The sequence below is a fragment of the Corvus moneduloides genome, chromosome 3, assembly GCF_009650955.1.
Source record: "Corvus moneduloides isolate bCorMon1 chromosome 3, bCorMon1.pri, whole genome shotgun sequence".
Classification (NCBI taxonomy): domain Eukaryota; kingdom Metazoa; phylum Chordata; class Aves; order Passeriformes; family Corvidae; genus Corvus; species Corvus moneduloides.
This window is the reverse complement of record NC_045478.1, coordinates 47646848-47780372: the sequence shown is the minus strand read 5'-3', so window position 1 is coordinate 47780372 and position 133525 is coordinate 47646848. Positions and strand designations below refer to the sequence as shown.

The 133525-nt window shown below is 41.8% G+C and overlaps 2 protein-coding genes across 2 annotated transcripts; both read left to right on the top strand.

Annotated features, from left to right (window-relative positions):
- The first annotated feature begins 34897 nt into the window (after positions 1-34897).
- Positions 34898-44323, top strand: OSTM1 (osteoclastogenesis associated transmembrane protein 1). The gene is made up of 6 exons (XM_032101401.1): positions 34898-35257; positions 38099-38213; positions 39096-39193; positions 40197-40361; positions 41158-41323; positions 41630-44323. Exons 1-6 carry the CDS (start codon positions 34928-34930, stop codon positions 41683-41685), a joined length of 930 nt encoding a protein of 309 aa, XP_031957292.1. The 5' UTR covers positions 34898-34927; the 3' UTR covers positions 41686-44323.
- Positions 44324-70721: 26398 nt separating this feature from the next.
- On the top strand, positions 70722-130246 carry SEC63 (SEC63 homolog, protein translocation regulator). Its single transcript, XM_032101400.1, is given in 22 exon segments — positions 70722-70904; positions 88381-88480; positions 89315-89403; positions 89406-89428; positions 93113-93225; positions 95533-95594; positions 98965-99023; positions 99762-99812; positions 102341-102449; positions 104908-105002; positions 107600-107732; positions 108884-108976; positions 114950-115104; positions 116898-117045; positions 118845-118927; positions 120572-120631; positions 120856-121014; positions 121890-122048; positions 122868-122969; positions 126945-127043; positions 127922-128026; positions 128593-130246. Coding segments are annotated over 22 exon segments (2265 nt in total). The 5' UTR covers positions 70722-70780; the 3' UTR covers positions 128737-130246.
- Positions 130247-133525: the final 3279 nt, after the last annotated feature.

Below are 133525 nucleotides of genomic sequence, written 5' to 3'. Positions count from 1 at the left end.
TTGGAATATAGTGATCCCACATAAAAGCGAGAGGCTATTATCAGATGTAACTGCTGACCCTCTCCTCCTGGAGGTGGTATAGTATCAGATCTCCAGGTTACCTGCAATTTATTTGCATATATTCTGTCTTTGCTGGGAGATAGTCCACACTGGATTCTATTTCTCCCTTTTCTGTAGAGTGGATCCTTTGATCTAACTCTCACTAATTGTTTTGACACATGGAGGGTGCTAGGGCATCCAACAGTTTAAAGTTAATTCCCTTGATTTTTTAAACCACTCTTTTCTGCAACTTATTCTTACTTCAGTGGAAAACACAGTGTGATTTATCATCCACGGCTTGCTGCCGACTATAAGGAAGGCAAACAGAAACTTGGAGTAGAGTACAGAGTGCAGCACTTTTATCTGAAGTCAATGATAATTCTTGTGTGTTATATCTCTGTACACTTTGCTCATGAACTTCTGATATTTTAAGGGTCCACGTAAAGTGATCACAGGTTATATTCAGTCTATGTTTTAAGTAGAACTATCTTTGCAAAAATGGGTACAAACAAGAGCCAATACAGGTAGGAACATCTGCTCGTGTTATCCGTGTAGCTCTGCAAGTATAGGCTTAACTTGAAAGGAGACTCTGGCTTCACTACTGAGCTGAAGGATTTAACACCACACCACACATCCCCTCCCCCAAACCTTTGACTGTGACCTTCGCTACGCCACTGCATTTGCTTTTACCCTCTAGACGTTCTTTGATTTTTGGCTAACCTGACACTGGAAAGACTCCACTATCTTCCCAGAGCTGATCCTCTTTTGGTCTGTTTTATATATCTGTATATAACTCTGAATTAATCCATCTCTCATTTTATCACTGAATAGAGAGAGACACGAATCAACAAATCTGTAGAAAGGTGAAATGATTAGTTGCATTATTCTCCTTTTTCTTCCTCCTTACAAAAATCCATCGAGGAAACTCCAAAGATATGAAAGTGAAATTTCTTGTATTATATTAAATCTGGCTTGGAGGTCTATAGGAAGCAAAGGCATCCTGTGCTGGAGTTTTCCCTACTGTTGGGTGTGCCCTTAAAATTTTCATGGTTTCCTAAGAGGAGCTTCATTAGTGTGCAGAAGAAAACACAAAGAATTATCCTTTTCATTGTGCTCCTATTCTGGCTGTCAACTACCAAGCTCTGAAACTAAAGGCAACAATTTTCAGCACAGCAGCTGAGTTGTGGGGAGCTTCCAAGGGAAGGAATGGTCTGGTATGTCAAAGGTGTTGGAAAAATCAAAGGGAAAGGGGCTGGAGAAGAGGTGGTTAGAATTGACTAGAAGGACATCATTAGTGATTTTAGAGAGCGCAATTCCTGCAGAGTGAAGTGGCTGGAAACCAGACTGCTGAGTGTCAGAGAGGTGAGTTCAAGAGAATGGGAGTAAACTGGTCATTTGAAAGGATAAGAGGTAAGGAGATGAGAAAGGCATAATGGTATGTGGAGGAGGGTTGTTTTTGCAGAGACTTCAGAGGCTTATTTGAAAACAGACGAAGAGGGTGATCCATAGAAAGAGTCTGCTGGTGAGTCTGGGGAAAGAAAGTGCTAATCAAAGCATGAGTAGCAATGGGGGAGGCTGAAGGGACCCCAGCAAGGAGTGGCTGAAGAAAGGATTTTTTTCCAAGGATAAATGCAAAGATGCAAAGGATGAACACAAGGGTCTAGAGACATTCACCAGACCACGTGCCTGGATGAAATAAGGCAGGGTAGAGGCTAGAAGAGTTAGCAGTTAGTGCATGGGGAAGGGCAACAATGGAAGCTGAGAGAAGAGTTGGGGATAACTAGCACCAGGAGTGACAAAAAGGAGGGGAAAAAATGACAATCAGAGTAGCCAAAAGGTAACTGGAGAATGCACAAGGTGTAAAAATTAAAAACAGCTATGCAGTGACGTCAGCGACTCTCTGTTGAGCTGGCAGCTGAAACCTGGAGTTCTTAATGTAGAAGTTGAGCTGCAAAAATCAGTAGGAGAAACCAAATCAGCAACAGTGAGGAGGAAAAGGAATGGTTACGAGGAACACACTGTAAGGCAGCAGATAAGAGAACAGGAGAAAGAGACTGGTACCACAGCTGGCAGACATGATGGAGTTCACAGTGAGGCAAAGAGAGCTGGGGCCACAGTAGTGCCATATGTACAAGGGATTTTGGCATATTAATCTAGTCTGAGGTATGGCCATAAAGGTTTCCAAAGCCCATGGTCCTGATTCAGTTGGTGTAGTTGGGAAGTAAAAAGGTCACTCTTAAAATGAAACAACAGCAGATAGGGAAGAATCTATGGATTCTCTTTTTTACTTTTCATCCATATAAAACCATTGGAATCCTTGGAACTTGTCAGGTATTTGGATTTGCATCTTGGACAGGGGGACCTGTCTTCTGAGCCAGTCATTTTTGCTTCCTACTTAGAGAGTCTAGTGTTCAGCAATGGGCTCTTGCACTAGGACTGAGCAAAGTGTTTTCCTTTCACTCCACATTTTCTCGTCAGTGCTCAAGATCAATGTACATGTGCCTATATCAATCAGGAGGCACTTAAGAAACCTTATTTTGGGGATGTAGTCTTTACTTTTTCTACATATCTACTATTGGACAATGCTGAGCAGATCAGTCACCCTTTCTGTGTCTCAGATTTAAGTCTAGTGCAGCTCATGCACAAAGTTCTGTCACCGTACAGGGGCCTGTGGAGAAATAAAAATGAGAGTTGTGCTTTCTTCTGTCTTAAGAGCTTTACAGATGGGCATTGGCTCCTAAGAGAAGCAGACTTACTGTATTGAAACTTTACTAAGGTGATCTCTGCATGGGCACTGTGTTTGCTGGCATAAGTTATGCAACAAGGTAGAGTTGAGTTTTTATACATTTTTCGAGCCTTCTGGCTCTCAGAGCCCAGGCTGCTTCTGCCAGAGCACCAAGCAGGGAAAGAAACACTGGTTTTTTCCTGTAGATGAAACATATTTGTTATGAAAACTGTCAAGAAACAGCAAATGCGCATCCTTGCTGTGCTTTCCATAAGGTCACTTTTGAGAGTTGAGCTCACTCTTAAGTTGCAAAGGACAAGGACTGACATCTCTGTTTCTGTTGAGTCCATGGGCTTCTCACCCACAGAAAAATTCAGAGGATGGAGAAAGCCCATACAGGCCTCCTGGTCTGGGAAGCCAGCTCATCACACTCCTCAGGGCTGAGAAGGTGGCAAGATGGAATTTCTAGTCCAGGCAACAGTACTGGAGTTTGAACATTTCCAGTAACTCAGGTTCAACTCAGGTCCACTCTTGCCAAGGCAGTGGATTCAATGAGCTATGTTGGACTTCACTAGCAGTTTGACCTAAAAAGGATCATGTTTCTGTTGTGACAAGACAAATTAAATGCATTTCAGATGCCCTGGTTTACACTCTCTGTCTGTAAATCCTTTTTATGGTTGTTTGTATGACATTGTTATTTCTAGATGACATCTGAGCATAACTTAATTTAACTGCGCGCTACCAGGATCTACACTATCTGATAAAAATAATTGATTTCCTCTGGAAAATGATAGGCTGAACTGCAGGGAGGCATCTTTCACAGACTGTGAAAAATGACTTTAATGTCAGAGTCAGATAGTTAATTCCGGTTCTAGGTACACATAATCCAGTGTATTGTGTCAAGAAGGTAAATAATAAGTGTCCCAGTTGCAGTGAAATATTTCCACAGATCATTCATTTAGTTTGAAAAAAGTCTTAAATTGTTATGTTCATTACTGAGTGTCCTGGTTTTGGCTGTTATAGAGTTAATTTTCTTCCTAGCAGCTGCTATAGTGCTGTGGTTTAGATTCAGTTTGAGAATAATGTTGATAACACACTGATGTTTTAGTTGTTCCTAAGTAGTGCTTACCCAAAGTCAAGGACTTTTCACTTTCTCATGCTCTGCCAAGAGGAGGTGCACAAGAAGCTGGGAGGGAGTGTAGCCAGGACAGGGGACTTGAACCAGCCAAAGGGATATTGCAGGCCATAGAACGTCATGCTCAGTATACAAATGGGGAGAAATTGTCTGGGAGGGGCTGGTAATAGCTCCAGAATGGGTTGGGATTTGGTCAGCAGGAGTAAACAATTGTGTTGTGCATCACTTGTCTTTCTTGGGTTTTATTTTTCTTTCTCTTTTTGTTGTCTCCCTTTTCTTCACAGTTGTTATCCTAGTGTTATTATTATATTTTGTTTCAATCATTAAACTGCTCTTATCTCAATCCATGGGCTTTAACTTCTTTCTGATTCTGCTTCCCAATCCCACTCATGGGAGGGGGGTATGTGTGTGTCTGTGTGAAAGCAGCTGTGTGGTTGCCAGCTGGGGTTAAACTATGACACTGAGAAAAACATCTTACATTTTATGCTACTGAGTGTTAACTAGGTTTTCACAATTAATGAGTCATTGGATTACTTAAGATGCAAGGGCAGTTAAAACAGTGTTACGAGAAATTGAAACTATTTTTATCAGAGTCCTCTGTTGTGATTGGTATTGTATAAACAAACAGAAGAGATTAATTTTACTTGACTTTAAAAATCCAAATTGCAGACTTGGTTATGTTCATCTCCCTTTGCGCTGAGAAAAAAAAATTGTGATGCACTTCTCAGATCTATTTTAGATTTTGAATTTGGATGAAACTTAATTTAACTGCACGCTACCAGGATCTACACTATCTGATAAAAATAATTGATTTCCTAAATAAAAACACCAGTTTAGTAGATGCCCTAAAAGTAGCTGTACACTTCCTGCCAGGTGAATCCTAGACAGGTCTTTAAGGGGCCTTACTGTTTAAGAGGGAAAAAAGGGCAGAAAATGAAAGAATGGAAATATCATTATCTCCTTCTCATAAATGGGGAACCGAAGTGTAGAGAGACTGAAGGTGGGATTCTTCTGCCCACACACAGACATTTGCATTACTAGCTGCAAATGTTCAATTTTTGTATGTGGACTTTTCATAGTAAATTATGAGAAAACTCTCCTGGAGCACAGTTCATCCTTGCTGTACCAGACGTCCAAAATAAGCATTTCTTGGTTAGTAGTTGTATGATGTCTTTCCTTCCATTGACTCTCAAGTCTCACAAGGCTCAGGTGCAGATAACTCCACATGTATATTAAAAGTCAGGTGAGATAAATTTCCCCAGCTCCCTGTCACATGGGAGGTTTGTGTTGGTGTCTAAGAATGAACCCAGTTTTCCTGAGCACCTTAACAACCATCCCCTTCTCTGAAGACCTCTGCTTTAGTACCAGCACTCCTTCTGATGGAGAGCCTGATGCTGGGGACCCTGAAAGTGTTTATTAGCTATAAAGGGCAATACATAACCATTGATGTGGAATCACTTGTCTCTCCTCTGAATGGTCAGGTAAAACGCTGCCCGGTTGTGGTGTTCAGTGGGAGCAGGGAAGAGCCCTGGGCCTCCATTAGTCCTCCAGCTGTCCAGAGATGAGATTTCCAGAGGGAGGGAAGGTGAACTGCTTCTTTTCTGTATCTTGATCCCATACATGTAATTTGATTGTCTTTCCTCATCAAGCAGTCCCACATGATGCCTAACCTCCTTCAGGTCATTGCAGGCAGAAACATACAAGGTGTGTCCAACTGAGGATATTTTTGAAAGGTGACATGATTCAAATCTCCTCAGAGATTTGGCTCTTACTTATCCACTGCCAAGATGTTTCTAGGGCAATCAAGGGATCCTTGGGAGGATGATTAATATACTTTGTGCCGCTTGTTTGTAGAGTAAAGAGCAGTAGATGTCAATGTACATGCCAATTATTCTGCTAGAAAATATGTACGTGGTGGCAGAATCAAACCATCAAAATAAGAATTTCAAGAACTCAGACTCTTGGTCAGGCATGTTGCATTTTGCATGACTGCAGCTTTCACACCTGATTAGTTCAAGGCCTTTTGGTTTTTTTTTTTAATGCTGCTTCACTGACATAACTTCTCTAAAGAGGGAGAAATTGCATCATGGTCAAAGCTGACATTTTCCACTGTGAACCAATGGCAGCAAAAGATAAGTCTGAAGATAGCCTGATTTTCAGGCCTGTTTTAATCACTATACCAGGCTTCTCCCTCAGTTAATCCAAAAATTTCTCCAAACCATGCTGCTTCAGATTTTTCTTTTCAATGTAAATTTTAAGCTCAGTTCATTCTGTTCAAGAATATGGGTTGCATAGTCAGATATTTGTGCAGGAATGTACATCTGTATGTTTATATCGGGGAACAATTATTACTCTCTTCTACCCTGCTCTGTTGTCCTCTGCTGAGTAGAGAAAACTAGGAACAATTAATTTCATGTCTCTTCTGTAAGCCAAAGAAGCACTCTAAATCTTTACTTTCAAGAAGCAATTAACTTCAGGTTTATTAGTCAAGTTGTGCTATGAAGTTTCAAACTTTCATTGTACACTGTGAATTTTAATTACAATTTATTAAAATAATTTAATTGACTTCAGTCAATGGGCGTGAATGAGGGCAGAATTTCCCTGAGAAAGCTATAGACAGAAGAAAAGGCCACCCATCCTAAATACCTTCTGCCTGCCCTTTTTTGGGTTGCATCAGACTGTTTGAAAGAGGGCTGCATTTATCATCTTTGATGCCTCCAGCTCAATGGTCAATTCATATTAGATTCCACAAAAGGCAGTGAACCAAATTCATCTCTGATACAATTCCATTGACTTCAATGGTCTTACCACAGGCATTAATCTGGCCTAATATTATAGTGTTAGAATGCGTGTGTGTACTATTAGCCCAGGCTCTTTGCTGGAGATCATGCCGTGTAAAAGCTGGTGGCTGTTGCAGTTGCAATTTGCTCAAGAGATCCAATTCCTTTTGTTGACCCACTGAAGTTCACATTCCAAAAAAAAAAAAAAAAAAAAAAAAAAAAAAAAAGGGGGGGGGGAAAGGGAGAGACCAAACAACCCCTCCAAATCCCTAATCAATTTGGAACTGCAGCTGAATTTAGATGTATATATTTGCTAATTTGGTGTAATATGCATGTAAATATTGGTATAAAAGGTGTTTCAATTATTTTCTAAGGCAGGGACCTATGCATTCTCTGCAGTCACAAAGAGTTTAAATGGAGTTATTTTTCCCTGCCTATAATCGTTCTCCCTTTTAAGTACCCAGGCAGAAAAAGTAAGTTTACTGCTTCTAGCACAATGGCTCTCTTCACTTTTAGGTTTGGGAGACCTGGGTGACCTACGAAAGTTAATTAGAAGGTTAACAAAGACTAAGGCAGAGTAGAATACAGCGCCTCTCCTCCAGCCAAAGATGTCATCCATTAATTAGGGAAATCGTTAAGGTGGCCTTTATTGAATCCATAGAAAATTGTCAGTTTGCGGTCGACAGTTTTGATCAGATTTTCCTCTCCCCAATAACACTACCCTTAATCGTAGGAGCCGCGGAGGGCTCGGGATGGGCTGGGAGGGGTGCGGGGAAAGTGTGTGTGCACATAGGGGGAGTGTGTGTTTCAGCGACATTACAGTTAAACAGCCGCCAATTGTGACGGCTTTGATTCTCAGGCTTACATGGCATACTTATTCCATGATGTAATCTTTATTGAACTGGAAGCTTGGGGGTGGGGGGCAGGGGGCAAGTGAAACTCGCTGCTGCCGCCGCTGCCTCTCAGCCGCAGGAAGCCCTGGGAGTTAATATTGCAGTCATCATAGGCAGAGCTCGCTGCTTTTGCACGGTAATACGCTATCTGACTCCCCTTTCCTCCTCACTGAAGAGTGTCTGCTTCCAGCAATGAGAGCAAACAGCCATCTGCACAATAGACCCTTCACTTCTCCAAGAATACGTTCGCTTTAAAGTTGAAGGGCCTTTTTTGTAGATCTTAGATTTTTTATACTCTCTTTTCCCACTACAGTACCAAAGTGGTGTTGCTATGGAGAATTTCAAATGAAATGTTAGACAGTCCTGGCATTTTAACATGTATATTTTTTAACCTACTGGGAAAACTGGCTGACTGGAGTTTTTTACTGGTTTAGTTTTGACAACTTTCCCTACCCATTGAAACAAGCTGTGTCAAGGACAGTGGCTACAGCGAGTCCAGCCTGTTCACTGTTGAGACCCAAGAAAGTGACCTAGCATTGAAGAAGTGTTTTGTTTGAACATGGGAAGCCATCACCTTCCAGGGGAGGAAGGCAAAGACAAGGGCTACTGCAGTCTAGGATGTTTACATTTAAACAGTGCTGTTCCAGCTCTAATGTGCTGGAAACTATTGCCTGGAGCCATTGGTTTGAGGGTTTTAAACATGAGGAATCAAGAACTGTTGGGATATCTAGAGGACTATATCCTATGCAGCATGCGGCACAAAATGTCTTAGGAAGATTTTAAAAATAAAACAATTGGATGAGCAATACTCTTAAATGACTGGTGTTCAGGATAAATTATGAACAATTCAGGCTGTGTTAAAGACCAACAAGCCATTAAAAAATATCTGGCACTTACTCCTGCACCTCAAATTCTGGTAAAAATCTTCTTCATGTTAGCATGAATTTCTCTACCAAAAAGAATTTGCATGTGAAATGCCAAGAAAAAAGCAAATTTTTATATTTACAGGGCAGACATCCGCCTTAATTTCTGTACAATGTATTATTTATATGTCTATATAATAAATGTATTATTTGTATGCATATGTTATATATATAGATCTATTAAATCAAGCTCTCTTATAAAATAATTCAAGTTTACTTTGTATTTTGAGTATGCAGAAGATGTCATAAGTATCAGCACAGAAATAGTAGCAAAGAAATGCCGAGCTGCTTCTGGTATGCTCCGTGCGACCCTCAGCTTTTCTGCATCCTTCCTGGGCCTGAAGAGACTGTCCTGGTTTGAGCTGAGACAGAGTTAGTTTCCTTCCTGGTATCTTGTACAGTGCTGTGGTTTGGATTCAGCATGAGAGCAATGTTGGTACCACACTGATGTTTTAGTTGTTGCTAAGTAGTGATTACCCAAAGTCAAGGACTTTCCAGTTTCTCATGCTCTGCCAACAAGGAGGCACAGAAGAAGCCAGGAGGGAGTGTAGCCAGGACAGCTGACCCAAACTAGCCAAAGGGATATCCCATGCCACAGAATATCATGCTCAGTATATAAGCTGGGGGAGTTGTCTGGGAGGGACCGATTGTGCTTCAGGGACAGGCTGGGCATTGGTCAGTGCATGGTGAGCAACTGTGTTGGGTATAATGTGCCTCTCTTGGGCTTTATCTCTCTCTTTTTGTTGTCCTCCTTTTCATTATCACTATTGTTTTAATTATTACTATTATTATTATTATTATCATTATTATTTTATTTCCAATATTAAGCTGTTCTTATCTCACTTCATAGGTTTCACCTTTTTTTCCTATTCTCCTCCCCACCCCGCTGGGGGATGCGTGTGTGTGAGCAAGTGGCTGCATGGTACTAGTTGCCAGCTGGAGTTAAACCATGTAATGGAGATGGAACAAGGTATATTCCACGAGCAAGGCTTTCTCCACGTGTTAAAGAGCTCCCAGAGACTTGTGATTTGAACTGGAGAAGCACTGTGTTCCCACAGCTCTGTTTTGGACATTTTTCTGGTTTAGACTAAGAGACAAACTAACTCACCCATTGTGTAACCACTGAGATCCCCAGATAAAGTGCTATAAGAGGACCACACACTATTATTCTTTTATTAGGGAGCAGCAGAGGCTGTTCAAGAGTTACACTGGATTTTTATATGTTTTCCTACTTCCTTTTGTCTTCTAGTAGCAGTCCTGTGGCTTTGAGTGCTTTGGACTCCGACTAGAGGCGGGTTCCTAAATTTAAGGTGGCATCCCTGGGAGGCTTTGGAAATCATTCTGGGTAGGGCAACACAGGGTTGGTTAGACATATTTTTGTACCACTACATCTTCCATATGGAGAGCTGGTGTCAGTGTTAACTTCAGCACTCCTGCAATGAATTTTCTGGCACTACTGAACAGCATTTGTACAAAACCCCTGGTAATCAGTGCATTACTAATGAAGGTGTATGGGCAGGATCAAATCTCAAGAGTGGGAGAAGCTTCTTGTAGCTATAGCTATAAGAAACATACCAAACAAGAGAAAATGATGACTTACAGGTGTTTTTTCTCAGCTGATGCTCCTGGAGTTGCAGACCAAATTTGTATCCTTGGTATGGAATTTTACCACATTTTTCATGTGATTTTTCTTCCCCTTGGCATCTGTGACTGGGAGCAAAGCAAACAAAAGTCAATGAAAACACAGTTTTACAGTGATTTCACAGTTAGTACAGCTTTGAGAAGGCTAGTAAAAGGTGTACACTAATATTACTTTTTAACTATATGCAGCAACACTTATAAGTGACTGAGAAGGGTAAAAGTGGCTTTGAGTTTTTTAACTCAAATTTCTTAAAATGGCACTGGAAGGAATTAGTTACAGGAGACAAGTCAACAGAAGGCAGCCAAAACTGGGGGAAGTTCTCTGGATGTCCAGGAGGCTGGTTTTGGCTGCCTGTGTGGTTTCTCCCCCTGCCATCTTTAAAAGCATCATGGAGAGTATTTCAGGGGAAGTCTGAGTATCTAGAAAGTAGATAATTCCACTTAACTTTAGTCATCTGCTCCTATTTTCATGTCCCGAGTGTCTTTTTCTATTCACAGTGGGCAGGGGACCACTTGTAAATCGCACTATTTTGACCTGTTTCAGATTCCCATGTCAAGATAAGGTGAACTGTGCCCTGAACATGCCTACTCCCCTCCTTGGAGTATAAAAAGGATCTGGAGAACAGCTTCATTTGAGTTAGGCTCACTTGAAATGGAGAGCTTCATCTAAAGCAGAAGCATTTTCTTGTGAAGGGACTCCAGCATAAAACACCTTGCGGGAGGAATGAAGGACCACTGCAGAGCTACGAGGTGGAAAAGGATTTGGCTAGAGAAGACAATTGGCTATACTGGGGATATGCTGGAAGGGAATTTCACCCCTGGAATACCTCAAGAACATTTCTATTTTTAATAAATAGCTGGATGCAAAATATAGCAGCATCAGCAAAAAAGAGAAGGACTGGACTATTCAGGAAGATACGATGGCATTTATAAACATGATGGAAATGGTTTGTAATTGTGCAAAATGTTCTTAAAAGTGAATCGGAAGCATGTCTGCTTGAAGCCAGAAATTCATTACATAGAAATGCAAAAGGGGGGAAAAAAGTACCTCCTTCCCTTACTCACCACACTCTGACCATGAGACTCCAAAGTTATAGGGTTGCCAAGTAGGCAAATGCAATTCCAGTTTATATCAAATGAGCTGTTTCCAGTAGAGAAAGGAAAACAGGAATGCTGTGCTCTGCCATGCACTGGGACTTCCTGTGGAATTCTATGAACAAAACCTGCAGAAATGGAGGCTATCACAAGTGACTAAAATAAGGTCTAAAGACCCAAGAAAAGAGCATGAGACCTTGCAGAAGGGATTAAAGCAACATCTGAAGGCTTTGCTGAAAGGCTTAGGAGATGGCCTGAGACTGGAGGTAAAATTTTTTAGGGGCAGCAGAAGCTGGAACAAGTTCAAATTAAATGAATAAGGAACCAGTAACCAGATGGCTGAGGACCAGCAGCTTTTCCGGGGACAGGGGAGGCCAAGGAATCTTTGGCAAGCTTGGAGGTTACTAACTGAGCAGGACAGCAGTGAGGATTAAAAAAGCTAAAAATACCAACAGCACAAGGAAATCAGAAAGTTGCAAAAGTCAGAAACCTGATGTAGAATTAAGGCTGTCAGAGGATTCTACTGCCTAGCTTTATAACACTGTCACAACTGCAGAAACAGGAAAGAAAGAAGTCAAACAAACTGTACCAATATGTAAGAAACCGGGTCAGTGAATGATCTGAGAAGGCATGCCCAGAACCCTTGTGTCAGAGAAGATGGACAGCAACAGCATTTCCCAGGAACCAAATAGGTCTGAAACATTACCTGCAGCAAAAAAAAAAATCTTAGTTTCCAAACTGGGGCACACGTTCCAAAGCCAGAAACCATCCCAGTAGACTGGGGCTCACTGGGATCTCAGGGGAAAGGAGGGGAGAATCTACCCAAGCTAAGAAGAACCTGAGGAACCTTCCCTCCTGGCACACCTCCAGCAAAGGCTGCCAAGATGCTTTGGCAATGGACCAGTTTAGAGGGACTCAGCTGGACTTGGCCTGGCCTGCAAAGACCAGAGAAAGGAGGCCAGAGCCGTTCTGAGAGGTGCTGGAATTTGTCACGGGGCTCAGCTGCAGCTGTGTGCTGAAAGGGAACATTGCTGCAGGGCAGAGAGAGAGGAGCTCAGTGCTGCAGACACAGTGAGTATGGGCAAGAGTCTGCACACGGGATGGGAATCCTCCTGATAGCACTTCTGAGTGATTAGAAGGAAGGATAAAGTTGGTTTGTGTGAAGGGGAACATATTTGCTAAACCCTCTTAACTGTTCATTTAAGGGGAGCAGGTAGAGAAATGCCACAATAACTATAGCCTGGAGTGTGGCCAAAATGTAGTAAGTGGTGGTACCCAGTGAAAGCCCTTGCCCAGCTTTGAAGAGGAAAAGGTGCAGCTTATTGACCTGAAAGTAGGAGGAAGTAGAAGGAGAGCTAGTAGAAGAAAGGTGAGGAGGATCCAAGATGCACCTTGAGATATGGGATATCTTGGCAGTGAATGCTGCTGTGCATCACGGGTGGTGCCTGCATAAGCAGGTTGCTTTGGAGCAGAAGTGCAGGTTTGAAGCTAATGCTGCGATGACCCCCACTTGCTGTGGGCTGGCTCCGTGACAGAGCTCCTGAAGCACACACGAGCTCATCTCCTGTGAGAGAACACCGCTCAGGCAGCACCACTTGTGTGGGGGGCTCTTTGGGCCAGAGAGAAGCTGACTAAATGTTATGTGAAGGAAACTCCCCCAGGCTGCAGGCAGTGTAGATTTGGAGGCCAGTAATTGTTGCAGTCCTCTTTGAGCCAAAATTCTCGCTAACACCAACAGAGCCAGAACATATGGTGATTGTGCAGTTGTGAGTTATGGGCAGCAAACAGAGAGAGTGTGAGTGCTGGGTCAGACGTCTTTTTAGTGGCTCTAGTTAATGAAAAAAACTGTGAAGCTCTGCCTCTGGTAAGGGATCAAGGATAGTTCCTCTGAGTCCTGAAGTCACTTGTTCTACTTCATAATGAAGACTCAAGGCTCATCTTTAGAGGCAATGACCCATTAAACTGCCCCACACTGTCTAGGGAGAAGGCATTGTACAGACCACTGAAGACCTAAAGGTGCCTTCAGCAGTAACTTGGATGTCATCCACAGGTCTGGTGAAGGGCGGCAGCACTGCCTGCCTCAGGACAAAGTAGAACATGCTGAAAGAAATAACATCATTGTAGGTGCAGCCACTGTCGTGAGACAGTAACACCTTGGGTATTGCAGTCTGCTTTCCATACTTAGTTTTAAGAAGAGTTGGCAAGTGGCAGTGGAAGCAAAGAGCAGGGGTGAAGGGCAGGAGACAGCATTTCTACTGCGTCAGTAAGCAGCACTTGAAAGTGCCGGCTTCTGGCTGACACTGAGTGATCTTGGAAGCAGTCACTGCAAAATAGGTCCCTCTCAGCCTGTCTGCTCTGCTGAGATGGCTCAGGGCACACTCAGAGACTGCTGGTAAGAAAGGCTGCATTTACAACTAGCCTGGGATCAGATCAAGGCTACCACTGAACTTGAGCTTCCTGAAATGAGAGTTGCTCTGAAAAGGGGCTCCTTCTCATGGACACACAACCTGGCAAGAGAGAGTTTTCTCTAGCAAAAAGAAAAATATGGTTGTGCACAGGACTGGGCAATTTCCCAGGCAGTCACAGATGTGCAGAGTTTTGTGGGGCTCTGAATTTACTACGAAGACCTTATTTGTGGGTTTGCCAATATTGCAGACTCACTATATAAACTGGGTAAGAAAGCACCAACTGTAGTGGCATGAGAGATTTAACCACGTCAGAATTAGGGTTTCCTTTTTCTTGGCAGATCCAATTTTAAAACCCCATAGGGGATTTGTAGCCCCTCTGGGCCCAGATGAAGGGCCCTGCAGATGGCAGGCTGCTCTGAAACAAAAATATACAGGTTATGTCAATGTGAAGATTCATTATTTAATTTATAAAGATCTAATATCAACAATGGTCTAAGTAATCCAGAGCCTTAATAAAGAGGAGTTCAGAGGGGCAGGTTGCCTACAAGTGGGAGAAGTAGTGGAATATATAGTTGCACCCACTCCCTGGAATAAGGAAGTTGCTACATACAACTTGCCCCAGCTGCCTGCTGGAAGTCAGTTTCAAATGTTTCCTTGAGTCAGATTGCTCAAGAGAGGCACACTAGAACTTCCTCTGCTTCCATAACATGGTTCAAAGTTTTCCAGTGTGTGTCCTGAAAACTACTTCAGGATCAGATATGCTGGAGAAATGTAGATACTTCCCAAAGGCTCTGCTTTGGATGTAACATGTTGAGGAACTAGAATATCTATTGGCAAATGCTGTCATCCCTGAGTACAGGAGAACTGTCATTGTCTCATTAAAGAGAAAAGTATGTCAAAGGTGGGAAAACTTATCCAGAAATGGTTCTGGTACAAGCTGATGATCCTAAATACCTCACAGCTCAGTCCTGGGTTTTACATGAATTTTGAAACTGCCAGATATTTGGAGAATGCAAAAAATCTCAGACAACCTATTAGAGGATTTGTGATCAGTAAAACACCAGTAAAAGGCATAAGAAATTGGGCAAGAAATTAACTCTTTGCAGTAATTAGGCTGTTGGGATGGAACAGATATACAGAGTAAGGAAGAAGCTGGGTAACAATTTATTAGAGAAGGGATGCAGAAAGGGAACCCAAGACTTTCTTTCAGTCTCCTGAACTTCTCCTGCAAACAGGAACATCCCCAATGAGGAAGACAGTCTGTTACATGTTGTACATGGCATGTATTATACAGCTGGGGACTGTAGGTCATATCATCAGCTGGAAGAGAGCAGCACAGCTTCATTTACTTTCATGGAACAGCACCCACTCCCCACAGCTGCAGATTCAACTCCTCTGTTCTTCTGCTCCACTAAAGGAGTAGTTTTTCTGAGCAACTTGGTTTTCTGGGTGTTGCTTTTTGCTGTGGGCATTGGGAGAAGAGGGTGTCCTTCAAGAGTGGACCTTGGAAATAGTAGGAAAGATAACTCCTTACACAGCCACCCTTTGCCAACTTCTCCTGCACCTGCGGTCAACCCAGCATGTTTGGTTGGGGTAGTTCTCTTACACTCTGCTGCAGAAAGGAATCTGCCTTCCTGACTCCTGCCAGCTGTGCAGTGTGTGTAAGACCTTAATATCAATCTTGGGAAGAAGAAAATTTTGTTTGCTTTTCCAAAGAGTGAAAAAAAAAAAGCTGAGATGGATCCTCAAAAGTTACCTTGTTCTAATCAAAGTCCCTGTCTAAACCTGCAGACCCATAGCCAAAACACACTTAGGAGTAGAGTGAACAAAATGTAATCCCCCCTGCTGCAGTGGAATGGGTGAGAGGGAAGACTGGGAGTGGACAGGATAAACTGAGGACATGACTTAGCAGACAACGAAAGGCAGAGAGCAGTTTGTCCCCTGCATCCTGTACAGCACCTCGCCCAATAACTCTGACTGCTGAGACTGTGGGGCTTTTCTATGGCATCCAAAACTGTGGAGGGGGTTTTGATAGGCCCAAAGATATGGAACTGTGTCCCTTGAGCTGGGGGAATTTGGGAGGGGCAGAGGCACCCACAGGGGAGGGAACAGATTGAGGCAGGGTAGGAGGTAGGAAGGCAGTGAGGTTTGTCAGGAGTAAGACGCAGTTTTGGGAATGGCAGGGGCCCAGCAGGTGTGGAAAGGAGAAATCTTTGCTTGGAAGGAACATCTGCAGGTCAATGTCTCACCACTCTGAGTCTGTTCAGCAATGTCTTCTGATACATCAGGATGAGTGACGTAGTGCCATTGGGAAACCTTCTCCATACCTAGCCCTGCAGGAGTTACTGCCTCAGCTCTTAGTCCTTGATCTGGAGTTCCTGGACGTCCTAGGAGAGTTGGGATCTCTCTGTGCTTAGCACACTCAAATGTATTGGGGAGAGGGGAGAGTGTTGCATACCTGGGAGGGCTGTCCTGCTCCATGGAGGCTCAAAAGAGATAGAAGCTTGCACTGAGAACATGTTGCTTCTTAACAGAACTTGCTTTAATAGCCCATGGAAAAAATACCACTTCCTACCATGCCATATTGCTTATAATATTGCCACACAGGAGATAAACTGAAATTCTAAACTTCCCAGGTCATGAACTCCGGGCTGTCTCAGGCTGTGCCAGGGCACGCCAGAGCTCAAGGCACAGCAAACCTCCCAGAAGCAGCGATTACACCCACAGCCCATGAAGGTGGCTCACTGCTCCCTGTGCCGGGGCTATTATCCAGGGAAGCTGAGGAGGATGTGTTCTTTAACTCCGGTGAGCTTGAGATCAGGTTTATATTCCTTTTGAAATCCTTGCCACATGTGCAAACAAGTTGCACTGGGTGGTGTAATTTGAGAACGAAATTAAATGAAGAGGTGACGCGCCAACAGCATGCACAAAACAAGGGAAGCGTTTCCAAATCACAAGCTGCCACGGAGCAACGAGTTTTTACATAATAGCAAAATTAGGGTTTGGATGACTGGTATTCTTCAACAAACTTTTCAGAAATATTTCCTGGAGCAAACCCAAAGAGAGAATCCTCATTTACCCTATTCCTTTCGTAAGTAATTGAATTCGCTTGTTTAGGGTTTCTGCCTCCTCCACCTTTCATTCAGTGGCAATGTGAATTCTGCTAATCTCTCTACAAAACAGTCAATCTCCTCTAGTCTCACGAACCATCATTCAGCCACCCAGTAATGAAAAATTGCTTTGATCCTCTCCATTTGCTTCATCTCCAAAAAATATCTCCATTAAAAAAAAAAATCTTTAATAAACTATTCCACCCAAAGAATATGTATGATTAGTTCAGTAGATTTTTTTTTTTACCCTTCAGTGAGTTGTTTGAGAAACCCTGAGAGCTAAGAAGATTGCAAAAGTGGCTCATAGCTTCCGGAATGGGTATACAGCATTAACATGAGTGTCCAAATGGTTATGGAAGCCATGGAAAATTGCATGGAGGAGAAGAGGGAAAATGCAGGGAGCAGATTAGTAGGCACTCTTCCTGGATACCACATTTAAACATGGGTTACAGATTTTTCAGACTGCTGCCATCCTGCTACATGCAGCTATCCAGTGCTGTACTCACACCGTATTAACTTGGATAAGCAGGACGATGCTTTCGACATCTATTCGGGGAGGAGATCTGAAAACCATCTCTCCAGGAGATTACATTACTTGTCAATCATCTCTCTTCAAGACAGAAAACTTTCCCCCTATATTGAGGGTGGGGGGGCAGCTTACTGCAGCCTGTCCACCTTCATTGAATGTATACTTTTCTACTGATTCATTTTCAAACATGAATTTTCACAGCAATCAGAAAAAATTAAAACCTGTTTGGAAAAAACACACCCACACTCCTTCTTCTTTGTTCTCCTTGAGAAAAGTACAGAACTGCAGAAAGAGTGAAAAATATTGTACTTCTGTCTGGGAGGAGATAAATAGAAATTAATCCCTCCCAGTCCTCATTTTCTCTGATTCTGTGGAAGCCACAAACACAGTCATATCTTCACTGGTGAAAGTAGGTGCTTTTTCTCATTCATCTTCATCCCTTGGAAGAGAGTATAGCCAGCCTCATACAGCGCAAATCGCCGCTAATTTCTGTGATGAATTTACAGGCTGTTTTCCTCCTGCCTACTATTCTGAGCCACCAGGTCACGAGATCTGCTGCTGTAAAGTACTCTGTAACACCTGGAAAAAAGTTACCATGCTTTGAAGTCGTGCAGCACTCTTCAGGAGAGAATCAGAGGCACACTGCAAACACTTGGAGCCGGATCAAGGGAACGCTGCTAGTGAGTCATTTTACTTGAATGAAACACGCTTCCATTCCCCACACAAATATGTGTCTATATGTGTGCTTTTATTTTCCTAGACACATTAGTTTTAGTTATTTACCCATTTGTGCTCCAGATAATTACATGCTGCAGATTCAATTGGATGCAGATTTATTCTTCACTTCCTGTCCTAAATTCTCTGCAATTAAACAGCTGCTGTGTGCTTGGTGTAATAAATTTACACAAAATCTGGGATGGTTTGGCATAGCAGAAAGGTTGTTTGGCACGGGCTTAGGATGGCTACATTACGTACAACTGGCAAGCCCTGTGCAGGTTATGCTTTCTCTCCCAAATTGGAGTTGCCCTACTGCAACCAGAACGGGCCATTTGCATGACAGAAATGTTTACAGATTTATAACTTGTTTTGCTTGGCTACACAGAATATTCTCTCCCAACCTGAAAAAGAAAATTTCCTTAGCTTTCCTGAGCTAAGTCTTTCGAAAGACCTGGTTAGAAAGAAACAAGAAGAATAAATTCTCCAGGAAGCCTCTGTCTGCAGAAATACCTCCACTTAATTTTATCAGGTGGAGCTTTCTCCTGCCACTGCTGAGAAGGGTGGAAATAGAGGAGGGGCTTTTTTTACATACTTCTGCATATGCCATAGTATTTTGCAGCACTTTGCACTGTCATTAATCAAACACACAGATCAGATGGTGATCTCATCCTTTGCCAAGGCACTTGCTGACCTCCATCCTGTTCTGATTCACCTCCCTCAGGAACAGGTCTCACACCACCAAGTCAGACATCTCCCCTTTGATATGTGCCCATCGTCCACACAGCATTGCCATCTCCTATGGCATTTGCGGCCTCAGATGACTGTGGTCTGTGTACCAGTGTGAGCAGCACACTGCTCTTTTGGGGGAGCAGATGTAAAGTCTGCTCTAGTGGGGCCTGCAGACTGGAATTAGAGATGTACTTCTGTTTATGAGTTAGCACACGTGTCTTTTTGTTTCCTGGTACCTTCTGCATAATGAAGTCAATGAGAGTTAAACCCCTCAGCTGTGATTCACATATTCATTAATCTCCTGCAGTAACAAGTACAAATTTTACAGCGCATACAGTGAGCTTATTACGAGTGTAAACAACTTGCTGCATCCAAAAAAAGTGTTGCAGGAATTAGGTCCCATTGTATTGAGCTGAAGGAAGGAAGGGTTAGAAAAAAATGCTATGCACTGCTACCTAGGCTCAGATGGCTCCGATCTGGTTACTGCATGGCAATAATTCTGGATCTCAGAGTGAGAGCTGCCCACATCATTTCCACAAGTGTCATGGGGCTTTGCTGGGGCCCCACAGGAATTAACAGGAATTTAGCAAAACATTGGAGTCACAAAAAAATGCTTAGAGAAACAACAAGATGGATTATTTATTAAATTTATCAGTTCAGGGGTGAAATGATGCTCAGGCATAAGTGGAGAGCAGATCATGCTGTGTTTCTTCATCAGGAATTCCCAAGTTAGACTACTTTTCAGGGATGGCCCCACAGGCTGACTTTTGGAGTCACATGCAGAGGTATATCCCTCTCTCCAAGGGCTCTGAAGGCATTTCTGTGCTGTATTTTCTCCCAACCCATCTCCACAGAGTTGAACTATTGTGGTTCCCTTCACAAACCCGCATGTGGTACCTGTGCAGCATCAAGACTGCAGATGCCTCCGGAATTAAAGGGAATGTGACATGGCCAGGATAATCTTTCATAGGAAAGGCTGAAGAAATTAATTTACTTTCAAGAAGAAGCATCCACCTCTTTATTCTCACTCTTTCCACAGCCTATGGCTGTGTCTACCCCTTCCCTGAGAATTTCCAAGTTGCTTTGATTTAAATAAACAAGTCAAGCATCCCCTTGGCCCTTGGCCATTTGAGAAAGGATAATTTTCCATTTTCCAAACCACGTTGACTCAGGTCCTGTTCAGGTTATGGAGGATTTTCTCTTTTCTCCCACCCTTCCATCCACTGAGTTGAAGAGGAACAGGATCAGGCCCATGATACAATTTTTCTTGCGTTTTATACTTCTCAAAGGTTCAACTCTAATCCACATTTTCTTCCTCCTGTGAAATGAAGTTGGAATTACCCAGGCTTCTGATTCAGCTGTGAGGGAGCTCTGAACCAGATAAAAATACTGAGTGGATGGGAGCAGGTAGCAGGTTGTTAGCTCGAGGCTGCCTATAAAGATGTATGGAGAGGTGCATCTCTGCAAAGGAGGCTGACATGTTTAGTGACATAAAGTGGCTTGACTGTTAGCTTCTTTTTTTTTTCTTGCTAAATGACAAGACAAAGCCACCTCTGCTCTCCTCCAACTCCCCTCACCCTCCCAAGCCATCCCCTTCCCCCTAGATGCTTGGTGTTTCTTCTTTTAGAGGGGAAAAGAAAAAAAAAAAAAAAGAAAAGAAAGGGGAGAAGAGACATTTTCTTTCACACAAGCCCTCAGAATTACAGTTCATGAACTATTCAGTAAACTGACCGGCATGAACCTCCCTTCAACGGCCTAATCTAAGGGGTGGATCTATGTGTTTTGTTGCTTGTCAAAAACAATCACTGCTCGGCCCATTACATTTACAGCACGTCGTCCTTTAATTGGTGTAACACACTGAGGGCTGAAAGGAAGAAAGTCCTACAAAAGCCCCCGAGTGAATGAACCCTGACTCACACAAAAATACTCTTCAGAAGTTCAGAGCTGGGCACTAACAAGGGAGGTAGAGAGTTAGTTTGAAAAGGGGTTAAGTTCAGAAATGTGCCACCTTGAAGACCCTCCCATCAAAGCCATGATAGCATTGACAAGATGTAAGGGGAAAAAAGTTAATATTCCGGCCTTTCGGGTTTGAAGGGAATGCGGGAAAGGACTGGAGATTCCTCCCCGCTCCCCTTCCCGGCCTTACCCTTTTCACTTCGGGGCCGTTCTCATTGTGTCCTTCGACTGCTTAAGAAAAACACGACAGGAAAAAAGCAAAAAGCCCCACGAAAAGCGAAGTGCAGCCCGGGCCGGGCCGGGCCGGGCTGGGCGAGCGCTGATCCGGTCCGGGACAAAGTCCGCACCCAGCGCAGAAGCCGCCTCCCTCCCGCTCCCCTCGCCGGGCGCTGTCCCCGGCCCCTAATGATTAGACTAATTAACAAAATCGATGTTTAAACGCCCGAAGCCACATTTCAGGGGGAGGAGCACCGAGGGTGCCGGACCCCGGGGCCCCTCCGCTGCTGCCCGAAGCCCCGCGGCGGGACCGGCCCCGCCCGCCCCGCGGCCACCGTCCCGGGGAGACCGGCGGCAGCGGGGGCGAAGGGGCTCGGCGGGGCCGCGACGGGGCAGGGGCCGGGCTGTCGCACCCTTGCACCTTCTCGCCGGATCTGTATCTCCGCTGATACCGCCTCCTTCTCCTCCTTCTTCTTCTTCTCCACCTTCTCTCAATTTCCTTTCCTTTCCTTTTTCCTTTTGTCCTGTCCTCCACCTTTTACACGGACTGTTGCTGCTGAGGGATTTTTTTTATCTCTCTAAAGATACAATAACTATTTTGATGTAAATGGAGAGGCTTGGGTGGGTCCCTGGGGTAGAGAGTTAATGATTCTTCTTACACCGGGCTGTTCTTTCACTTTTCCTGTGCGTACCATGTTAATAAATTAATGCACCTTTCATTACTCCTACACGCATCAAACCTCAGCTTTGTATTTCGCGGCCTGACCCTCGTTCCTACACTTTTGTGAGCAAGTTGCCCTCATGCTAAGGCTAGGGCACTTTTAAATGCAGCCCCATAGTCCTACCCAGGTTTGTAATCCGTCAAAAAGCCGTTGATTGCTGCAAGCGTTACTTTTCATTAAGAAAACTTAGAAGCAATTTGGAAGAACCCTTCTCAATGAATACATTTACCCCCAAATGCTTTTTATTCTTCGCCTATACTTGATGAGTTTCTCTGGCACAAATCAGTTCTTACAGGCACAGAATGGGCAATCCCCTGATCCCCATCAATTGTCATCCAGAGTTTGGGCCACTTTGACCGCCAATAGTGGGGAAGTCAGAGCTAATCCTCAGAAGGAATCACGGGAAAAGAAAAGCAACAATAACCAAGTCAAGCGTAAAAAATGAAAGAGAAATCTCTATTATCACTCACTACATTTCCCAGCGATGTACTGAAAAAATCAGCTCGTTTGTCATTCGAGTCAGACACCCAGAGAAGAATATGGGGTCGTGGTGGGTTGGTAGACTCACACGACGTAAGGAACAATATTTTAGAGCAAAAGGCCTCTTCATTTGCCAAATCCTCCTCACATCCGCCATAACCATTAAATACAGACTGACTTTATTCTCTATGGGAAGAACAAGGGGGAAGGAGCTTTCAACCACATAGCCAGACAAAAGTCCAAAGAGCCGGGGACCGGGGAGGCGAGGCGGGAGGAGGGTGGCCGCCCTCCTCTGCACCGGCCGCGGGCCCCGGCTCAGAGGGTGTGCGAGAGGACTGGGGGTGTCGGGGGCGGGGGGAGGTTTGTGAAGCGGGGTGTCTGTCTATCTGTCTGTCTGTCTGAGGGCGTGTGAGCAGGTGAGCTTGCAGGGAAGGTGGGGGGTATGTGCCTATGAGTGTGCTAGGGTGCCGAGAGGTGCACGTGTGCGAGAAGGGATTTTGGGAACGCGAGGAATCCGTGCACTCGAGATGGCGACGCGCGGGTGCGAGCGCTGGCTCTCAAATGTGCACGGGACGGAGCGGGAGAGGGATGTCCGCCCATGGATGCGAGGTCACGGATCGCGGGCGTGCGCGGGAGGTGTGCGCGCCTGAGGACGGACACGTGTGGAGACAGAAAGGTGTGAACACGGGAGGGAGCGGGATCTGGCTGTGAAGGGTGCGTGTAGCCGGGACACCTGGTCCTGCGTGCAGGGCGGTGAGCGGCGGGGCCGGCCGGGAGCTGCTGGGGGGCGAGAGACACAGTGAGACTTTTGAGAGGCGGCAAACATTGCCGCTTTCCACGCTGACACCTACAATTAGCCCAAAGAAGGCCGTGAATCCTTTACTCCCCGGCCAAGCGAGGGGCAAAGTTAGCGCTGACAGCCAGCTGCCAAGCCTCCCGCGGCTGATACCTTTCGGGCAAGTAAACAACTCGATAGTTACCAGCCTGCTGCTGCCCCCCCCGGCTTTTGGGGGGAGCTTCCCCAAAGCCCCACGGCTGTGGTGTCCTTCCTCTCCGGAGGGCTGCCCGAAGCTGAGGGGCTTTGCTCGGGTTTGGGTCTGTCTGTGAGATCAGAGAGGGGGAGAGACAAGAGGGGGGACACGGAGGAAGAGAGTAGCTCTGGTGAAAGGAGGGGGCGATGGTCCCACCCGTGCTCCGTGGGGAAGGAGGTGTCCGGGAGCCCGCGGGCCGCGGGAGGGAGTGGCTGATCCCAAGCTTGTCTCTTGGAAGGTGGGGGGCGACGGGCGCTCCCCATTCCCCGCAGAGATGTGGACTCTGCTCGCAGGTTGCCGCGAAGCTCTCCTACTTTTCAGCAACCCGCAGGCTCACGGGTACCTTAGCGTAGACTTTTCATTTTTCATTGGTGTGAGGCTGATTTTTTTTTCACTCAATTTTTTTTTTCACTCGACGAATAAACCTTTCAGCAAAGGGTTTGTTTTTGTTTTAATTTTTTTTCTCTTTTTTCTCCTTCTTGTCCTGTTCCCCCACCCTGCAGATTTCAGTGCAAACTCGCCGCTCGCTGCGGCCGTATTTTCTGCGAGTTGCCCGGGCTGCTCGGGGCTGCCGGCGTCCCGTAGGCTCGGTGCCGCGGCGGCCGCGCGCACCGGAGCCCGGAGAGGCCCCGGGGACCCGACCCATCCCCGCTCGGCAATCCCTGCCGGGGAGCAGCACCCCGGTCGCGGTGTCCTAGCCCGAATTTACATAAAAGCGCGGTCGCTTTGCATCATCCCTCATCTCGAAAGGGTGCTTGAAGAACTCGAGACACTCTGCAGTCCTAATTAGTGATTTTTGTCCTCTTGTTACGGGGCTCAGCATCTCATGCAAATGAACTCTTCATCGCCGGCACCATTACCCCTGCGCCAGAATTAACTGACTCTTATCTTTAATGATATGCCGCTGAACTTCTCGGAGCCCGGCTAGCTTTTTATCTTGATTACTCTAATCAATAAGAAATGATAGAGTAAAATTATAAACTCTATTGGCTTTTGAATGTTGCCGACAAGCCCTCTAGATGCGCTTCTCTTTCATTGTTATTTATTAAAATGATCTTCAGCTAACTGCGGATGCAAATAGGGAAATGAACCGGCGAGGGGGCCCTGTACGGAGGGATTCCCCCCCCCCGCTCCTTGATGGAGCCCCGCCGGGTGGGCTCAGATGGGGGCAGTGGGGCTTTGTAAACAAATGGCTCTTTTTTTTTACCAGAAGCGCGAGTAAAAAAAAAATAAAAAATAAACCCAAACCAAAACAACAACAAACCAAACCGCAACCCCCCAAGCGCTCCCCTTCACAACAAACTAGGACATAAACTTCCCCCTCCTCCCCGAGGCCCGACGCCTTCGGGAGCTGCCTCGGGGCGGGGGCGGGGAGAGGGCAGGCACGGGTGGGAAACGGGAAGGTGGCCCTGACCCGCGGCTTCCCGTGGAGGGAGCACACGAAGGGCCCGCTCCTGGCCTGCCTCTCCCAACGCCAAAGGAGCCAGAAACAGAGTGCAGGACGCGGCCCTAACCCCCTCCTCCCCGCAAGGTCAGCAAACACCCGCTCCTCGCCCGCGGTGATAGAGGATCAATATTAAACCAGCCGTGGCGGAGACTTTTCCACAGCCTGATCGGTGCAGGGCCGGCGGGGAATGCGCCCCGCACTCCGCCGCCCCCCTCGCCAGCCCCCTTGGTCCGCCCGAAAACGTCTTTTCTTATCTGTCAGCAATAATTAGATATCCTTGCAGTGACAGAGGGATGCACGGCACCAGCACTTTGTCTCAGGGGGAAGGAATACGTGGGTCTGCGCGCACACACGCACAGGCACAAACAGAGAGCGCCAATTTTGCTGCCGCCTTTTCCTCCCCCTCTTTTCTTTCCCCCCTGTTTCTTCCCCCTCCCCTTTTTGAACCTCAAGGAGTGGCACTGAACGGGCCCGGCGGCTGCCCGTGGGTCCCCAGGGCTCCCAGAGCCCGCTCCCCGGCGGCCCGGGCGGCTCCTCGCCCGCGGCGGGTACAGCCCCTGCGAAGGAATTCGGGCACATCCCGGGCTGGCAGCACGGATCGCTGCTCCGCAGCCGCTCCTCTGTTCCGCCCCGCTCCTTTCCTTCCTTCCTTCTTTCCTTCCAGCGAGGAGTCAGTTTGCTGCCAGTGCTCGAAATTTTAGCTAAATTGTTAGGTGGGTGCGAGGAGAGGTTTTTAGGTGAAAATTTTCAGGGCTGTCGAACAGAAAAGGATACATTTAGTTTTCTGCATGAAAATGAAACCTTTCTTAAACCAATTTCTAGGGCAGAAACACGTTGGCTCTAATGAGTGGTCTGGGGGCCGTCATTTCGTCCCTCTCTGAGAGGCGGATTTCACGGCATTTCCCAACCCCGGGGCTGAAGTTTACAAATGCCCGGCTCTTTGCCATCACCCATGGGAGAATCTCCATATTTATTTTCCCCCGTAGTCTTTAAGCCTGTAGAATAGCAACGCCTGCAGAAAACACTTTTCCCCCTGAAGAGTTTAATTACTTTTAATATTTTCAGTATAAACCTGTTGTTATCTCTTAGGGAGATAATTAATTAGAGCAAAGGAAGAGTCACAATATCCAAGATGGGTTGGACGGATAAAAAAAAATTAGAAATCCATGAGGGACAAAATTGTTTTTCGTTTCTTATATCGGACACATGGTGTTTTTTCTAAATATTCAGACGACACACAGACATATAAAATATGTAATTGGCGTATAATGGAGCAGTACACAGGGGAAGACTAACAAAGTAGTCGTAGGCATGAAAATTGAAGTTGTGTGCCACAAAGGCAGACCCTTCCATGGGGGAAGGGCTGAATGTGGCAAAATCATGTAAAATCTCCGTTCTCAGTAACATCTCGTTATTAGGAATGATGACTAAACCTCCAGGATTATTCTGGACTGTAAGTTATCAAGAGCCCACTAATTTCACATTAAAACCCATTGACTGCAACAGCGTGATTGAAGGGTTTTTAACAATTAACATAATCAGAAAATGAGCGGAGATAATTTTTATTCAACTCATTACTTTTTAATCATGTATTTCTTTTAATTAATATCTTCTCCGTGAAAATAACAAAAAGCCGAGTCCCAGAGCGGCCCCGGGCAGGGGAGGCGACCCCGGCGGCGGCGGTGGGGCGGGCCGGGGGGCTGGGGGCGGCAGGGCCGGGGGGCCCGGGGGAGCGGGGCGGGAGGGTGGCATCGCTCCCAACGCCACCGCCGGGGCTGCAGCCACGGCCCCTCCCCAAAACAACCCCTTCCCCATGCCAAAAAACCCTAGCTTGTATCCGGCTCTCGGACCCCCACCCCCCCCCAAGCCCCCTACCCAAGGGGCGCAGGACAGCTTGGGCATATCCCGGATCCCCAACGCAGCACCGAGCGGGCTTTCCCCAACCACCGCCTGCAGCCCTACTCTGCCCAGGAGAAAAGGGTGGGAGGTTTTAGGGGGAGTGGGAAGCCGCCCCCGGCCCCGGGAAGGTTGCCTGTCCGGTCGCTGGTGTCAACAGGTTGCTGCAGCCGCTCAGCCCCACGCCCCTCGGTGCCCACCTCACCTGTGACAGGGACAGTGTGCCCGGCTCCCGTGTGCGTGAGGCTGCGGGGGGGTCCCGTGTGCCCCTGGGTAGGTGCTGGGTTTCACCGGCTCTTGTCCTTTCCTCTGCGGAGTCGTGTAAGCCTCCCCTAAGGCAAGTTCAGGAGTTGTGAGTAAGGGAACACCTGGCTTGGAAAAAAAGCCCCAAATTTGGTCTCCGTATTTCTGCGCCCCGAAGGAAAAAAAATCACAGCTGCTCCCCAGAGGTCTGCGTGGGAGTGAGCGCCGGGGGCTGCCCCAGCACTGTCCTCGCCGAGACAGAGGCGTGAGCAAGTGGAAGGGCGCACCTGGAGTCTGTCCATCCATCTGTCCATTCGTCTGGACACTCATCTATCCTCACCCCCCCCGCCTGCCCCACGGTGCCCCGAAGTGCGCGGGAGGGCTGCGGGCGGGGTGTGTGGGGGAGCGCCTGCGCTCCCACGGGCGGGGGCTCCACGCGCGACGCGGGGCCCAGCCCCGCGCACAAGGAACCGGGCAGGGAGAGTTCCTACAGCGGGTGCCCGGCTGCTGGACGGAGCTCTCACAGAGCGGGGGCCGGCCCCAGCCGGTGCTGGGGACTCTTCGGTCTGTGTGTCCCCCCGCTTTCACTGCGAGGGAACATGTTGAAAATCCCGTGGGAAATTCCCGGGATAACCCGTTTCTTATTTTTTTTTTTAAATCATTTGTGGACAAAGGTACACAGGCTCTGAATAGCTGGAAGACGGTGAGACATCAATTCATGTAAGACAGTCCCAGACATTCACAAACCCGTGCTGCTCGGAAAGGCTTGGCCAAGCTGCTGAAAAATTGACAGGTTCCTGTTGAATAATTAAGTCCTCTCTTTCAAACACTTCAATTAATACAGTGCAGAAAGGTAAGAAAGTCAAATTCTATTATTTTGTAGATCCTCACAGCCTGACCTCTCCTCTGTCACTGAAACTTCCGTTCTTGAAAATTTGCTTGGGGTCCTTTGCCCCTGGAAGAACCCAGTGTAAATGTCCCCTTGAATACAGACTAGAGCTAAATTCTGCCAGCCAGGGATTTCAGGGGCATGGTGTGGCCAGAATGGCCAGGTTGCCTGCACTGTCCCTGAAGCTAGGTTTGTACAGTTCCTCCTTACAGAGAAAGATTGAGTACACAGTATTAGATCAGTTTTAAGACTGGAAGTGGGTTGTGGGTTTTTTATCTGTTGTGGTTGGTTAGTTGTTTAGGGGTTTTTTTTGGGGGGGGGGGGGAGAAGGGGGGCAAAACGACCATTTTTTAAAATAAAAACACTCTAAATGGAAAAAAATAATTTTGAAAAGAAGCTATTACAAATAAAGCATTCATAAATATAATCTCAGCACTCGAAGCTGCATTCACTACATGTGATATTTACAACTGAAACAGTATTTGTTGTTTGTTTTTTTAATATAAATTCTGTGTGAATCCTTGGAAGAGGGGAAGTGACTTTCAGGTCACAGCAGCAAACTGGAACCGAAACATAGTGATGAATACTGCAAGGTGTGAAGGCAACTGTTTACAAAATTTCATCAAGTCTTCAGCTGCCTGCAGCCTTTTCAAAGTGCCTGTTGGTGCCTGCTATCCACCTGGTACTCAATCTTATGTTTACAGCCTCCCGACCAAAGCATGCTCCCTTTCTCACAGGCACACAGCCTCAGTGAACTCTGTTGAACAAACTTGAAAATTCACAAATGAGAAAATTTGGCCCTTTGTGGAAACCACAATGGACCAATGCTGGTGACATTGGGAGCAATGCCTGGCTCTTCCTAAGTTCCTCACATCTCACAACAGTGTGGCTGTAGCTGGCTGAGGCCCGGTGGGATGCAGCCATGGTGGACTTCCCCTTCACAGATGTCTCTACCAACTCTCTGCCAGCAGGCACCTTGTTGTTACAATAACCTAAAACTGTGCTGAATACTCTTTTATTTGTTTTCCCCTTTTCTCAGAATTAACATACATGGGGAGTACTTCAGGTAAGATTGCAACTCTGTAGGATAATCTATGCTTACATTCGATACATTCACTGAAATAACCGGCCATGTTTATGCTATCTTCTGTTAGCACTCATCTTGCTGTGATCCTTTACTCAGAGAAGAAAAGAAAAACTTTTTCTGGAAAATTATATTAGTCAATAGATAACTTTCTACTACCACGTGTAAGAGGAGGTACTTAGGTACAATTCAAAGAAGAGACGTAAAGCAAAGAATTCACCAGGACAAATATATTTGGAGACACTTGTCAAAATACTCTTTCTCCCTTAGCTGATTCGTTCAGATGTTCATGTCAGCTCCTGCATCACTGCTTCAATCCTGGTCACATGTGTATGGAGGGAAGAGCTCCTGCTTCTGGAGGGTGTCCTCCGCTGGCCTATCCCAGAGGGGCTGCAACACAAGGAGTGAAACTTGACAGGTGTACAAGCGGATCCAATGTCTGTCAAAGCCCAGCCATTTTCCCTTATGCCATGTTTTAGGCTTGTGCTTTGGGAACTTGATAAAATTCAATGGAGATATACGAGTAGCAGGAAACAATCTGTGCAAAAATGAAGAACAGTTTTGGATTGCTTCCTGCTGGAGAAGAGACTGGGATGATACCACACCGACCCCAGGGTAACTAAGAGCAAAACTTGGCTCTCTGGGTATCTCTGAGCATGGACAGTCATCCACACTGCAGTGAGCTATAAAAAGAATATAGCTTTCATATTATTTGTGTTGATCAAGAAGTTACTTGTGGTAATTTTGCTGTTATGCTGCTTCTAATCTTTCTGCTGGGTTTTGAATATTATCTTCAGATTTTTTTTTCATACTTTATTTTTCTATACATTAGCTATTTCTTTGGTGTCATCCTGTTTTACTGACATGAAAAATGAAAGCTCTTCTTTCACTTCATAACGAACAGCACAATTAAGACTTAATTAGATGCGTATGAGTAAGGAAATGGCAATGCCACACAGGACCTTAAACGTGGTATCGTTCAGTTGCTCAAGTGCAGAATCCTGGGAAAAAAAATCCAGACAAAAATATTCCCATCAACTTACTTCTAGCTGTACCTTTACAGGCTGGCATGATTGCCACTGGCAATTATTGTTTTTCTAGTCATTATTCTAAAAATACAATGTACCTATTTTTTTTCCCTTTCCACAATAAAAACTCTGACAGGTGCATGGAAATGAAATTTCTCCATGCATTGGATTCATAGAGAGGATTATGTGAAAACGTTTAAGGTCTAAGCAAAGATCATATGGCACTACATAGGATTTCTGAAGTTATTATGCTGTTATATGCCTACAGAAAAAAAGCCTTCATACAAAGATGTGAGGTAGTTTTCTCTCTTCAGAATTGTGCTGGTGCTAAATAGGGAAGAGGGTTAGTTGACGGATGGCCTGTCTCGGTGTCCTCTCTGTACCTGTTTGGAAATGGAAAAATTACTGCTGGTTTTCTGGCTTACCACCACAGGTCACCTCTGTGCCTTCCGATACCCCAACCCCAGGGACAGGACAGTGTCCAGGGCTCCTCCATCCAGCTTGTTCCAGCTGAAGGTGGCTTGAGTATCCACCAGAGGCTACAACAATAGACTTCAGGAGCAGGTGGATATGGAAAAAGGGTCCTGGGCAGGTCTCTGTGGACAGTAATAATCAGAAAAATAACCACTGATCCTTTGAAGATGTTAAGTGCAGGTCCAGCCTCTCTCCAAGTGAATAGCTAGCAAAAAGGAGGAGTTCTGTGTACTCGATGTCATCTAACCCTAAACCTTAGGTGAGGAGGTTCGTGATTCTCCAAAATGAGAATGAGGTGATTTGGCTTAGGTGAGCTAAGAGTCTGTTTCACAATTTGCCATACAATTGCCCAAGACAAACACATTGCAGTTGAGTTGGACAGCCTGGCACAATAGACCTAGTCACAGCTCTTTGGAAAACTGTGATGCTATTAGTGTTTCCTTGTTTCTTTTGGCAATTCAGGGAACAAACCAACTTGCAGATCATTCCTAAAAAAGGCATTCTGTAAGAGGCACTGATACACATTTTCTCTAAGTCTAACATTGATGAAGTTATAGTTGGCGATAGCAGTTTCTTGTACTTACCCGGAGAATGATGCTCCTGAGTGTATCTTCACTTTTCAAGCATCTGATCTCCCCTGACTTCCAAGTAGCTGATGCAACATTATTGCTCCTGAAAGCTCCAGGCAGGATTTGGCATCTGATTTGCAAAGACACTGATAAATTTTGCGAGTTTCTGAATTAAGGGCCGAAATGATTGTGAATCAGTTTGCTTTTTGTTTTCCTGACTTTTGAGTCCTTTTGCTCATTCTTCATGGTTTAGTGCAGATGTGACTCTATCTTCTTGCCCTAAGTGAGAAGGTTTTCATATTCTTTGCTACCCACATAGAAAAATAATGCTCCAAATGGACAGTGCTAGCAGGCACAGTGGCTCAGGCTGGCCAGAAAAAGTGCAGCTAGACAAGTGTTTGCCAATCGCTTTTAAACGAAGCTCACATAATCTTTTGAAAATAAGTATTGGCTCAGACCAATTCTATGGTATTGCCAGGGCAGTTCTGACTTGCAACTAACCAAAAATGCCTCAACATTGCAGAAATAAACTGACAGTTTATTTAACATATTTATTTCCTCATAAGTTCATTGTCAAGGGTATGACGAAGATGTGTGTGTGCTCTTTATAAATTACATATGTGCTACTGTTTCCTGGACCACGTTCTGATGCTCTGTGGAATCTGGAAAACAGTCATTTAATTGGGTGACCCACAGTTAGGCTTTGACATCCGCCACAACCAGCACATGAAGGAGCCAACAATGGCCCCATGAATTAAAAGGAACATGCAGGACTGTGATGGAGACGGGGAAGAAAGCTTTCTGTGAGCGGGGAATAAATATAATACACTGATCTTGTGTTCATGTTGAGCTTTGTCACTTTTGCAATGAAATTAGTCAAGATTAAAAAAGCTTTCCATTTCCACAATGCCAGAAACACCTCTCTGTGGACAACCCTCACACCTCCCTGTTCTTGCCAGCCCCTATTTCAGATGATGGGTAGTCTGCCTTCTGTGCAGCAGTTTTGGCTTAGCAGGCAGAGACCTTTTTTCCATTTCTTCCTGCCCTCTGAGCTGCTGCCTGCCCCAGTCTCCCTTATGGAGGCCCTTGCACTCCCCAAGCACCCAGCCTTCCAGTCACCCCTGTCTCCTTTCACTCTTAGTCATCGCTTAATTTTCTGGCACTGCCTTGACATGGGTCTGTTCCTCTTTTTTCAGGCCTCTGGTGTAAAGGTTTTATCCAAGCCATCCTTCAAAGATAACAAGAAAACTTGAAAAAAGAGTTTGTTTTTCAGCTCACAGTGGCATAACTCAGGGGAAAGACCACTGAAGGAAACAGAGAGACAGACAATCAGAGGGGAAAACCAGGCTCACAGCTTCAAACTGTTCATTTTTTCTGGCTCACACTGCCATTTCCTCAGATCCAGCACGATGGCATAGGAAATCAATACTCATTTGCTGTGTTGTGTTTCTGCACTTTAAAGGTAAGATTTTTTCCTTCTGTGAAATAATGGACTTGCCTGTAGTCAGGGCAGGTACTGAAACACTGGGATGTGTTTTCAAGAATAGTTGGGTATACCCACACAAGATTTCTGACATTCTTGAGTATTTCTGAGATTTGCTGGCCAAGGCCAAATCCTGCCTGTGAGTACAAGCCCTTTGATGGGGTTTAGCAGGAAGGTAATGGCACTATGTCTATAACAAAACTAATGGAATGAGCTTGGCAGCTGAGTTCTCAGTGTAAATGCCTGTTTCTGCTCAGTAACCAAATTTATCTATTATCAGAGAAGGGGACCACGCCTTCTTCAAGCCTTGGTTCTGAACCACCGCTGAAAAAGTTAGTGACTTTCTATTATTTGCTTTGTAGTGTCATGTTTATTACTGATAAAAAGGAGAAGCACTTAGTGACCAGACATCTTCTTTATAGGTCTGCAGCAACTGGTTCCACCTCAGAGATCTCACCTGAAACTCCTGAGCTTTTTTTTTCTTTATTCTCCCCCCTCCCCTTTTTATTTAAAAAAAATTTTCTTTCTCCCTTTTCCCTTTATTTTTTTCCCTCTCCACACCCCCCGAGACCAGTTTCCATACGTAGGAAGAACACATTCTCTCGTAGGAGAATATTAGAGCCTCTCAGGACGTGGGAAAGCGCATCCCCCTTGACCCGCGAGATGAAGGGGCAGCTCTGCCCCCCCAGCCGGTCCCTCCCGGGGCCCGCAGACCCACGGGAGGGACAACCCCGGTGAGGATGCCGAGCGCTTGGCCTGGGGCGTGTTTCCACCGCTCCCCCGGGGTGCAGCTGCTGTCGGGGCGGTGTGGGACAGCCCGAGGCCCCTTTGCAGCCCCCGCGGCCCCTCGGTGGGGCGATGCGCGGGAGTGCTGCTGCCCTCTCCCGGGGGGATGCGGGCAGCCCGGCCGTGCCGCCCCGTCCAGCCCCGGGCCGCCCCGCACGGCAGGGACACCCCGCACGGCAGGGACACCCCGCACTGCAGGGACACCCCGCACTGCAGGGACACCCCGCTCCCGGCTCGGGCAAACGGGGCTCTGTGGATGCCGGCTGGCCCGAGGGTGGCTTAGGAGCGGCAAGCGGTCCCGGTCCCCGTCGTAGGGCTGCGGGTGCTGGCTTGGTGCCGGCAGCGCCGCCGCCCCAGGGTTTCTCGGTGTTTTGGCGGCACCCTTGCTAGGGAGCCACGGAAGGGTGACAATCTTCTGGTGCCAGGGCCACCTGGGCACACGCATCCTGCTAACCAGCCTCAGGCTTCCACGTAGTAGCCTTGCTAGACGCGATCTCCAAACCAACAGGCGCTGTGCGAGAAGGTATTGCCTGGCCTTGGACAAAACCTCGGTGGGACCTGCCTGGAGACTGACTGGGCAGCAGGGCTCAGGGAAGGTCCAGCACCCAAACCAGGGCCCTCGCTCTGGTCATTTGCAAGTACAGGCAACGTGGTACATTTTTGACCACACTCCCGCATTTGTCTGTGTCATACTCATGATGTGGTTTTCATTTGTTTCATTCTTTGCTTTGAAAGCCAGTTCTTCAGAGCTGAGGCATTCAGGACACTCAGAGAAGTCAGATCCTCTGCGTTGGGTGCTCCTTGCCTGTTGATGGCATCTTTATCACCACATTTACTTCTGTGTTTTCATAAATCTGTCTCGGATAGTTCCATGCCGTGACGTTTACTGCATGACTGGCACAAGCCAGCACCAGGTGGGCCAGGTGACACGGTGCTGGTGGGTACAACCAGTTGCTCTGGGAGCCACTTCAAACAGTCCTGAATTCCCAGCAGCTGGCATGACTGTCACGGCACTGTTGGCCAGCACTGTGTCCCATCACCGCTGCCATGTGTGCAGCATTGAATCGGCTGCAAAAAACGGATGGGGCCATTCCTGCTTGGCTCTGCTATTCCTGAAGGCACCACGCTATGGAATTGCAGGGCTCCGCTTTGTTTTTCTCATGTGTGTCATACCAGAGCGCTACAAACCCCAGACTTGGTGAGAAGTCCATGGGAATGGCTAAAAAGAGCTTGAGTCAGAAGGAACGGGCACGGGATCAAGGTCCTGCCAGACAGAGTTATCAGATATCCTGGCACTTCAACCCCCGGTGAGGGGCTACCCACTGCTGTACTCACTCCTCCTGCTCTGAGAAGAGTTTGCCTTTGGTGGCTGTGGTTTTGTTCAGAGTTGGCCACGGGGAAGTTTGGAGCCAGGTACCAACAAAGGTGTCCAGCTTCAGATAAAACGTGAGAAATACTTTGTTTGCAGAAGCTGCAGTTTATTTCTCCATCACAATTTTTTTCTCTGTTTGGGGGATTTTTGTCCTTAAATTGTTGCTGTATTTCAGCATGTTTTAAAGTCACTTCCACAAGACAGATACTATTAAAACCCTTTCTCGGATGAAGAGAGTATTACCTGGATGAAACGCACGGCACAGAAACCGCGCTCCCCGCGGAGCAGGATGCGTCCGAGGCAGGTACAGCCCACGGGCACAGGCACAGCCCGTGTCCCGGGACGAGCCGCGGCCACCCTCGCCCTGCCCCGGGAGGAGCCCCCGGAGGAGGCCCCGGGATGAGTCCCCGCCCCGGCCCCGCCCCTCGCCCCGCCCCCGCCCCACCTCGGCCAATGAGCGGCGGCGCCCCGCGGCGGGGGCCGGCTCTTTCCCGGCACGGCGCTTCCGGTTTCTCGGCGCGGCCGCCATGGCGCCGCCGCGGTGCCTCCGCCGGGCGCTGCTGCCGGCGCTGGCGCTCACCCTCCTCGGCCTCGCCGCCGCCGTGGGGCCGCGCCGGACCCCGGCGCTGGAGCTGGCGGAAGAGCTGTGGGAGGAGCTGTGGGACGCGGGGCTGCCCGGCGACCTGCCCGAGCTGGAGCCCGAGTGCCGCAGCCTCCTGGCCGCCTTCGCGGAGGGCAGCGCGGCGCTGACGGGCTGCCTGGGCCGGCGCGCCCGCCCGGTGCGGCTGTGCCAGGGCTGCCACGGCCACTACCGCCGCCTGCTCGCACAGTACGGCAGCATCGCCCGCGCCGTCGGGGTGCGTCCGTGGGGGCGGGGGGGGTGCGCGGCTGCCGGGGCGGGCTGGGGGCCTGGCCCCTTTCCTTTAGGCTTCCAGGCCTGTGAGTTCGGTGCCGGAGCACGTCAGGTGGCGGCGGCATCCTCGGGAAGGCAGGCTGAAAGCCTCGCCGGGGTGCGGAGGGCAGTTTGGCAGAGGCGGGGAGTGTTTGGGAAGCGCTGCTGCCGGAGACGGCCGCCTCCTTCTGCTCTGCTGTAGCACGGTCCGTGCAGCCAGCTCCTGGCATGGCTGGGGGCAAGGAGCTCCACCTGCAGAGAAAGCTATGCGAGTGGAAAAACTTGAGTTGTTCTTGCTGATGTAGCAATGGCTCTCAGGTTGTCTAGCACTAATGGGGGACGCTGCTAGAGCTTAGCTGCCTGGCACTTCCCGGAAAACTGATGCTCTGTGAAGCTGTGGCGAGTGATGCACATCATCTTGTGAGGAGCCGTGTCACAGTGTTCTTGGCTCCAAAGCTGACGGGAGTGTGCGTAGAAAGCCTGAGCACTGGCTGGAGTCAGTGCACCCTACTGCTGGGAGAACTTTGACTGAAGCTGGGTCTTCTGTTTACATCCTCCAGACTTTGATCGTGCCTTGTTTTGTTTTTTTTTCCCCCTCCTTTCCTTAGTGTTGCACAGGGTTCATGGCTTGTTCTGTGTGTTCTCATGGAGTTGATCCATTTGTAAAAGTTAGTTCCTGGGATGATGTGAGGATGACATTAGTGAATCAGACCAAAGTGCCTTTGTTCTGTGATGATGGTAAGAGAACAGGCAGAGAGCAAGTTTATGGCAGTGTCTACCCTGGATTGTGCTTTCAGTCCTGGGATTTCTGAATTCCAGGATTTAGAATTGCCATTGACAAGAATAAATCTGCTACTCTTCAAGCCCAGGCAATAAACAGAGGCCACAGTGGCCTGCAGACCATTTCACTGCACAGTCTCCTGTCATTAGAGAAGTATCAGTATTGCTTTTGGGTAGTGTTTTGGGTTGTTTTCCTACTTCCCCTCACCGTGCTTGTATTGGAAGAGTGCATGCATGTTCCCTTGGTAATTGTCCTCTCCAGGGCAAATATGTAGCCAGTGGTCTCATGTTTTAGCTGGCAAACTTGTAGTCTGTTCTATTTGTTTCTGTTACGGAAGCTGTTTCATGCCAGTGACTAGGTAGGAAAGTGAAAAACTGAGTGTGTAATTCTCTTGGGTACTTTTGCCATGATATTTTGGCTAGGATTAGGTTGCCAAACATATTCCAGTACTTAGAATATTTATGAACTCATTGCAGCTGCGGTGCTTGAGTACTAGCAGCCTGGGAGGACTTGTCCACTATATGGTCTGGAAGACACATCTGTTGGCTTTACTTCTGTATGTGGATTAACTAACTAGGTAAATAAAGAGGTGGCCTCTTGCAACCTCAGTCCATGATTACAATTAATCGGGTATCTGATGTTTCTGTCTTAACAGTAGTTAGAGTGCAATGTTACGGGAGCAGCCAGTTTAAGTTTTGGACATCTCTGAAATACAAAATCCTCCTCACCAGGCTAATTAAAGAATCAATTAGGCAAACTTTATTTAAGGACTGATTTAGGTCTATGTGATTCAGTTTTGGTAAAGTGCTTTTTCCTACTCATGAGCCCAGGTGGTGGGGAAGCGTCACAGCCTTTGTGAAGCAGCCAGAGTTTCCTGCATAAACAATATTCTTGCATATCTGTAATTTAGTAGAAATGAAAGTGGGTGAACGTGGGAGGTACCAGATGTGGCAATATTTGACTTCTGCAGTTGAGCCTCCAAGGGAAAGTTCTTATTTAATCCCCCCCTCCCCATTTTAACAAAGAGAGGCAGAAACTGAATCTCTTGTAAAGCACTGTAAGGAACAAGTTTCTCATTAAAGAGATTATTTTTTTTTTTCTATGTCCCACGTCACTTATCAAAGAGGCTTTTGGCAGCTTTGGCAATTTTGAGAAGTGCTTAAGTCAATTTGGCAGCCAGACACCAGGAGCTAGAGCACAGGAGTCAGCTGACTGGAGGTCATGGTTCTGTATCTGAATTCTGATCAGACTACTTCCTGTTTATTCTGCAACTGCTTTTACAGTCACTGTGCATTTTTTATGAGCTTGGTCCAGAGAAAAAAATTGCTCTAAGAGTTGTGGCAGAGCCTGCTTTGAGGATGGGGTGCACTGAATGGCTCACTAAGACAGATGAGCTTGGTACCTGTGTCTGGGGAGGGTGAGAGCCTGGCCTGGTCAAATGCTTGGGAGAGTGAGCATGGGCACTGCTCCACAGAGCACTCTGTTCCTGGTGTTGCTGCACTGGGGGGGAGTTTGCTGCTGATAGGCTATGTTGGTGCAGCGGTTTTGGAGGCTGTTTCTGCTTGGGTTTGGTTTGTTTGAGGCCAGTCTGCTGGTTCAGTTCCTTCAACTATCCCTTCTGTCTAATGAGAACAACCCTGTCCTCTCCTCTGACTGCACATGCCTTGAGCTGGCTCCCAGGCCCATGGCCCAGGAATGGATGAATGTAAGCCACCTGGCAGAGAAAGTCCTGTCTGTATGCTTGGTGGTTTTTTGGTTATTTTTATTTGCCATGTATTTTTTGACTGACTTGCATGCAGCCCTAGTAGATCTGCAGAGATTATGTACAGTAAGCTGTGTTGCTCACAGTATGAATTGGAGGATCAAAAGATTTTTGTTCCATCACTTCTGTTCTGCCTTTTCTAGAAATATCCATGTGATGTGTTGTGATTGTTTTAGATGCGCTTGTGTAAAATACATTTCAGAAATTTCCGTTTGTATTTTTAACACTTGTTTGCTTCCTTTCTGGTTTCCTTTTATTTCTAGAATTCCTCTGAGAGCCACAATTGTGCCAAAAGCATCTTGACCTCAGACAGGCTGCAGATAGTTGTGACCCTTTCGGAGTTCTTCAATGAAACCTGGGAGGCAGCCAACTGCGCAAGTACGTGACTTGTTCTGTAGCTCTCGTGCTACTGTGATGACGTAGCCCCTAAAATGTGCACAGATCAGAATTGTATGTGTTTATTTGAATGCAGCCGGTAGATGACACACAAATCCCGAACTATAGCCACCCCGAGAGTGTTTTCTTTTGTAAGGGCCCAAATCTGAGGGCAGTAGTCTGTTGGAAAACTACTGATGGTGCTTACTACTTTCAGGAGAATTTTATAGGATGTTGGCTTGCTCTCACAGTGCTGTTGCTGAACTCCTAAATTCCCCAAATACTGTTGTTTTTAAAGGTCTGTCTGATTAGAGCACCTGAAGTAGGGTAGGACGGATGGAAGCAGTAACATGGGGTTGAGCCCATGACTGGGAGAAAAGCCCCAGAGTTCCCTCAAGGCTGGTAAAAAGCTCAGCTCTTGTCTTAAAGAATAATAATTACGCTGTGATTTCTACTGGTGTGTTCATGGTCTAACTGTTTCCTGGGTGCTCTCCATTTCATCTCCTCTGCTGGTGCTTCTGCTTCTGCAAAATGGCTGTTACTGTTGCTGGGCAAAGCCAGATTTGTGGGCTAGGAAATAAAAGTAATGTCTTGTTTTATCTCGAAGTCCAAAGATAATTCAGTCTCCCTCTTCAGAAAGCACTTGATGATAGTCTTCATCTTTCACTTAATCAAGGCCAATTAATTCTGAAATGTGTTCTCGATGAAGCATTAGGTCAGCAGGTCTGAGATATCAATGGCAGGCAGATACGGAAACTGCAGTGTTGACTAGACCTGTCCTTTATAGTTGAGAGCTCTTTTAGCAGGAGTGGAGTGTCTGAGGCTTGCTGGCTGTGGAAATGTTAGAAATTAAAATATTCTGATGTATTTCTTTCTTTTCAACAGATTGTTTAAAGAATAACAGTGAGGGATTATCAAATTCTACTGAAGAATTCCTGGATTTATTCAATAAATCTTTGACATGTTTTGAACATAACCTCCAGGTATTTGTGCTGTGTACTTAAGAGAAGCACCAAATCCTCTAACTGCTACAAAAATTTTATTTATGTTGAATAAACTGCAGATGCAGACCAGGCAAATAAACTGCTGCTGAGTTTGTGAATTGTAGGCAGATAAATCCATGATCAGTAAAATGCAGTTGTTTACAGACTGAGTGCCTAAAATTAATTCTAATTGATACTCACCTTGACTTCATTTTGTATGTAATTGCAATGCTACTTCACATCAAAATTTCTGAATTCACAATAGTTGATAATTACGTAGTAAAAACCAGCATGTCTGCATGCTGTCGGTCTCTCTTGCTTCGTAGAATTGTTGTCTTTTTTACATAGAAATTCAATCTTTAAATATCCTTTTGATAATATGGACTAGCTCAGAAGGACCAGCTGCCTTAAATTCTTGTAACATTTCTTTTGACTGTTAAAATTACTTGTAGTTAAAGGTTGGCCATATTGCAAAGACAATATAACTTCCTTAGTGAAATAAATGTAGTAATGTCCTCAGAGAAAATGCCCTATATAGCCTAAGAAATGGCATATTCCATTTCAGTCAGAAACTGGCCAGATTTCAGGATCATTCAGTAGTAAATTGGGTTTGCTTCAATGGGCATGGGACAATCTCTGAGGAAACTGTCTGCTTCTTTCTTAATGCTTTCTAGGAAATGTGTCTTTATAGGCCTTGGTCAGGAGCAGTGTGGACTGACCTATTGAAAACTTAGAGGGATTAAACTAGAACTTAACCCAGTGGTCAGTGGGTAGCTGGTACAGCCATTACTGGGCTGAAATATCTTCAGAGATTGTAGTTTCGTTTTCAAAGGTCCTGTATTGCGTTCGTGGAGTGCTGAAGGCCACAAATGGAAAGGATTGCTTAGCATGGCACAGCCTGTCCCTGTCAATGTAGCTCAGCAGTAGCAGCCTAACAAATCAAACCAATTTTTTTTTTTTTGTAATGCCTTAAACTGTCATTCATTCAGTTTTATAACCCTAGGGGCAAGCCATTGATCTGTCACCAAATAACTACACGGAAGTGTGTAAAAACTGCAACGAAACCTACACAAAATTGAATGATCTGTATAACCACCTGCAGAGGATGAACAGGCAAGGTGGTGAATCTGCACACTCCGCACATTTGTGTATCGACGTGGAAGATGCAGTAAGTGTTTGTTAATACACTTTATTAATCTGAGCCATTTGTGCTTGTCTTACTAGGGATTGCCTTTTCCTTTGGGCAGGGGGCAGTAGGGGCAGCCGTGCCTTTGGCAGGCTGGTGTCCCGTGGTGGGAGGTGCTTGGTGGGGCTGTCTTGCTGGGCCCTGTCCTCAGACAGTGCCGCAGGAGCGTGACTGAAGCTCCTGATCTCCCGAGCGCATTCCAGTTTGGGTAGCTGCACTTTCATTTCTTGTTACTGTGAAGGAGATGGATTTAAAAAAAATAAATCTCTTAATCTTCTGGCTTTTAATGTGAGGATTTACTGCTATTGTTCTAGCTGGTGTATTAATTGATTCCTTATTACAGCAGGAATAAGGGATCCTGCTTGTAGGGATCCTCAGCATTGACAACATATGTTTGGGAAAAGCTTTGTTATATTGTGGGGTTTAAGTGGCCGGGCTGAAGGAGTGCTCGTCAAAAGCATGGGATTAGCCCTGTCTCCACAGACTGTCAGTGAGCTCTCTGGGAAACAGGCATATGGCCATGTCTACGTGTATCTGAGTATGGTTATGTTCTTGAAGCTTGTAAAAGTTTTGATGTGAAATCTTGGCTCCATCTAAATGGTCTGTTTCAACATTTCTAGGGATTTGCTTGCTTTTGGGGGGAGATCTGTTCAAGTGCAATTTCCTGAGGTGATATTTGAACGCTTGCATGTCTTGAGGCCTGAGTGTTTGCCATGCCATGCTGCACAGAAAAAATGCACGTGCTTGCTTTCATGGGTTGCTTATGTTTTCCTTTTAGATGAACATCACTCGGAAGCTTTGGAGCAGGACTTTCAACTGTTCTCTTCCCTGCAGTGATACAGTCCCAGTGATTGCAGTTTCATCCTTTATTCTCTTCCTACCTATTGTTTTTTATCTTAGTAGCTTCCTTCACTCAAAGCAGAAGAAACGGATACTCATTTTGCGTAAGTGGTGGTGTTGGCATTTCACTGTTGGAGTTGGGAGGTGCCAGGGATTTGCTTGGCTCTTGTGGGAGAGGGGCCCAGCCAGATCCGCCTGCAGCTGTGCTGACGGCGCTAATAGCAACTATTAGTCTGCTGCTGTCCCCTGAAGAAGGGTAGTAAAGAGCTTCAGCCATATCTTTTCATTAAAGTTTCTGGATGTGAACAGAAAGCTGTTTGCAAGTCTGTGTCGGATAAAGAGAGGGAGTGGAGAGACTAGTTTTGTGGAATTCTTTGTGTTTAATTTTCATATAATTTTTCCCTTTCTAGCCAAGCGCATCCAGTCAAATGCCAGTCTTGTGAACATCCAAGAAAAATACAGCTGAGCTGCAAAACAAAACCTGAGAACTGCTGCTGGTATACAGTGGGTACAATTGTGTTGGAATGAGGCCGGCACAAAAGAGGAGTTAATTATGGTTTAGTGTAATGATACAGAGCAACACAAGTTAAACAAAATGCTGTCTGACTTCTAAGCGAGGATATTAACAAACATGACAAGGCAGGGCTGTGTGACACTGTATGGACTCTGGTTTTGAAAAATCTGTGGTGTTTTTTTTCCAGTCTCAGGCTGAGGCTGGTGTTTTTCTGTTTCTAAGCTTTTGTACTTCACATCAGTAGAATAGCTACACTTTTCTTGCATGGTATTTTCCTATAGTTGTTCCACAAAAACCTGAGATTTTGAATATTTTTGAGGTGATTTTGATAGACAAGATTTGAAATAATGTTTGATGTTTCTGCTTAAAACATTATTTTTAATTCCACATAATATTAAGACTTGAGATGGAAGGAACCCTTTTAAAAAGTTCCCATCTTTCCTATAGCACTGAAAAGTCATGCTGCTGGCATCTGTTAAAAAAGAGGCATGAAATATGCAGAGAAAGTGGTAATATATAGTGTTTAAAATGGCAACAAAAGCAGCACAACTGCCAGTGCTGGACTTGAATAGTAATCATTGATGGCTACAGTATTCTGTTCTCTCTGAAACTGGTATTATTATTATTATTATTTAGTCTTATCCACACTTTAACCACTAAAATAATTGCTTTTCAAATCTTACATTTTCAGAGGCTAATTTTACATGTCTGCTTGGGTAACAAGGTTTCACTCCCTGTTTATTTATGCGATTTCCTGTCCTTTTTAATTCTAATGTTTTGGGGGGTTTTATGTTTTTGTAGAGGAGAAGTGAGGTAAAGTCAAGTCACTGGAGATGCTGAATTTCCTGGTCTGGAGCTTGCTGTGGCTTAATGCAGAGGTGTTTACAGGAACTTTGTAGGGTAAAAGTTGTGTTTTCTAGGCAATGTGTTTTAGCAGTAAGAGAACCTGCTGGTTCACTAACTTAAAAACTGTTCTGAAGAACATGAATATACTGTGTTGGGAATTGATGACTTTCAAGAAATAGTTTAAAAATATTATTCCTGTGAAATAGATGGATGTAAACAAATTCAAACTTGCAGAACTCCAAAGCTGATGGAGAAATTCGTGCAATAACTGTGGGGATGGGTGGTGCTGCTGTCAGGCTGTGGGCACAATTTAATGGCTGTAGCAATAGTGGCAGTCCAGTTTGTTTCTTGTATTTCTGATTTGGGAGAGGTGGGGTTGAAATTATTTGTAGCTGTACCTGAGGTTAATGAATGCCAGAGTCTTTGCTCCAATTTTTAAATGTATTTTCTAACCTTGAGATATAAAAAAATGGTCATTACAGCTAAAAAAAATTAAATTTCTCTTGGAATCTGTGTCCGATGTCCATCAAATGTCCCATGAAATAGTTGTATTTATTTGATTTGCTTTGGAGCCTATAATGTTGAATTTTTCCTTTGCACTAAGGCTCAAATAAATATATAACAGTGTAACAAAACAATCCTAAAGCTCTTCAAATCATTGGGTTTTTTTTTTCTGTTAGGACATACTGTTGGTTTTGAAGTCAAGTTTAACAAGTTTATTACACAGTATGTTTAATAATAAGTAAAATACGGTGTTAGCAATTGGTCCCACCCACATGATTGCCTTTTTGTGTTTTATCAGAAAGAAGTATCTATGTCCCTGTGTTTAACATGTGAATTACTAGATCAGCAGTCACTTTGTGTTAGGTAGTTTACAACAATGGTATAAAACTCTGTTTCTCTCGCTTATTGCATAACAGTGCTTTCGTTCGGCTGGGAGACGCATGCTGCCTTTTAAGAAAAAAATATTATTTTTTACTTCTATTATTCTTTAACTTCAACTTTCTGGTACTTATTCAGCTGCCTGCTCTAATAGCATTACATTGATTTGGGACATCATATGATTGAGAGCTGTTCAAAGGAATCTTTCATTCGTGCAGATAAAGCCAGTTTGTATGTGCAGCATTTCAGAATGACAGCTTTTATACTGTAAGCGGTGGCTTTTTGAGCACATTCATGTTAAGTAGGTCTGAAGTCATTACTTTTGGATATGGTGGTTAAGCACTTTAAAAAAAAAAAAATCAGCTTTTCTTATTTTCCTGGCTCCTAAGCCAAACGGAAATACTCATGTGACTTTTGTTGTTTTTGATTTTAAAGTAGCAGCAAAGTTTACACTTGAGATTTTTAATGTTACAGCTACTATTTTTTCCTTTTTTATTTTTCTCCTTCCTCCCCCAACTTTCTACTGTTAACTTTCTTTACACAGTGTTATATTTTTGGCAGGGTATTTCATATATAAATTGATTGAATTCTCTTTATACTCTATTTGCTAGAGAAATGTGGAAGCACACAGACTGTTGAAAGAGAAATAGAATTCTTTTTTGCTGCTAGTCTTCCATCTTTATTTTTTGCCTTTTTGGTATTATGTGTATTAAATAGCATAAAATTTGAAATACTGGTTGTTTGTATCTTTTTTGTGGAAATAAAGACTTCTTACTGTGGGGGGTAGCACTTTGATTCATATTTATACTTACTAGGAAACGTGCAAAGTCAGCTCTAATAAAGATTGTCAATAAACAGTGAACAGTGTGGTTACTTAATTGCTTCATCTGTAGTAGTTTTATACTCCTGGTGTTCTGGGTTTGTGTTCAGAAGCACCTGCTTATTATTCTTCATTATGCTGTTTGCAGGAAAACAGCACCAGAAAGATGTTTTCAAAGCAGTGCTGTGCTGAGTTACGGAATGGCAACTGCTGAGAGGGTGGAGTTTCAGCTTTGTCGAAGCTTCCTGAACTCTATGGAAAGGCTCGTGTTAGTGGCAACTGAGTCTCATGGGTGAGCGTGCAGAAGTAAGGCTGGTGGGGTTAACTTGCTGACTTTGTGGGGAGGCTTTTGGTTGCCGGCACTGACACTTACAGCTTCAGCAGGCACCCTGTTGGATCGCTGCTGGGCTGCAGGGTTTAAAAAGCAGCAGTGCAGTGCCTCACTATGGAGAGTCGGATGTCTCGCCTGATGGCAGAGGCCTTGTGCTCTGCTGGTGGGATGTGTGTAGCGCAAAGGCAAATTAAAATCTCGGCGTGTCTCTTGCAAGGCACTTCCAGGAAGGCGGGAGGAATCGCGATCCGGCGTGGTTCTGGCTGCCTGTATGCTTGGGAGAGAAACTTGAAAGGGAATCGGCACAGGAAAAGGGCAAGTGGGAAGAGCAGAGGGTTCAACTGATGAGTGCAGCAGAGGTTCAGAGAGTATGTGAGTGTGGAAATGGGGGTCTGTAAGCACACGCAGGGAGAGGCTGCTGAAGTGCTCAGGTGGTTGAAAGATCCTGAGAAAAGAGGATATGAATGGGACCTTGATGGCAACTGAGCTGGAAGGGGGATGCTCTGGCTTCTCAGTGGAAGTGAGGCTGGGGACTGTAAGGTATGGATGCAGTGCGGCTGAGCTTGAGTCCCCCACTGGTCTGTGGCGGGATGCCTGCACAGGATGACAACAGGGACATGCTTCTGAGTTAAAAGCAGCTGCTTTCTTCTGGGAGGGGACCCGGATTGTGTGATGGTGTTGAAATAATCCTGGTTCAAAGGTTCTTTACAAAGCTCCTGTTCTATTTTGAGCTGAGTGAGGACTCCTGTTTAGCACTAAACAAGGGACTTCTTTAAAAGAAACCAAAAATAGATTTTTTTTTTTTTTTTTGTGTAATGGCTGCTTTTTGCATCTTCATTAAATAACTGCTATAATCACAAAATGGCTTCAGTTTCCTAATGTTTTGTTTCTGGTGCTTCCTGTCCAGATAATCAAGTACCGTCAAATCTTGTGTTTCTGCTAATTTCTACCTTAGTTTTCGTGCCCTGAATATAGAGTTCCTCTGGAATGATAAGCTGTGTGATTAGAAAAATCACTGCACTCCTAATCAGAATGGATGGGTAACTTACCAATTTTTGTTCATATTTCATTGTGAATTTTCCCTCTGGGACTGATGTAAGCTTTTTTAGCCTGACCTTCATTAAGTTTGTGCAGGATGCGCATTCTGTGTCTTTGCCAGAGTGAAAAGTTACATACTGGAAGAGCATAGCCAGTAAATTCTGCAGCTTCTCTGGAGTGTTGCTTCTCCCAGCATTGTGATGAGTGTCTGTTGCTACTTGCTGGAGGCAGCCAGGCTGATTTATGTGCAACAATAACCTTGTGTTGTGCTGAAAGTTGAAGTGCAGTTGCTATCCTGGAGATCCTAACCTAATCTAAGGCAAAAATAACATGGAAAGGAAGAAAACAGGAGGTGATGTGATCAGTGACCGCAATCGGTTGTGTGATATCTGTATCAAACACCTGCACTCAGAAAAGGTTACCAGCATCTCTGCTGGCCTTTCAGAGTGTTCCTGGCATGGTCCGTACCCAGGACTGGGTGTGGGCTTAGGGAGCTGTCAGACCAGCATCTTCTTCTGCTATGGCAGCAGCTTCAATGCTTTGCTCTGCTGGGAAGTTGGTGCTGCTCCAAACTGGTTTCCTCCAGCATCTGCTCTGAACTGTGGCAAGGATAGTGCTAGGGAGCTGGCACTGTGGGGAAGGAATATGGGGATACTCTAGAGTATAGCTTTGAGGGGAGCCTGTTGCTGGAAGTATGAGCTAGGTTTGGGCTTTTTCACTTCTGTGCATCATGGTTGCCAAGGGGACTAAGCAGAATAGGGCTGACTGAGCACAAGGACAGCAGGGACACTGCTGCAATGTTTTGCTGTGTCAGAGAGACAAAGTTGTGTCAAGTAAATGCTAATTATTTTTTAACAATAACTTAATTAGTTGTGGTAGAAATAAGTTAAATAATTACATAAGCTCTAATCTTCCTCTGCTCCTGTCTGAGGTGAAAATAATGGAATTTTTTTCCAAATAATTATTAAAAGAAAGATACTTGCTAGTAGCTCAGTTGAATTTTTAACTTTTAATACTGAAAATTCTCCTCTGGTGCCAGCACAGTAAGTATCATGGATTGCTGCAATTAAACCAGTGCATTAAGTTATTCATAATACTCTTTCTGGGCAGTGTTCCCACCTGCTTAATCTGTGCTATACAAGCATTTATTAGAACTGACTGTTGAAAAACGCCAAGCTAAATCAGACACTAAAAAAAAAAAATTAAAAAATCAATATGATGCCCTAAACTGGTTTAATATGTCTTTCCTCTTCAATAATCCTACACATTACTGATTTATTTGCTGTAATGAACATGCCATTCAACCGAAACAAGATTAGCTGCTTAAACCGCTGCATTAAGCACGGAGCAACTTTAATGCTGCTTTATATTTCGTTGTAATGCTCAGCACTTACAGTGGTGTGACTTTCTCTGCTCTGCAATAACGAGTTTGTGTTGGCTTCCCAGAAGGCTTCCCGAATGGTGTTTGGTTAAAGTATTTGGAATGGTAAATATGGGTTGGAGAGTTGCAACGTGGCACCTCCTTCATCCAAACCTAAGTGGAACCAAACCAGTGGCAGGATTAATGCACAAATTTATACTCCCTTCAGGATTTTTCTGGGGTTAACTGTGAAATAAATGGCTTATGTCAAACTGATCTAGGTTAAGACAGAGAGAACAGCCACTGGCAATCAGAATATTTCTTTGGACTTCATTCAAAAAACTTTTTTCAAGCATTTCAAAGAATAGCAAATTACTGTGCTGCATCGAAAAACAGCAGGCATCTTGGCTTTGCAAGGAAGAGTCCCAAGATAGATGTGGTACAGACAGAAGGCTTTCAAAGGAGTTTGTAGAAGGAGACAGGGAAGTGAGAGTACAGGCATTATACACCTGTCCGGTATTGTGTAATGTATAATAGAAAGTCTGTTCTTTTGCATAATACTGGGCGGGTCTGAAAAGTTTAAGCTCTTCAGTTTCCAGGTAAAACTGTGTGTTCTTCTCTTCCTGCTACAGTGGCAAACTTCCACTGGGTTTTCAGTGGGCTAAGATTACTGTTTTGTTCTTTCCCTCTGTCATGAAAACTCTGGTTTTGATGATTACCTTCCCTTCTTGTTGATTAAGAAGGAAGTTGTATTTGCTGGGGTATCTGTGTATTCTCCATAGTTCTCAAAATTGCAATGAATTTTCTGTTTGCAGTACTACATTATGTTTCTTTTGCTTTGGAAGAATATGATGAGTTGCCAGCACATTTCAGCAGCTTTTTGGGGTCTTGGAGTCAAACTTAGAATATCAAACCCAGAGAGATGGGTTTCAAAGTATTGCAGATGTGTGCTGAGTTGAGAGCAATTACTTAAACATGTAGAAATTATAAAAGAATATAGTGCATTTGCACTGTGCTGGAGCAGGTTTTCAAATGCAGGTGGTGGTTCTCACTCTGGAAGGTGCATGTTATTTCTGGTGAATGCTGCTTTTGTCCAGGTGATCAGAAAACAGAATCAAAAGTGATCTGGTAATGAGAGAGTTGAGGGACTGAAGGAAGCTGTTACTGTAGGAGAAAATGCACTCTGGAAGTCTGTTAGGGGAAGCAGCCCTACTTTGCATTGCTCCATTAAAAAAAAAACTAGCCCCAAATCTGAAGATGCTTTCAGAACATCTATCTGCCTGAAGGGTGAGTGCTGGCATGCAAAAAAAGGGCATGTGAGTGTTGGCAAAGATATTAATTTGTCACTGATATGACACTTTCTATTGGAAAAACAGAACCTGAAGTTGAATATGATGAGTGCCCCAAAAGGAGCATGCATGCTTCAAGGGGAACACACTGGCCTCAGCAGCTGGTTTAAACTGGAGGAATAGTAAGAGTCATGTTTCTGTGGAATACTTGTGTGTTTTTTCTTAGTTATCTGGAGCCCCTTCAGCACTGTTCGCTGTTGTTGTGCAAACTGCACAGATCTAAATGATGCTTGCATTTAGCCCCTGGGCTCTGGTCACTCTGTGTTACAGCAGGCTGAGTTCCTACTGCATAATACGCTTATTTTTTCTGCTACACAGAGAAGCAGCTGCCTTTATTGCTGCCACTCACATGAGCAACTTTAGGCCCCCTCATAGGCTCCCACAGTCATATTTTATTCAAAGAGGAAGTGATTTGTGTGATCTTCTAACTCACAGCGATGGAAGCACTTGGACTGACCTGTTCGATGTCCAAGCAAGCACCAGAAGAAGGGATAGTGAGAAGGAAGGAATGAGGGAGAAACAGTGAAACTGAGCAGGAGAAAGGAGGATTGAATAGTCCTGGGAAAGCCTCTGCCCTGCCTTGGCTTGTATAACGGGGACTTATACAACGTGTAACCCAACCTGACCCTGACCCTGCCAGTGCTCAAGGACTATATTTTTACTAAGATTAAGCTTTTCTTTTCTTTCTTTTTCCTGGAACAATTTCATTGGCTTTTAGCTTGCCTCTTGGCTAGCATGGTCAAAGCAAGCTTGCCTGTTTTTATCTGCGATATTTACCTGCATCCTCTACGAGTCATGTAGCAAAGGCTGCTTTGAGCCAGCAGCTGTGTGTGTGCCAGCCTTGTTGGGGAGCATGTGGCTGTCTCACAAAATGGCTGGGTAGTGAGGAACCACTCCAAAAATGGAGCAGGTGAAGGGGCCCACCATGCCTAGTTTCTTTACAGGGCTTCTCTCTCACTTTCCTTAGGAGACTGTGTGCACAAGCTGATCCCCAGTGACTGGGAACAGGAGCAGATTTCTGCCTCTCACACATACAGATGCCCACTGACTTCTGTTCAAGTGAAAGCAACCCTCTGTAATAAGAGGTCAGAAGTAAAACCTCATGTCCTGTGCTTTCTGACAAGAATGCAGAGGGACTACAGCTCTGGGACAGGGACCAGGCTTCCCCCTCGGGCTTGGGGGTTTATCCCCAGATGGGATGACTGCCCTGCAGCGCACACCTCGCTGTACAGCAGTCAGCAGTCTTATGTATAGGTAGGCAACCTCAAGGAAAAAGCAAAGCATACACAGATGTGCTCTGCCTGATTTCTCTCTTTCTCAATGTTTTTGCTGCTGCTGTGCCTAGAAGTCTGTAAGCAAAAAGGACACATCACAGGGATTTGGATACATGGCCTCTCAGCACAAGGATGCCAGATGTGACCTGTGTGCTCTGCGCTTGAACTAACTCTTCTGAATCAACCATAAGATCTTGAAGGCACTTAAACTGGGCAAACCTATGTTTTCTTCCCTGTTCTGGTTTCTATTTCTGATCATTTTGATTGAAGATCTGCATTATTTTCCCCTGAAAATTTATGCTCACACAGCTGTGACAGCTCAGTAAAGGAATAGCACTATCCTTTATGTGATTGGGGCAGAAATCAAGCTGTGAGTTACCTTCATGGTCTGACATTATGAAACTCATATTTTTACACTGGAAACTCATTCTGAGAGGACAATAAGCATAAGACAACATAGACAGAAATAGAAGTAACAGATGAAAGTGTCTAAAATAGATTTGAAATATTTATATATTTTTTTCTTTTTCCTTTAAGTGTACCTTCTTGATTTCAGAGTGCATTACTTCTTAGCTCCTGTGCCATGAGTCAGACAATCTGTGAAATGGGGCTGCACAGACTCTACTGTTCTCGCTTCCAGCATCTGAGAGGGGAGATGAGGTAAAAGAGAAAAAAAAAGAAAGTAGAGATTGAGAGACTAAGAGACCCCATCTTACTCACTGGTAGGAAAAATTGTGTATCTGCTAAAAGGGGATAAAAAGAGCATAAATTCCAGTCAGATGTGCCTCTTGTGCAAAATGACTAATTAGATGACATTGGTATCTTAAAAATAGACCTTGCTTTAATGGGAAAATACTTTAGAGGTCATTTAAAAAGAAATCAAAACCCCAGAAATGATGAAGAAGGTATGAGTGCCTGCCTGGGCTTTGTTATTTCTTAGAAGTAAATCTCATTTTGGGGACAGCTTTTAAGAAGAACAGCTAAGCCTGGCTCACGTACAATAGCCAAGGCTCATATAAACAAGTATGGGCCAGGGCTCACAAAGGGGCTGCAGAGGTCAGAAAACAAGTGGTGAGTGGTGTGTAAATGAATTCAACCTCTCCTGACCCTTGGGCAAACCCTCCTGCCCAGGTGGAAGCAGGAGCCTTTCTGTCCCTGCTCCACCCCGGAGGAGGAAAGCTGCCGGCTCCCTGCACACAGTGGCAAAACCCACCCCTGCCTGAGCCTGGCAGGAGCCCGGGAGTGGCCAGGCAGGTCCTGGCTGGGGGAGCAGCCTGGTACAATGCAGGAGCACAGTGGGACTTCTTCCATGCTTTTCTTGTGTTGCTAAAACACAGGCCCCAGGCATCTGTAGCTTCCATGCACAGGCTTTGGGGTGAGCAGTGCCCATAGAAGAACATAAGAGCTGCTGTAGTGGGTCATCTCTAGTCCAGGAGCCTGTCCCCACTATGCCTGCCAACTCTGGCACTGTGGGTAGGACTCGTCATTTTTGTTCACACTTTCTATGCCAGCTGGGTTTTCCTCAACCTTTGCTGTTTCTCTTCTGCAGTTTCCCCAGTAGTACGTATACCCCAAATAACTGTTTGTCAAACCACGTGCTCGAACACCTGCAAGATGAGATTTTTAAAAATTAGTTTATATACTGAAAACATGAAACGGATTAATGCAAAGGGGAAACGTTTGATCTCTTTCACCAAATAACCATATCAAAAGCTCTTTTCAATGCCTTTTGTTGAAACATATAAAAGTCATGAACTCCTTGGCTGCTAGCCAGTACATCAGAGCGTTGCCTGGTGTAAACTAATGTCACTCTGTCTGTCTCCAAGGACATGAACTGACTCCTGCCATGCCTGGATGCAGCCTCCAGGGATTAACAAGGTGTTTGTATGACTGGTAACACTGTATGTTCTGTACTGAAACGGGCTGAACGTGTCTGAAAACCTGTGAATGTATTTGAGAAGCTAGCTCCTGAAATACAACAGACATGACCTCCAAGAGAAAGAGACTGACAGACTGTCTATCTCTGAGGTGATGAATAAGAAAAGAAACCACATATTTTTTTATAAAAACTTGGGAGTTTTTATTGAAAACCACATGTTGTTCCAAATACATCGTTTTTGGTTTCCTGGTGTTTGCCAGGAAAGGCTACTCCCCAGTAAAGGAGAAGTTCCCTTCTGGTTTTGTAATAATAACAGCAAAACTCAATCATGGGAAATTTTCTATCTCTTTAACTGAGCTGATGGTTCAAGGAGAAAGGAACAGGTTTCCTACTTTAATATTTCAGAGCTTTTCCTGCTCATTTGGAGGGGTACTGAAAATGAAAAAATTAAAATTATGAGGGTGCTTTGCAACTGCAGTAAAGTTTATTACCGCAAACAGATAATGGCCTGATCACTTGGCAAACACCAAGCAACCCAAGGAAGGGTGCAGCAAGAAGAAGCTGATGGGAGAGGTTAACACTGATGCTTTTACAGGTCCCAGAACAACCAGAGTCACTTTCTGTGGTCATGTGCTGCCAGGTCAGGGGCTCACTGGTCAGGAACCACTGGGGAGCCCAGGGAGCTGCAATGCCAAGGAAATCACTGCTGAAATGGGCAGTCATGTGGAGGGGAAGCAGGAGTTCTGAGAGGTGTGTGGTTCACTCAGGGTTTGGTGTCTCAGCAGTGTTCCACTCAGGACAGGACAGCCAGCACAGCTCCTGGAGTCTGTGGAATGGGAAAAACTCCTCACTGGCTCCTGTAAGCATCTTCCTCTGCTTGCTTTTCACATAAATCCTCAGTTCTTCCCTCTTGTGCCTCCTTCAGCATTTCAGCCATGTCCATGAGCAGCCCTTCACTTGTGAACAACCAGGGTGGCTTTGAAGATTCATCTGTCATCACTCCAGTGGTGGTTTGATTCCAGAACCACGGCCCTTACTTCATGCAGGCTATGAAATGAATGCACATCTCAGTAGTGTTATATATGTCAAATACACACTGGTCCTCCTCAAAATATCACAGAATACTAGAGGGTGGAAGGGACCTCTGGTCTTATCCCCCTGCTCAAGCAGGACCACCCAGACACAGTTGCCCCAAGGTGAGTCTATGCTGAGCTTCTCAGTTACCTATTTTTGCAGGGGCACTTCTGAACCCAGCAGGTCTAGGAAGGTACTGAGAAAGGACTGCTGGGTGTCAGATCCCATGCCCAGCTCCTTGCTGAGGCAGGCTGGTGTCCAACATAATCCTACAAAAACCTCTTCTTGGCCACTCTTTGTCCTCCAGGGGCTGTGGCTCCTCCTGATGCTGAGGCTCTCTGCACTGTATTTCTTGTGGCACCTAGCTCCAAGCACAGGTGTCTCCAGGAAGAACACTTAATGGGTTTGGTATTGAAGCTCCTGCTGTGATCCCTGGAGGTCGGGACAATCCACGGAGCAGGAGAGGGGAGCCCTGTGCCTGCTTGAAGAAGAGAAAAACACCTCCTTAAATGCTTGTTAACCCCAATCCAGGGCAAGCGCTGGATATTTCTTCATTTTGGGACCAGCCCTGTGGTGGCCAGTGAGGCTATATAGCAAGGAACAAAGAGAGTCTGCTGGCGAGATAGTCCCTAGTATCACAAATTCCTCCCCAGATTAGGGTGATCAGAAAGTCTTCTCTCAGCATGCTCTGTTCTGTTATGGTAATATACTGCAGTTCTGCTTCCCTGGTTGGCCCGTGGCCCCTCTGACCCCTTGTTACCTTGTATGTCCCATGCCCTAGAAAGTTCTCCACTCCAGATTCCCGCCATTGGCTCACCACTCCCCCAGAGCTTCCCCATTGGCTTCCATTCCCCAGTCCCGCCTTTGTACCGCCCTCATGCCCTCAGATCATTGGTCTCTGATGCTCGCCCTGCTCCCATATAAAATGCTGGACCCTGCTTTGTCCTTGGTCTTTGTCCCTGGACTTCTTTGTGGTGTGGCTGCAATAAGCCTCCATCTGTGGAACCCCATATGAGGACCCTTCCTCCCTCTTTGCCATCGACTCATGTTACTGGAGCTATCCATGCGTGTGTGTGTGTGTGAGTGTGTGCTGGTCCTGCCGAGCGGCTGCGCTTAGGAGATGCTTTTGGAAGGTCTCAGGACCTCGCGCTGTGGCACAGCAGCCACAATGCCCGGCCAGCGACACAGCCGTAAGCTCGACCCCTTATTAACCATGCAAGAAGCTGTTGCTGTTGCTGCTGAGTGACACTCAAGTGGCCACTGTAAACAAGGGACAGTTAAAATTGTGTTTTCTACATGATATTTCAAGAACAAAAGCCCTCAATGGCAAGCACATTCTGAGCTTGGCTTCCTGGGGAAAGCAAGCTTGTGTCTTACGGGGTTCAAATGCAGATTATGACCTCCTATATTTGTAATCTCTGGGCAAATCTTAATCAAACTGGACTTGAGGGAGAACATACAAAGAGACAGGAGTTTCTACAAGTTTCATGATAAGGGCTGTGGAGGAGAGGAAAGAAATCACCTAGAAATTATCCCTCAAAGATGGTTAGCCATGGCAAAATCCCACAGGATGGAGCCTGTACAAGCCCCAGCTGCAGGGAAAGCTACAGCCAGACTTTACATCTTCCTGGGCACCACAATCAATTGATCATGGGGTACAAATGTGGCTTTTTTAGTTCCAGTCCTTGAGGACTACCTAAGCCAGCCTGCTGGTTCTGCTTTACTCCCCAGTCTTTCTGTGCCACACTGGCAGCCCTGGGGCCCTCCTGGCCTTGGCACAGCTGCCAGACTAGTGAGAGGGCAAAATAACCAGCCCAAGACAGTGGTGGAACCACCTCTCCTCAGTAGAATCTCAGAAAGTTGTGGTCTGTCAGTAATGTATGCGCCCACAGTGCTGACTACTGCTGCATTTCTCAAATACAAGAGGATTTTCTTTCCCTGTGGTACCAAGGAGTTTTATGCTGAGTTGACTGAATAAGACTTTCCAGCAGAATAATTTTCCTGAAAGATTAGGAAAGTCAAATATTTCTTAGGATCTCTATCATGTCTGAAATCTCTTTATCCTACATATGAATTACTTTTTTCTTTTAAAATTATGCACACACCAAAACTGAACCAAATGCTTTCACTCCCAGCTGTTGCTGTTTAGCTGCTCCCCTCTCTACTTTAAAACTTTTTATTTACTTTTTTTTAAGGTGAGAGCCTGAGAGAGGTCAGCTGGAGCATAAGTGCTCTGCTTTTCCCTTTCATTAGCACAAGTGATGGCTACACATGGATTTCAATTTTGTTTCAGCTCTTACTGGGAGCTCTTTGCAACCTGAAGCATGGATTGGTTGTCTGTGAAGAGGCTCTGAGGTAACAAAGGCAGAAGTCAGGCAGGGAAGGTCTGACATGTGAGCTGTCAGAGGTGGTGTCACTGCCAGCTGACCCATCATAAGACTGCCGGGAACAGCCAAAGGGTGCCCTGCTCGGGAGGTTCTAGTGCCCTGCTCCCTGCTAGTTTGTGCTTGGAAACAGATTGACTAACATAATAGAGTGATTTTGTAATCTGTCATAATACCATAAGCTACAGATCCACAGACTTTGACCCCTCGCAGGTATAATGAGCTCCTTTATTCAGCTGCACATGCTCTCTCGATGGGGGAGAGAGAGGGGGGCTTTTTTCTAATTATATATCCAAAGCATATGTTTTGCCCAGAAACAAAGCATTATATTCATTAGTGAAATCCTATAAGCTAGGCTCTTTTTATTAGCCAGTTAACTAATTGACAGTTAAGAACATGTATTAATATCATGGTGTAACCATGCAGTCACTTAATCTGACAGCTTTATTAAAATCATGGCATTGCTCCTCTAAGTTGCTACAGTGAAGGGCTATAGCATTTGCATTAGAAACATTGGTGTTTCGAGATATAAAGCTCAGCTGTGAAAAAAAAAAAAATCAACATAACAACACACAAAGTCTCAGCCTAGTCTTGGTCTCTGTTAATCCTTTGTCAGAATTGGAGAAGAGCACTAACAGTCCTTCTATCCTTCTACTGATCTTTAAAAATCTGCTCAATCAATTTAAAGTGGGTCTTAGGAGCCCACAAAAACATTTGTTAGTACATTATCCCTTTTCCTTACTGCATCAGAAAATTGTAGCAAAATGCAGAGCATTTCACATCTGAAAGAATAATGCAAAACTCTGGGTGCAGTTTGGGCAAGGGGTGTGTGTCACACCGGAGGCAGGGGGAACCCAAGTACAACTGTGGATGTGGCACTGAACACAGCCCTTCCATTTGCTATGGTAGTTTAAAAAGGTAAATGACCTGTAAATGGAAAAGCTTAGAAAATAAATACTGGTAATGGAATCAATGTCATCATGGTATGATGAGATTGTACAAATCAATCTTACATTCTCACCTCACCAAAGTAATAACTCCCTATAGAAGCCCATGTTTGAAAAGGTTGAGGTGGCAGATTTTTGCCACGAAGTGCAGTGCTTTCATGAGGAACGAGAATAAAAGCTCTACAGAATCACATTATGCCTTTCATTATGATTACACAGCCTCTGCATTTGGTTTACAGATCTTTATTACCTGATGCCTGACATATAAGATGGAGAATACAAAGCAACTCTGGGTCTGTCAGACTGGTAGCTACAGAGGAAAAAAAAAAGGAAAAAAAAAGGAAATCAGTGAAGGAAAAATAAATACGAAAACACGTAATGGTATTTTTACAGATCTTTACTTCATACAGATTGACAGACGCCATGGTGGAAAACCCAAAAAGTTTTAAAATGCCCCCCCCACTGAGCAGCAAGGCTGCCCACTGTGGGCATGCCTTCCCTGTTGCAGCTGTGAGAGTTGTGTTTGGCTGGGCTGGAGCTACTGTGTACTTACTGGCCTGCCGTGAATCATTCTGTGGTCAGGACCACCTGGAGTGGTGGCCTGGCTATATTCATAGCAAAGATGTGCATGTCCCCATCACTGCCAGGATGGACTAAATCCCTCTGATTCAAACATCTCCCTGCACTCCCTGCCCTCTGTGCCTGAAACGCCCATGATCATTATTTCAGCTCAGCAAGCAGAGGACCAGAGCCCAGCACCAAAGGCCACCCTTCTCCTCAAGCCCTGGGTATCCCGTTCAGGCAGGCACTCAGCATGCCCAGAGCAGCTGCAGGCTGCTGATGGTCTGTTCTGTCCTGAGCTGTCCCAGCTCCTCACCAGGAAATCTCACTGCTGTAGCTGCCCCATACTGGAACAGCCACAGGCTGGGCTGCTGTGATGCACCAGGACAATTTCAGAGCACTCCCTGGCTCCACAGTTACAAAAGAGGCTTCACCTCCTTCTTCATTTATGGCAGACTTCCCATCTTTTGCCATGGGCATCATTGAAATGAGTGTCACAGAACTGTGTAGCCAGACTGATCCCACAGCCAATTCCTGTGAAAGATGTCATCTAGAGTGCTTGGGACCAAGTGGAAATTGCCTTGGCTGAGGAAGATGGATTTGGGCTGGTCATTTCTGATACAGAAGCAGAAAAGCCAAAGTGTCTTCAGGCAGCTGTTGATTACAATGCAGCCAAGAAGCCTGCTCATAGAAAAAAAAGTGGTTTTCTGAAGCAAAGAAACCTCTCAACAAGAAGTGGGCTGAAGTCAGTGTGTACATACAAATACGAGCACATGTTGGTGCTTTCACTGGGGAGAGGCTAATAGGAGAGAGCACACGAGCCTTGCCACCTGTCTCAGTCCATTGCCCCCTTTCTCTGCTGCATCTATCTAGTGCTGCTGTGCTAGGGATGTTCAGGGGTATGTCCTAGCCTAGCCCTTTTAGAATCCACCCATAGATCTATTGTCCATCTAATTCCTTAATCAACTTGCTGATGCCATTTGACTCCTCCAGCCTTAGGTAGCTGCCAGCAACAGAAGTTCACTGCCAGCGGCCTAAAGAATGTCTGTTTTAAACCAATCTCCTACTAGTTTCCTCCAGTTTCCCCCATGTTGATGTTTGCTGATGCAGTATTTGTGAGTTGCTCTTCCACTTGGCTGTTGCTGCCGAAGCTTTGTAAACCTCCAACATATCCTTTGTCAGCCACCTCCTCTGCAGAATCCCAACCTGCCTCCTTGCTCCACGTAAGATGGTCTTCAGATGATCTCCTTGATCATTTCAGTTGCCCTTTTCCATCACTCCTCTAGTTCTATACCAAGGGTATGGGTCAACAGGTGTCTGCTCCAGCCACCAATGGTTAAGTGTAGATAAGTTCAGCCAGTAGGTACAATTTTCAAAGTCCCTTTTATTTTTGCCATGATGTCTGTTAGGTATTAAGTGCTTTTTAATCTTAATGAAAAACAATTTTTGTCCTTTACCTTCTGGCATGTTCACCTAAACCCAGACACTGTTGCCCCTTAAAAATAAGCAATGAACAAAGTAAGTCAGAGAATTGTAATTAATTATAAATCATTAATGAAAACTGATAAAAACTCTCTGGAAGTCAGCACAAGCCTTTGTGCATAATATTGGTGAGCGGTGACAGGACCTGAGGCAATGGCCTGAAGTTGTGCCAGGGGAGGTTTAGGTTGGGTATTAGAAAAATGTTCTTCACCCACAGGATGGTTTGGCAGTGGAACAGGCTTCCCAGGGGAGTGGTCATAGCATCAAACTTGGCAGAGTTCAAAAAGCGTTTGGCCAATGCTCTCAGGCACATAGTGGGATTCTTGGGGCTGTCCTGTGCAGGGCCACAAGCTGGAGTCTATGATCCATGTGGGTCCCCTCCAGCTCACGATATTCTATGGTTCTAATTTATGATTCATTGCATTCATGATTTTATAACTATTTCTTGGACAAATCTTGCATAGGTAGCAGCCAGGCAATGGTGTCAATGTGAATTTTGCCTGATCACTGGCAGCATGATTGAGATCATAACAAATAAAATGTCAAGGAGAGCCTCTCTTACACATTCAAACAACATCAGTTAAAAAAGTCCAGCCATGGTGAACAGACAGCTGCTGTATATTGGAGCAGACTTGTGGAGAGGACCATAATATCACACTTCCTGAGCAATTTCTGAGCAACAGAGGGGTAAGCAATACGTCTAATGCGAAATCAGAGGTAAAATGAATTAGGTGGTGATAACCCTTGAAAAAGAAAAGGTATTTTGTGAGTTTCTGTGCAAAGACCATTTGAGCTCTAAGCTTCATAATCAGCTTGGAAAATAGTTTAACCCACAGGAATCTTTGTGACTTACTTCTGTCTTCCCCAGTTTGCGAGGCCAACTATCAAAACAGATACAGTTTGGAGACCTTTGAGTGATAAGCAGTGAGAATAATTTACAAATTATTTTATGTTTCTAAAGGCAGTGCTATTGCATTATTTTTAGGTCATGTTTAACAATATGGCATAAATTAGTTAATTTAAACAAAAACGGGAAACTCAGAGAGGAAAAAGGGGGGTGCGGACTTTTCAGATAATCCACTTACTGCATCTTTGTTGTGCCTATCCTCATAATACCCCTGAGTCCCAGTTGCTGGATTTAGCCGTAACACTTACCAACTTCCAGAGAAGCAGCAGCCACACTCCAGCTTTCATTGCTAATATTCCTGGCATTAGTGCCCTGTGAAACCCTGGGGCAAAGCCTGCACCTCCTCAAGGCTGCTCGTGGCTGCTCCCTGTGTGCAGCTGGGTGAAGGGCAGAGAAAAGGGGAACAGAGAGAGAGAGAGAGGAAGGAAGGAAGGAAGGAAGGAAGGAAGGAAGGCAGGCAAAGAAAGAAAAAGAAACAGAAAGAGAAAGAAAGAGAAAGAAAGAAAGAGAAAGAAAGAGAAAGAAAGAGAAAGAAAGAAAGAAAAGAAAGGACATTGGCCCTAGGTCAGTGGAAACCCTCAGCTTCTAAAGCACTGCTTAGCTTCAGTATTGCATCCTCCCAGTTATTCCCTAGCACGCAGCAGGAAAGAACAAAGTAGGCCAAAATGCCAACCAAATTGATTCCTGATGTTACTCAACCACTGGATTTCTGCTAAGAGTAAAACTGCAGGAAATCACAGCCCAAACATTACAGATGAACGTATAAGGTGCTTAAGCTCTTATCTTCCCACTTTTCTGGCTCTTCTGGCGCTGCACTTTCTTTATTCAGGAGCACTGTGGGGTTTTGAGTTGCCACTAACCTCTACACTACTGAGATACAAGCTGCTAGCAATCTGCTCTAGGACCTTTTTCCTGAATTTGTCACCTCTCAGCAGGAATACCCCACAATTTACTGTCATCTGAAATGACCCACTGCATGAAGTTCTGCAGTATTCAGCACACTGCCCAGGAAAGCTCCATTTTCCCATTGTCATGGTTTTGCCTGGAATACAGGTAATTTTCTTCACAGTAGCTGGTATGAGGAGGCTATGATTCAGATTTGTGCTGTAAACAGAGTTGATAATTCAGGGATGTTGTAGCTTCTGCTGGGCAGCGCTTGCACAGAGTCAAGGCCTTTTCTGCCTCTCACCCCACCCCGCCAGAGAGGGGCCTGCAAAAGGAGTTGGGAGAGGACACAGCCCAGACAATTGACCTCAGCTGACCAAAGGGATCTCCCATGCCCTATGGCGTCATGCTCAGCATATAAAGCTGGGGAAGAAGGAGAAAGGAGCGGATATTTGGAGTGATGTTGCTTGTCTTCCCAAGTCACTGTTAAGTGTGATGGAACCCTGCTCTCCTGGGGATAGCTGAACACCTGCCTGCCCATGGGAAACTGTGAGTGAATTCCTTGATTGTTTTGTTTTGCTTGCATGTGTGGCTTTTGCTTTAGCTGTTAAACTGTCTTTATCATGTGGGTTTTCTCCCTTCTACTCTCTTGATTCTCCTCCCCATCCCACCAGGGGAGAGTGAGTGAGCAGCTGCATGAGACAGAGTTGCCAGCTGAAACCAGCCCTTGTTCCGTCACTGATGAGCTTGTCCTGGGTAATTTTTACTGTAATGGGGTTAATATGCACAGAGCAACCATAGTAGTGATGACACGCAGTATTATATAGCAATTGCTCACCACCTTCTGACCAATGCTCAGCCAGACCATGGGCAGTGCCCCCCTGCCAGCTTTCCCCCAGTTTGTATATGGAACCTCACTGAGTGATACATAAAGCCAGCTGCGTATCTTTCCCTTCTGCAAACCAACCTTGTCCTTCAGCAGCCAGCTGGGGTTAAACCATGGCACCCATCCTACAGAATTCCATGCCACTGCCCTTCAGTTCTTCTCCTTCACTTCCCCCATCCCATTCCTATTGGTCTGGCACAATCCTTGTGCCTAGCCAGGAGTGGATCTATGGGGGCATTTGTGGAAATTGCATGAAAATGTTAGGAAGCCTGCCAAGGAACATATGATACAAATATTTCCTCACCCCTGTTGGGAAGCAAGTTGGACACTGGGGTATGCAAGAATGGGGCAATACCAAGAGGGAGCTACACTCCTGTAGGCAGTCCAAGTAGAGGTTGAAACATTTTGGGATCTTTCTTCCTTGTATGGTTATGTTAAAACTCATCTCTGACTCTGGACAACACTAGTTTTATTCTCATCAAAAAGAACAAGTAAATCTAAAGAAGGCAGGTCCATTGGTGTCCCAGGGTGTGTCACTGGGCCATCAATTTTAATCTGGCTCCTCTGTCAGAAATAAATACAATAGCAGCAATAAAAAGTGCCAGTGAGAAGAGCAGTGGTGTTTGCAAGGAAGTGGGTGCAGGCAGTCACTTGCCTTCATGGAACTAGCTGTGGGCAGCTTCCCTCCCATAGTGTGTCCCTTCATGAAAGTCTATTTTTGGTTCATGGCTCTTTAGGTTGGTCACGCTAAACTTTTGACTGGAAGTAATTGGAAGAATGGACCATCTTGTGTCACAGGACAGACACAGAGAAAGAACATTTCTAAAATAGCTGGGCCAAACACAAAGACTCCTGTGGGACACTGCTTGCAGGGTAGACCAGGAGCAGAACCAAAGCAGGGATCTGAGAGACCACCCAACGCAGCTGGGAAGCCTGAGGTGTATCCCAGTTGCACACAGTGCAGATCCTGCTGCCCTTCTGGTGTCTGTAGCTTTTCCATGGTGACAAGTTCTTCTGAAGCCCTCACAAAGAGCTGTTCTATTAGCAGTGCCCATTTCAATGAAAAATGCCATGTAAACCTGTTATCTTTAGTCTTTCTCACCTAAACACACTAAGAGCCGCCTTCTTTTGTTGCTTTGATGGCCCAGATATGCTAGACTTATGTAATGCCACACTGCATTTTATTGGGAGCTAGTATACCTACAAAACTAGCAAATCATTGGAAATTCATCACCTTCTTATCAGACTTGTTTGGCAGCAGCATGAGCTGGAGACTGTCCCAGCATTGTGTTGGATTGCCATGACTGTAGAAGTTACTAGAAATTTAGCACTAGCAGCTTAAACATTAATAGTTAGAGTGCACAAAGCCTATAGACTGTGGCACATGAATTATAACAACCATATTACAACATGCCAAATATCTAACTACAGAATTGGCCAAAACATCCATAAGAGGATGTGAAATAGGATATAGAAGCACTGTTTACTGGGTAAGATGACCACTTAGTACTGAAACAGCAAGAAAATCCAAAACCAGCAGATCCCAGACCCCAAAATCTGATGCAAAACCAGCAGATCCCAGACCCCAAAATTATGGAACTGTTGCATGAGGGGTGGGGAGTTTAGATTGTAAGGAAATAATTGCCCAGGGATCTCTCTGTTTGGGGTCCCTCTTTGGAGGCACCCAGTTCAAGCTGTAGTGCTATTAATAAAAAGGACTATGTAGAAGAATCTCTTTTCAGTTCATTGATTCAGTGAAAGTCTAGAGTTGAACCCGGCTATGGTGGCTGCTGTGTGTAATTTCCACAGCAGTTTGGAGACCCAGATGGGACTCTAGGCATCCACCACTAGATGTTGGATGCTCTAGTCTCCAAATGTCCAGCTGCTGGCATCAGCTGAGAACTTTGGGGACAGAAGGCACTGACTGATGAATGCTAAAATTCCACTACTAAATTCTGGATATTCTGGCTTCAAGTGGGTTCAAATGCCAGCTCAGAAGCATGGTAGGAGTGGTGTGCATGGCTTGATCAGAGCAAGGCACTCAGATTTGGCATACGGTATGGCGGATATACCCAGCACAGAGAAGGGGATGCCCTGAACTGAGGTGTAATTTAGTGGAAGCTGTTAAAGCTTGTGGAGAATCTGGAGTGAACTGGACCAAAGTACAGGAATGTAGGCAGTGGCTAGAGGAACACCTTAGTGATATTGGGGATGACCATGGTGGGATTTATCAAAACACAGAGGAATGACCACACAGAACTTTAACAATGAGCTAGTGGCAAGAGTATTTGTTGATCAAGTCACCTCAGATATACAGAAATATTTTAAAGAACATGTGGCTGGGTGGCAAGGGGGGACATTACAAAGACCCTAAATTTTCTGGATGATGTTTATGTGTTATGTGTTTATGTTTGATGGATGGGGAGGAATACATAGACCTGAGCTTGCAAAGGAAAATAAACAGGAAAAGCAACAAGAGGCTAGTGTTTTAGTGGCAAAACTGGCAAAATGTTTACAACTAAAAGGGTGAAAGAAGGGATTTCCCCTCTTGATGAGGGGTCAGAGGTAGGTCAGATAGCAAATTTGAAAAAGAAATGAGAAGATTTGTAATTAAATGGGAGGAAAAGTGTCATTACTGTGGGAAACTTGGTCACTGGCAAAGAAAATGCTCTCTGCATCCAAGGGGGCATCATGGGGAACTGGACATGGGAGATGCAAGAGAGGAATCATGAGGTAATCTGCAATGACTAAAGGCAAGGACTCAGAATACTGTGGAAATTGGAGTTTATGGGATGTGGAAATTGCTATAAGAAACAGGAAATAAAGGGATGTGGAGAAGATTTGTATTAGCAGAAGTGTCCCTGTCTTTTTTATTAGGAAGAGATCTCCTCCAAACCCTGGATGTACAATTACATCTGTCATTTGGAGTATCGATTTGACAATCACGGGGGTGTGTGTAACATCTGAAGCTCAGGAGCCTGACCTGGAGATACCTAAACCCCTGGAAGTGGTGCCCAGGGAAATCCAGTCAATGGGAAACTGACGTGCGACTGCCGAAATACTTCTGAAAACAAAGGGAGGCGCGCCCTCTGCTGTGAGCAGCATCCCATTCCCGGGAAGCAGGGAAAAGTAATCAAAACCAAGTAGACCAGCACCGTGTGCAAGGAACCTTGGAAGTGTCTGAATTCCCACATAAAACCCCAATGTCACCAGTTAGAAAAAAACAGATTGAATAAAAATGGGGATCCTGAGTTTCAATTTATTCCACATTTGAGAGCAACTAACCGGCATGTCTCACACCCCTCAGTGCCAGATTCCTCTCCTGCACTCTTGCAAATCACGCACTGGGCTACATGTTTTACTGTGACTGATTTGACTGCAGTGTTCTTCAGTGTTCCCACAGATGAAGAAAGCCAGCCCTTGTTTGCATTCACTTGGAAGACACTTCAGTTGATGTGATCTTGTCTTTCATATGGGTTTAATGGGTCTCCTGCCATATTTTCTCAGATATTAAAGAAGATTTAAAGGATATTGAGTTACCTGGTGGATCCGTTTTTAGTGCAATATGTAGATGACTTATTTACTAATAGCTAGTTGAATTTTTAATGACTGTTTAAAAGATACTAAACATTTATACGCTGCCTTAGCAACCAAGGGCACCTCTCCATCCATGCTCCAGCTGTGTCAAATGGGAGTAGAATATCTGGGATTTGTTTTAAAGGAAGGACAGCAAGTAATAAATACAGAAAGAGTAAAGGTTATAATTGAAATTTCTTGGCCAGTTAAAAAAAAACCACAACCAGCTATGAGGGTTCTTAGGTTCAGCTGGGCTTTACCAGCCGTGGATACCAGGATTAGGGGAACTAACATAATCTCTGACAGCAACAACAAAACATGAAGCAATAGAACCCATTACATGGGGCCAGAATGGGAAAAGCCTTCCAGAGCTGTAAAAGGGGCCTTGGCTTTGGCTCCAGCTTTAGGACTTCCAGACTACACAAAGCCTTTTGATCTGTATATACATACAAGAAAAAGAGTGGCTAGTAGAGTGTCAATGCAGAAATTAGGACCTCAATCAAAGACCTGTGGCATATTATTCTGTCCAACTGGATCTGATGGCACCTGGAACTCCAAACATATATTAGATCCATGTCAGTGGCAGCTACAACAGGGGAAAAACTCAGTCTTTAGTATTAGGGCACCCAATTACATATCTAGGTGCCACATGAAGTTGAATTACTTCACAAGCACTTAAAAGAACACAAGCTGTGTCCTCGCCAATGTGCACATAAATATTGAACTACTCCGTTAAATGTAGATGTGTAACTCTACCTGGAAACACTATTACCAATACCAGGAGAAGGGGAAGAGCTCCGCTGGTGTGACATGGTAATCCAGACTATTAGTAAGGCACAAGCAGATCCCAGACAGACAAAACCCAGGTCTTGTTTTATTCACAGATGGATCATCCTACTGTTTACGCAGGCAGCAAAACCTGGCTACACAGTTGTGGAACAGTGGCAGGTTGCAGATGCCAGAGCCCTTCCAGCAACAGCTGGTGCTTAAGGGGCAGAGTTAATAGCCTTAGCCTGAGCAGCAATGCCTGGGAAGCAGAAGGTAAGTATTTAAACAGATTCAAAGTGTGCTCTTGGCGTATGCCATGCAATAGGCATATTGTGGAAAGAATGGGGGTGTCCCACCTCCTCAGGAAAAGGTGTGGCTAATGGAACAGAAATTTGGGACTTTTTGGACACAATTCAACTTCCCAAAGAAATTGCTGTGGTTTGCTGTCCATTCTGTACAGGGGATGCTACTGTAGTCAGCCAAGGGAATGTCTTAACTGATGCAGCAGCAAAGGCCACAGCTCGTCAACCTGTGGTGAACATTATGGCAGTTACTTCAGACAAGAGCTCATGGCCTGATGTTGACCATCCAAAAGGATTATAACCAATCAGGTGCAATGAGTGAAGAAAAGGAACAGTGGGAAAAGTTGGAAGCGGTGCAAGACTGAAGATGGAATATGAATAATAAGGGGAAAACCTGTCTTACTGAAGAAATAACTGATAACTGAATGGTTCCGTGATGAAGTTCATGGAAGAATGGAAGCAGTGGCTAATCAAGTACAGCAAGTATGGGCAGATCTGGGTGTCTATGCAGCTGCTAAAAGAATTATTAATACCTGTCCCACCTGTCATAAATCCTTACTTATAAAACTGAATTGTGAAATTGACCATGAGCACTTTTCCCATTCCAAAGATTGCAAATAGATTATATGAATATGCCTGCAGCGTGTGGATATAAACACTGGCTAGTGATAGCAGATTAATTTTGTTAGCTTCACACAGGGAGGCATGCACAATTATTAATACCAGTTGTTGCATGTACATTGACCAGAGTGGAAAGACTTCAGCCAATGTCCAAAGTTGTGGGAACAAATAAAATTAATGCATAAAATATAATAGGACAATATTTCAGCAAGATTCCAAGAAGTATGGTCACTTCTTCACCAATAGTTCACCAAGAAATATTGGCTCACCTCCTGGGTACCAGATTAGGAACTTGAGCTAAATTAATTCTTTGTAGGTTATTCATTTTTATAATGATCTTTGAAATAACTGTTTGTTTGAATTCAATGTTGTAACATTTACTGTACTCAATACCTTAGGGTATTCTGCTCCCATGTAACAGGAATGTTAATAAAAACAAAGGGAGGACTGTTGTAGAAAATGTTAGTTTCAACTTAGCACTAGCAGCTTAAACATTAATAGCTAGAGTATGCAAAGCCTGTAGGTTGTGGTATATGAGCTGTGACATCCATATAACAGCATGCCAAGAAGCTAACTACAGAACCAGAAGATAACCTAAGAGGATGTGAAACAGGATACAGAACCACTGTATATTGTCTAAGAAGATGACCACTTTCGACCGCTTAGTAAAAAACCAGCAAGAAAATCAATAAAAAGAAGACCCCAGACTCCAATATTACCATTGGTCCTAGCTGTCACATGAGGGGTGAACTTAGATTGTAAAGGAATAATTGCCAAGGGATTTCTTTGTTTGGGGTCCATCTTCAGAGATGCCTAGTTTGAGCTGGAGCACTGTTAATAAAAAGGACTTAATAGAAGAATCTGTTTTCGACTTACTGATTCTGCCAAGGCTTGAGCCGAACCCTGTTACAGTGCCTGCTGTGCATAATTTCCACAGCACCATCTGCCGGCCAGTCATGACCTCTGGAGATTCCGCTCTCCAGACTGTCAGCTGTGGGAAAGCAGTCCATCACCTCAGAGAAGATTAGGAAGGTCATGACGTGGGACACAAATTCCCACAGCGTACAGCATATCTACTAGGTTTTAATTTCCATTTTACAGTCATAAAATCTTCTGTTCTGTTTGAAAAGTACATATCTGTTACAGCTGAATTGTTCTAAGTTTCACCATTCCTACCCACTAAACCAGTCTGATTGTCATCTTTGGCACCATATCAGGTTTGTCACTGCTTTTCTTCCACAGAGATTTTGGGACCTTGTCAAAGCGCTCTTTCTTCTGCCAGTAATTTGGGTCCCTGGCTTGTATGGTTAGGGATTAAGGTAGGATCAAACTCAGTCAGCTGCATTTTTGTAACTAAGCCTGATAAAAGCCTGAAGGTGTGGTAGAGGCAGTCAGCAGCTGACAATCCCCTGTGAGATCAGAAACACCAGCAGGAGATGTGCAGGAGAGGTGCTGGTAACCGTGAAACCACTGTGCAAATGACCACGTGTGTGACACTGAGTAATTTGAACCTAGTGTGGGGTACTGAAGGGAAGCCAGGTGGACGGCAGAAGTGTGCCGTGAGATGCTGGGGGCAGCCCCCATGGCTGCAGAACCCACCTGTGCAGACCCTGCTCACGTGGAAGGGCTCATGACAACTGCTAATAGCATGACAGAGCTGTGTTGCAAAAAAGGGCACTTTGTGAGCTGACATAACAGGTCCTTAAAGTATTTTGAGAGCATTTTGGGAAGATTAAATTCCTCTAGGTTACAAATAGATATGTAATCAAGATACCCCATAATGTTATCTTCACCTCCAGTGGAACACATTGCATCTCAAAGCCAAGGAGCTGGGGTTGTTTTTACCTGGGTGACCTTCCAGACAGGCCATGAATGGAAAAAGCAACATTGCTTCTTCCTTTTTCCTGGGAAGCAAGGGATCACATCACTTCTTATAGGGAAATTGAGTATGTAAGGAATGGCACTCAAACCCTTGGGGTTTAAGCTAGAGTCGTCTCTGCTCACTACTGGTCATTTATGGGGCATCCCCCCTTCTGGCTGGGGAAACCTGCATACCGGAGCTGATGGTAGGAATTATTTTTCTCCAGCCCTCCTTTCCAGTGGCTCCTGGCTAATAGCTGGAACAGGCTAGCAGGGAGAAAGCAGACCCTTAGGATTCCCTCCTAAGTCAGTTAATGCCATGGGCAACCAATCCCCTCACACACCAATGGGGCTAAGGAGCGATGTTGCCAACAACAGATAGAAAATCCGTCACTGAGTTACGAAACAATGGCATTAAGAAACTATCTAATGATCTGCAACGTGCCTGCTTTCCTCCTGATCTGGCTCCTGTGATCTGCTGAATGCATCGAGCAGAGATTTTCTACAGGGCACTTACTTACACAGGCTGTTTCCTGTGTGGATTTTACAGTGTCTAGTAAGATCTTGGCTCACCCACTGCTGGTCCTTCAAGCTGGTGCCCTCACAAGCCTTCCTCATCTAACAGGCTGCTTTCACAAAACCTGCAGGAACATAATTGTCTGTGAGTGCTCTGTGCCTTTATCTGCCTGAAGAAGCAAACTCAGCTAATGAACACAGCTGGAGGAAGAGCATTTCCTCTGCTTACAAAACTGGTCTGATTACATGTGTAGGTTTTTACCTGTCACGTCTTCTTTACTGTGCACAGCAGCTTTTCACTGCCTCACTGTAAAACATTAAGGACTAGAAACCCAGAGGGAGATGAGTTTTAATGCATTCAGGTTTCTTCCAAAATATCTGCTGCAAGAGTTGCCATCACTGCAGGGAGTGTACAGTACTCAGGGTATATAGCAAAATACATAGAAGGAAATACCTTAACCTTTGCCTATGAACCCTACAAGGATCTAACTGGAAGCAATTACAGAGAGTATCAATGAAAAAAAATAAAGTATTTTATTTAAAAAAAAAAGAAATTAACACAAAATCCTTTCCAAGAAAAACTAGAGATTTTGTCCATTTGTGGACTACCATATCATGGCACCAGGACATTTGGTGCTACTCACTGGTTGTGGCATTGTGTTACCTTTCTCTCCATTTCCCACATCAGTCTTTGTCAATGTTGGGGCAGAACTTCTTTCTAAGATATACCTAATGCTTCCCTTGCATGTGATGCCATCACCACTTCTGTGTCACGGTTTCCCACAGCCTGAACTTACAAGCACTGAAGATGTGAGATTTTTATAGGATCACAGTTATGAGTGGCTGTACACTGGACCGTGAATCTGCAGAGATGGGCATATTCCCATGAATAGGCATGATCAGCAATCTTACCTAACTCAAAGAGGTAACTTGCCATTAATGGTGTGAATAGGATCATCACAGTACCTGCCTTTTGATTTCACACTTTTAGGGTCATAACCCCTTGTAAAGCATGACCATTCCTGCAACTAATTCAGAATGAGATGCATTTTAAGTGTTTGCTCTCACATGTCTGCTGAGGGTCCACCCTCCAAATTCTGAGAACTCTATTATGTCTGAAATACTTTCCTGTTCCCAGGCTCTTCTCAGTGAGAACAGAACAAGAGGCAACAGGCAGAAACTGATGCACAGGAAGTTCCACACAAACATGAGTCAGGACTTTATGTGTGGGTTACTGAGCACTGGAACAGGCTGCCCAGAGAGGTTGTGGATTCTCCCTCACTGGAGATATTCCAGAACCATATGGATGCAATCCTGTCCTGCTGAATGGATTCAGAAGGACCTCGACAGGCTGGAGAATTAGGTGGAGAGAAAACTAATGAGGTTCAACAAGGACAAGTGTAGGATACTGCATCTGTGGAGGAATAACCTCAAGTGCCAGTACAGGCTGGCGACTGATGTGCTAGAGATCAGCTCTGCAGAGAAGGACCTGGGACTCTTGGTGGGTGACAAGCTGACCATGAGCTGGCAGCACCCTTGTGGCCAGGAGGCCCAATGGTACGTACCCTGGACTGCACTGGGAAGAGTGTGGCCAGCAGGTCAAGGGAGGTGATCCTGCCTCTCTACTCATTCCCAGTGAGGCCACATCTGGAGTGCTGTGTCCAGTTTCAGGCTTATCAGTACCAGAGAGACAAAGAGCTACTGTAGACAGTCCAGCAGAGATGGTGAGGGGCCTGGAGCATCTCTCTTATGAGGAGAGACTGAGGGAGCTGGGCCTGTTTAGTCTAGGGAAGGCTGAGAGTGGATCTCATCAATGCATATAAATTTCTCAAAGGCATTTGTTAAGGGGGTGGTGCCAGACTTTTAGGTGGTGCCTTGTGACAGAGTGAGGATGGCCATAAACTAAAACACAGAAGTTCCACCTCAACATGAGGAAGAATTTCTTTACATGGAGGGAAGCAGAGCACTGGAACAGGCAGCCTGGGCAGGTCGTGGACTCTCCCTCTCTGAAGACATTCCAAATCCACTTGGGCAGGTTCCTGCATCACCTGCTCTAGGTGCTGTCACCTACACCTTGGCAGGGGGTTGGGCGAGATTCAGACATCTCTTCCAATCTTAAGGAATCTGTGGCTCTGTGGCACGTGCTCTGAGACAACGCTGCTTCAGCAAAGAAGTTAGAACACGTACCCACAGCCTCCCCACGCCTCGCCCCCCCCGCCCCGCGCCTGGCCCAGGCTGTAATTCCTTGGATCCGAGATCCCGGGATTTAGTGATTCCTGAGGGGCGGTGCTTCGGGCCGAGCCAATCGGCGGCCGGGCGGGGCCTGTGGGCGGGCCCGCTCGTGACGCCACACGGGCTATGGTGGCTGAGTAGTGACACGTCTGCTTGCGCGGCCTGGGAAGGGGCGGGCGGGCGAGCGGGCCTGGGATCTCGCGGGATCCCGGGGCGGCGACACCGGGGGGCCGCCGGCGGCAGCGGGGACGGGCGGCCGGCGCGGCCATGGCGGGGCAGCAGTTCCAGTACGACGACAGCGGCAACACGTTCTTCTACTTCCTCACCAGCTTCGTGGGGCTCATCGTCATCCCCGCCACCTACTACCTGTGGCCGCGGGACCAGCACGCCGGTGAGCGGCCCAACCTCGGGCACTGCCGGCTCCTCCGCCCGCGCCGCGGCTCGGGGGGCCGGGCCGGGCCCGTCGCGGAGCCACCGCAGCCGGGGCGCCCGTCCGGCCCTGCCCGCGCCCCCGGGTGCCGCCTGGAGGGGCGGCGGCCCCGCGCTGTGCTCGCCGGCGGCCATTTAGCGGTACCTGGGCCGGCGGGAGGGTCCGGGGGGCCGCCGCTCCCGAAGCGCGCCCGGCTCCGCGCCGCGGCTCCTGCAGAGTCATCGCCGCGCCGGGGTCCGGGGCTTTGTTTAGGGTTTGGGTTTTCCCTTGTCTTCCCGGAGTGTTTCAGGGTCGATGACCTGGATTTTAATCGTGGGGAAAGAAGAAGCTATTGAGTTGGGGCCAAAGGGAAAAAGTTACCGGGCTCTGCTTTTATGTGCCATAAGGTCACACCGGCTGCGAAAATGGGGATTTAATATTTTCCTGTTGCGAATCACGGTTAAATGTCCGAAGGGCTACATTTCTGTATCACCCTTCGGGATGATGCTTTGTGTCCCTCAACAGTGTTATAAAGTTTCTTTGAATAGTTCAGAATCTCATTTCCAAAGTAATTTTTCTCTTTGTCTTTCCTGCATCCCCTCTATTCTTGGAAGCAGAAGGCGTTGTATACAGGGTGTACAGGAGCACGTTTTTAACAGCAGTTCTGAGGTTTAAAAGGCTGTTGAAATTGTGTTTAAAGGCTGGGTGCTAAGGGCTGAGTAAAACAAGGACGCTTGATGCTGGTTCCCATTGCAGAAACCTACTGACCTCTTAAGAACACTTGGACTTCGCAATCTGAGATGCATCTTTTTACATTCAGTATCTGGTGGTTATTTAGTGGCTTTGATGCCATTTTAAATGGCTTGCCAGGTTCTGCTTAACTTAGTTTTATATGTAGAAGAAATACCCAATAATGAACTCTTAATTCTGCATCTTCTAGTAAGGAGTAAGATGGATCAAATGTTGTTCTGGTGCTAAATCACAGCTGTTCACGGTGTTGGCTGGTGCCAGACATGCCTGTGGCTTCTGGCAGGGCCCTGGCTGGACAACCTCTTTGGAGGATTGATGTGTGCCCTCCAGGTACTTACTACCTGCTGTACAGCTGAGGAGTTAGTTCTCTCTGCTGAAAGGAAAGGTTTCTCTGCCTCCTCTTTCTGTGTCCTGACTGTTGCAAGAGGGAGGCGTTACTGTGTGTAAAGATGTTTTGTAATCTTTGGGCTGTTCTTGAGGAGCAGTGGATCAGAGAGAGAATATTACTTCTGTATCCTTTTTCCAAACATCAAGATATTTGTTTTATTTTTGTTCTGGTGAAGGGTGGGAGGCGGTGGGGGGGGGAAATTCGTTTTTTCTCTTGAATAATGCTTTACTTCCTCTGTAGTTCTTAGAAGCTGCTTCTTGGGAAAATGATTGTGACTTGTTTGGGATGCTGTGCAGAATGGTATAGCCAGCAGGGACACTCTGTGATGTTAACATCAGTTTCTGGTGGCTGACAGAAGCAGGAAAAGCTGTAGAAATGCTGTCAGACTTGAAAGCACTTTACTAGCCTTACACAGTTGATCTTCAGCTATCCTTACAGAATGGCAGAAAATGAAATCCTGACTTTGGAATGTGGTTGTATGGATTTCACCCAGTTTCCAAAGAGGTCTGCCATTAAACATTACTGATTTCTTTCCATCTAGCCAGCATTGTCCAGTATATGGAGCACCTGCTGCATATTGTTCTGCAGTCAGTGCTAGATTTTTACAAAGCTGTGTCAAACCATACTTTCCAAAACAAAAAGTAGATTTTGTTATGCTGTTGGTACAAAGAAATGAGTCAACTAAGTGAAAATCACCAGTGGAAATGAAGGGAGATGGAAGAATGATTTCTGCCTCATAATTGTCTTAATGGATTTTAAAATGGGAATGTAGTCCAGTTTTTAGCATATGCATTAATGGCATGCCTACAGTCTCCTGATTGAGTTCTGTTCTGCAGGCTCTTTTTAAACAAGGAGTTGAGGTGCCGTGCAGGTCATCATTTGGGACTAATGTTGATCTACTAAGTGAGATGCTATGAAGTAAATCTGCTAAGTAGTAGAACACTCTGATGTTCAAGTTGTTTAAGTGTATGGCTCTTAGGCAAGTAATTTCCAGCAAAATCCTCCCAGTTTTTCTCACAGCTTTTTGTATGTATTCAACCATGCCTGTTCCAGCATTTGAGCAAGATTTCAGGAATAAATTAAAACCTTGTGGTGATGAAAAATACTAATTGTTTAGCCACCACTTTTTAGAGTAACTCACTAGTTTAAAAAACCAACAAAACCACATATTTCAGAAGCTAAGAGAAAGTAGTGTTGGAAAATTTCTCTTCTGAACGCACAGGCTAACTCCTGCTTCCATTTATAAGCAGAAATATCTGGATGTTGATATGGGATGTTATTTTGATGCTAGTTTAGAGTGGAGTTTACAGTAATGAGGCACAGTACCGGGCCAAAGACAATAAGCTGTACCAAGACCTCTGCCCTCTGCATGTAGGACCAATTAACATTTTTGTTCTGGACTTGTGTTTTGCCCTACCTGTGCTGGAGAACACAGCCTTTGTTGCCCTTGGTGGACTTGGTGAGGTGCAGTTGTACTGGCGAGCTCATTCAGCTCCAGCTGCAGGAGAGCCTGTGGGGAGTGAAGAAGACCAGATCAGAGGGAGCTTTTGAAGCAAATCAGATGCTTGTCCTCCTCACTTCAAGACCCTTTTGCAATGCAGACCAGAGCATCCAAAAGACACAGAGCAGATTCCTTTTTTGGTAAAAACTAGGTTGGAAGATGAGCTTCAGCCGCATTGTGTTGTAAGAGCAGACTAGAGCTAGTGTGAAGCAAGGGTGAAATGCTTATTGCAGGAAGGTCAAGCCATTGGTGCCAGCTGCTTCCATCTGCAAATGCACTGCCATGGATTGGTGGTATGTGATACAGTAGAGAGTGCCAGTGGAGGGAGAAGAACAAAAATCTGGGAGTTGCTGATGGCCTGTAACATTTTAGGATTTGCTCTGTGCTCTAGTTTTGTAGTAAATGCTCATAGAATAAATAAAACCCCCCAAAACTCAGTGTTTGTTTTTGCCATAGTGAAGATTGGAAAGTAAGATTGGATCTATATTGCTTTACTACTTCGAGGAAACTCAAAATGTGTTATCTAATGTCAGATTTGTAGTAGAATAGTTTTTTGGCAAGCCATTAAGATTTTGCTTTTAGTTCTTCTTAAAATAAACTTTTGGAAAGCGTTTTCAATACTACTGTCTGGAAGAACAGCATGATGTAACTTATGTCTCTAAAGTCCTGAGAAAAATTTGAGCTGCTTTTATTTCCTGAGTGTCTAAACCTGCTTTTTTCAGGCATTCTGAAAGAGCCCATATGAAGTGTTGCTGCAGGCTGTAGTAGGGGTTGATGCTAATATTTGGGAAGGTTTTGCTGTGGTGTACTAGACACCCTGTGAACTGTCCCATAATTTCATTACCTCAGCTTTGAAAAACCAAACAAGCAGGTAATTGACTTTGTAAACCGGATTTGTACAAATGACTTTACCTCCTTGGTGTTCACTGAGAGCTAATAAGTCTCTTATAAAAGGTTAATTGTTCAGCTTTGTGTCTTGGACTGAAGTTTCATAATTGCATCAAGGTAGCAGTACTCTAACAGAGTTAAGTCTTGTATTTCTCCCCCTCCTTTCTGCCAAGTAGAGCACCTGAGCAGTGTATGGGAATGGAAGAAACTCATTTTAGCTAAAATTAATTTTTGGCCTTTTTCTTTCTTCTGTCTTACTTTTAATGTGTATTCATTTCTGTGTAAGACTTTGTGGGTGCCTGGGATGGTACAGGATGTGACTGAGGGAAGAAGATGATTTTTTTCAGTGTTGTTGATGGCTTCAGGTGATAGTGGATACGGCTTCAGGCTATATTGTTTATCCTTGACTTGTTTCTTTAAAACATATATGTGTGTGTATATGTTTTTTTACTAAAATAAAATCATACTTTTTCTGGATTACCTCTGTTTTGGGAAAATACTGGTATAAATTTAGCCTAATTACTGTGAGGAGAACCGTAGCAAGCACTGCTCTTGGAACAAAAAATGTGGTTGCTAAAGTTATTCTGCTGCAGATTCATTCTTAACTAAAAGGTATTTTCTGCTATGGGAATTTTCAAGGTGTTTTCCAAAAAGTTAATTGTGAGAGTTGAAGGAAAAGATACTTTTTTTCTTCTCTGCAGTTAGGGGTGGAGGAGTGCCCATCAAAGTATCTTCCTGTTGTTGGATTTGCTTTGACTTTTCGGTGTAAGCTCATGTCGTTTAAACGTCAGCATCTACAAGGAAAATGGAGAGCAAGGGGTGAATTAATTTAGTTGGATAATGTGGCGGTTGTTGCACAATGCTGACGTGTTTGCTGAACTTTGTGTACTTTTTGACTTATACCTATGCTGCTGAATTGAGACATAATTATAAAGCTGTGCTGAAACAGGTGGTCATAGATTGTGATGTGCTTTGTAGTTAAGGACATGTATCTAGAAGCTTGTTATTTCATCTTTTTTAGTTGACTGAGGTCTGCATTAAATAAATTATCCTGTTTTAGGGCATTGGGTATTCATAATTCGTTACAAAGCTGATGGAAAGAATAGAAGTCTCTATCCTGAGTTTTTTACAGCAACTTGAACAAAACAAGATGTTGAAAACAGTTCAAAAACCCCAAAGAATAACAGCTGTGAATGCAGGGATAATACTAATACAAGTTTGCAGTCTCTTCTCTGAGAGAAAAGAGGCTGCAGCAGCTATTCTGTTTGGAATATAGATATTCTGCCTTGAAGTTTAAGGACATAAAAACCTACTGTAGGGAAGGAGAAAAAACAGATGAATGGCTGCATTTTTGTATCTAGAAAAAGGTCTTGATATGAAATGGATTAAAGCTATTTAGTTTACTTTTATTGTAGCAGAAATCCATGCAAAGTCTATGGTGTTTTGGGGTTTTTTTAAAATGTATTTGTTTGGCTTTTGTTTGTTTCTGTTTCTTGTTGTTGTTGTTCCCCAGCCTGGCTATATGTTGTCTTGTTGCTCACTTACTAACACTTTTCCTTTGCACCCTCCTCTCTCCAATGTTTCTGTGTGAGATATAGCTAAAGTTTTCTTGAAGAACACTGGGCTAGTACAAAGAAACTTAAAATAATCTGGTTAAGGTGATGCCATGAAGATTTTTTGCCTTTTCTTTTATACCCCTGTTACACCTTTTTACAACTTCTGTATTCCTAGTGCTTTTGCCTACATTCTTGGACTTGTTTGTCAAGCTAAGAGACTAAACATTTTAGAAGCTTCGTAGCTAGGGATCAGTGTGCCCCAGACCCCAAGGTCCTCTCCAGAACACATTCTGTAAACTGAGATAGAACCATCCAGGGGAAGGTTCCTTGGGGAGGGGGGCTCACTTGAGCCTCTCATTGGAGAATCTTTGATAGATATGCTAATTAGTAAAACCTATAATGTTATACCCAATCTTTGAGGAGGGACTCGGGGGAGTGCATTTTGGTGCATATGACCTGGACGTGTGCACCTAAGGATCCTTAAAATAAATACCAAGGTAAAATCCCTTTTCCCCTTCTAACCGTGTATGACTCTTGATTCTAAAACCAGGAAAAAGCATCAAAGGAAGGCAATTTCCTGCTAATCTTTGAAGTTCCTGTGCCTCTAGGAAGTAGCATAGTCAGTTAGAGAACCCTAGTACTATTCCAGCCTTTTTTGTATTGAGGCTGGGCAAAGTATAGAAGTATTTAAAAAACACAGCTTACTTAGTGACTGTTAAAAGGGAGAATATAATATCATGTTGATACTTAATACTATTTTGTTAATTTTTTACTGTACTGCTATTTTGAAGCAGTAGAGCTTTTTGTATACTTCTGTAGATAGCAATTGGCACTCACAACCTTGATCAGAGGTCCTGAGAAAGTTCTTCTGTAAAGGTTTGCTGTGTTAGGAACCATACTTCTCAGTATATCTGCCCACTATACTGGATATCTCTGTGCAGTAGTGTCAATAATGAAGGTTTCTCTGTAATTTGTTGGTGTATTTTTCATCTGTGTGTGTTGAGGCTGACCTCAGAGATTCTCATATTAATCCCTTGCTTTAAGATGCAAGTAGGGGAACTGAGGGTTTGGCTAAGGACAAACAGTGAGTGTGCAACTTGGATGTGACTCAAGCCAGCATAGAGAATGCAGGCAGCACTTCTTCAGTTTTATCTGTAACGGAGTAATGAGCCCTTATACCTCACAGCAGCTGGGGGAGAGGAAGCAGCATTGCTGCTGCTCCCACTGTGGGTAAAATTCTTTTGTGCTGCTCCTAATCCTCTGATGTGAGATAAGCTTGATAGGAGTGGGTTAACTGTGATGCCTGTCCTTGCCCACAGCTCACTGAAATCTCATTAACCTTACTCCAAAGTATTTCACAGCATTTTGGTATTTGGTAATGCAGGATAAAGTACAGGGTGCTGGTAAAGGACAGGATAAAAGGACAGTATAAAACCACAGGATGCTATGCTCATTGCTAATGTGGTGGATAAGCATGGGTGTGAAAACTTGATATCTGTGAATATAAGCATTTTGTGCCCATATGTGTGTGCTTATCCTTTCCTGTTAATATAACCTTTCAGCATTGTGTCAGGAAGTGGGAGGAGAGTCCGTGAAACTCAGTCGTGCATTTAAGAACTGTTACTACGTACAAATTGAGATTTTTGAGAGCTTGAGTGTACCATGGTTGACTTAAACAGTTTCAAGTTCAGAAAAATACTGTTTATTAGGTGACTATTAAAAGGCAGAATGTAATGTAATGGTGATACTTAACTCTGCTTTGATACTTTTTTTTTTCCTATATTGCTGTTTTGAAGTGGTAGGGATTTTTTGAGAAACATTTGAAGAAGGGGCAAACATCATGACATGTCACTAGTAATGCCCAGCAATTATCTCTGAAAGTATTTTTCAAAACAAAGTCTTTGCACAGTTCTCCAAACTACTCTATTATTTGGAAAAAAATTGCCTGTGTTTTCATGGAATTTTTAAAAAGTATTGTAATCTTACTATAAGCACTGTAGCTTCCTAGCAGTAAAATAAAATTAATAGCCCTGTTTAGAGATTAGTTGAGTAGCTTCAAGATGGTCCGGAATACAAAATGCTGAAAAGCTTTTTTGTGGCAAGTTAAAGATAAAGCCATTACAAGAACTTTATCTTTCATTACGTTTTATGTAAAAGTAGTAGGTTTCTGTTTTTAAAAAATTCATCCTATGTTATGTAAGCTTATGAAATAGTGTACTGAAGGTTTTATTACATGCCTTGTTCATTTAATAGTTGCTGTAAGATTGTCTTGACTACTCACGTAGATGACACTAAGATACCAGGATATACAGGCTATGTATTAGAGAATTAGATTCAGTTATGGTTTCATGGACAGCTAAACGGTTCTTGGAGAAGGAGCAGGAATTTTGAGAGAAGCGAGGTAAATGACAAGGAATAGAATCAATAGTGATTCCATAGTTTGGTTTTTTTTGGTTTGTTGGTTGTGATTTTTTTTTTTTTTTTTTTTAAACTTGTGTTCAAATTCATGCCTGAGAAGAAGAGTTCAGATCTGCAGCAATTTGACAAGTCTAGAGACAGGGGCTGCTGCTGCATCCCTGCCCCCTGTGGTTGCTGCCTTCTCCCACTGCGGGGTTTATAGGCCTTTCCCTCAGTTATTAGCCAGGACTGACATGTGTCTCTGTGTCATGCTGACTAGGGTTGTGCTGGCTAGAAGTATGAAGGGCAGGCAGAGGCACAGAATAAGTACTTAATTTCTTTCCCGAGCAAAAAGATTAGCGTCTGCACCAGTTTTTAAATAAGTGTACAATTAAGAAGATTGAAGAGGTGTTTTCAGATTTTCATCTAGTATTTCTTTTACAGGAAACTGCTTACAAACATTTCAAATTCAGAAGATTGCTTTTTGATGGTTGGCTAGATGAACTGTTTGAAACTAGGATATTTGTAAGCATTGTGGCTTCTACAAAGGCTTACCAATAAAGTTGCAAATACCCTTTTTTCTTTAGAAACAAAAGAATGGACATACGGGTCAGATCAGGTGGGGGCTTTTATGTAGTATTAAAGAAGTGAATACCTTAAGGAAGGAATAACAGGACAAGCATAAATGGTGCTTCCTTTGCATATTCTCCGTGTTTCCAGTGGTTTTGAGTTCAGTAACTCTTTTGGTATAGCATCTATACCATCCTGTGTGAGGGAGGTCACCAGATCTGCTGCCCACACTGTAAATAATCACCTTTGTTTTGCAGCTGCTTCTGATGTTGCTTAACAATCCTTATTTGCTCTACTGGAAGAGGCAGTAAACATTCAGTCCTGTCTGTCCTGGCTGTCACTTAGGTTTGTTACAGCCTTCCATTACCTCTCCTTGTACTTTACTCTCTCCCAGCTGGAAGATTTGTAGATTATATTTTGGACATAAATCTCCTTACACATTTGATGGCCCTTGTTCACCTTAATTGAATATTTTCTGGTTGTCCCTCTTTGAGAGGTGGGAACTAGGACTGTGTCATACTTGAGGTTTGTACAACCTCAAGGTTGGACATACCTCCAGCTTATGTGGTGGAGTAATAATCTCTCTCTTCCTTTTCTCATAGGAATGCCCTAAACACTTGCTCTGTTTTTTATTAGTAGTAAGCATTCAGCTGAGGTTTACGTAGAACAGTTTCTCACAACACAAGATTGCATTCCTGAGAGATAATGGTCAGCCTTGAGCTCATCCTTTTATATATAAAATTAGGATAGCCCCCACTGCTCTGTACGTTTTCATACTCTCAATTTCATGTGCCATTCAGTACTGCACTTGCTCAATCTTTACAATTCTTCAGGATGCCCTGTCCTTGTTACCCAGAATAAGTTAATATCATCCAGAAGCTTTATTTTACTGCTCAGCCTTTTAGTCAGATTACTTATTAGTGAAGTGTGAGTATTGTAGTTCCAGCACAGATTCCTGCAGAGCTCCTGGTGATTTCCTTCTGCTGTGAGAATTCACCACTCAATCTTCTAGTCACATATTTATTTTTGCAATAGTTAGATGGTTGTCCTGAAAGACTTCTAAGAGGAATGTTTAAAAAGCCTTTTGGAAACCACAGTCTGCATCAGGAGTATCTGTTCCATATGTTTACTTCCTTTAGAGGACTTCACCTTTACCAAAGACGTCACAGATGATAAATGGATGTATGGTACTTACCCTTGTGTCCACTAATTCTGTCCTTTATTAGAGTTTCTTCCAGGTGTGCATCAGAATAAAACTGACTACAAGCATTTTTAGTGATTGGTGATATGCTAAATGACTTTTGTTCACATTTGTTCTGGATTTAATGTGTTCTGGTTTCCTCCTCACACCAAACTGATAAAATTAAGCTAATAGTTAAGAGTGTGTAATCTTGGAGCCCAGCACTATTGTTGGCTTCATCTAAAATTGTTAACCTTGACTCATGTGGGTGTTGTTCCATAGTAAAATGTCCAGTTTTCTGATTCCTCTCAGATTCTATTAAAGTTTTGCAATGCACCTATAGGTCCACCTGTACTGTAAATTAGATAATTTAGGTGATAGAGCTTCAAAGTTAGCATAGGTAGTACCACTGACAGTTTTGTCAGAAACAGTACACTAATAGGAAGGACAAGGTTTGGAAATGGCTTGATTAGCAGTAGTGTAATGTGGAACTGTGCCCAGCTGACTGTACACAGAAAGCCTGAGTAAGTAAACTCTGAAAAGAAGTTAACTTTCAAGATGTTGAATCATCTTATGTTGCTGTTTTTTAGAGCTGTTAGTTACAAATGCTGTCTTTTGGTCAGCAAATATGTGTGGAATTGTGGGAATGAAAAGTTAGGTTACTTTTTGTTCCTTCTAAGCTTAATCTAGTTGCTGCAAAACATGCTCTGGAAAAAAGCACCCTTGCTGTTAAGTCTTTTGCAGGTCTCTTTGTAGTTAATGAACTGCTTGGGGTTTTAATACTTAACATGTTACTCAAAACACATGATTTTTTTTGCTTATTTCTATGAATATTTACTAGCCAGAAAAAAATCTCTTTGAAGACAACTGGGGTGAGATTATTCAGCTATAAATGTTTTAGTGAAGAGGGTAACTTGGACAGGACCTCTTTATAGATAAATAATGAGGGTAATGAGGAGACTTCTTATAATAATAGCCATTAAAGTTAGAAAGTGTCTATCAGATCATTTAGTTCTTCACTGCTATGGTCCATTCGAAGTCCTGAAACATGCTTTCCTTTTTAATTTTTTTTTTTTTTAAAGTAATCCTAATGGAAACACTAGTGGTTATTTGAAGACTTTTGGATTTAAGCAACTGTGTTTTAGAACACTCTAAAATCAATTTAATTTGCTTCATGCCTCTTAATTTGGGGTTTTACAGTAGAAGTCAATCCTATTATAATAAGGTTTGAAATTGCTTAGTATTTCAGAGGAGTTGCTGACTGTGAGTCTTCTGCAAGTTTGAATCCTGCCACTTAGTTGCTGGTAAAGATGGGTTCCTGCTTTTAAAACATAGTTATCAGTGTTTGTCAGTGGCTTTTTTTGAAAGTAAGTGTATGGGTTTTTTCCTAATCCTGTGATTTTTAAAATTATTCTCAGATAACATACTATATCCATGTGGAGTCTTATTTTATAATAATTATCAAGGAAAATGTCAATAGAGTTAAGCAAAGATGGCCTAGCGAAGCAGTAGGGTAGCCTTTTCCTACTTCATCTGTTATACAAGAAATGGTTCAGTGCTTAAGTAAATTTGTTCAGAGAACCTCAGTTCAAGACCTCAATAAATAAATTGTTCATATATTACTTAATTTCTGTTATTGTTGGAGTAGAAAAAAGCCCAGGAGTTCAGATTTTGCATATGTATATATATAATATATATATGCATGCCTGTAACTGTTGAAAGTAAATAGGAGCCTACTTAGTGTGCAGTTTAGAGGATTAAAACTGTAGAGCCCTGAATAAAACCCAGCAAACCTGGAAACTCTTGAGAGTGTTTTGACTGAGCCTATTGCCCTCAGTTTTAATGGATCAGATTTAATGCTTAGAGCCATGGTACCCCTGGGCTGTAACCTTTATTCAAGACTTGCATGATGTGTGTATTACTTGCATCTCTTGATGCTTTCCACAGGTGCGAGTTTTCCATTCAGGTGTGGAGAGAGGATGATGCACTACAAATGAGTTTTGTGAAAGTCTGTTTTTAAAGTGATCTTGGCATTTCCTAGGGCTGCAGAACTATGTTGCTCTGTGTTCTTTGCTGAAATAAGCAATTTTCTTGCAAAACCATTCTCCTTTAGATGAATTGTCTGCAGCTGGTGGGCAGAGTGTTTCATGTGCACCTCCTCCTGTTTCGTTTTCTGTCAGAGTCCACTGGAGCTGTATTTTAGACTATGTGACTTTGCTTTTCTTAGTAGCCTGAAGATAGAAAGAACACAGGAGGCTAGGATGTGTTTCTGTTCTTTCCTGCTGTTTGAGGTAGAATGATGGGAAACTGGTGGCTTCCATGTATTCTGGATATTGGCTTTTCATTTGCTTTTGGCTATCCTAATAGCCAAAAATGATACTGATACTTTAAAACTTTTATATGCTTTAGATAGAAGTACTGATGCCAGTAGTCTTATTTGTGGTAATTTTTTTCCTAAAACTGACCTTTGTTTGTTGCAGCTGAAACAAGACTCTGGAGATTAAAACTTTTCAGTATAGCTGCAGCTGTGCCTCTTTCCGTTCTCTCTCTTCAAGAATTGCCTGTCTCCAATAACAATAAATGTGTAATCTTTTATCTTTTCTCAGACAGATGAAAAATTATCTCCCTTTAGGGTTTTTTGGGTTTTTTTTAAGCACTTTTTGGAACCTCCAGAACCTGAAACAAAAAGATTAGGTCTAGCTAGGGATCATTTGTCCAGGCTTCCTAAAGATTTGGTGTATCCTCCTGTTTCTTTGGAAACAAGTATGCAAGATGGGTGAACTTCAAAACCAAACGTAAGCCGGGCATGGCTGAGTTGTAGACACAGGTTGAATGTAATCTCTGGAAACAGCAAATCCAACCTGTAATTAGCTTCCTTGTCTGTTTGTGTGTCCTGTGTCCTCACCCATTATGTGATTGGTAAATGAACAGAGGTTGAGACAGATATGAGAAATTTTTGCCCCATGAGGATGATCAAACTGTAGAATAGGTGGCGCAGTGAGCTCTGTCTTTGAAGCTACTTGAAAGGGATGGAGCCATACCTTGAGCAGCTGCTTTGTTGACCCTCTTCTTACCAGCAGGGTTGGATTAGGTGATCTCCCGAGGTCTTTCCCACCCTTTCCAACCTGTTAGGTTGTTCTGTTTTACCTGAGAACTGTGTGGTCTGTGTTACCTGTGCAGAAAAAGCAGACACCTCTGGCTTAACGAACTGGATATTCAAGAGGCATGCATAAGTTCTGATCAAGAGAAGTTGATTGTTTACTTAAACATTCTCTACTCATACCTGTGTTGTTGCTTGGAGTACCAAAGAAGTGACTGCAACAGTCAAAAAGGGAAGAGCAACCTGTATCATCTCCCTAAACTTCTGTAAGGCCTCTGACAAAGTCATGAAAGAGATGACACTCAGGTTTTCTTTTGTAGCAGTACTAGTTGTATTTCTCAAACTTGAAAAGTATATTAAGATGTAGTTTTGGCTGGATATTCACATACGTTTTTTAAATTATTATAAAAGGCACTTGGCAGAAGCCTTGTGAATAAGAATTACATTGGTGAAAACCTGCTTGTGAATCTCAGGAACTTTGGATGCATCCAGAACAATGTGGAGGGAAATAAGGCAAGCATGGGATGCTTCCCCAAATTATTTACAGAAATGAAGTGGCAGTCTACATCCTCATGTGAGAGGGGTGCTTTAACAGTACCTTGATGCATGGGTTAGTGTTAGTGAGATTAACTCAAAAGCCCATGGGAGCATTACACCTTTGCTTTCCAAGGCTCTTTAATGCCTATTCCTAAAACTTAGGAGAGGTTCACTGTTGCGAAGGATTTTGCTTATCGAATGAGAAGTGATTTTGACTAGAGGAAAAGCATTTCCTCCCACCCCCCACACACTCGTCTCTCTTTAATCCCATATCAAAGGATGTTGTGTGATGTACTCTTACGCTGTAATGGGAAGCCATGATCTGGACTGAGAAGAAAGAAGAGAACTCTTGTCTGCCTTTAAAACTCTGAACCTCTTTCCCCTGACAGAATATGGATTCCAGAGCTAAAATCCAAAGAAGGAACAGTTCATATTTCACTGCAAAGCTTTACCTTGAGCAGTATGTAAGGTATTTTACTCCAGTGTGATCAGGGTCTGCAGGATATTGCAGGGCAGTGTGCCAGTTCTGTGGCATGGTAAATCCACTTGTGTAAAAAGGAAGCTCCTTTAGTCAGACAAAGCAAAAAAGATATGATTTATTCACAACTTGCTCATTAGTAATAAGTTGCTGCCTTTGTTAAGCACAGGAATTATCTGGTATTCTGGCCTTTGCAAGCTTTTTGGTTTTTTTTTGGGTTTTTTTGTCTTTCCTTTTTTTTCTAAACTTTTTCTTCATTTTATAACTTTATTTTTCTTTTTTTTCTTCTTTTTTTTTTATATTTTGCTCTCTCCTTTTTTCCCTTCTCTTTTTCTTTTTTTTTTCCTGCAACCACTGTCTTCCTTACAAGATAAGTATTTTCTCTGGTGCAGTTGCAGGCTTTGTTTGTAAATAAACAGGAAGCTTGTTTTTCCCAGATACAGTAGGAATATAGCTTTCTTAGTATGGTGTTTTGCCATTTTAGGATTTCTGCCTAAACTGGGAGTTATGCTGTCTGTATTGCTCCTTCCTTTTTCCAAGTAGCTGCCTGTTTTTGAATTCCACAAATTAACATGTGTTAATGATGACATATGACAGAGGAAGTGCCTCAGGATAGCTCCAAATAATTTGAGTGGTCTGGACTTCAGCCTCAGTTTGGGTAGGATTTGATTCTTTTTATCTGTTCTGGAGAGATAACTGTAAGCAATCATTCACCTTTTTAGTGCCCTGTTTCCTTTTGGGGTTGTTAGTAAAATGAGACCATTGCCATCCCAGGATCAGAAAGAGATGAATAAGATGCTTTTGCTTTGATATTGTTTGATCAACTGTGATTAGATTTGATCCAGAGTTGTTCAGATGCATGTGTAAAAAATGCAATGGCTACTTAGCATCGTGCCTTAATTTGGTGTTTGGCTGAAGAGATCCCCTTGTGCAGCATAGCAGTTCCAGAACTCCATTTGCCAAGTATTCAAAAGGCTTAATTTTTGCTCATACTGTGTGGCTCAGGTTGTTGGTTTTGGTTTTTTTCCTTTTGATGCTATTGTCAGACTAGTCACAAAACATATCTTCTGCAGCTGATACTGGAAAGCTGTTCCAAAACCTCAATTCAGAGATTATTGTAAACTACATTTAGTGGTCAATTTTATTTGACTCTCTGCAGCTCTTCAGTTTATCTTGCTCAACCATGTTTCGTTTCTCCAAGGTGCCTTCCTCTAGGGCATTTTTGGAAGGCTTTTGGTATGGTAAGGTAGAAGGTACTGGCAATTCTTGCAGGGAGGATGCGGAGTAGGGAAAGGAGAGGGTCATCTGGTCCTTGGAGGGCTGGACAGTTGGCAGGTTTGAGAAGTGGGGCATTGTGGCATAGGTCTTTGAAGTCAAGGCACAGCAGCTTGTTAAAACTGCAAAATCCTAGCAAAACCACTAAAAGGCTCAGGTGCTGGTCTGGGTCCGTGTGGTTGAACTGATGAAGAGCTGGTTTCATCTTGCTTCAGCACCAAACAACTGAATTGACCGACAGTATTTGAAACAAATGATTTAGGCTTAAACACATGTCTTCTGTGAGTCTTCTGATGCCTGATTTATTCAAGTATAATCAGTAACCTTTCCATAAAAGCATTGCAGTATGGCTCATAGTTGTCCAGTGACCATTTAAAACCTTCAGAACACTTTCTTCCCTGTTTCTGTTGCAAAGCTTTTTCATCCTTATGACTTAATTGTCAGTGTAGTCTTTAATGGCATCAAGTTTGGTTGGGGTTTTTTTTGAAATACCTATTCTTTGTTTAGTTCTGTCTCTTTAGTTTTGCTTTAAGTTTGTAATTTAATTTTAAGTAACCATTAGGTTCTGGTTGTGATGGATCCAGTTTTGAACCAAGACAGATCTCCCACAATTGTTGTCTTAAAATACAAAAAGCAAAGACAAAAAGCCAAATTAATTTACATTCTACCGGTAGGGAGTGAGTTTTTTCAATGTTTCTGTTGTCTGCTGAATTTTTCCTTCACATTGCTTTCTAAAATCTTACAAAAGTAAAACTAAGTGGGGGATTGCTTAACCAAATTTTAGTCATATCCTTTTTTTGTTTAGAAAGTTTTGTGTTTTAGGTTTGTGAAACAATCTTTGCAGATCAGGAGAGCTGCAAAATACTTGTGCAGTTTATCTGTTGCCCAAGACAGTGAAAGAAGTTGGAAGCTTATTTTGAAGGGTGGCAAGAGTTGAATCAGGTGCAGGGGATTGAATATCCTTGATTATCACTCTCTGTCTTTGGGGGTGTGGAACTACTAATATAGTCTTCACAGGAATTGCATCAAACTGTTTAATGTCATATAAAGTTTTTGGGGAAGCTATACTCTATAAAATTAGAATTAAGCTGATACACTTCTTTTCTGGTTCCGGTACCGTGTCTGTACAAGCTTTAATAGTTACCTGCTTTACCAGTTCATGGACGGCCACATGTCATCTGAGTTCCCACTCTATTTCTGCCAAATCAGCCAGAGTTTGAAATACCATCCAGTGCTCACATCTAACCTGCCTTAAATCTGAACTCATGGTTGATGTGGAGCACAATGGTCATGTTTCTCTAGCCTCAAAGAGTTTGGTGATTGCTAATTGAATTCTATGTGTTTCATCTGAATTGTGTGCTTGCTTAGAAATTCGAGTAGATCAACACCATATCCCACCTTCCAACACCTTCAGAATAACTAAACAGAGGTTGTCACTGTCTTCCACTATTACCTTTTAGAAATCAGCCAAATAAAAATGTCTTTGTGTATCATAAGTGCTATTTTAGTTGAGTTCAACACCAGGCTGGATGGAGCTCTGAGCAACCTGGTCTAGTGGGTGGCATCCCTGCCCATAGCCGGGTGGTTGGAACTAGATGGTATTTAAGGTCCCTTCCAACCCAAATCATTCTGTGACTCCATGAGGGCATCACCTGGTCAAAAGTGCCAAGTTGAGATTTAAGACTTAGTAGGATATGACTGACATGTGCTTTGGATCAAAGTTGTTAATATAATTCCTGTATTTATATAATTCATGGTTGTCTTTTAAATTTTGTTCACCAGCAATATCTAAGTGTGTTGACACTGGATGAATTTTCTGTAGTCTTGATTCCTTCTCCTTTAGTCTGAAAAGGGCCAAGTGATCTTATTCTTTTGAAAGTAAGGTAATTACAGTGGCATCCTCACTTCAGAAGTGTTACAGGTCAGACTGCATAGTTTATGGATAGACAAGTTACTAAAACAGGAGTTTAATTATAACATATAATTTCAGTACTTAGAGAAATTCTGTACAAGTTACTTGCTTTCCATTGTACTTTTCATAGTATAAAAGAATTCGTTGACCAAGACTAAGTTGGTCCTGATTAGCTCTGAAGTACAATAAAGCTCTCTTAACAGAGCTTCCATGCCTCATCATGGTGAGTTTGACAGTATAAATACAACTTCCTTCCAGCCCCTTCCTGTCCTAAAAGGACTATGGGAGGAAATCTTGTTGACTGTCATTAATGTGAGAACTCCCTTGCCAAGGGCATGTATTACTGAGCTGCATGGCTTATGAGTAGCTGCTATCTTAATCTTCCTTCCTTTTCCCCTTCAGCAGAAAAAGGGAAAAAAGGCAGCTTATAAAAGCAGATGTCACAAAGAGGAAGAAAATGCATCATATTTTGAATTGAGGAAGGAGCTGTTGCTCTTGCTGTACTCTTTATTTGTATACAAACACCAGTTTGCCTGTGGGTTTCTGTTTGTTTGTTTGTTCGTTTGTCAGCTACTGTATGGAGGAAAAATATACTGAAATAGGAAACTTTAGGAGTTGAGTGGCAGAAGCAAATTTTACGAGTGCATGTTAGACAGGCAAGGGCTGGCTTCACATGTGATGGTTACTATGTGGCATATGGAAAATAGAATGGATTCTTTTTAGGTAGAGAGAGTAGTCTTACCAACATCTTATGTTTATGCATGTGCAGCATCACTTAAATGGATAAAAAGCATTCTCTTCTCTGCTAATGCTGGACCTTCTGTTAGTCGTCCAACTGACCTTGTACTGTCTGCTTGGGGTGAGGTGAGCACGTTTGTTGTTCTGCATTTTGTCAGCTTGGTTAATCACAATCTCTATTTTTACAGAACAAATTCGATTAAAGAATATAAGGAATGTATATGGAAGATGCTTGTGGTACCGCTTGCGACTGCTAAAACCGCAGCAGAACATAATTCCGACAGTGAAGTACGTACATTTCATTTGCACGACTTTCCATTAAAGCAATTCTTACTTTTTTTGAAAATAAAAATGTATTGGTTTGTAATCAAAGCAGCAGGAATTAGTTACTTTTGCATCACTAAAGAGACATTTGCAATCTGCTGTATTTGAATAATTAATAGGTAATCATTATTATCTAGTAGGGCTTGAAATCAAGATGTATGCTGTTTGTCCTATATAAAGATCTGATAAATGAGACCAGTGAGCCTCAGCTGTAAAAAAACAAAAAACCCCCCCAAAACCAAACAAACAAAGAAGTAACAATGTGTTTATTTGTTCAAAATAGTAATTTTTCCTCACTGAAATTAGTGGTGCTAGTGATATTTTTTTGATTTAAATATTTAGCATGTGAACATATATATTCGAATAGAAAAGAATAATGACTTTGTATGTTGAAGGTATATGGCTTTATATCCATCCGTTCTTTGTTGCTCCCACCCTCAAAATATTTTGCTGTCTGTTATGCCCCTGTGTCAGCTTTTTGTGTTTTTTTTTTTTTTCTTTTAACACATTGTCTAGGTTTAAGTTAAAATTGTCCTTTAAAAATAGGAAATACTAATGTATGCCTGCTGAGGACAGACAGTTAAAGAACAGAAAGAGGCTTTGTGGTAGTGGATTGTCTTTGTTAAAAACTAGGAGAAAAAGTGGTATTAAAACTGAAATGCTAATACCTGCTTTAATGTTTCTTATTGTTTTAATACTGTTTCTTGAAGAGTGTTTATTAAATGGCTTCTAATGTTATTAGAATGGTGCTAGAGCTAGTAGATTTATGTATTTAAAAAATCCCTTTCTTCCAAACAGGAAAATAGTCCTCCTTGCTGGCTGGGCGTTATTTTTGTTTCTTGCATACAAAGTTTCCAAAACAGACAGAGAGTATCAAGAATACAACCCTTAGAAGTGTTACATTTGGATCCTGTAAGTAATAACATTTTTCACTAGTCTGTACTACTGTAACTGTATATTCTGTGTGTAGTTGTCTAATCTTAGACTTGTTTTTTCAAACAAAGTGAGTTTATGAATCTGTCTAGTGTTTTTGTTCTTTTTTGGCATGTGAAAGCTGCTGCTGCATATTATAAAGTCAGTTGTTATGTGTTTTTTGCCTGTATCTGTACCAATTTATAACTTTTGTATCTAGCTCCTTCAAAATTCTAGTAATGTAGCAAGGTGGGTTTTTAAAATCTATTTTGAATCTTACTCTGATGTTGTTTTCTGCTCTTTGTACAGGAAAACAAAAAAAGATCTTGTTTGTATGCCCTGTGTAAATCTTCTCAATAGCCGCTTTTAGGGATGCTGAAGAAACTGTATAAACAAGAATGTGAATTCATTTGATTTGCAGTTTTTGTACGAAGCAATACTTCCCTTGTAAATGAAAGGTTTCACTGAAGGGTGTTGGTGATGCACATTTTGATGTAGTGCAGGCTAGCTTGAATCTCAGTTGTATCTGTCAATGCAAGTAACAAATTCTAAACAGTGATACCAGCCTATACTTTTATTAAACTGGGATGAAAAAAGATAGAGTCCTTATCTAGAAAATAGATGCAGTGCTTTGTTTATACTGAAGGACTGATTCAAAATGGATGCAAAAAATTACATATCCCAACGACAGACCTTCTGAACTTCTTGTAAACTCTTATTTAGTCTTGTCAAACTCTTTCTCTTCATCTTAACCACAGTACCTCAAGCAGATTCTCTGCTTATGTTAATTATTTCCTGATCCAAGGCTCCTCTTTTGAATAACAGTAGTCATCTTTCCAGTTCTGGAGTCTGAGGTATGTTTCGCTCTTGAGAGTGAAGAAAGTACGCTGTGGATCCAGCTCAGCACAAGAATATGAATGAGCTTTGAATGTACTTTTTGATTAAACATGATGTATATTGTTAGTGTGAGAGAGCTTAATATGTATGTGAACATCAGCAAATACATCTCTTGCCATTAAGTGGTGTTGACTGTCAGCAGAGAAAAGCAGCACCTTGTGCTAAGAAAGCTATTGTAGCAGGTTAAGTAGTCTGTAGCCTATTTCTAGCTAGACAGGTAGAACACCTGCCTGTCATGTCTAGAGCCAAGTTACAATTCAACCCCTGCTCAGCTCCTCTGTGACTCACTGATTGTTGACTTGATTCTCTCACTGATGCATAGGAAGGAGCAATACATATTTTTACTGTTGAATGGTATCTGTTGGACCCATGCAGTTTAAATGTTCATATATCTGGGTTAACTTTGATTAAACAAATCAGGCTAGGGATTAGGTCATCAGGATTTTCCTTTGTTATCTTTGGGAAATTTCTACAAGGAACAACCCAGAGGGGAAAGAAAGGCATGTATGTAGTGAATTACAATTTTGTGTTTAGTGATGAAAACTTGTACACATGCTCAAGACACATGCAACTTACACAGGCAAAGAAACTAATTCTGGAATGACTCAAGAACTGAGGGATGGAGCATGTTGTCATAAGGACAAGCTGAATGAACGCCAGAGATCTTAAAAGGGTGATGAAGAGATGGTGGTGAAAATAGATGGTTGAAGTAGGGCTCAAAATAAGAGTTCAAAATTTCAGAGTGTGTTTCTTTTATGTATTTCTTGCTATCAGGCAATTTCTTTTAAATCTCTTGAAAGACTTTGTTTGGACTACGTGAAAACTAGCAGCTTTCTTCTGTTACCATTCAAGTGGAACCTTGAGAGTTGTTGCCAACCCTGCTGATGAAGTGATACAGATGCTGAAGTGTAGTTAGATGATGGAACTGTTATTGTTGTTAAAAAAAAACCAAAACCAAACCACCGGCAAAACCCCCCCTGAACTTAAAAAATGATTGAAGATTGAACTTAAAATGGTTGCAGATGCAAGCACTTTAAAGTTTTGATGCACGCTAATTCATTTCTTCTTTGCATTCGCACTCTAGTCAAGATTATTTTTTTATTTTATGTTAGCATATCAGTTTATAACAAGAGGCTTTTTTTTTTCTCCAGAGAAGAACCACAGCACCAACAAAGTGAAGACAATGTACATACACCTGATTTTATATGTAATATCAGCAGTGTGTTTTGGACATAGAGTAGCTCTTTTTGAAGCACATCACTTGAATTCACTAATACATAAGGTGCTCAGATATTAATGATCTATTTAATAAGTATCTGTACTGCAGTTTTAGAGATGGGATCCAAGGCATAAAGATGAAGCTAAGAGTGATAATAAATTTGATTCTTTAAGTAAGACAATTGGGGCATTAATTATTCTTTTTTTTGCAAGTGTTTAATATAGTCACGCTCTGTGTTCCAAGCAGACTGACGCCAGCTGTCCAAGACTACTGTAAGTCAGGCCTAACCTCTGTAGCCTGGCTTTGGAAAATGAGGAGTAAGCAAGTAATGTAGAGGGAAGGCTTGTCATCAACTTATCAGGGATCATATGCACTCTCTGTGTCAGAGAGAAAAAATTAGTTTTGTTTTTTTACAGGCAGCAATCATGTGAACCATGAAAACACATCTCTAATAGCTTGGGGTTTTTTTACTGTCCTTTTTTATTTTCCCCCTACTTTCTAGCTTCTGCTCCTTATCTGGCATTCTTCATCTAGTCTTGAACCACCTGTTTTCAGTTGAAGGCTAATTTATAATGAAGTAAATTCATCCTGTGCGTTAAATGAGGCAGGCATGCTGTTGAAAAATAGTGTTGGAATATGGCAGACTGTATAAAGTGAGATAAAGTAACAGCAAGTGAAGCCTCAAGATAGTTTAATTTCTGGTTTAAATTTATTGAAACAGTACTATCATCTGTAAATAACTTCTTGTGTGTTTATTATTCAGTTAAGGTCAGCATGCTAGGCTTCTCTGGCACAAAATATTGAGAAGTATTGTGGTAATTCTGGTGTGAAACTTAGCAGATAACATATAGAAAAAACTTTAGCTGAACTTACTATAAAGTTTTATGGGTTTTCTTGAGTAGTGAAGTTCACAGTCCAAGCAGAAAGTTAATGCACAGGGGATTGTGTTGGTGGCATTTAACAGCATGCTGGAGTAGAATAAAAATCAATCTTTCTCAGGTATAGGTAATGTATTCCCTTTGTTCAAGAAGTTTGAAATAATTTATGGGTAGGATGATTCTAGTCAAAGGCATTTTTAAGTGGCAGGGAAATCTGCTGTTTCTGGTGACTGACATTTATTTCTGCATACAAGCTGCAAGTGGACCATCATACTTGATCTATGAACTCTGGCTTAAATAGAAGAATATTGCAAGTGAGAATTCCTTGTATTCATGAATATGTTTAAGATTCGTCAAACAGATAAAAAATCCTTTTTTTTTTTTTTTTTTGTTCTTATGGATGGATACGCAAAATAATCCAGAAAAAACCCCCCAATATTCTGTTATCTGAATGTCTTTTAGTTAGACTGTGACTGCTGTCTTTATTTAAAAACATAATGGTTATAATGTTATCAGAAAAATAATAATGTTTTCATGAAATATATATATGTAGTTTCATGATCCTGTGTTAGAATATAATTCTTCAGTGAATGGTTCAGAAAAATACTACACAATGTATATTAGGATTATATATAAGAATGAATTTTATTTAAGGTATTTATTAATAAATGCAAACCTTTCCTTTTGAAGGGAGCAAGTATATCGGAAATAAAGAAGCAGTACCGTGCACTATCCCTAAAATACCATCCGGATAAAGGAGGAGATGAAGTTATGTTCATGAGGATTGCTAAGGCCTATGCAGCGTAAGTTTCTTTTTTGCTTATGAAAAAAGGGAATCATGATATTATGGGGAGGACAGCCTTTACAATAAGAACAAGGATAGCCTAAGCAGGCAGGAAAAAGTGTGTTCAGATATGTAACAAAAGCCAAACATGTCTTCATGCAGAAGTACATGCTTTGTACAAGTTAGGAAGGATAATTTGTTTTGCACCTGTCAGAGTGCTGTAAGGTGTTAGTTCTTTGTGTTAACTTTCATGTCAGCTAGGAAATGTGTTTCCAGTATAACACATATCAAATCTTAAAGTTGACAAAGGTCAAAATGGGTGTTGTGATTTTTAACCAGCCAACTCTGTGACAGCAGTTTTGAAGTGATGCTTAGAAAATAAATATGCTGTTCATTTTACCTGGTGGTAAAGCCAAAGAGTAAAAGAGAGTACTTTTAACTGTTCCATCCAGTGAAAAGGATGTTTCATTCTGGATCTGACTGTTTTCTCTCAGCTCACCCCTGTCCCTTTCCATTTGTGCTTGCCTTGCAGTCCTGATTTTTTACTTGGTGACTGTGTTGTATTACCTGTATGGTTCTTAAGAGCTGAGTCCTTGAATCTGCTTTTCCTCTAGAGTGTTTTATGGTCTTATCTCTTGCAGCATTTTTTTTTTTTAGTATCTGAGAGATGTCTAATATTAGAATTTGGTATAAAGGAAATCAAAATACAGGCATTTCCATACATAGGTCTATCACAATACTGGTGGGATTCCCATTACAGGTATCTCTAATACACTCACTGTCACGATGCTGATGGGAAGGCATGTGTGGCTTGAAGCCAAGTGGAGCCCATTGTTCTCTTCAGAATTCTAGTTGTCTGGTTTTTATACTCTGTTGGACTGAGCCAGGTATTTACTCCCCCCATGTTGATGTCTCAAACTTGAAACATTCACACTTTTTTAATGCACTCAAAGAGAAATGTTTATACCACCAGTTGATCCCCTCAGCTGTTGATAGGCTTTTTATGTAAAACAAAGGCCACCTTTGTGTCCCCTTTGTGCTGAGGTGGAGTCAACTTCTTTGCAGCAGATGTGCTGAGTCACTGTGGTCATGCAGAGCTTTGCAGCATGTCACTGTTGGCCATCCCCACTGAGACTTCTTCAGTTATTGGGGTTTACTGGGTCAGTCACATCATCCCAGAACCTAGGAAGTTGGTGACTTCTGCCTTGAAGTCAGTTGTGTGTATGGTTAACCTTACTGATTGAGAGCCCTGTTTGGGAAGATGTGGGAAGGAGAACCAATATCATGCTTGCTTGAGCAGGCTGGAAATCATACTTTTTGCTTAAACACATCTATATCACTTTGAAAATCTCTTCAGTAGGAAATTCTGGTATGCCTTTTTGAACTCCTGAAACATTTACATTCTTTGCTTTGCAAGCCAGTACTCAAACACTTGGTGCTGCAGTTCAGTACTTCAAACACTAGAGCAAGGGCCATGGCAGAGGTATATTATGAGGTAAATGATGGTGAAGTTCCTTAGCCATGCTGTCTTGAAAGAATATTAAAGCTGCCCATTTGGTGAGTCTGCTTGTCAACAAATGGAAGACATAGAAATGATCAGGAGAGGCCTGACTTCACTGCATTTCTTATGTGAGACAAAATACAGTGAATGCCTGGTATTCCGTTTTCTAAAGCAGTATTCTTCCTCCTAGTAACAGGGATTCTGTTGAGGTGGCATACAATTGCCAAAAAGCTGTCATTACTGAACAGGCACAGAAGCTGTAAGATTTAGGAGGTGGTGTCCTATTAAATAAAAGAAAAATAAATTATGAAAGTAGAGATTTCCAGGAAAAATAAAACAGCGACAACCAAACACAGGCTGTCAAAGGCTAAAGGTCTAGAATAAGATAAAGGCCCATATGGACTACTTCTGATCAATCAACTCATCTTCCATATTTACCTTCCTTCCAAAAAAAAAGAAAAGTTTCAACCTTTGTCTTTCAAAATTTGCTGTGCTGTAACCTGGCATCAAAAAATATTGTGTGCTGATGGGTATGCAGTTGCTGTCATGAAAGGGAGATGTGATTGTGCCATCTCCTGTGTGTGCATCTTCTGTGTCTGATTTCTTTTCCTGTCAGAGTGCTTAAAGAATTTGTGTATCAAGGAGGAATACAGCAGTATTTCCTAATATTTCCTGTTAGATTTCATACAAAATAATAGCAGAAGCTGTTTAGCTTTCCAAACCACCTCTAGAGGATAATATGACTGCCACATTTTAAAGTTTCTGTTTGTTAATGATTTAGAGAAATGTTTTCTGTATTAACTTAATATCTCTTCTTGTAACTAGTTTAACTGATGAAGAGTCACGAAAAAACTGGGAAGAATTTGGTAATCCAGATGGACCACAAGGTAACAACTATGAATGACAGAAGTCCTGTAATCACTGTACATTGGGATGTGTAATATCTCATCAGTCAAGAAGCATGCAGAGCTTTATTTAATAACTTTCTGCTGTGATTAAAGCAATGCATCTGACCAATTTTTTTCTTGTGAAACTGGCTCTGGGGGGCTAATGGCAGGGAAAGGCAGGAAAGAGTTGGCTTTCACAGTTCTCAAACCTCTTAAAAAAGAAGGATTTTCTTAATTAGTCAGCTTCAGTAAAAATCTAGAGAGACTTGCCAATATTAATGGAGGTATAAGCAAAAAACAGAATACTGCTTAGCAGAAACTGATTTTAAACATTTCTTGGTATTTATGATCAAATACTAGAGATGTATATTGAAAAATTAAAAACTAGCTGTAGTGCAATAAACACACTTGGAAAGGATGTACATAGGGATATTGTTTCTGGGCAGGTAGCTACGTGAAAATAATCCTGATGATGGTGTGTCAAAGTTATACAGTAGGTGATCCAAGCTAAACAAATTTAAGACTGGAAGTTAATAATTTTCCCCTATTTACAGTTGTGCGAATTGCTTGTAAAACACCTTAGTGGTTGTTTAAGTGGCCTACTAAGGAAAAACGTTGTATATTTCTAGCTGGTACTTATTACAGGCAGAATGGAAACCTGCCATTTGTTAGGGCGAGCTACACAACATATCTGTGTGGAATGAGTTACAGCCAGCTTGGAAATAATAAATGGAATTTGTAACTTTATTCTGAAGTTACAGGTACTCTGTCATCTGTTCTGTAAATTCTTCTGAATTATATCCACCCAACATAGAGCATTAATTTTTAAAGTTAAAAAAACCAACCCCAGCCTTTGAACTGGTGTTTCAAAGAAATAAGAAAATCTTCCCTCTTCCTTCAAAAAAACAGCTTTGCCAACTAAATCACAGTCTGACAAAGGCATTTCTGATGGACTAAGGAGGTAGATCAGCTTCTTTAATCGCTGTGTTTTATAGCGTAACAGATTTCTGTCAGCTCCTAGCTTCTAGTGCTTCCTTTGCTTGGCAAATAAGAGGTCTCTGTCCCTCTAGCTACAAAATACAGATAAAATCTTTCTTCAGAAATGCTGTCACAATATCAGCAAAAACGTAAATTTTAATAGCTTTCCTAGGACCTTTTGGGTGCTAAATTGTTTTTCACATCCATAAGCTACTCTCTTAGTGTTGCCAAGGCATAGGATTTGAAGTTAGGCAGTTGTGTAAGTGTCCTTGAATGGACCTGAAGCTGTGTCTTCAAAAGAAAACTCAGCCAAAACTTGAGAATTACAAAGCACGAAGATCCTTGCTTGGCTTAGTGATTGCTTTCACAAACCTAGGAGACTTTGGATTCCCAGAGGGCAAATGGAAATGTTTTTTGGCAGGGTAGCAGTTTGTACTGTGAGCGTTAAGCCTCTTGCTCTTCTGAAAACCCTACCTCAGACTACAGTGGAATTAGAATTCTCTGGTTTATTTCTAGACCTCTCATTGTTTGAGACATCTGAAGGGTGGGAGAAGTCCCTGAAATTTTCTCTCTCCCTCCTCTATTCCCTAAGCTTGTTCCACACAGAAGTGTGAGGGGCTTTCTAATTTAGTGAAATTCATCTTCTCTTTATTTATACATCTGTGGTGTAAAAACATGTACCCAAGCTATGTACTCTAGTCTTCTAGTTCTCTATAGGCACAGGATGGATACAATCCCTCACAGAGGTATTTCCAGGACTGAGATGAAGCACATCTGGGGTTAGACATGTCTAGCCAAGTTCAATGTGGTACATCCCACCCTCTGTGCCCAGCACAGAGGAACAGGGAGCAGCATTCCTCTCTGTCCAGCTGAGGCAGTGTGAGGCCAGAGGCAGGCAAACAAGAGTTTTTTGTATTTGCATGACTTGCTCCTTTACTAAAAGTAAATGCAAAATCATTCAAAGAGTGTTTACAAACAGGTGAGAGGGATCTGGAGAGTAGTTTACAAACAGGTGAGAGGGATCTGGAGAGTAGTCTACTAAAAGCAGACTATCTGAAGATAGTCTACTGAAAGTACCTTATGATTAAAAGCCTGTTTTCACATGGTATTTGCCAGTGCTTCAGCTCAGTGAGCATGAGTGGGGGGCAAGGAGACTCTCAGACCAGAAGAGAAAGAGTTTTTTTTTATTGAGCTACTTCTGTTCGTGGAATAGTTTGAAGCTACAGTCCTAAAGGTCAAAAATATTGTAGTAAACTGAAATTTATTCCATCAGTAAAAGACAGATTTTTAGTAGATTCTTCTAAAAATCCATCATCATTAACAGATAAGAGTCTGGAGACCTTCCTTCTCCAGAGCAAGGCATTTCCTGTAACTCAATGTGGTAAATTCATGGGGTATTATCTGGTTGAACTCCTAAGGTTGAGGTATGGTCAGGCTTGTCAGATGTTTGGTAATTACAAATAGTAATTTTCAACTTACAGAAGTCACATTCGACTTGTGTATAGCAACTGTTTATTGAATTGATGGCTGTCACAATCTGTTGGAGATAGCATCAGTATAGTGCCTAATTACATAGGGATCCTAGTCCGTCCTTATTTGAGGCATTGCTCCTCATGGACAACTGCTAGTACTAAGGAAGGCATGTTGTTTTTATTTTAAGCAGGTCCATAAAGTCTTACTTTCTTTTCTTCTCCCCGCTGGTTTCCTAGAACTCTTAGTACTGGGATAGATAGTGTTTGCAAAATTTAATTTGTTATCACCAGTGTCTGAAGACAAACTGTTCTATGCTATTCTCTACTCAGATCTGTATGCTGGAGATGTTAGAGATTCATGTCTTCTATTTTCTGTAGCCTAACTCCTTTTGAATTGAGAAGTGTTCCTTTTTCTTTCTTACCAATCACACAAATTTGTACTGATAGAGGGTTTTGTGTTTACAGTTTGCAGCTTAGAACATTTTGTTAGAGGGACAAACCAATAGAACTTCGCACAGAAGTTATTTGCTCAGACCATTTTCTTGCAGTTCATTTGTTTACTAAACTATATGTGTTTAAACTGCTGAAAACTCTGCAATGCAAAACTCATAAATCTTTCAACCTGTGAAATTTTTTTATATATATATAAATAAATCTTGCCTATCTATTTCACTGCAATATGTTAAGCTAAAACATTTGGTATTTCAGGTGTTGGATTTAAGTCTTATTTTATTGCATACTTGGTGTATTTCTAATTTGTTGCTTGATTTTGCTATATTTGTTAAAATTTTTCTTATTGAAGTAATAAACATGGTGGGTTTTTTTGTGGGTTGGTGGTTTTGTTTGTTTGTTAGACATAATATGACTTCAAAATATTGAGAAACGTTTTTATAGTGAGTTTCTTTTCTTTAATCCTGCAGCTACAAGCTTCGGTATAGCTTTGCCAGCTTGGATTGTGGATCAGAAAAATTCAATTCTGGTGAGTCAGCTTACTTAGCTCAAGATTTTAAGGTGAACTTTCAAGTGTTTTTGAAAAAAAATTTGCTTAATACTGCACATTTTTAGTCAAAACATGTTAATACTTTGGTCCAAATGCACATCTTCGAAGCAAATTTCAGGAGTCATAAGTATTAGAGTAGCTTAAATCTAACCTTTGAGAGCAAAGTATGAATATGTTTGGATGGATCTCATTCCAATGATAATGAGGCTCTGTTGTGGTCACCCCTGCTACGAAGTGAGTGTTTGCTCTTGCAAGGAAATACATTTAGAGCTGTGTGCTGTGTTTCTATAGTTCCATTTGGTTTGCTAGTGATGCTCTAATCATACAGTATTTAAATGTTCTTCCTGTTGCATTTGCTGCTGCAAGGTATTTTTCTTAACCACTTGATTTCTTTTAATCGTCTGTCCACTGCATCACAGTTTAGCTGCCAACTTTTTAATTATTAAAGAAACTGACCTGTGACCATGCGTGAATCGTTTAAAACTGATTCATACGTGAATCACGCTAAACTGATACTCCTTATTTAAGCCCTACCTAATTATATTACTTGTAAGTTGCTCTTCAGAAATAATGACAGCTATTATGCAGTAAGCTTGTGTTAATTTGTAGTAAGCTTGTGGTAGTGCTACTTGACTGTATTTTAGAAAAAAGATTAAACAAGAGTGGTATTAAGTAGCCACAGTCTCTAATACAGTATGTTTTGCATTTTTTCTGTAGGTGTTGTTTGTATATGGATTAGCATTTATGGTTATTCTTCCAGTTGTTGTGGTAAGTGTTATCTGATTAATATTCTACTCTCAGTAACCAAGTTGTAAACTTAGACATTGGGTTGCTCATTCTTACCTTTCCTAGAGAGCACAAGTGAGCTTTTTTTTAAAAGGTGGTGTTTTCTTTTGTCGTGAAAAAAGTATAGCTGCTGTAGAGTTTCCAGAAAAATGCAGTGCCATGATAGAGAGGGGACTGCAGGGAAAATATTAGATATCACAAGAATTGATAAATTATGTAATTTGTCTTGTAGCTTCTTTTGCAAGAAAATTGAGGTGATGAGCTCTAGAGGATATTCAGTGGTGTTACAGTAGAGTCAAGACTGAGATGTCTCTAGCTGTTGGTGCTAGAATGATTACTGCAGGTGGAACAGGTGGTTGATTTGTTTTTTCCTGGCTGCCTTTGTTTTCATAACTTCAGTTTTTGTTGTTCTTCTGTACACCATGAGATGTCTGCACTTGAGATTGCTTTGTGTGAGGAATCAATTGCTAGGTGATTGTTACTTCAGGGCTCAGGTTTGCCCTACAGTATTGCTTTTGAACCATGTCCCTTATCCACCGATTGTGCATTTGGGGTATGGCATGAAGCAAGACTCAGAAAGCTGACACTGAAAAACCCCTCATGTTCTTGAGAAGATTTTCATTTGAAAAAGTGTCCTGAGGTCTTGGCAGCTGCTTGCATCATTGTGTGCAGAGACTCAGAGAGACATTATCCCTTCCCTTTGAGTTTTTCTGTGTGATTGAAGATTCAGTTTAGAAGATTAAATGTGGTGATTTCAACAAGCTGTTGAATAAAAAGTTTAAAATCCAGGGTGCAAAAATTTTTCATACCTTTCCCTTTAGGATTCGGTTGATGTCTGTTGATGCTTTTTTGTATACACATACTTGTAGTGATTTATACTAGGTTTATCATAGCTCAAATGAAAGGAAAACAGCCTTGCTATTGGTACAAAGAAATGTTCTGAGCACAGGAAAAATAGTCTGCCTGCCTCTTCTTGCTCCATACCAGATGTAGACTTGTACATTCACTTGTCACTGTAAATTTCTTTTATAGTCAATGAAGAGGAATAGTAATTTTTATGGAGCAAGTTATTTTATCATTTGATTTTAAAGTAGACATACAAGGTAATCCATGCCTTTAATGGGCCTGTTTCTTTCATGAATCAATGAAGTAGCTGAAATTCCCTACACTGTAGTCATCCTATATTTGATGGACATCTAAAATAAAGGAAGGCTACTTCCACCCTTTGAATCCAGATTAAAGAAAAACGAAAATACTGATAAGTGTTTTATAAGATAAGTTCTCTCCAGACCTCCACTGACCTAAATAATGTCCTGTACATAAGGCAAGAGACAGGAGCTGTATCTGTAGAAGCAGTTAGGGCAGCCTTTTTCATGTAGGTTTGGACTGGCTAGTTACATTTTTCTTCCAATACCTGTACTTGTACAAATATTTGATAACTATGGGATTATAGTTAATTTTTTAATGCAGAAAAACATTGTAGAAAGTTGTGTACTGTTTTGTGCCAGGGTTCATCTATTCATGGAGGACTCAAACCTAATTTATTAAAAAAATTGTTGGAGCTAGTCCTTGAGCATTTCCCAAATAATTAAGTAGATTGCAGAATTCTTACTATAGTGGGGGAATTCACTATTATTAAATTAATCGTAGTAAGCATCATTTACTACTGTACTGCTTGTTGCTCTTTGCTTACGGTAAACTTTACAGTAGATTAAGGAGTATCTTTGATGTGTTTTCTTATATTAAATGAGCTTTGCTTACAGGGAGGAGTTTAATGAACAGATTGGAGTTTATAACCCAGCACACCATTTTTCTGAAAATATATTGGATGGTACAACCACTGTAGAGCGAGTTCTGTAATTTGAGTCACTGGTGTAATGCTGATTAGGCAATTATCAGAGTGTTGCTGAAGGTTTGGAAAACTTCTTCTGTCAACCTGAAGGTGTATGGCTTAATTCTGAAGTTTACAGCAAGGGCCCCATGCCACCTCCAGATTCCCCTTCTGAAAAGCATTTTCTGATCAGGGGATTTAAATCACAATTTTGCAAATTTTGTCATAGTGAAAGAAATATCTTTGTTCTCAGTTTGATCTTGGTCTGCCTAAACTAGGTTTGAGTGCTGTGTTGCACTGTAAGGAGCTACCACATCATATATAGAAAGTGGTAAATTGAGTGAATTTACTGTTTAGTGAATTGATTAAAACAACCAGAAATAAACCAAGCAGTGTATATGTGTGCAAGTGTATATGCTGGGGGAAATTCTCTAGGCTAGAGGTCATTTATAAATGTTTAACATTAGATTCTCTCAGATTAATTAATCAGTGCGCTTTTAAAGTTTGTGTCAGCAAATATTTTTTGTTTCCCTCTCCTTTCTGAAATTCAGTTAACTTCAACATAGGCAAAATCAGTTGGGCTGAGTTACCTGGTTGTTGACTGCATGAGGTCATGCAGTATGGCTGTTTTGATGCTTCCTTGTAGCTGACATCAGTCTGTTCTTGTTGAATATTTCAGGGTTCCTGGTGGTACCGATCAATACGATACAGTGGAGATCAGATTCTCATTCGGACAACTCAAATATATACATATTTTGTCTATAAAACCCGGAACATGGACATGAAGCGTAAGTAAAAGGCATCTTGAACTGTAGATGTTCATCTGGAAGTGTCACTCTGGTGACGTTAAAATACTCCTATTTCATAAGCTTTATTTAGCTTCTCATGCTTCTCATTCCTTTAGAGTGTTTTTAAAACTTAATTCCGTCGCAGGCGAAGAATACTCTGTAAGAAGACTTAAATATTTGGGAGAGGGAATTGTATAGATCTATACTTACGTCCATCTATACATTTAACAAAAAAAAAAAAAAAAGAAAGAAAAAGGGGTACTGTATGTTGGGAAAAACATACTGACCTGCCTGTAGCCCTCAGTTGCCAGTAGGAGCCAACCTCTCTGTGTTTTCTTCTGTTAGTGTAACAAAACAGGCTTTGGAATTTTTTTAAGGGCTTCATACAATTTTTATGTGCATAAAAAATGAAATAGCATTTCTGGGTTTTTGATATTAGAATAGAGAGCTAAATTTCTCTTAAAAAATTGCTATCAATTCCATGTTATTTTGTTACTTGTTTGTAGCTTTCAATATACTTACTTTTCTTGTCTACTCCCTTATTTCAAAGGAATAACCCCCCCCTCCCCCCCCCCCCCATTTTTCTGGGAAAAACTGTAGATGTATTACGTTGGGGGCTGGCATGGGCCTGAAGAATTGGCACAGTACTCCATAATTCTAGATTGGATTTAACTAGACTGCATGCTCAGAGCAATTGAAAAGCAGAATAGAAGAATCCCCAAAACCTTCTGAAAGAGGGTTCATAAATATATTTTCTTACTTCTTTGAATTGCGCTGTTTTTCAGCTTTAAATTTGCTGGAAGACTGCTGAAATCTGCTCTTGATCCATCCTTTTCCTACAGAGCAGAAATGCTCCACAGATGATCCAAGAGGTGTAGGGGATGAGAGTATGGAAAGATGTTAGCCTTCTATTCACAGGACACATGGATTTGTGTGTGGGATTAGTTCTGACCGGTTTATACTCTGTCATACTCCTATGCTTTTTCCCCTCTCCAGCTAGGTGAGAAAAGAGGAACTGGGGTAGTAGGTGAGACGCTAGAAGTTTAGGGAGATCGCTTTCTTTCTCCAGACTTGTTGGTAGTAGATTATTTCATATTGAACCTTGCTCAGAACCCAGCCTTGAGAGGCTTGCCTTGTGTCTCCTGCAGGTTGGTTAAAAAGTTAACTTTAGGTTTAAGTGACCTTATTTAAGGACTTAACACTTTTAGGTAGTTCCAGGATCAGAGGCAGGTCAGTTTTTTCTGTTGAGGTCTGTTGTGCAGTCTGAATGAAAACTGAGGTGCAGCTGAGGTGGCTTAGACAAACCACACAGTGATCATGTAAGGCTTTTGCTTGGTTATGAATTCCATTGTAGTGTGGTATATCAGTGTCAGCAAATGTAATCAAACAGGCTAGAGAAATGATGAGACAAATCTGCATGACTTGCCTTGTTTTAAGGAATTTTTTCAGGCTTCAGGACAAACAAACTTTTAAAATTTTCTTTCCTGGAGATTTACAGTTGTTGATCTTAAATAATGGGAAGATAATTGTAGTCATCTGAAAGTCTTCAATATGCTGTGCTGAGGAAGTGAATAGATAATCGAGCATGGAAACGAAAATTGATGCTCAGTGAATTGACTCACTCTTAGTAGTTTGAATTCACTGGGCAGTGCAGGTAGGCAAAAATAACTTTGACTTGCTCATAAGAGCACTTGTTCAAAATTTGAGAAGGAAGCTGGAGTGACTACTGGTGAAAAAGTTATTTTAACTGGAGCAAATGATTGTGAGCTCTCTCTGATTGTCTATGGCTGGGGGATCTGATGCATTCATGAGCAGAAAGCTCACAATGAGACTAAAATATCCAGTTGTCTAGGGCTTTCATTTTAATTACACTACAGAATGTTTTGTGTAATATGGATTTTCCTAATCACATTAAGAAAAGAGCAGTCCATCATCTTTGTGCAATTTGTTTGCAGGATTATTTATTGAACTGCTTTTCTAATAATTAAAAGAATTTTTCTGTTGAATTTTCAATGCTGACTGAACTGAAAGTGGAGTTGAAATTTTATCCTTCCTGCCTCCCTCTTCTGTACACATTGTTGTGCTGCTGCAGGCACATGGATTGCTGAGAGGAATGGTTCTGTGAGCATGCAGAAGTAGTCAAACTGCTGTGCAGTGATGTCTGCTGGTCCTAATGAAGTCTAATTGTGTTTTTTTGAAGACATTTAGTGTCAAATGCTGGACTTGATACCATGTGAAATTGAGCCTTGAATGATCTCTTTTGTCTTGTGCCAGACATTGATTCCTGCCTCCTTTGCCCTGTGGCAGTAGTAACTTATCCATTAAGTCGAGAACATGGATATTCATAATTGTTGCGGGGAGGAATGGGAATAAATTTTATGGCGGAAGGTTCTGAAGAAATGAGTTGGTGGCTTAGGATGTTGACATTTTCTTTGTCTGACTCCAATTATCTTTGCAGGACTTATCATGGTTTTAGCAGGGGCATCTGAATTTGATCCTCAGTACAATAAAGATGCGACGAGCAGACCAGCAGACAACATCCAGATACCTCAGGTCAGTTATATCAAGAGCTGTTTTAACTGACCCCTTCAAGGGAAGAGGGAGACATTGCTTTTAGGTGACCAGCTGACAGAATTCAAGTCGAATTCATAATTCTCCGGGCATTAACTTTGTAGGGAGGCAACTGTATCCCTTCAGAAATACGAATTAGAAACTAGACTTGATCTAAACTTTTTTAAAAGAAAAGATAACATGAACTGTGCTAATGCTTATTTTAAATTGAATTGGTTTAGTATATAGGCTGCTGCACTGGGCTTTTGGGGAGGGGTAAAGTAAATAAGAAATTAAAGTGTTAGTCTTTACAGATTTTGAGTATTGACATGAGGAGGTGATCACCATTTGATGTTCTTTTAAATCATTAACACAGATCTGGTGGAGTGTATTAACAGTAAAATGAAATTATTATCTGATGTCTGAATTAGTAATGTCTTTAAATATTGTAAAGATTCCTCCATGAATATCTGTTCCACTCTGGTTACCTTTTATATTCATTTCCATTCAGTGTTTCCAACAGAGATGCCATAAATGCATACTGTGGAAAATAATTATTACTAGCAGAGTTTTAGGAAGTCTTATTTATCAGAAGCTAACACTTTGATTTTAAGAAGTTTAAAGCACAGTATACAAAATGCTCCAATGAAAATGTTTTGAGTTGGCAAAAAGAGGGGGAATTAGTCTCACAGATTTAACCTTTGCATGCACATGATTAAATTTTCATGTTTTAAACATGACCTAAACGTAAGAGATATCTCAGTCTGTTTTCTTTTACTTAATTTTCTTTGTCTCTTTTATCATGTTGTGGACTTTATGAGTAGAAGATGAAATTGCAGTAAAGTGGGGTTTTTCAGCAATGGGAGCAAAAGGCTGGAAAAGATCACCTTGATCAATGGTTCTTCTCTCATGCTGTTGCCAGCATTGGCATTCTGCAAGCCCTTTTACATTTAATCATTCATTATTTAAAAGGCAGTCAAGCCTTCTGTAACCATATCCTGCTGAGAAGCTGTTCCAGAACTTGCTGTTCTAGTAATTAGAAGTCTTGTTTGTGACCAATTTATATCCTTGGTTTTTATCATCACTATTCTGGAGTCTAAATTATTCTTGCTGCGTGTATCCTTATGCATCTGTAGTACAGAAGGAATAGCCCATTAGTTATCCTTTTGTCTTTATTTTGCTAAACTAGAAAAGCTGCTGTCTTTCATTCCTGTCTTTTCCAAAAGACTCATTTCCCCCTTCCTGCTGTGTGCTGAATGGGGTACTGTTCCCAGTTGATAGATTTCTAAATTCTACAGTATTTTTTATCTGCTTAGAATTGTCCATAGTATTCTATGTTAAGTCTTAACAATGCCTTAGTTGCACTACTGTTCCTGTATTTCTGCTGGGAATGACTTTCAGCATGCTCTTGTCCACAGCTGTTCTATATGGTGGTTTAGTACAACTAGAGTGGGATCAGTAAGTTTTTGGGATTTTCCCATTGTAGATATCTCTTTTTTTCAGCTAACAGGCTCCCATCTCCAAGCTGTAGTGCATGACTTTGCATTTTATGACAGATTTTGTTCCCTTTCTAAAGGTCCAATAATCAGTGTCATCTGGGGTTTATTTTTTTGACTTTATGGCAATACAGTTATTTGAAGCATCAATACAGAAGGGTATTGCTAATAACTTCTGCTTGTGTATCCTGCTTTTGGGGCCATGATCTTTGTTACCGTTTTTCACAAAGTTCTCTTTTCTAAGTTTTACTGCTCTTGGTTTGGGGTTACACCAGATGGCTTTTAAGAAACTTCTTGTCAGAAGATCTTTTTTTCAAGTGTGGGGAAAGACTGGTCAAAGGTTGGTGTAGCTTAGTTGTTGATACCCAAAGTTTTATTTTTGTCTTGAGATTTTGGAATTTTTATCTCTCCTCAGGTAACTTTTTGACCTAAAAAGTGAAGCTTCTGGACTGTGTACTGATGTTACTTTATCTGAGCTTCTGTTACTCAGACGTGTTTGAACTGTGGGTCTTGGTCCTGTGGGGATCAGGAAAGGTCATCCTGAATAAAGAACACCATGCTTTTTTCAAGCTAATGTGGTTTATATACAAGTTAAAATACTTGATCTTCAGCCCACTAGGGATTTCAGGCTTGTAAGCCTCCTTCCTGTTTTACCTGGAATTCTTCCTAGGGAAGTTTACTGTGTCTTAGATGGGTGAAGGTTCTCAAGGTGATGCTGTTGCTTGTGTATATTAAGTTCAATGTAAGTGCCTTAGAAATATGGTTGAATCTAGTAAACCTTGGCAATAAAATTAGATATTAAAAATACTTACCTGTCAATACAAATTTACTTATCACTACATAAGACAAGTTTCTTGAATGCAAATCTTTATGACCCCCTTGTTCCCACATTGAAAAAAGGCATATAAAGACACTTCTTAACTTTCTGGAGCTGGGTTTTAGATAAAAATGGCTAATGTTCACCTCTACAGAAATTTCCAAGGAAAAGTTACTTAAACTCTTCCTTTTGTGAACACACTTTTTTTTCCCTTGTGAACTGTTCTCCTGTATTTGCTTGTCTTTAGCAACAAAATAACTGTTTGTGTTTTAACTATTTTATTTTAGCTAATCAGAGAAATTGGTGGCATAAATTTAAAGAAGAATGAGCCTCCTCTCACCTGCCCTTACAGTCTGAAAGCCAGAGTTCTGCTGTTGACTCATCTTGCCCGGGTGCAAGTTCCTGAGGTCCTTGAAGAAGGTAGTGGCTTCTCCCCTAATCGGATATTACTGGGAACAGAGCAAGATGCTGCATGCTACACTGCTTTTGATTCTTGTCCTATAAGGAGTTGAATGGATCTCTGCTCAATAGTCTCTATTCAGGCTGCTTAGTTTTTCAACTTTAATGACCCTTTAGAACATTTACTTAGCATTTACTTGCTCTCCTGACAGCCCTGCAATACTGATATTTTACTTTTTAATGCTTTCGGCTGCAGATATGGCTTAGATAAATTGTTTTTGGTCTTTGTAATAGAATAAAAAGTTAAACGTGAAGTATATTTGCTTTTCAGAGCAAAGAAATCCAAGATCAGCATAATGCTGCTCTCTATAGCATTTCCATGTGTATTTATTTTTGGAGGTTTTTAGCCCAGTATGTGAAGTAAAGATGACAAGATTAGAACTTTAAATATCAGTTACCTGTGAGCTTCAGTTTGTGTTTTGGGATTTTTCATACTTGTAAATATTCAAACCAAAATGTTTCTAAATGCATTTCTTAAGTTTCAGTCATGAAAGACATAGTTTTAGGCTGACCACCAAGTTGAGATGGTCTACATTTTAATGGAAATTAAAAAAAAACCCAAAAAACCAAAAAACAACAAACCAGGGAAGATGCTTTGCTTCAAATTTTTCACTTTCTTTCAAAAGAAAAACAATCCGTTTTAAAAAGTAATGAAAAAATGTCTCATCTTTACTTAGTTACTGTTAGTATTTAGAACTTCACAGAACTGCATTCAAAAGAAGTTGGTACTTTACAAATAATGTTTTTTGCAGAACTGGTGATTCACTTAAAATTAAGAATTCTGGTTTTAACCTGTGATTACCTAAAGAATTCATGCAATATTAATATGGCTGATAAATTGTCTATGCCATCCTGTTGCTTCTTTTTAGATGGAGCTAATAAGTGTTGCTTCATTTGGTGTGGAAGCTGGTGTACAAAATTTGTTTCCTCTTAGAACTTGCATTTACCTGTTTTTTTTTTTTTAAGGAATGTTACTAAAGTGGTGTTTTTGGTAATACAAGAATGAATAGAAGTGAAGACCATGCCATTTAATGGTCCAGTTCATGTGAAACTGTCCTGATTGTTTTTCCTAGAAGTAGTACAGCATAATTGCAGCCAGTTATATCTTGCAGATCAGCAGTTTATCCTCAAGAAGAGTCCTGCACTACTTCAAGAAATGATTAATGTGATCTGCCAGCTAATAATAATGGCTCGAAGCAGGGAAGGTAAGAAAAGAAACTGTATAATTAAACCCAGTAAATATGTTTCTTCATTGTGATACTTCATAAAGTCTTTGATTCTTGTGGGAAACTTAACCTGTGATATTTAGAAATGCCTAAATGCACTTTTGCTCTTTTTACTGTAATGAGAGAGTTCTCTGCTTTGAGGATTGAAATGCTGCTGCTGCCAGGCTCTGCTCTGAAATCCTGGGTATGTGTGTACTGCTTGTAATTTTTTGCAATTAAAATTTCTCCTTAACTGCATTTGAAAACCTTTTCTTGAAGATGTGATTCATTTTCAGTAGCAAGGCATTTAGTATAAGACTTGTGTTCTTTCCATTTGCACTTTTACAGTTTTTTCTCTCCTCTTATGAGTGCCTCTTGTTCTTTAGATCATTTCTTTGCCATTATTTCTTTGTATGTTGCTCATATTGCTATGCTCTTCAGCCTGCTGTGTGGTTTTATTCTGAACTTGTAGGGGCAGGTGCTTAGCTGTAATTGCCATAGAAATTATAATTTAATTGAAATATAATATTTAAGCTTTTATCTTTTCACTGTAAAAAGGCAATTACTCAGAAGATGCTTCCTTGCAGTGTAAGGAAGCAAAGACTTGGATATCATTCATTTATTGCACCAAACATGGTCAAGGCATGTTTTTATGTCAAACTGGTGACCATTTTTTTGCTATCGAACAATACTTACTGTTTGATCTTTACTAGGCCAAAACTCCTTTAATGACCACTGATAACCTCCTAGTAAGAATGGTTTTGGGAAAGGTACTTCCCAGAACTGTTGCAAGTGGTGCTGGAAATTGTGCTACATAACAAAATAAAGTGTGAGAGGGGATATAAGCAGATAAGGATGTTGTGTGCTAGCTTAGATTTTTAAAATTTGGATAGTATTTTATAAAAAATACCTGAACCTCTGAGATACTGTAAAATAGTTCAAGGCTCTGAAAAATACCTTTTAAGATGGTCTATGTATGTATTAGTCAACTAACAAATAGTTGTTTTCTCTTGTGCATAATGAAACCAAAATAATACAGGCAGAAGATTTTTTTATTCAACAGAACCGGAAATCTTTGAAAAATGAGGAACATCTATAGTTCTTCTTGTAAAAGCTGAAATAGGATATGGAACAGAGTGCATAATATACTTTGCAACTTAAATGACCTTCAGGAAGCTGTATTCTTCTTCTCTAGTTCTGAATATAGAGAGATACTTTCTTAATTTGACAGTAAAATGATTATTTATAGATGTAGTATTCTCAATAAATTGCTTTGAAGTTCCAGAAAATTTAGATTTTAGCTTAAATTAAAACTAAAAAAAAGGAAACAGTATTTTGAAATACAGTGGTGTAAACTAATTTTCCGTTAGCATGTGAAATGGTTATTTATAAACCAAATCTGAACAAGCTCTACTACTAACAATTTCCAGAGATTGTCATTATCTCTTCCAGCCTCAAATCATTTCGTGAAAGCGGAAGGGAATTTATAGCTGTCATTATGTACAGTAGAAATTATTTCCCTAGATTTGGAAAAAAAGTAGGTATGTATCATAGGTATAGTTGGGGAGTTGTCTGGTATTTCTCTAACAGCTTTTCTCAAAACTATTTTCCAAAGTTTGAAAGTGGCAGTACCCAGAAATTTGTACCAAACAACCAAACATTTCCTCTTGCTTCTGTGCCAGTGCTCTGAGCACATGGTATTAAAGAGAAGGTGGTACCCAACAGTTGCCCATTAACAGCCAACAATAATGAAACTGGGGATTTCAAGGTAAACAGTTTCAGAATTTTGATCTTTGGTCTAAAGTGGAGTCACTGCTTTTACTACTTACTGCTTAGCAAATGTAATGCATTGACCCTGTTTTTGATGACTGCATGTAGAGAGAACTGTCTCACCCTGGGAAACAACTGGAAATTTTAAAGCTGGCATTGGTTTGGTTTTGTGTTACGTTTTTTTAAGATGAATGAAATTGAAGTTAGGTATTGAGAATTTTGAGAGATTGCTTTGCTTAAGTTTGTATTTGTCACCATAATTTTAAGTGCCTTAAAACTTAACTGCCGTTGGTTTTGGGGTTAATTTTCACTTAAATCAACCTTGACACAGTAATTAAAATGATCACATGCTATAATTAGTCATAGATTTTCAGCAGTCCTGATCTGTGAAAGTACAAAGGTGATGGCATGTGTTAATACTATCTAAAGAAATATTTTGGGGACAAATTGTACTTTGTGAAACCTGAATTGATGGTGGGATGAGAAGCTCATTTTGTGCTGCATTTATGCCTTTCAAATATTCTGAAATGTTTTTGTTATTATTATTGATGCCATGAGGATTTTTTTGCCTTTTCTTTTATACCCCTTTTATACTTTTTTACAACTTCTGTATTCTTAGTGTTTTTAGCCTACATTCTTAGACTTGTTTGTCAAGTTAAGAGACTAAACATTTTAGAAGCTTCGTAGTTAAGGATCAAAATGCCCCCAGACCCCAAGGTCCTCTCCAAAACACATTTTGTAAACTAAGACAGAACCATCCAGGAGAAGGTTCTTGGGGAGGGGGGCTCACTCGAGCCTCTCCTTGGAGAATTTTTGATAGAGATGCTAATTAGTAAAACCTGTAATGTTAGACCAGATTTTTTGGGGGTGTGCATTGCAGGGTGCATTAAGGTGCATTCGACCTGGACGTGTGCACCTAAGGATCCTTAAAATAAATACCAAGGTAAAATCCCTTTTTCCCTTCTAACCGTGTTTGAGTCTTGATTTTAAGACTAGGAAAAGGCATCATTATAAGCTTAATGTCTACAGCAATTCATGCTCACCTTGTAATCAGGTCTTTTGAAGAGAGATACTTGGGATGAATCTTCACAATCTTGGCACTTAGCTTTGCTTTGTGCCATCCCTTGCTTGCATCCATTTTTTTGTGGCAATTTAACTGATACCTGAGAACCAGCAAGTATAAATTATTTTCATGGCTTCCTTGAGATCATCCTTAAGTATGATAAGTAGATAGGTGCCTTGCCAAGTGAAGTTTTGCTGCCAAAACATGAATGGGCTCCAGTAAGTGTCTCCAGAAGCTGGCGTCAGTTCAGCTGTCCCAGTCAAAGCACATTCCTTAATTCAGGTTGGAAGCTGCAGTGTAATGAAGAGGTTGTGGCTTGACCTAGGTATATGCCAGTCCTTCACAAGCAACTAAAATTTGCATTTAAATTTGTGATTGACTACTTAAATGTCATATGTTGGGTTTAAACTGAAAGAGGGTGGGTTTAGATAAGAAATTCTTTGCTGGTGAGGGTGGGGAGGCACTGGAACAGGTTTCCCAGAGAAGCTGTGGATGCCCCATCCTTGGAAGTGTTCAGGGCTGGGTTGAATGAGGCTTTGAGCAACCTGATCTATGGGAGGTGTCCCCTACCTAGGGCAGGGGGTTGGAACTAGATGATATTTGAGGTCAATGCAAAGCATTTTATGATTCTGTATTTTTGGTCAATTTTATAACCTTAGATTAGAGGTCATCTTGTATTGTGCAATTTGACAATCAGAAGCTGTCAAAATAGGTACAGCAATGACATTAATTTTATGGTGGGGCATTTGGAGGATGTTAAAAGCTATGCTGTCCTCAGGTCCAGTCTCAGGGAGTACAAAGACCCTGTGTTCTTTTCAGGAAACCAAAATAATACTTTCCACTTTAAAATATTTTCTACTGTCATATAGATGATGAGTCAATCCTTCAAGAAAGAGAATATTTCTATTCTCACTAGTGCTCTGTGTTATTTTCTATTCTCACTAGTGCTCTGTGGTCTCAAAGCTCTAGATGAATTTCCTGCAAAAGTCAGTTTGTCAGAGATTATTTAGGATTCTTTATTGACTTGGTTTGCAGTGTGTTTTTTTAACTTAAAAAAATCCTGTGACTTTGCTTAGCAGCAGCAGCCAAGAAAATTACAGAGGAGGTGGAAGCTGGGTGAAATGGAAAGTAAATGTGGTGTTATTTGGTTGGGACATTAATCTTTCCATTACTACTTTTTCTTTAAAGGTTGAAGTTACATCTTTCTTAGTTACCTGTCTAGCCAGGTAGTTCCATTTGTGTGCTATATTCTCTTGCATTGCATATAATTGTCACATGTCCTCCCATGTAATTTGATTTGATAGCTGATGGTATTTATAGCTTGGTGTAATTAGTGAAGAAACAGACAATTTGAAGGGGAAAGGGGCAGGTGAAGCAGAGGGAAGAGTGATCTTTCATGTGCAGTTAATATGCCCTCATAGCTGCTTAGAAATTTGCAGCAAGATAGTGAGTGGTGTAAAGGAAGCAGCAAAACATACTGAAACACCAAATTCGTGGGGGGTTTTTTTTGGTCAAACTTACTACCTTTTCATATTTCCTCTGTTAAATGTTCTAAAATTAATTTAAACTTGCTTTTTATCAAAATGCAAGGTAAGTGTTTAGCAGTTGTAGCTTTGTACCCTTTTGTTCAGGTGCAGGTTATAGCCTGTCTGCCTTCTCACCCAGGTGTAAGCAATCCTGCTTTTCTCTGCATCTCTCACTGCCTTGACAGCGTGGTCAGCTGGGTCACGCAGCCCTAGCAGAGTGGCCACAGTCCTTCTGACCACTGGTCTAATCAATCTCTTGAGAGATACCTCTGTGCCCCTGTTGTAGTGTCCCAAATACACATATTTGTATACATATGTATCTGTGTATGTACCCAAAGATACTTGTGTTCGCACATTTATATGTTTATGTGCAGAATATACCTGTTACAGTCAAGGTAGTCAAAGGCTGATTGTTTCTCAGAAAAGATTTTAAAGTGTAGGAGAAAGCATAGGGATTCTTAAATGAAGTAGCAGGCATCATAAATTGCAGGTGCCTTCCATAATACCTGTTGAAAATGGCCTTCAGTTCTTTGATGTGCCACATATAAGTTCAGAAAAAGATTTAAGTAACTTAAGTTCCTTTTGGCTCTTTGAAGAGGATCTGAACTTATTTTTTTGTTTCATGGTAAAGCATTGCCAGTTCTGGACTTGCAGCAGCTCTTGAGCTGCAGGGGAATTCTGAAATGAGTTCTCTAAACAGGGTTTATGAGAAGTTTTATTTATGAATGAATGGTTGTCAACATTATGTTGCAGTTTATGTTGCAGTTTGTGTCTGCTTTGCTTTTTCATTTCTTTGCAGATGTGATGAGTATTAAATTACTAAGTGGGGTTTTTTGGTTTTTTTTTTTCCTTTTGCTCTGTTCTGGCTAAGACTTTTTCTCCTTATAATCATTTTAATTATGAGAGTGTAGGCCTTTTTGCACTTTAAAATATGAAAAGAATTGTAGGCAATTTCTAAAAGAAAAGTCAAATAGGTGTTTGCCCAGACACCCCTTTTAACCATTAAGTTTATTTATAAAAGTCATGCATTTCGTATTTTTACAGCTCTTCTTACTGCCTTCTAACATAATATGGTCTGCTTAGCTTCAATTATAAATATAGTTTTTTCTTGCATGTGATAGGCTCCTACCTAGTATGTTCATTTCTCAAGATGAAAATATTATAAATAATGTATTATGTTGTAAAAGATTAATGTTTAATGATAAACTATATTAAATGATAAGCTAAACACGTTATACAGACACACACACATACATAAAGCATACAAATTTTGTTTGTTTTGATGCTGCATTTTTAAAACTGAATTGGAGTTTTTGTCTATAATAATTACATAGATACATTGTGCAGTTGTTGTTCCCTGAGGCAATGTTAGATGGAAGTCTCCCTTAGTGTTCAGCTGTGACATCCTAAATAGAGGGAAGAAAATGTCTGCTGGTCTGTGTGGCTGGAGTGAGAGCAAAAAGGCTGCCCAGTTAATTATACTGAGCATTTAAAGATGTCTCTTTCTTTTGCTTTGTGGACTGGAAATAAGGTTTTCTGTAATACAAGTATACATTGGAAAAGTATAAAGAAAAAAAAATTAAAAATTATGTGTTTTGTTTCATTCTCCCCAAGAAAGGGAGTTCCGTGCTCCATCTTTGGGATCTTTGGAAAATTGCATGAAGCTTTCCCAGATGACAGTCCAGGGACTTCAGCAGTTCAAGTGTCCCCTGTTACAGCTGCCTCACATTGAAGAGGACAATCTTAGGAGAGTTTCCAATCATAAAAAGGTATAAAAATACAAATGATACTGGGTAACCTCTTAAAATGCTGTCTGCTACTTCTTTTACCTATCTGCGGCTAAGGAAGCAAGGTCATGAATTAACTAAGAGAATAAAAATAGATTTATTTTTCAGGAATTCAATACAATACTCCTAGGTGTTCTCTCTACTTTTGGTTTCTTTAAAGTCCATCTCAGTTAGGAGGTGGGGATTAAGATCAGAGATCTGGTAAGTGTAAATAAGTGTAAAAGATCATTCTGTGTTGACTTAACAAACAATAGGAACAGTTTCTTTCCTATTACAATGTACTATCTACTATTTAATATTCTTCCAGAATGTGTGGGGAATATCCTATTGGGACTTTCTTTTTGGGGAAGGGGGGGTGGGGGAGGGTTGTTTGGCTTTACATGGTTCTTAATCTACTTTGATAGAAAATATATTTTGGAAGCTTACACAGAGGAGTTCATAAAAGAAAAAAAATAATCAGTTACTATGGGAAGCATTTCAGGTTTTGTGATCCTTTGTGTGAAAGGCTGTGTCTTACAAAGCTTTTGCTACGTAACTGTAGTCGGGTAAGTGATGGTATCTGTAGACTTTAGGGACAAAAAAGAGTAGTCTTGTCTGAATACCTGCATGTGTTTCTTCATTCTGTTTCACCAGCTGTCTTTGTATTCAAACCTGCTTGTTCGTTCGAGTCTAGTGTATCTTCTGGGAGTGCCTGGTTAGAAACAGCATTTCCTTCTACTGGAAGCTGTTGACTTTTCTGCTAGTTCTATTATAGTGGTTAATATGGATCAATCTTGAAAATACTATTTTTATCTGATGGCAATTTTGTTAGCTTTAACTACAGCCTTAGGGGGTGTTTAAATGCTCCTATGTTAGTGTGAAGACTAAGAATAAACATTCTAGAAGATGCTAGTTCATGAAATATTCAAGTGGTCATATCCTTTGGATAAAGTAAAAGAGTCTCTTACAGGTATCATTAAAGACTTTTAAAATCCAGTCTTAAACTACAGGGAACATATGAGAAAATAAGGAATTTTAAATGTATTTTTTGTCATGTGCGTTGTCACTAAGTAGAAAACTGAAGAATTTGGCTATGATATAATCCCACCTCTCTTTGCTATAAAAGAGGGAAGAAACCAGTTTTTTAGGCTAATTTGTACAGGATTCACATGCATTGAGTTCTTCAAAAATACAGTGCCCTAGACTGGCAGTATGATCAGTCTACGTGGATGCATGAAATTGTTTTTAATAAAGTACATGCATTTATAATGCTGAGGTAATCAAGTATTCAAATCTGTTTGTTTTATCCTTTTAGCTCTGCTCTGCAAATCTTAAAATGAGTGGATTTAGATTTGTTTGCAATTCAGTACAAAAAAAATCCCTAAACTCGTATTTGGTTGTTTCTGCTAATGGAAGTCTCATAGCACTGAAGTACTCTATCTAAACAAAAACCCTACCAGGAAGATTTCTTGGCTCAACTTCTTGGAAAACTTGGCTGAAATAACAAATTTGTAAGAAACTATAAAGTACCATTTCTAAGGGGTGACATACTAAGGAACACACCAATGTTCAAAGCAGTGCTGTTGAGTAGGTTTGAGTGCAACCTCTTTGGTTTATTGTTTCTCAAAACATACGCTTGCTAGTTTCCCAAAGCGTGGGGTTTTTAACAGGAACAAATGTAATGGTGTGTATGTATTAGTAACATGTGGGGACACCAATGATGCATTATTAAGAGTTTATTTGTGGACTATGTTCTGTGCTACCACATGGCTTCCTTTCTTCTTTTTTTATTTCAGTATAAAATCAAAACTATTCAGGATTTGGTGAGTTTGAAAGGCTCAGATCGTCGCAATTTATTGCACTTCCTAGAAGATAAGAAATATGAAGAAGTTATGGCTGTCCTTGGCAGCTTTCCATATGTCACTATGGATATAAAACCACAGGGTGAGTGGGAAGTCCTTTTGTTCTGTGTATGTCACTCTTCTGACATTTTAATAGTCTGCTGGCAGTAAGCTTTTGGAGGATGCTGAAACACAACTCATTGCTATTTATGTATTTATGTGGCCTGGAAATTGCATACTTCTTTGGAGTGGTGGGGTCTTGTACATGAGAGTTACAGTCTGAGGAGATAAAGTACATTGAAACATTCCATGGATTCCCAAGCCAGCAGTAGTTTCTCATACAGGAGCTTATCTGGTATTTCGTCTTTTGATTTTAATATTTCATGAGCAATGTGGAATTTCTGTTGAAATACCACTTTTATTAGCTGTCTTAAACAGTTACGCTTATTCTAGAATTTACGCTCAGCCTTTTTCAGCATGTAGAGTCCTTTGTGAGATTTTTGAGTTGGAGATCCTGATGACTAAATATTCATGAGTTCCTTTGTGATAATTCTTGTATAGTTTTTATATCTGGCAGAATTTGTCTGAGCTATGCTTAGCTACCTTTTGTGTGCACCATTTCAATGAATGTATAATGGTCTTCGTCTCTGAAAATTAGGTATATTGTTAAGCAGTTCCTGTTAGACAGCCTTGCAGTGGGAAGTGAATTGGTTCTGTGGTCTCCTTTTGTTTGTAGAAGAACAGTGCTAGTAAATGTGTGATATTTGAAAGGTTGTTCTAATTCTTGTTTCTAGTTTATATTGTCATTGTGATAGCAGTGATCGCATTCAAAATGTGATCTGCTTTGTTTCGGTAGCCTGATTGTAATTTGGCTTATGTGTAGTCCCCTGTGAGAAGCAAGTGTTAGAGGAAATATCTGTTAAGGAAGCAAATGTTTGCTAATCTTGGTGTTTCTAAATGTTATTTATGTTGGTTTTGGTGTTTGTTTTTTTTTTAACAAATAAACAGAGGACTTTGTTATTGTAGTATAGGATTGTATATAGTCTTGTTAATCTGCTTAAAATTCAGTCTTGGAGTACCTCCCCATATTTTGGCAAACAACTATTTCCAGCCTCCAGTCTTTATTTGTCACACAGCTGCACTCAAGTGTGGTGTGGAGGATTAAACCGTGCATATGCTTTTCTGTTTAGCTCAGTATTGCCATTATATAAAATATATATGTAAGACTAGTGAATAGTAAAACTGCTTCCTCAGAGAGGGACTGGAGGGGAATAAATAAAATGTCTACACTGGGACATAACTCTGTTCCTCTCCTACCTGAGACATTCTCCAGTTTATAGGTTGGAGGTATAAACTCCTCAGTGGCTCTCCTGTGGGGTTTGTTTGATGTTTTAGTTAAACTAATCATTGCTATTCTTTTATTTTTCTTTGCCTTCTCCTTAAAAAATAATTAAATGCATGATTGTTAATGTGGCATTGAAAATGAGTTGTTAATCATATGAAAGTCAGGAAAATGAAAATTATTATTCCCAAAACAAATATAACAGGGTCCCTCTGGTCATGTGTGGTATTTCATGTTTCTGAAGTTTAATGCTTTAATATATAATGCATGGTATTACAGGGTTATGGTTCCCACAGCAGCTATAACTTTGAATTTTCTAACTTTCATGCAATTAAAATTTCAACTCAATGTTGCGGTTTTATAGGTTGCTGAATTACCAGCCCTCGTTCTGATAGTATATTTGAAGTTGTAAGAGACTTATTAAATAATACTTTGAGATTATTTTTTGTTAAAAATTCTGGAATTTGAATGCTTACATTTAGAAGTAGCAGAAGCAATGTGTTAATGGAGAAAAGGCTTTAAAGAAGTCTAATAGATGTGTTGCTTTTCTTTTGCACTAGTTTTGGATGATGAAGACAGCAACAACATTACAGTAGGTTCTCTTGTCACTGTTCTGGTCACACTAACAAGACAGACCATGGCAGTAAGTATTAAGAATACTTGTTCTTTCATGGTAACTGCATGTATATAGTAGTAAACAGGCATTTCTGGTTGTTTTGTAAACGTAACTGTAAGGTTAAGATTTGATCAATTGAGAACTTGTGCTCTTAATCCATTCTTATGGTTTTGTTTTGGAATGAGAAGGTTTTCCTGGAATAAAACCAAAGTTCAGTCTGACCCATTGCAGTTGTCTAGGGAACAGTAACAGAATATGTCAAGTGATACTGCTCTGAGGTTTGTAAACAACAGGAAAAGAGACGTTCAGAAACTTGGTTCTTGAACTAAAATAAAATATTCACTCAAGTCCTCAGGACAGTGCTTGATTTCACTTTATGTGGGCTCATAATGTTTACAAATCTCCTGGGTGTTCTAGGCCACTTCTATGAAAGAAGCACAGTCCCAGCAGAATGCAGAATATGTATAACTTAATATAAAGGTAGGTACACCCAGTGTCACATGAAGAAAGTGGACTGCTGAGTAGGAAAGCATGTGGCATAACCAAAACAATACTACACCCTAGTAGTTAAACTTCTAATTTGTGCTTATTTTCTAGCTTAAAATGCAGTAATGGCTTTCTTTGAACAAAAAACCTTAATACACAGAACCTAAACAAACTTTGATATGTCAAAGACTACAGTGTCAATTTTTGCATGTGTACTCATGACATAATTGTCTAATTAAACAGAAGGTCTGAATTACACCTCTAAGGTAAGGCACACAAGCCTAAGTATTACAGGGGAGATCAGACTATTGAAGCCAGTTGAGCAGAAAGTCGTATATACAAGCTCCATGTGCTCATGCTGTGGTAGCTGAAGGTGCAGTAGGTAGAAAGTAAAGCACTGTATCAATATGCTGGAATTGCAAAATGAAGGAAACTGAAATTGTGAGGTTATTGAACTGTACTTAGAAACTAAAATGTCTAACAGCATATAGAAAATTCATTTAAGGTGTTTCCTGTGACCTCCACTGGGCAGTCTGGCATAGAAACACATGACTGTAAAACTAGAGCTAGCCTTTTGTATGATGCACTTTTTTTGTGGTGGTATTTCCTATTTGCCCTCTTTATGTAAGACAGCTCCTTGTGACTGTTTTGTTTGGGTGGGTTTTTTTTAATGGCATATAGTATATTTTGAAGAAAGAAATGCATTAAAAATTCCATTTACATAGAGATGTTCTATTTTACAGAATCCTAACATTGTGTTGTGTCCTAACGTTTCACATTTCTGGTTTGATTTGTTGTTCTGTGTCCCTGAGTAACAGAGCAGCTGTTGAAGTTTTTAATGCTCTGACAACTGGAACAGAATTAGCATTTTACTACTGCTTGCTTTTGTGATACAGGATTTCTGTGCTTTATAAAACAAGTAGATTCTTAGGAACAAGATGACATGTTGCTACTAAATTTCTTTGTAGTACTAGAGATGGAAAAATCTGAGACCAAATGTTTGAAAGTGTTTAATTTTGATCTGTTAATCCCCTGTTGTGTCTGTCACTGATAAAAGAATTTGCTATAATGAGTGAAATATTCAGACCTGATCAAGGTGATTTAGTTTAAGTTCAAATATGAAATAATAATTTGCTCTTTTGGTACAGAGATGCATTAGTAGTTTTCACATCTTTCTCTAACCAGGATGTGTTTGAAAAGGAACAGTCTATATGTGCAGCAGAAGAGCAACCAACAGAAGATGGGGTAAGTGAAGAGTGAATGTTCCTCTTGCTAATTAAAGAGACCTTTCTTTCACATCTTGAATTACTAATTGTGCACTTCTCAAGTATTTTTTTCAGAAATGCCTACTGAAGTGTCCTTTGAGCTGTGCTTTCTAATTTTGGTTCTCAGCTTAAAATGCTTAAAGTACAGTTGAATGACTGAAATTTTATGAACAGAATAAATATTTTAATACTGCTTTCCTGCAGCAAGGAGATGCCAGCAAAGTTAAGAGCAAAGGATGGCAACAGAAGAATAAAGGAACCAAGAAAGCTTCAAAATCAAAGAAGAAGAAGCCATTGAAAAAGAAACCTGTGCCACCTTCATTACAACCACCAAAACAGCAGAAGCAAAAACAAGCTAATGGGGTAGCTCATAGATTCAATGATATTTATAATTTTATTCAGTTTATCACTTGTAATCTCATGGGGGGGGGGGTTTGTATCTGTGTCTTACATTTCAGTTTATGCTTTTGTGAAGTGTGTCTTCTAAAATAGCATTTGTTTTCTTTACATTTAAAAATTTCCGGTGAAGTAATCAGGGAGCCACCATGGTAACATTTGCAGTGACCTGCTGAAAGTTGCTCAACTCTTTTAGAAATTTGGCTTTATAGTCCCTTCTTATTATTAGTTCTTGTTATGCTGCCTTCTGGGAGGTGAATTGTTCTGTAAGTTCTGCTTTTTCTTTGAAGATAAAAACCAAAATGAGACTTTCTTGTGATAAATTAAGTATCTTTAGTAACTTTATGCTCCCACTTTATGGTGTTTTCTCCACCTCATGGGCTGTGTTGTAGGTACTTTCTTAAGTTCTCTGTGATTTTCGTAAGACTTTATGAAATGCAGTTCCAGAGTCATAGAATGATTTGGGTTGAAAGATCATTCGTTAAAGATCATTTCGTTCCAGCCCCTCTGCCATGGGCAGCGATGCCACTCACTAGATCAGTTTGCCCAGGGCGCATCCAGTCTGGCCTTGAACACTTGCAGGGATGGGGCATCCAATCTGGGAATCAAATACTGTTTTTTCCTATTCCTGTTGCAAGTGCCATATGGAGAAGGAAAGTTGCTTCCTTCCTTCTCTTAGCAAATGAGGTGAAAAGGATTAATCTTAACTGCAGACATAACTCTGTGACACAAGAAGACTGTAGATCGTGCGACCTTAAGGCAGGTGCTCTGAATTCTGCGTACTACAGTAATGCAGACAAACTAAGTTAGAGGTGTTGGGTTTTTTTTTTCTTTCCCATTAGGAAGTTGTTGTGAAGGAAGAGGAGGAGGAGGTCTCGGATAAAGGAAGTGAATCCGAAGAAGAAGAAACAAACAGGGACTCTCAAAGTGAAAAAGATGATGGAAGCGACAGAGACTCTGACCGAGAGCAAGATGAGAAGCAAAACAAAGATGATGAAGCTGTAAGCCTTACTTTTTCTTGAAGGGTAATGTTGCCTTTGGGGTTGAGAGAAAATGCATTTTAATCCTCTAGCATCCCCTCAGGCTAGGCAACACTAGGATGAAGTAGTAATATCAATTCTCCAGAGGTTTTCAGACCTCATTCTGGTATAAGAGCTTTGTCATTGCAAGTTTGTTTCAGAGTGAGTAGCGAAGATTTTTGCAGCATAGTCGGAAAACTTAGAAATGACATGAGAAAAATGGCTGAACTTCAGGAGAAAACTGCAATATTTCTTTCAGCTTAATTTGATTACTAGCTGCTGCAGATTTGTGACTTAAAGTCTCTCCCTTGAAATGTGTTCTTTACAGGCAGTGGCTTTTGCATGCTGCATAATGCATACTAAGCATGCAGTAGTTGAGCAAACTGTTTGCACAGGTGCTTACTGAACTCTAGTAACTGTCAAGTTAGTTGTTTGAAACCGTAATAGTAATTGAGAGTGAAACACCGTGGTGGTAGATGATTTCTGCACCACAGGTCTTTCAGTACAAGACTTGAGTGACAGCTGAATGGCCCATACAGGGTGAGATTAAGCTCCTGATGGGAAAGGAATCATCAAACTTGTAATTAGGACTCTTATGGCTGAGATAGAGAGTGTTTATAGGTAGTGCTGCAGAATTGAGTTTTGAAGAATGTGTGTGAGCCCCACGGATCTGCTTTTTCCCTTTATGATGTTTAGTATTGCACAAGAACTTGTCACATGTTCCATTTTCATGGCCCATTTTCTGTCTTTAATGCAAAAGATGGTTAGTGCACAGTAATTCTTTAACCTTATCTTTGACAGGAGTGGCAAGAATTACAGCAAAGTATACAGAGAAAGGAACGAGCCCTTCTTGAAACGAAGTCAAAGATAACACATCCTGTTTACAGTCTTTTTTTTCCTGAGGTCAGTAATAAAAAACATTACAGTTGTGAAACACGAAAATTAATAATAATATAAATTAATTGATCTTTTTGTATTTTTACTGTAAATATTGGGCTTTTTAAAAAGCTTCATGCTTGGAAAAAAGATCTAGTATTAATTTTATAAAGTCTTAACTTACAAAATTAAACACTTTCAGATACTTTTCTAAAAGCTTTTTCTTCATTATTTTTTCTACCCAGTTCCCAGAGACTTGCAAACCTGTATAAAACGTAAGGTGAAATGTTGGGGTGTTTTTAACTCTACATCTAACTCCAAGTGCCTGTGACTGGGGGAGGTCCTGACCCCTCCTGTGTTATGAGTAACGACCGGAGAGTTTGAGACTCATTTGGATCAGCGGATAGTTTTGGCTTGCTGGCTGACTTCTGAACACAGCAGTGTGGTGGCTGCACAGTGTGCAGCTGTGGAAGATGGGGTTGGTTGGCAAAGCTGTCTCTTTACACCACAGCATAGTCTGGAAGTGGCAGAAGCCAGCTGTGGAACAGTCTTTGCTATAGAGCTCGAAAATATAAGTTCAGATGTGGATGAGTATCAGGGGAAGGGATGTATTTGAGAGTGGTGACTCAGTATGGGCTGAGGTGTCTTTACAGCAGCCTTTGGTGTTGAAAGTATGTTCTGAGATACCAGTTTTTACTTGCATTAGCAGCTAGCCACTCAGTAGTTGTCTGAGAACTCTGTAACAGCAGTGGAACTATGAAAAAGATGGGATTTGTCCAAGTGGAGGGTTTGTGTTCTGAGCAAATAAGTTAAGTCCTTGGGGGTGACCAGATTGGAACTAGGAGGAAGGAGTATTTGGCCACGTTTTCTTTCCTGGCCAATGGTTCAGAGGTTTCCTTTGCTTCCTTGCAGTCTAAGGAACTAATCTAGGATCTCTTCTCTGTTGTTGTCTATCTCCAATAAGGGGGGTGGGATGCAAGGCTTGTTCTTTCTCTTATGGTTTAAAGAAGACAACTAAGGTGGGAAAGAAGAGTAAAGCATGACTTAAAAAGGAAGGTGCTGTGTATATTTGCTCCTTCTTCTCAATCCCCAGGGCTCTTTATGTCTATACCTTGTACAGCTTGTTGCATGTGCAAACATACTCCACTGTCCACATGCTTGTGATCACATTGTTCCTGCTTGTTTTACCTGCTAGCAGCATTAAAAAGCAAATTGTGGGAAGCAGGAGTTGTTGCTAAGGTCCCAGAGGGCAAATAAATTGTCTTCCTGAAGGCCTTAGCTGACACCTAGCTTTGTAATGGCTGCACTTAAAGCTGTATTTTCCTGACAGTTAAGTGCGCTCCCATCTCTCAATACAGCTTCCAGCAGTACACCAGCATAAAATGGAAAGGTGTACTGGCATTCTGCTCTTCTGACTGCCTTAGATCATGTCACATGTGCTGCGGAGTCTTGATACCTCCTTGCTGCGAAGGCAGCTGGCTTTGGTCATCAGTTGAAGCTCACAGACAATAAGCACCATGCCCAGTGCCTCAGGGGTGCTGACTATTTGTATTTCTCTTTTACTGAGGTGAGGGTCCCTTCAGAGACTTTGCTTATACTTACTCTGTATAAAGCTGCATAAGCTTCAGCTGTGTGTAACCAAGCTACATATGGGTTTTATGATAAAACCTAAATACAGCTTGCTGCTAAAAAGAAATCTAGGGCTGATCTGAATGCTTGAACTTGAAAGATACACACATATCCTCTCATGGTACTGCAGTTGTAAATTGTCCAGCTTTTCTTCACTGGTTTCGTAAAAGTTGAATGCAGCTGTATTTAGTGCTGTAGCTGTGGTTGGAGCATGTTCAGATAGAGTTGATCTGCTACATCTGAAGAACAAAATCCATTGTACTCTGGTTTGGTTTTGTTCCATCTATTATTTAGAGTATTATTTGTACTGTGGTCATGGCCAGTTCAGAGATACAAAAATAGAGATAAAATGCTGTATTCCAGAATATACAGATGTTTGAGGGTAGCTGAGCATAATACACCTGTTCTCAGGTGGCAGCCTTAATGCTGTTTCATCCGAGTTTTGGGGCAGTTGATTGCTCTGCCAGACATGTCTTTAATGTATGCAAGTTCCTAAATAATTATCTTCTGCTCCTGCATCCATGGATCCAGAAACTGCACAGATTGTAGTTTTGACATTTTTTAGGTAGAAACTGGCCTTGGTGTTCCAATTTCATGAACATACTGGTTCCCTGGCATGCCAAACCTTGCACCCATCTGTTAAAGGGCATTTTGCCCACTTGCCTGTTAGTTTGCCAGATTCTCACAGGCATAAACTTTAAATTCCACCCAATAAGCAAGACGAAAATGACAGTCCTGCACAATTGTCCTTTCTGTAAAAAAGTGATGGCACTTTGGGGTCAGGAGCTTTACTTCCAAAGAGTTAACTCTGTAGCATCCTTTGAGCATTAGATCAGTGATTATCATTAGCACTGATATTGCTTCCCCACTTGGCTGTTATTTTTACTAGCTTTTGTGAAAAGCCACTTGATGGTTTTGATCTTTGTCTGTTTCCATCACTCTCAAGGGCAAGGAATTTTTATTGTTTTTTAAGAACAATGTATAGTAAGTCAGCACAGTGTTTTGGTAAAATCAAAAATGACATATTGATACAACTGCAGGTCCTTTTTATTATGGTCACAGTCCTTATAGGCTTAAAATGGTGATTAGACATTTCTGTAATGGATCTTGCTTCTGTAGCTCTTGTTCATCTGTGCTATTTATACTGTTCATCTTTCTATTCCTAGAGGCCTCTTGGCTACGAAATAAACACTTTGACTGCATAAGAGTATTCTTTGCTACTGCTGTCAAGAAGATTGACAATATATTTACTGTGGAAACTTAAAGTAACTTATGCCTTGTAATCACATGGGATGTTTTTTCTTAAAGAAAATCACTTGGAATAGTTGTAAAAAGGATTTAGAATTCTACACATTCTGGTCCTAAATAGTATATGAATAGGTTTTTATCCTATTCTCTGTGCCCGTTCCAAAAACACAAGGGAATGCTGTTGCTTCACTGTGATGCTTTTGCTTTTATACACTTCAAAATGGGCATTTAACATGTTCAGATAATTTTACATTTCTCTGTCATGGGACTCAGGAGTGCTAATTGGTGTTTTTAGTTGTTGGTGTGAGTGTTTTGCTGTTGTAAATAGTTGAATATTTCAGTGAGATTGTGATAGCATAATAATTAGTCACTTCAAAAGAAAAAAGAAGTTAATTTGGCTTTTTAAATTTTTAAACATGCATGATTTAAATCTCAGATCACCAAACACTGGCTTCTGCAGTGTTAAAAAAATCTAAAACTACTGAACTTTTAACTCTTCCAGTAGAGACAAAAATTCTTCAAATTCTGTATGTTAACAGCATTTGCTTCCCAACTGTGTGTGATAGGGGACAGTTGTTGGGCATCCTTTACAAATATAAATCAATATTGACTGATACTGAGTCACTTCCTTGAAGTGAAATCTCTGTGTGTTCAAATGTCATTTTAATTTCTGGGGGATGGGGGAGCAGTGGGACAGGGCATACTTGCCTGAAAAAGACTCTTCTGTGAAGCGTTCTTTATCTGTCTTTACACTTTCCTTGCTTTATATGCTCAGCTTTTTATCCAGGTTGGATTTCTGTTGAAGGACCTAAGGTTGTTTTATCTTTAAGTTGCTCATTAATCCTTAGTGGACACAATTCTTCAGGATGGTTCCATGTCCCACGGGGTAACTTAAGTTGAATACATGGAATGAAGCCTTTGGAGACCAGAAGTCACTTGTGATAACCTGTTTGCTTTTAGTGTGCAGTATACACCATGTATTTTATTCATGCACATCCAAGAGTTTAAAAAAGCCACCAGACACAAACTTTTCCTTTCTGTCTGTATTACAAAGACCATCTTTTTCTATGACTTCAGTAATCCTGGTGGTTTTTTACTTTTGTTTTTTTTTTCCCTTTATGAAAGGAAAAGCAAGAATGGTGGTGGCTGTATATTGCAGATCGGAAGGAGCAGATGTTAATATGTATGCCATATCACGTTTGTACACTAAAAGATAAAGAAGAGGTAAAGTACTTGGAGTGTTTTCTTTTTGGGGTATTACAGAACTCCGTTGAAGTATGGTATGCAAATATGGTCTATGGTATGCAAATACATGTCGATTTTAATTTTTTTTGTACTTATCTCTTAAGATGGAAAACAAATTTTATTCTGCTGATAAAAGTAGAGAAGTTCCTTTTAACTGTGAAAATTGATAGTGGAGAAAGAAAAAGTAATTTAAGACAACTTTGAAGTTTCTTTGTGGAATATGTTGGCTTTTTTTTTTCCCCTGATATCAAAAGATGATGAAAACCAGTATTCATACACAGTGAAATTCCTGAATTTATTCAAATCATTAGAAATATTAAGTGTTTTCTTTCTGTACAGCAGAGACTGTTACAAATTAATTAGCTTTGGCTCTTATGGACTTTACTGAACCTGTAACCTTTGGCAGTGTTCTTCTTGCTACTTTTCTGAAAAATTAGGACCTAATCTATTTGTTCTTCCAAACTAGATATTATGTTCAATTTCAAATAACAGCAGAGTTAAGATAATACTTTTAGCAGACTAAATATTTTAACTTGTTTGGGTTTTTGAGGTTTAGCATACAGCAGGGTGAAATTGTGTACTTAATGTACTTACTTGGCCTAATTCAGGAAAAAAATCAGTGATTGAGTGACTCAGTGATTATTCAGCTTTTGTGGGAGGTATTGTGTCTGGGTATTGTGACTCTCTTCTGCAGGTGTTTTATTACATAGAGATCTTCAAAGAAGTGTCCCTAGTAAGAAACGAAAACTTTCTATTATTCTGTAGTAGTGTTTATTGTTCATTGGAAGACTCAGGTACTTGTTTCAATGTGTCATTTGAAAGCAGTAAGAACTTACAGTATGAAATCTCTTTTGCAGGTAGAGCTGAAGTTCCCAGCACCAGGCAAGCCTGGAAACTATCAGTACACGGTTTATTTAAGATCGGATTCATATATGGGATTGGACCAGATTAAACCATTGAAGGTGATGTTTGACTGTGTTATATATTTGTATTACATCAAAAGCTACTCCAAATGGTTATTACAAAACCAGAAGTCCTGTTTATAAGAATTAACCTGTCCTCATTTTAAAACAAGTGGGAAGGATGGACTTGCAAGTGGTTTCTGCCTAATGTCAGTAGTGGTAGTTTTACAATGGATTAAACGGGACTAAAATTTGTGATAATTCCCGTGTGTGTGTATTTTAATTCATGTTTTTCTAATGTTTATTCAGTTTCTGCAGTATGGGTTGGCTGTGGCTTTTTATACCTTGAGGTTTGCCTTGCTATTTCATTGCCTTTCCTTAGTCCTAGATTCATCCAGTTAATGGGAAAAATCTGGCATGCCTTATTTCTGGAAGCAGTTCCTGGTTTTGTTTTTGGTTTGGGAATTGGGATGGGATTTGTTTTGCTATTTGGTTGGGTTTTTTAACTGTTATTTTGTGGTTTGCTTGTTTGTTTTGGGTGTGTGGATTTGTTTGTTTTCCCAAGTTGCTGTTTATTGTCTGTAACCTGTTTTTCCCCTCTCTTCTTTTTCCTTATCCAATTACAGCTGGAAGTTCACGAAGCAAAACCAGTGCCAGAAAATCACCCACAATGGGATACAGCAATAGAAGGTGATGAGGACCAGGAAGACAGTGAGGGCTTTGAAGACAGTTTTGAGGAGGAAGAGGAAGAGGAGGAAGATGACGATTAAACATACTATTGATTGACTACAATATCTGCACACACTGCAAGCTCTCGGTCTGACTGTGGAACTTGTACAATTAACCAAGAAACACAGTACAGAAGCTTTGAGAAGGCTGAGTTTAAATTTTCTTTACCAATTAAGAGTGCATTATGTAACTTCTCAGTGGAGGTGAAACAAATCTGTTATCGTTGATACACCTTGGAATATGCTTATGGCTCATTATAGCCTTCAAAGTGCAGGATGGTGCATTTGTTTCAATTGAAAATAAAAGCTTTTTTATTATAAATGTCCGAAAGTGTGGGCTATGTATTGTCTGATCAGTTTAGGGTCCAATTTAAATAAAAGGTACTATTAGCTAGGAGCAAACTTTCAATCAATTTTTCTGCATTAGGAATTTATTTTAGAAAATGTTTTGGTATATTTAACATTACAAATCTCTGTTGATTGAAGCAACATTTGCTCAACTTTCAAACTTGATTGGTTCTGTGGTATTCATTAACTATTTTGCTGTGATACTGCTCACATCATTCATAGCTTTAAGAATCTGTTTTACTTAACTTGATCATTACGAATTGGCATCACATCCATTGCCACATTCCATATATTCTGGAGGGCTGCTTTTTTAGGACTGTTGCCTTTTTATGCCCGAGATTATAATGGAAATCATAAACTTTCTTGACTCTGCCATAAGATACTTATTAATGGCTTAAAACATTTTTAAGCCTTTATTTCATCAGATCAGCAGGAGATCTGAGTCTTTTGATAAACAGAATGTCTCTAAGTAATTTTGGGACCACATGTTATGTTAGTGGCTTTTGTGTAATACCTTTATAAAAGGTACATGCTGAAAGCCGAAGTATATTCTTAATTCTGAATCTACCTGACAGCGTCAGAAACATTTTAAGGGTAAAATACAACGTGCAGAGAGGGCATGTTTTGTATCAGTTTTGAATTCCCATCAATAAACTGGACAATTGGATGGCTGTTTGCATTTGTAATAGCGTGCATCTTTGTCTGAAGTTGTTGGTTTGGGTTTTTTTCCTACCCCAGTCTTCTGCAAGGTTGTAAACAAGACAGTGATTCTGTTCCTACTCCTGTTAAAGAAAAAATAATCAAGTCTAATTCGAGAAGAAAGTCAGGGAGGAGAGCATCAGGGCTTAGTGTATTCTGTGAGACTTGACAAAAGCCATGGATGGATTCTTCCTTTTCCTCCTCTCAATAAAACAGATGAAATGTTGCATTTCTATACCTCAGAAATACTTACGAGTGTTCTGCAAGTAGGAATAGACATATTTCTGTTCCTGTGTATTGAGCTATGAAAATACAATGCTGTAAAATGTGACAAATTCTCATGCAGGAAAATTTCCATCCTATAAAAATTGCCCAAAGCCAGAATTAGGTGCACAGTAATTTGTGACCTTGTTTGTTAGAAAGGGTTGTCACTTTAAGTGCAGATTTATATTGTTATATTCTTTGTAATTACAATAGATGCAAATAAAATTTGAAGATGTTCTAATGGGGTTATGGTATCTTTCAAAGTACTTCTGAAGTGCATTGTGCAGAAGAAAACTTGTAAACCAAGTGTCAGGTGTTCAAACTCAAGAAGGAAGGCTAGGTTTAAATTAAATGGCTTGTACACTTGATGCCTTTTAACTCCAGTTTTAACTTGCAAAATACAGTAGAGAAATAACAACACAGAAGCTCTAGTTATATTCTGTAGGCTTTTGAGCCAAATACTGCACTGATCAGAGAAATTATGATAAAGAGTCTGGTGACTCTTTCTAAAGCAAGTAGGCAAATTGAATGCTAAGATGACATTGTTCTGCCAGAACAACTCATAGTGAAAGTCTGCAGTAGTTAAAAGTAGGGGAGTGGTGATAGGAGGTAAAATTGATAATTAGAGTATTCTGGATGTGTTGGGCTTGTGCTCTGACCACTGATCCCTAAATTTTGCTGTTAACAGTCAAGGTATATACTGGCAAGATGTGAATGCATTGAAATTATTTACAAAAAAAAAAAAAATCATGTCCCTGGTCTGAATACTGAACTGGTTTCTTCTTGAAGATTGAAGGTGACAGCTGGGATAACACTTTAAGTCTGCAAACCAGGGATAATTCTGTCAAGCCAGCAAAGGCTAAATCTAATACTTCAAAGGTGTGTCCCTTGTATAGTCAAGGTAACTTTGTAGAATAATGTGAGGAGAAAAATTGGCGGTATTGGAAATCTTGATAATGTGAGAAAGATATGCTGATACTTTCTCTCATGGAAATACCAGCTATGTAGTTGTGCATGGCTTTACACCACCTCCCAAGATAGATGTAGAGTGGGGCCACGGAGAAGAGCTTCACACAATTAAAGCAACTCAACTGCAGCTTCCCAGCATTATTGAGTTGTTGGTCTTCTGTTGCATGGTGTGTCCATTAATAACTATTTTTTGTTAACAGTATGCATGGTCATTCAAACATAGATCAATTGCCTCCTGAATAACAGGTACCAGGATGGGTAAAACTACAGGAAGAAGCAGCGTTTTGCACTCACTGTTGTGTAAGCCTCACTTTTTGATAGCATTTAGGAAGCAATTTAGCCAATTTTCTACCTAAGTCTTCTGAAACTCTGGGCTAGTAACTGAAGAACAAAAAAAAAGTTCTGGAAACAAAAGCTGCTTTCCTGCTGCACTCCCTGTGCAGTAGTGACCCAAGCAAAACTGGGAAGCAGCTACTGCTCTTTCAGCCTGAACAGATTTGTTTCTGCCCTTTTGCTGTCGTGCTCCTTTTTGTAGCCCCTTGTTCTAGGCCAGAGGAGGCAACTGCAGACCCTGGTTGTCCTTCCAAACCAGAGGTGGTGCAAATACCTTCAGGGCTTGTAGCACTTCCAAGGGGTAAAAATGGGACTTGGCTGGGCAGCGAGGAGGGTGATGCAGTGCGACTGGCCCTGCTCCTCCTGGCCCAGCTCAAGGATGGGTGCAGGGTGCTGTGACTGCAGTTATAGAGGGAGGCACCATGAATTAGATTTAGGGCTGATAAATGCTGCTTGTTGAAGTAGGTAAGTGTAGCTAAAAGAAAGAAGTTACAAAAATGAGATTTTCTCATGGGTATTTTGTGTAACACGATTTAAAATTCTGCCTCCTCCTCCCACCAAACGTTGACAATGGTTGATTAGTAGTAAATTAAGTAGTTAAATAACTGGCAAGTGTGTGTGAGTGGGAAAACCCTTGAGCTGTAGTGGAAGAGAAGGGGCTTTTCTTAAGGAGCAGGCGCAGTTCCCGGCCGCGATCAGCAGGGGGAGGCAGGGGCATGGATTTCTTCAGGAAACCCACGGATTTTTCCAGGGGATACCTATCGTAATTTGAGCTGTAGGTTTAGTTTTGTGCTCCCCCTGTCTGGAGGGGAAGAAGGCTTAGATGGAAGTTTCTTTGATCTATTTTTTTTCTTTTCAATAAACTATTGTTACATAGGCACTCTCCCCCGCCCCAATTTCTGTGTTTTCTGTGATTTGTTTTCCCCCAACCCCCTTGCTGACCATTTAAAACCTGCTGAAGGTAACCCATTTTAATATCGGAATTATTATACTATTGTTATTAAATTATTTTAAAATACAAACGTGAGGAAGGCAGAGCTTCCTTTCTTAGCTGTAATTGAGGTGTGAATGAGTCCATTTTGAGCTTTAAACATTGCTTTGCAATAGTTTTTGGGAAAGTGTTTGTGTAAGATGGTCGTTGTGAAGGTATCTGCACTTCAGCTGTGTTTTAAGCTCTGCAAAGGGAGGTACATGAGGTGGTTCCACCGTGGGGCTGCCCCTACCATGAAGAGGTGATTTACGGGGTACCTGGGGAGCCTTGTGGGCACCCACAGCACGCTGTGATCACTCAGGTTTTAAATGATGTGCAGACAAACATGTAAAAATGCCCCTGGCAGCAGTATCTTTAAAATCTCTTTTCTTAGGGTTTGTTGAGGGCTTGGCAGAGCACCCAGGTGCTGGATTAAAGCAGGTGCTTGTTGAGAAGGCAGAGAAGAGGGAACTGGGTGGCTTGTGTTCAGTATTGAACTCTAGCTGAGATATCAAATTTGTTCATGCTGCATCTATTGATATTCATGGTTGCACCTAGTTTCTTTCACACCATGATCTTTTGTTTTAAGATGCAGCTTGAGCCGATGCAGACACTATCAAGTTGGTAGAAAAAATTTTGTGCCAAAATTGTTTATATTTTTCATTCAGTTCAATAATAGAACTATTACTGGCAATGAAACCTATTAATAAATCTAGTTAGCACAATGGATTTTAAAGCTTATGATATTATTTTGAAGCCAAATTGCATACACTCTTACCTAGAAGTTGATTTCTAATGTGTGCTGAATCAGGAAGCACTGAATAGTTTTCAGCCTTTCACTGTGTGTAAGCCACATATATGCTCTAACCATTAAACAGGGAAGATGTTACATTTACATTGCATGTGTGGAATTTAACAGCACAAAAGAGACTGCATGGACCACCTTGAGCAACTGTTTTAAATTCATCCACCTTTACTTTAAAATCAGGTGTGAGTGTTTTCTTTTTATGCAAGCAACATAGCTAGATGCTTCATGGCATGGAGGCATTCTGGGGAGAAACCCTGGAAGAGCTGGACATCTAGTAGGTATCTCCTGCAGGATAGTCCCTGAGCTGGAAGAGGCCCAATGCCTCTGGGACGCTCCTGGTCCCACATGGGCCAGTGAGGATTACCCAGGCATTGCTTTTGGCTTTGCTGGGGTGTGGTTATTAGGTGCTCCAAAGTCCAGCCTGGTATGAGGCCGCCTTT

Bases quoted from the DNA above. Each gene is read 5' to 3' on its own strand.
- OSTM1 (XM_032101401.1), top strand. From the start codon at position 34,928: ATGGCGCCGCCGCGGTGCCTCCGCCGGGCGCTGCTGCCGGCGCTGGCG. The intron at 39,194-40,196 runs GTATTTGTGCTG...TTATAACCCTAG, and splicing joins GTTTTGAACATAACCTCCAG to GGGCAAGCCATTGATCTGTC. The intron at 40,362-41,157 runs GTAAGTGTTTGT...TTTTCCTTTTAG, and splicing joins GTATCGACGTGGAAGATGCA to ATGAACATCACTCGGAAGCT.